This window comes from Camarhynchus parvulus, chromosome 10 (assembly GCF_901933205.1).
Source record: "Camarhynchus parvulus chromosome 10, STF_HiC, whole genome shotgun sequence".
Lineage (NCBI taxonomy): Eukaryota > Metazoa > Chordata > Aves > Passeriformes > Thraupidae > Camarhynchus > Camarhynchus parvulus.
In genome coordinates this window covers 554,666-698,844 of record NC_044580.1, presented here as the reverse complement: position 1 = coordinate 698,844, position 144,179 = coordinate 554,666, and the positions used below count along the sequence as shown (strand labels likewise).

At 41.8% G+C, this 144,179-nt stretch overlaps 2 protein-coding genes across 6 annotated transcripts in view; both read left to right on the top strand.

The window, feature by feature from the left end:
* Positions 1-58,648: 58,648 nt before the first annotated feature.
* On the top strand, positions 58,649-130,632 carry RORA (RAR related orphan receptor A). Of its 2 annotated transcripts, none has more exons than XM_030955092.1 (10): positions 58,649-58,790; positions 100,266-100,351; positions 108,279-108,420; positions 110,139-110,345; positions 114,084-114,205; positions 115,398-115,530; positions 116,197-116,304; positions 117,671-117,781; positions 119,039-119,151; positions 120,419-130,632. In XM_030955092.1, exons 1-10 carry the CDS (start codon positions 58,760-58,762, stop codon positions 120,581-120,583), a joined length of 1,218 nt encoding a protein of 405 aa, XP_030810952.1. In that variant the 5' UTR covers positions 58,649-58,759; the 3' UTR covers positions 120,584-130,632. The 2 variants fall into 2 exon arrangements, with proteins under 2 accessions (XP_030810952.1, XP_030810951.1); XM_030955091.1 differs by having other exon boundaries at positions 110,139-110,534.
* A 2,185-nt stretch (positions 130,633-132,817) lies between these two features.
* ICE2 (interactor of little elongation complex ELL subunit 2) overlaps positions 132,818-144,179 on the top strand; it is a 23,508-nt gene continuing 12,146 nt past the window's right edge. For 2 of the 4 annotated variants that reach the window (XM_030955535.1, XM_030955539.1), the window contains exons 1-9: positions 132,818-132,943; positions 133,830-133,934; positions 136,415-136,682; positions 137,729-137,848; positions 139,134-139,268; positions 139,619-139,735; positions 140,803-140,962; positions 142,442-142,626; positions 143,091-144,048. In XM_030955535.1, coding sequence (XP_030811395.1) covers positions 132,915-132,943; positions 133,830-133,934; positions 136,415-136,682; positions 137,729-137,848; positions 139,134-139,268; positions 139,619-139,735; positions 140,803-140,962; positions 142,442-142,626; positions 143,091-144,048 — 2,077 coding nt within the window. In that variant the 5' untranslated portion in view covers positions 132,818-132,914. Of the gene's footprint in view, positions 132,944-133,109; positions 133,293-133,829; positions 133,935-136,414; positions 136,683-137,728; positions 137,849-139,133; positions 139,269-139,618; positions 139,736-140,802; positions 140,963-142,441; positions 142,627-143,090; positions 144,049-144,179 lie in introns of those variants that run through there. The other 2 variants (XM_030955537.1, XM_030955538.1) reach the window with 2 other exon arrangements.

The following is a 144,179-nucleotide window of genomic DNA, read 5'->3' as shown; positions in this document are numbered from 1 at the left end:
TATTAACAAATTCCTTGTCTGACCTGTGCTGGACATGGCAATTCAGGTTACAAAAAGTTAAATACAAATCTTATCTGGTTTTGAAGATTTTTTTTTTCCTGAATTCCACTTTGCCATGTCATCCTTTTTCATTATACTTGCCAGAAACTTGAGGGGAAAATGCAAAAAACCCCACAAACAAACCAACAATGGGTAGCTATTACTAATTTAAACCAACTGGCTACTGCTGTCATGTATCTGTCAGCTGAATGCTGTGCCATGATGCTGCTCATTAGAAACCTATCAGGACATGTTTATACGAGTTTTCTGGGATATATTAGCACCTTTCAAACTTGATTGTGTTTGTCCTCACCAATAGAATCCCTGTGAGGCAATGTTACCCCTGTAATGCAGATTGAACCAGAAATTGAATTCCTGGCTCGTGGGCACATCCAAATCCTTGCCTTGGATGCACTGACCAAATTGTGTGGGAAAATACCCATCCAGCTAATCACACATATGGAAATGCACAAATGAAAGTGAGCACTGAAACATCAAATTCCATCTTGGAAATATCACTGGAGTTACTTGGAGAATTGATCCAATGTTCTTAGTTAGTTGTTACTGGGTTTGTGCTTTCAAAGTTCCCCCAACTTACTTTTTGGGGTCTTTTTTAGTTGTCTCTCCTGTCTCCTTCTCTTACCTTTTGTGTCAATGCCTGGTTGCATCTGTGCAGAGCTGATGTTAGCAGGTAATGTTATTTTTATGTCAAGTGTCTTAGGCAGGAGTTTCTCTAAGCTTCTCATTCTTTAATGTATGCAATTTGGAGATATAAGAAAACAAAAATACCTTGACTCCTAAAGTATTGGTAGAACACTTAGTGCACATTTTCCTGGGGTTACTTGGGTTAGCATAAATATTTGGACATGAGAGAATGCTAAACAAAGTCTGCTAAACTAAGTTTACTGTACTGTGGTGAGATAAATCCATAGTAATATTTCTTAACAAATAATTTTTAAGGTAGCAAAGCCTCATGTTTAAGGCTGTAGAACACAAAAGCCACTTGGAGATATCCCATCACTTTTTAATGCATACCTTGATATAACTACAGTGAGAATGAGTAATTAATTTCTTTTTAGTGTAGCTCATCCTACTTGTTTTTTCCTGGATCAGTTTATTCATGTATTAACTGGTAGAGGTGTTTACCCAGAGTTGCAGGCAGGCTGTATTATCTCCAAAGTGAGCATGATGAACTTTGCTGTCTGCCTTAAGGCGCCTGCCAAAGCGCCCAGTTGTGAGCCAGCAGGTCAGGGTGTGCTGGGCTTCATCCCTTGCTGGCCATGTGGCACTGAAGGGCTGGGGCTTTGGCGTGTGCAGTGCGTGGTGGCCCCGCAGCACCTCAGAATCCCTCAACTGTGAAGTCCTCTTTGAAAACAGCTGAAACCCCCAACACCTGTTTCATTAGCTGGTGCCAAAGCTGACAGCAGCCAGGTGTGAAAGAAGGGGGAGTGCTGGAATTGTTGTGGGAAGTATGCACAGCAGTGGTGACTTCAGTTTTCTCAGGAACAGATAAGGAAAGTGAATCTTCAACTATTATCAAGTAGTTGATGTACAGAGATATTATTCACATTTCTATCTGCCGGTTATAGGAACTCCAGGCACCTTAATTAGGTGCCCAAACTTAACTAAGTTGCCCTTCCTGTCTCCGTGGCCCAGCTGCAGCAGCTCTGGGTTAGTGGAGGCACATGAGCAGGATGGATTTCCAGGCTGGGCATTGGCAGTGCTCAGCTGATGACCTAACTGAGAGCTGCCAGGGGATCCTCCTGGCTGTGAATCCCCCTGGCAGCCCTTGCCTTGATCTCCAGCTAGGGATCACATTGCAGCCAGTACAACTCTTGTGTTGCTAAATTTTAGTGTTCTGATATAGGTAGTGGCTAAATTTTCTGTATTCTCCAAACAATCATAAACTTACCTGTAAGGATAATCATCTGTCATTTCAGATTTTTAAAACTGAAGGCTTTTTTAATAAATTAAACTCTTCCTATATTTTGTCTTGTTAAGAATAAGAGGAACAGTTTTGTTGAAGTTGCTTACTGTTTGGTAATATCTTACATTAACTCTGTTTTAGTGCAGGAAATGCAGGAAATCTGGAGCAGGTGTCATTTTCTCACTGACCATGCATTCTGCACTGCCAGCTGCATTCAGGGCTTCTGTTGACTACAGCTGGCTGTTGCCTTGACCCCTTCAGAGAGACCAACACTTCACTGCTTAAAGTGCAGGAAGTCATTTAAGCAGTTGAAATGTTTAGATGAGCGGTTTTGGTTTTTTTAAATCAATGAGACAGCTTGTGAGTTAAAGTCAGTTTTCTTGATGAATGAGCCTGAAGAGCTCTCACCCCACCTTTACATCTCGTTCATGCTGCTGTGAGAGCAGAGGCAGGGGAGACATTTGCCCTGCTGTAGCTTGTTGGATCAAAGAGAACCCTTTGGTAGCAAATGTTGTCACTGCAGCAACTTTTGCAAGCACTAAATTTACTTATGAGCAGTTCTTTTTTAATTGCCCCAGGACACCCCTTTGCATGTCATGCTTTTGCCTGGAGGAAGTTTTTATATGGAAATACTTTTTGTTTTCCTAAGATGGTATAGAGGATGTCTAGAGTTTGTCAAGCCAATTGATCCTCCAGGGAATGTGCTGACTTTGAGCATGTATGGAGGATTTTTAAAGCAGCTGAGCAAAATCCCTTCTCAGATAAGACGCTTTCTGTTTTGTCAGTTAAGAGCATCTTCAAATCGAAATAGCTCAAACATAATCAAATCTCCCTTGCTCAATCCCTTGCCTTCTCCTCCCAGCCCCCTACACAAGCCATCCCCAAAAGGATAATCCTGGCAGTGATGTCATTAGAATGAATTTACAGACCAGTGCTCAATTTTCTTGTCTTGAGCTTCAGTTGCTAATACTGGTGAAAGTGAGCTGTGTATGTAGAGGAGTAAGGTTATGCCTTTTCCACCGCCCTTATTTAATTCCCCTGGACCCTGAGAATAAATAATGTGGATTATTTGGATATTTTCATGCCTTTTTTTTTTTTTACTGGTACACAGCTTCATATTGCTACCAAACATTTGTAAAAGCTCTTGCTGTATTCCTGAGGGAATCCTTGTCTTCAGGGAACAGAAGGTTTAAGGAAAGAATTTTGCTGGCTAAATGTGGTTTTGGTAGGTGTTGTAAACAGTGGTATAAAATACAGAATAGACTAAAAATTATCTATTTTAACGACATTTCCTTGTTTTCTCAAAATAATTTTTTTATTGTGACTTTCCCCAGTGGTTTTGAGCTCCACAGAATATTTTGTAAGGATTAAGAAGCATGAATGAATAAAATTGATGTAAACATATCAAGAATCAGGATCCATTAAAAAAGCATTATCATAAGGACTGATCAGGCAAAGAGGAAGAAACAGGCTGAATTAACCTGCTTGTTGGTAGGAGATTACAGTCTGTAGGCACGATGCAGATTGGTGCACTGGTTGCACGGTGCGTTGCTGGCAGGGCTGCAGGGTGAGTGCAGTCCCTGAGGCCTCAGTGCTCCAGCCGGCAGGCCCAGCCCTGCTGTGTCACTCACAGCAGTGACACCAGCGGGCCCCTTCCCTCAGCCTTGGCTGTAAGGACAGAGGTACATGACACCTTCCCTGATTCGGTGCACAGAAAGGCTAAAGTCAGGCTGAAACGTGTGCTGGAAGCAGAATTTTTGCTTGGGGCTTTTATCTAAAATTAACTTTCTTTTTTCAGTGCCAAGTTGATGTGCATATTGAAAGTGGTAAATACTTGCTTGAGGTACTCTGCTGTCTTTTGAGTGCAATGTATAAAAGACAAGAAACCTTTCAGATCTGAAAGAGCTCAGGACTGGCTTGGCCAGATCATGTGGAAGTTGGTGGGCAGTGGGGCTGACTTGCAAATCCCATCCCCAGAGTGAAGCCTGGGTGCATTGCAGCGGGAAATTGCAGTTTTGCAGTGAGAAATTGTGATTTTGTAGTGGTGGAAGGCAGGGTTTTGCTGCCCTACCCAGCCACCAAACAGGAACACAATTCCCTGTTAGCAGAGCTGCCAGCACGCAGCAGTAACAATGCTGAGTCCCAGATTCCAGGTGGTGGTAGCTGTGGTGTGATCACTGGCATTCTGTACAGCACATGTCTCTGTGCAATCTTTTGGGACACTTCTTAACCTTTTCTTCCCTTCTCCATCCACAGCAGGCATTTTGAGTAGAGCTTCCTAGAAAAGCTTCATTTCCTCATGGAAGATCTTTCCTACTTAATGCAAAGCTGCTCCTAGGTCCAGGATCCTGGGAAGCATAACCATTAACCTTGCCATACAATTACAGACATACCAGAGCCCAACACTGAGTGAAAATTACATCAGGCTGGTATTTGTGCTCTGTAATCCTATTGTTACAGTAAACAGAACTTTACCATACTGTAATAAAAAGTGCTGTGAAGTAACTCTGTCATTTTGGGGGCACTGATTTGGCTTATCTTCTTAGGATCTTCCTGAGGTAGTAAATACCCCTTTTTAGGGGGTAAAGAGGAAATCCACTCTTATTCTGCCTTGTTTTATGGCTTGATTCAGTGTAATTGACATATCTCATGGCACTTTTATTACAAAAATTCTAAAACATACTTTAGGTCAAGGGCATATTAACACTTTATTCTGTTTCTTAGAACACGTATTGTGAGCTGCATTTGAGCTCTGCAGCATAACCATCTCTGTAAAGGAATTAGGCTTTTCCAGTAACCCCTGAGTACAGGGACAGGTTTTGGCTGTCCTGTGCATCACCAGCCCTGACAGCAGGGCAGTGAGCACTACAAAACTGTCAGCACCCTAAACACACAGAAGCAAAACCAGTGATGCTCCTTAATAAGAATGAGAAAACCCCTGAAAAGTGAGTGTCCATCCAAACTCTGAGTTGTTATGCTAAATAAATGTAGTTAGGTGACAGTTAAATGCCACTAATTCTGTTTAGATTTGTAGCAAATATGAGGCAATATGCCTTGTCTTTAGAAAAAATGCATGCTGTTAGGGACTTTTCATTTGAGATTTGTTTCCATCTATTAATTCTGATTTCTTTAAACAGAGTCACCCAGTGGGGCTTAGATACTTTTTCTGTAATGAACATTTAAAATCAGGAAAGAATAGACAGACATTGAGGAAGGTCATAGTTTTCCTTTTTATTGCTGGCACTGAAAGTGCAAGGTGAGTGAAACTTAACAATTCTTATGACTTCTGTTGTGCCATAGTATTAAATAACTGTTAAAAAGGAGCAACAAGTGCAGCATTCACAAGTAGCTAAGAGGGAATTAGAAATTTGTCAAACTCCTGTCAAGAAATGTAGTTCACATCAGGAGCAACCAGTTTATTAATTTTGCTGGAGTCGACAGACTTTTCTCCAGAGTGTTCTCCACTTTCCTGAAATAAGTTTAGTGATTTAAACTCAACTCTCCAGGGATCTTGGCTCTGAAGGAGTCTGAAATGTTGAAGTGCTACTTGTGCTATATTCAAGTCTCGAATTTTGCATGAGCTTCTAGCACAAATCCTTCTCTCTCCCTGTTTTCCCCTCATTCATCACAGCTGTTGAAGACATAATAGAATCTTACCTCTTTTCCTCAGGAGAGCAAAGCAATGAGAAGTTGAGACTCGACCTCAGTATATTTTGATATTAAAAAAAAAGAGAGAGTTACTGTGATAGGAGACAACCTCAGAAGAATACTGAAAGGCAAATGTACAAGCACTTTGGAGTGAAAGTATTCTGGGACTGATAAAGTAATGTGTGAGGAATTGATTGTTCTAGATCACAAATATTACCTTATAAATACTTTGCAGAAAAGCAGAGCAAAGAAAATATGATCTGTATTCAAAATATTGATCACCTTTCAAATAAACTTAAAATAATCTGGTTATATCAGGAACCTGGTACCCAAAGCTGGCTTCATTTGATGCATAATGGGCCAGTTTTATCCAAGATGTTAAATAGATGAAAGTCATTTTGGTGAACAAAGGAATTTAGCCAGCCTAATGCACTTTTTGATTTTGAAAGGGGTTGCAGGGAGGAATATCCACCATATGAGACAGCTGTCATTTTAAATCCTGTAGAAATCTACGAAACAACACTGAATCCTCTGTAGTCAGTGTGGGATTATCTATTTTGCACTACAGGATGATTTGAAGAACATTCAATAAACATTTATTTTCTCTGTATTCATTGTGAGTTCTTAGCACACAATAATGCTGTGACTGTAGCACACTATTACAGGAGCTACTTCTAAAACAGAGGCCAAAATTTGATTTCTAAAATAGATGTGGGTAGCAGTATGAGATGCACATTAAAATTCTGGTGCTCAGACACATTAGATTGGTTATTTTGTAGTATCTCAGTCATCTTGATGAAGTCATGAACTGATTGTGAAAGATGCAGTGAGAAAATTCTTGCTTGGGGAGTTTTTAAATTAAGATTGCTGCTATAAGCCAGGCAGCCCAGTTTATAAATACATGACTTGTAGTTACGTAACTGCTTAGCTTCTGTTTCTTTGTCTGTAACTGCAGATAGGGTTTGGGTTTTGGGGATGTATAAGCGCTAACTTGGTGATGGGAAGTACTGCAAAAACCCCAACCCAGTAACACCAAAGAAAACACTCTCCCATGGTAGAGTTGCCTGCATTTTTAGTGTGGGATGAATCTTAGTATTTTGAGATTTGCCTCTGTCATTTTTGGGATTTTTTTTGTTCGTTTGTACTTTTTTTCCTGAATTCCTCACATCTCTGCAAAGATTACATCTCTACCTGTGGTCAGTCGCAAGAGTGACTTGGTGAGGTGCCATTGCCCAGGTTGATTGTCAGTTAGAGAAGGAATTGACCAAAAACAAAAAAAAATGCTGGTAGCTTGCAAGCATCTCACCTTGTATGATATTCCTGCTTGTTCTCCAAAGTGAACCTGGCCTTCATAGTGGCTATATTTGGATCAGAGATGTCCCAGAGTGACTTGGATGTCAGAGCAAATGGGGTTGATAAATCACTTGGTGGTGTCCTTCACCCGTGCTTTTGCTCCAGCTTGGCAGAGAGGCCCCCTCAGTGCATTGGGGGGATTGTGCTGCTGCAAATGCCATCTCTCAGGTAAATACACAGCAAGTACATTTACAGTGAGTTCCAGTTATTTTCTAACTTTCCTGCATCCTTTTTCATCCCAGTTTGTAACCTGGCCAGCCTCTCTCCGCTGCCATCAGCGTTGTACATTTGGAAAGCCCATGGATCTGTTTGTCATTATAATGATCATCATCACAGAGCTGACCAGGCAGTATTTGTACTAGAACAGTAGGAACTACTAAAATTTATTTATTATTATTTATTAAATTATTATGCTGTGCCTGTGGCACAGAAAAAAACTTAGTGGCAAGGTGCTCTTCTCCTTGGTGTTGGCAGCTTGGTGATACAAATAATATTTGTCCACTGTCTGCTCTTTGTGTGCTGTTAAAACTCTGAAGCTGAACGTTTGGTTTGACATGGGTAAAGAACATCTTTGATGTATTCTACTGTGATTCCATGAGGAATTTGCCAGAAATTGCCTGCCATACACCATCACCGCTGGCTTCAAGGGGCAGAAACAAGTAGCATTTTTGTTTGGCCACACAAAAGTATTGCTCTGCTTTGAATACATGAATAAATTGTAGGTGGTTCTCTCTTTTCACTGATGAATGTACAAATTTCATGTCTCACAGAAGAGTGTTAGAAGAATTGTTATCTATAGTTTTTAATTAGGCATATTTTGCTTAATTTTAAGAACTCATCTTGAACACTCTTTTCTTTTTAATGGTTATTCTTGAGAGCCAAGCAGTTAAGACTGATGTTTGAACTGGTAATGAGTTTTTAAATTTTGAACTGACAGCAGTCTTGGTGATCTCTTTATTTAAAGAGAAGAAAACCTATTTGACTAAGATCAGAAGGAGGGAAAACACTTGGATATAACTCACCACAGGTCACCTTGCAGCCCATCTACTGACTGACTGCTTTCCATGCCAGCATTGGCAGAGTTTTGTCATCATATCCCACCTATGGACAACTCATGGACAGGTTTTCTTGTGGTCATACATTTCCTTGGTTGTCTGTGAAGAGTCTGTGAGAGCATAGAAGATCAATGGATGCATTAAAACCAGCAGCTTTTATTGGAAGATATGATAGGGTAGAATAATAAGGAAAACAAGAAAAATTTTATCTGGAAGCGTGTTCTGACAGAAACCCATTTTTTCCCTTGCCTGATGTAAGAATGTCCATCAGATAATTTTAAATTATAATGCAACGTGTTGAGCTTTGCAATGGTCTTAAATAATGAATGAATATTGCACAAATTGTGAGTAAAAAAGACTGCAGCCCTTTGATTTTGTTACACTTTGGTCTTGTTTGCATACTGAAGGAGCTTCAGCAGTCTGTGTGAGGATGTTCACGTGGCAGATCTTGTACCTGAAGGCACAGAACTGGGGCATTGAGGCTTCCCTTATCTCCCATCTAGAGGGGCTGCCTCGAGGTGAGGGTTGGTGGAATCAGGACTGCTGCAGCCCTGTGGTTGTTATCTCAGCTGCTATCTCAGGTCCTGGGCCTCTCTCTGAGAATTTCAGTTCTGCTGGAAGGACAGTTTGATTTCAGGCACGGTTGGCCTGAGGTAACGTACAGGAAGACAGCCCCCACCCTCCACTTTGTTTGTAGTTTGACAGTTTTCTGGATTTTATGGAAATACCCTGAACTCTTGGAGGCCAGGCTCGTGCTTTTAAATGTGAGGTTGTCAGTAGTCTTGAACAAAGCAGCCTGAAAGGCTTTGATAGGAGCAATGTTTAAGTGAAATGTTGCTTTGAAATTACTTGAAAAGTGTCCTTGGATGAGATGTCTGATGGGGGGGATCTGGGAGAGCAGCCAAGTGAAAAGTAATTTTATTCTTTACAGTGGAGGAGCAAAGCCCCATCCCTGCCTGCACAGTGGTGTGCACGGTGGGGACTCCAGCACACACATGAGCACATGCAAGTGCCCAACCTGCTGCTGCTTGATCCTCCCAATATCAGCAAGCAGGGAGTTTGCACAAACGGTGCTGCTTGTGTCACACTCACACCTGCTGGGACATTTTCACTGGCCAAGCCACACTAAGGCAGGGCTGCCGTCAGTGAGGGGTGGCCAGCAGTGAGGATTGGCTTTGGGGCCACGGCTCAGGGATAAAACTGGCACTGGTAAGCCATGGACTCAGTCATCTTGGGGGTCTTTTCCAGCCTAAATGATTCCATGATTGATTCCCCTCAGGAGACTGCACACATTGCAGAGCTTCTTGCCCTTATCTGGAATGTGAGTTAAACAAATTGTTCCTATTAATGTGCTGATAGGACAGAGCCTTCAGCTGAAAGGGACTCTGTTCTTTGAATGTCACAGAAAGCAAAAAGTGTGGTGCCTACAGTGGTGTCTGCCATGCTCCTGCCAAGGCTCTTCTGTCGCTGATAAACTCTGGGAAACAGGGGCTTGAGCAAAGATACAACACTCAGAAAGTCTCGGACTGTTTTTAGGAAATGCTGGGTTTGCTCACAGCCTGTTTGTCCATCCCAAGGACTGGAGGGGCTTGTTTGGATTTGTGCAGCTTTGTACATTGGCCTGGATTCTGGCCATGTCACTGTGCTGCTCGGCAAGGCTGGTTTGAAATCCTTGTGATTCACTCACTCAACTGTGTAACAAGGAGTCATTAAAACAAAGCTGATCTGTGGTCTTCCTCTAAAGGATCCTGCTGGACACTCTTACGGACAGTTCTGAACCATCTTTGATTTTTAGTGTGTGGAATACAGTGTAAATGTGGCATGGATATGTCATCTGCTCTCTGGTGACATTTGTCTTGTAAGAACATTATGGCTGATTAATGCAGATTCTTTGTTATTTTTTCCTAATGTAAGACAACGTTTATTTGTGAGGACAAAAATACATTAAGGCTCAGGGGGACTCTCAGTGAGGTTGTGCAAGAAGGAAGAAATGGTTAAAGTTCATATTAGGAGCAGTTTTGTATCAGAAAATCAGTTTGGAGTCTGTTAAGAATTCTTTATATGAAAAAAGTCCAGGAAGAGCAGGGAATTCTTGTAGCTGCCAGTTGTACAGGTGACAGCTCAGGACAGTGGTGACTGCTCTCTTATGAATGCTCTGTAACTTTGAAAGAAGTCATATGTATTCACATTTTCACAGGTACTACTCCCACTTTAAAGGTAGGGGAGGCTGTCAGCTGCTGAAAAATGAAATCATAAAATGCCTGGATGATGCAGGAAGTCATTCTCAGAAGTAGGATGCCAGTCTGAATTCCAAGGGCTAAAAAAGTCATCTACCTCAGTAAAATAATGTCAAAACATTTCTAAAACATCCTTGGGTTTTTTAATCTGGTTTTTTCAAATACTTTGTATCTGTATTTGAGTAAATTTTCCAGAACACAATTTTTTCCTTTTTTTCTGTAGCTAATTCAGATATAACCATATGATTCAAGCAGTAATACTAAAGCAACCCCTTAAAAATATAGCTGTGAATAATTTGTCGATAGAACTTAGGTACAAGGAACAGCTATGAATCTTAGGATAGAAACATAGATACATAGAATCTATCTATTCTATCCTAGATAGAAAAAAACGTGGTTTTTTCAGTACAGAAGCAATATTGATTACTCTGACTTTGTTATATACCTATAGATTTGAGAATGTGATTAATCTAGACTTGGTGAAAAAAACTAGAACCTTGTTTCACATGGTAAGATCTTTTTCCTTTTCAAGAAAAGATGTGAAAAAGTCTGGGAAAATCTGGAATGTTTAAAAACTTATGTCATCAAATTTTGAATTGAAGGATTTTTTTAAAAGAGATATTTAGTTTTATTTTAGAGGGGTGGTGTCATAATTTTGGAAAGCTTTCTTGTCCATACATGCCTAGTGGCTCTTGTCCTTGATCCATGCTAGCCTAGAATCTAATTTTAATTTTTTCTTGAGTGAACTGTAAGCAGTAGAGTCTAGTTTTGAAACAAAATAGTGAAATTACTTGGAGTGCTTTCAGTAGTGTGTGCTGATCATCATTAACAGCTCCTCTGTCCTAGACAAGGATACTGTTTTGCTACATGATTTTATTTCAGATGTTAATTCATTTAAGTTGTGTTTGCAGTATTTGAATGTGTGTTATTTCACCTTGGTCAGTGTAAACAATAGCCCTCAAGGATCACAAAATTCCTTCAAGCTCCATAGACTTCAATAGAAACCACTGTTAAAGTTTCTGAGAGAATGAACTCCTTTCTCAATACACCTAAATCTATTATTCTGCCTTGCTAGGTTCTCTGCAAGTGTCCCAGTGTTACGCATAATCTTCTGCCATAATTGCCAGCTTTGTGTGGTGACAGTGAAGAAGAATTGGAGTGACAGGATGAAACACAGTGGGATCCAAGCTTGTAATATGTTTTCTTTCTGATTTTGCACAATATGTCAGGCAGGAGGCTTAACAGTTTAAAATTTTAAGGTTTGGGGTTTTTTTTTCCCCTGGGATTTCCAATCCATCCTAAAATGCCTAAGTTCCAAAACGTGCTAGGGACATAATGCTGGCCTCAGGGGAGGGTAGGAGAAAGTTAAAAAAAACCCCCAAACCTGATGCACAACACCCACATGTGCACAGCTTCTTCTATCCAGAGCATCTGCAGAATGTGCTGTCATCAGAGCACTGTTAATCACCTGACTTGGACACAAAGAGCAGAGCCAGGGCAAACACGGTGCTGCTTAACAGAAGTCCTGGAGAGGAGCTGGGAGCTCTGCTGGTGATGCCTGTGTTTATCCATTCACACTTCTGAAGAAGTGTTTTCTTGGAGGTTTAAGAAAATTGTACTCAAGAATATTCTTCTTTGATATTTTGCAGAGTAATGTATTCTGCCAGACAAAGGCCTTTTTACTTATCTTTCTGTACATCAAAGTGTGATTTCCCCTTGAAATATGGGCAGCTGACAACTGTACAACAGCAGCAGGGATCTGGGTTCACAGAGTAAGCAGTGTTTCATTATGCTGCTTTATTTGGATGGGCAACTGTGAGAAATAGCTTATGATGTATAAAATATCTGAGTCTCTTTTTGTACTTTAAGACATTGTTATCTCTATTTGAAGTTGGCTAGTGAAGGTCAGTCAGGCTAACTGCTTGCAAAAGAATATCCTGTCTCTGTTGGTAGATACTCTTTTCAAAGTTCATTGCATCCAGCAAGCTATTTTTGTAAATACCACCCATCATGGCAAATTACATACTGTTAGTGGGAGGGGAAAGGGAATGGTGCTGAAGTTCTTTTCATTTAAAAAAAAACCCAATTGTTGTTGGAAAGAGCATTGCATAGCCACGATGAAAAGTGTAAGAAGTTAATTTGTTTAAGATTTGGTGTTGATCAGGAATGTCAAATTGCACTGCGGAAGTGATGCATTCTGTGATAACTGTAATACTGAAACTTTCACTCACTGATAACCATGGCACTGATAGATGGTGATATTTTCATGACATTTCCTTTACTTTGACGTCTAGTTGGTTAAGTCAGGAAGTCTTTCTGTATTAGCAACACTGAAGTTACAGTGTTGTTTCTTCCTCTCTTTATGTTTTTTATATTTGTTGTTCACAGATTATGGAATGCTGGCAGTGTAGGAGAGTGCTAATACTGGCAAGCAGTCACTCACTTCTCCAACCTATCACATTTTGAAATGAAACCCATTTAAAAATGGGATTTTTTATTACTAACATTTTTTAAAGAATCAGTAACTTCTTTATGCTCTGGTTATTAAAAATAAGTCTGTCTTTCAGTGGTGTGTTGGGTTTAGTTTTATTCTATGGTGCCTACTCAAACACCATAGTCTACTACATAAACTGATGGTCCTGCCTCAGAAATATTTACAAACATGAGCAGTGCTTGGTAATTGTGCTTGATCTTGTGAAGAAAATTCCTGGTGTGTGTTGGACTTGCAGAATTGATTTCTCAAGAGACCCTGTTGATTTTGAGAGCTGATGCATTGGCTGCACAGGAGAGGCATTCACATGTAGATGCAACTGGCATGTAGCAGTGGCCCAGAGAGAGCCAGGGTCCTGCAACTCCCCCTTTTTACATAAAGTGTCTGACTTATTTTTATTTCCACAAACACTCATTTCTAGGTTATTATTACCTACCTCGGATGTTCTGAATATCAGTCATTGGCTTCCTGCAGTGCAATGAAACCTGATCACAGTGTTGCATCTTCAATGTTTATATTTAAATCACTTGTTATAATGTATCTTATTATATAAGATACATAGTATAATATACATATAATATGCACACAATATAATACAATATGCAATTGATATAATATACAAAAATCTAAGATGCATTATAACTAAGATCTTACATACAATTTAAGTAACTTTTTGGATATGCTGGTACCTTTTTGATCAGTGTTGCATCTTCAATGTTTATATTTAAATCACTAGTTATAATGTATCTTATAAGATACATAGTATAATATACATAATGTATAATATTGATATACAAATAATATATTAAAATATAAGATACATTATAACTAAGATCTTATATATAATTTAAGTAACTTTTTGGATATGCTGGTATCTTTTTTGCTCAGTTTTTCTGTCACTTAGACTTACCTGTGTGAAAAGGAAAGCTACTTAAAACTTCATAATTTATTTTACATCAGTGAAGATTACTGATTAATTTAAAGGTAATCCTGTTGAACTCACTGGCAGCATTTATCCTTGTTCCACCAGATTGCAGCTACTTTAAAACCAGAGCTCAAAGCAAAATACTTTGTTTTCAATGCAACCACCAGTGGAATGATGAAGGAGATGCAAAAATATCTACCTCTAAGCTGTTGCTTTAAAAGGTTATCTAAAAATATCTGCATAAACCAGCTAAAAGGTTTTACCAGATGATAATCAGTAATTATTATGGAAACATCTGATTTGGAAAAACCCACTACGCATCTCACATTAAAAAAACCAAAAAAGGTAGACAAATCTAAGCAGTAATATTTCCATCAGTGCAGTGTTTCATGTATCAGGGAAAGTGGGTCCTCAGTCAGCGAATACAGCTAAGTCTGTTTTGTGCTGTGGCAAATCCCATTGTGAAGAGGCTGTGAGTAATCAGAAGTGACAGCATAAGCACTTTCTGTTCAAAGTGATTTTACAGAAAGCATTATTTTCTGAGAAAAGTACACATATGGCTCCCATAATGCTGAAAGAGCGCTGCTGTATCCATTTATTAGTACTAGTGTTGGGAGAGGAAGTTCTGCAAATGGTGTTCAGATTTAAGACCTTTTCCTCTTTATGCATTTCCATTGCATAAAACATCCTTAAAATCATAGGAATCACACAGATAGGCAAGGGCAAGGCAAGAGGGTCTGCCAAGGGGATGTTAGGACAGTTTGTGAAGATGAGGATGCTGTCAGGAGCTGTACCTGATGCTCAGGGGTCACTCAAGAAGTCAAACAGCAGCAAAAATGCTCTTTCTTGGTGGAAAAGCCAATGGGCCAAGAGCAGCTGTAATTTCCAGTTTGCAGGGTGAGCCAGACCCTTGAAAGGACTGGAGAGAGGGGTTTGCACTCCTACCAAGCACTGCATGAGTCCCATGAATGCATTTTGATGAAGGTGCCTCAGACCTCTCTGCTCCTTCTCCCTCAGGCGCTCTCCCTGCCCTAAGCTGCTGTTCCTGTGACAGTGCTCACCCCCTTGGCACAGCCCCTGTCCTGTCCTGTCCCCTACTCTGAGACAGCCAATAATGCTGGGACTGCAATGAAAACCCAAGAAGTTTTGCTCTTACAAGTTATGAATTTAAAGAATGAATTTTCCCCCTGTAGTAGGTAGTTATATCTAAAGGGGTTTATTTTTGTTATGTTTGGGGTTTTGGTTTGGTTTGGTTTTATTGCTTACCTTGGCTCTACAGTCTGTGGCTGTAACAAATATGATTCCTTTGTGAGGCATGTGCGGGTTTGGCCAGGGCCTTTCAATTTAAGTTAATACTCATAAATAATCAAGTTCTACTATTCTGATTTCTGTAAATTGCATACCAGTTTTGCACATTTGCAAAACAGCCCAAAGGAACTACTCAGAACTTCACTTCCCAAAGCCTGAAAGCAAAGGTCCCAGTGCTCACACTTGTAGAGCTTGGTAGTTCAAAACCAAAATGCCAACAGCAACATAAGTGTGATTTAAAAAAAAGTCCTCATGACAGTTATGTCAAACTTGATAGCTCAATATTTGGGATTGGCACTAGGGTTTTATGTATCTATCAAAAACATGAATAATTTGAAAGCTGTTTGCTTTGGAAGTTAGCTCTGTGTTTGCAAATAAGGTGTCTTCATTTTTCTGAGTTATTGTAATTTGCTGCCTCTCTTAGATGCTCCACAACCAAGAAGCCTGAAATAAAAGTCTATTTCTTTCCATAGTAATTTGTTTTGGAAGAGATGGTTGAAGGAGATTGAGGGTAGCAAAGGAAATTCAGCTCTCTCTCTTTTTCATGAATATTAAGGCAGACAATCCCAATTCCAAAATTTCATTACAGGCCTCGATCACAAATGAAATGTTTCAAATACTTCTACTGCTTCTAGTAATGTCCTTCTCATCATCTCATAAAATTACCCCCAAGGAGAGTGAAGCTTAAATACTGATGGGTCTGAGTATGTCACCAGTTATCTACTAAAGTGGAGACAATATTGTTTGTATTCAAGCATGAATTCCAATGACATTTAACAGAGTTAATTTTATCTTTATTTGGTATTACGAATTTTGCCTCATTCTGTTCACTCTGTTGCTTCCTTTGAAATGCCTCTCAAATTTCACTGGCACTGGACCATCCTTGGTGATTGCTGCCACATGCCTGTCTAGCATGAAAACATCTTTATTACTTCAGAAAGTCTTTATTTAACGGCTTGGAGATATTTGCATCTGGCTTGGAATTCTGACAGGCAATAGTCATATTGAGAGAGTTGTTTGTTTGGTTTTAATGAGCATAAGCTACAGCTTGCATTCAAGGAACTCCTTGAACTTAATAAAACAGCAAGTGACTTGTGCTGCTCAAATCCCCGGGTGCTTTAATGGGCACTGGGTAATAGGAGTGGGGGAACATTTCTGGCCATGGAAAATAAAGGGGGCTTCCATAGCATTACTGGTGCCTTCTTTTTGTGTCAGCTCCAGTTTGAAACCAGCAGTGAGGAGATAGGCATTGCAGCAACTAAGCTGAAGCAATGCATGTTGAAACATTTACTGGGGAGGTGTAAGGAGAGAATGTACCACTAAAATCTTCGCACAGACGGAGATCCTTCCACCTTGAATGTACAAATCATGGCAATTTTCATTCCTCCTTTAGAGTGGCTGCTGTGTGTCTGATAAAATAGATTAATGATGAATTATATGTCAAAAGCATTTACTCAGTGGTTGCTTTGCTAACACTGGTGTCGTTTCTTCCCTACAGGTATTTCTGTAACAAAGAAGACTCATACATGTAAGTAATACCTTTTGATTTGCCCTTCTCTCACAAATGGAATTTCTGTTAGGCCATGCTGTGGTGCTCAGACTAATTGGTGTTAGTCTGGCCTGAGAAAGCTCCATTTTAAAAATTCCGGTGTTTTTTCTGCCTTAGGGGTTTCAGTCCTCTCCCAAAGTGTTGTTGGATGTACAAGGTGTGTCTGTATGTGTGGTGCTCACATGTCTGTAAAGTCAGAGGGCAGAAAAAGAAAGTTCTGAGGAAAGGCAGAATTCCTTACTGTACTATATCTACCTTACAGCTGGCTGATAATTAACATATCCAGAAAATGCAGGTGAGGAGAATGGTTATTTTTATGTCAGTTACATCTGCAATATGATTCAAATAAAAATAATTTAATTGTACATCTTCTGTCCCTCCCTATGCACTAATCTGTGAGATAACTCATTCTCTGCCTGTGCTTAAGGAACTTGATGAACAACTGGAGGTTCTTGTTTTGCTCTCATTCATATAAGCAAGCAGCCCCCATAAGTGGTGACCTTGGAAATGGCTGTGGATGTGTGCATTTGCTTTCATATACATTTATTCCAAATCCTCTTCAAAGACATCATTTCTGGGGATCAACTCTTATCTATCCTGCAGGGAGCTCGAAGCACAGTTCTGAGAAAAAGCTGGGATTTGTAGCTGAAGGAGTATGTTGAGATTCTTCAGATACTGTCTGTGGAGGTTTGGCAATTTGGTAGTGCAGGAATTGTACTTGCCCAGGATATGAAACAGAAGTAGGCTAAAGCTGAGGCTATTACTCTCATGAAAGCCTTCTTACAAAACAGGTGCTAGGCTGCTCAAAATTTACAAATATATATGCATTTTATGTATTTTGAAGTATTTTCACCACAGCTTTCTAGGATGTTATAAAGTGTCTTATATGGCTTTCATTCTTATTTCATTCCTGGTTTTATAATACTCCTGGAGTGAAAAATCTGACTTGAGACGATGAAGTCTCACTGTGTACAGTTAAAAAGCAGACTTGAGAATTTCAAATGAGAAGCTGGTTCATGTGAGTTTTGAAACAAATTTTAAATGTCTCAAACTTTCAGAGCATGATGGTCCTTCTTTGCTTAGGTGGGCTTGCTGCTTAAAGCATTCTGGGGGCCACACCCTCTTTGGCTGAGCAATGGTTTTGTTGAACTTAATGAGAGCTACAGGCAGGCAGCTGAGGGCAGAATTTCACCCTGGTGTTTTTGGGGAATATTGGAGCTCCTGCTGACTGGCACTGGCAGCACAGGACACTGGAGTGCTCCATGTATCTCCAGGCCAGGCAGTGCCCAGCCTTGCCCACGGGCTCAGCCCTGGCGTGGGCCCCCGTCTCTGGAGGTGCTGGGTGTTTGTGCCACTCAGTGCTGGGCTCTCTTGTCTACAGGTGAGTGTTGGTGTGGAACACCCCCTGGGAATCAGCCAAAACCCCCCTGGCTTTTGTACAGCAGTGCCACGAGCTGACACAGAGCCACGGCTCCAGCTCTGGGAGTTTTGTAGGGAAGATGAAGCAGTGAGCACAGAGCTAGAGAGCGCAGGAATCGGCTCCTCAGCCACCCCAAACTGGTGCAGTGTTGTCACCCTGGATCTCAGCTGAAGCAGTTTCAGGCCTGTGATGAAAAAAAGATGTATTTCTCAACTGTGAGAGATGATTAGTAGTGCTCCCCATCCAAGGCCTTTCATCTAGTTCAAACAGAAATTAGGGTCCCAGTGTCTTTCATGTTGAGAACTGTGCTTTTCTAAGAGAGCTGTCAAAGAGTAGTTCCCCGATTTGTTAATCAGTTGTCATGCAATTGCTGAAGCATGAACAGAAAAGTTGCCTGAATAATGGGAAGATAAGCTTGCCCATTAAGAAGGGATTAAAATAGAAGGAGCAATAGGCTGTAATTGGCATGATGAAAATGTAAGCTACGTTTGCTAGCAAATATGTATGAGGTTTCATTCTGTTTTGGTTGAAGTTCTTTTAGGATTCATTCCTGTTATGACAAATTCTCATACAGTAGGAATGGATGTAAATTGTGCATCTTTGGCATTTCAGCACCATGCACAATAAGCTTTTTTTCCCCCTTGTTGCCTAGAATTAGGGCTTTTAGTTGAATAGAAAAAGCTAATAAAATTTACAGTTTTGGAATTACTTAGAAAAAATAATATAAACACCAAATAGAAGCATTACAAAGTCTGAGTTGTTAACTACAAATGACAGAGAGTTTGTGCCCCAAGATATGCTCTAGAATTTGCCTATCACTTTGTATCTGAATAAATACGTAAATGAAGTTACGTAGAGTTAAGGTTTCTGCAAAGAAATTTCAAAAAACATTCTTGCAAACACTTTGTGTAGTGTATATACCTTGCCTGCTCTGATTTTTAGAAATATGGATGAAATTGCCTTATTCCAATTTTATGAGGTGTGGCATATGAGGATGTTGACTGACTGTAAACTACCACTTATTTCTAATGACCTGTGATTTAATTAGGGAGAAAAAAAATGGAGTGGAGAAAATGAGTGGAAAAGAGGATATGGAAATAGAAATTAGTAGAGAAAAAAAATTATTTTTAACATAATGCCAGAAAGTTTGATACATGATGCGTTTCAAACATTCAATTAATCCTTTTCAGACTTCACCCTCACAGCTGTTTGAGTTGTGCAGGTTTTGAAATTGGTGGGGATCTGTCTCCAGTACTTAATTTTTCCTGGGTTTATTGTTTGAGGGTCTGGGTGCATTTTATCCCCTTCTTGACATTAGTCTGTGACAAAGGTGTCCAGTCAGCTGAAACTGAACTGCTGTGCTGATGGCAGGTGCTCAGGTAGTTCTGAATCCAACAAGAGCTTAATATTTGTACACATGCAATATAGTAGTGCTGAAGGTCTTTCATAATATAACTATCTAAATAAAACCTGAGAGATTTTTATCCTTTTTGAGGCATTTCTCCAAGTATTCTACTTCGTTGGTGCTTCTCCACATTTTCTCTTTATTACAGTTTAATTGTTTCAAAATCGGATACTTTTAAACAGGGAGTGCAATAGTCTTCCAAGGAGCACTAAGGGGATAAATGTTATCCACCCCAAAATGCCCTTCTCTGCTCAGTTCAAGTTTAAGATTAAACAGGCTTTTGAAGAAAAAAATACATGCCTTCTGTCTGTTTGTAGAATAATTCTCTTGAGCTCACATGGCTATTTGTCGGGTTAACCATCACTTTAGATAAGCTGTAGTCTGTCAGATGGTAGAGGACAAGTGCTGTCTCACTTCCATACAAAGTGGGCCTTCTGGTCTTTCAGTTCTTTTTGACTCAAGAAAGACATGACTGACATTTAGATTCTTTTCTGATCATTTGATTGGCAGTAATATTTGTAAAACAGCCCTCTTCCTGCCATGTCTCATGTTCTGAAAAGTACTGCAAGTGAATTGTAACTTTGCTCAACTTCACCCTTTTTGCAAATTCAGAAAGGCATCATTGTATCAGTGATGATAAAAATCTGAAATTCTGGGAAACAGAAGGCTGCAAAGGACCTGGCTTTTAGCACTGACCCACTGGGCTTTAGGCCGTCCTGAAGTGTGGAGTATTTTGTTTCTGGCATTTTAAATCTAAGTCTTGCCACACTTCATGTAATTAGTTTCATGGCCTCTACCAGACCACTTGTGACTCAGAGCTGTCACACAAATCATTCACCTTATTTTTCTTCAGATCCCTGTTTTATCTTGGGCACTGACTTTGTTAAATGAGTTTGAACTTGCCTCTCAAAGTAAGGGGTTTCTGCAGATGCAGAAGGTGAGTGTGTTGCACTGATTCAGGCTGTAATGGAACCTTCTTCCTCTCACTGTTTGGGTTGTGAGGAGCCGCAGTTAGAAGTCTGAAGGAGTTGGATTGCATAGCTGGAGTTCACATCTGCACTGATGGCCAGACACATTCAGTCATTTGCTTACCTTGCATTGGTAAGACAGTAAAAAATGCATCAATTTTACAGCCTTCCTGACAGTTTTCTGTCCAGAGCTCCTTTGGAATGTTTTTTCACAGCAGAAAAGCACCAGAATCTCCGGCTCTGAGTGACACCCACTCATCAGAGACCTGCAGGGCTCCTCTTACCTGGCCTGGATTAACCTGGTGCTGCTTTGAACTGGGAGCTGCTCACTGGGTTCAGCTTTCTAGGCATAGTGCACCTACAGTTCACTGTCACCAGTGTGGAGCATGGCTTTTCTGAGCTGAGGCCAGAAGTGACAACTGCTTCATTCATTTAGACTGAATTATCACCATTTGGAGAGAAAGAGCATGTTTCTTCTTGTGATTTATCCAGATATTTAAATTAGAGCAATTTTCATAAACAATTATGTCAGTAGGCATCTCTGTATGAATTCCTTAATGTTGGGTGAACTGTTCCTTACTTAAACTGAAATTATCCTCTCAGTTAATTTTGGCAGATACGAAATGTTTCCAAAGCTAGATGCTGCTTTTAATGACATGAGCTCCTGCTGGAAAATTAAGTGAAAACTGTGTGGTTTTGATTTTTAGCACTAAATAAAACCATTTGCATGAAGAACTGGGAACTTTGTAGGCAAAGGGTAGTAGAAGTAAACCCGTCCCTTCTGCTGAGATCCCAAGCCCTTTCCTCACTGGGGCTGTTCCTACACTCATCTGGCTGTAGGGGTTGGTCTCAGGGTGTATCTTGGCTCAGTGTCCTTTGCCAATACACAGGAACTCTGGACTGAGGGGGAAAATTCACATTTCAGGTTTACACTGGAGATGGGAAGTCTTGACTGTACCATAGGGAGGTCAGCTTGGCTGCCCACCATGTGTGACCAGAGCTGGGAGCTGGCTGTGACAGAGCTCAGGTGTCTGCAGCACTGCCCACTGTGTGTGACCAGAGCTGGGAGCTGGCTGTGACAGAGCTCAGGTGTCTGCAGCACTGCCCACTGTGTGTGACCAGAGCTGGGAGCTGGCTGTGACAGAGCCCAGGTGTCTGCAGCACTGCCCACTGTGTGTGACCAGAGCTGGGTGACAGCTCAGGTGTCTGCAGCACTGCCCACTGTGTGTGACCAGAGCTGGGTGACAGCTCAGGTGTCTGCAGCACTGCCCACTGTGTGTGACCAAGCTGGGTGACAGCTCAGGTGTTTCGCACTGCCCACTGTGTGTGACCAGAGCTGGGGCGGCTGTGACAGAGCTCAGGTGTCTGCAGCACTGCCCACTGTGTGTGACCAGAGCTGGCAGTGACAGAGCTCAGGTGTCTGCAGCACTGCCCACTGTGTGTGACCAGAGCTGGGAGCTGGCTGTGACAGAGCCCAGGTGTCTGCAGCACTGCCCACTGTGTGTGACCAGAGCTGGGTGACAGCTCAGGTGTCTGCAGCACTGCCCACTGTGTGTGACCAGAGCTGGGTGACAGCTCAGGTGTCTGCAGCACTGCATTGTCCTGAGCAGCCCCTGAGCTTTTGCCTGGACCTTGCAGTGCTGCTGCAGCACAAGGAGCCAAAACCAGGGAATGTTCTGCCCATGGAGACAAAGGCATGCACTTAACTCTTCCCTGGCCAGAGATCCCTGCCTGCATCATGGCCTTCCTCTCTTGGACTCTCAGCAGTTGCTAAGAGCACACTGCTTGTTAAAAATGCAGAGGCAGATTTGGGGCAGAAGACCGCTCTTCAGCTTCTCAGATATCCAACATTTCTAGAACTACTTTTCACCAAAGTTCTACAAGCATATATTAATGTTTGCAGCTGAATGGAACCCAAGACCCAGATTGCTCTTCTTCTCTGATTTTACTTTCCATATTGTATTTACTGCCACTGCTAAAGAATTCTCAACATTTCTCAACAATCTAGTTATTTTGTTTAATTGCATTAAAGGGAAAGCCATTGTGATTTTTTTTCTGATCTGATTTATAATTACTTATCTACTGTGCATTGTACTGTTGACTTCACCTCACAGGTTCCATGTGCAGACTAAAGTAAGTAAATGATACTTTTCCCTCACAAAACAGGAGCCTTCAGAAAACTGATGGTTAACAGGATCTGCTGTTAGCACCAAGGCCTAAAGAGAACAGGTGAAAACTAAACCCTGTCCCCTGAGGCCAATAAAATAGCTGTTTGGTCCCCTGTGTGTAACCTCCTAATAACTTTACTGGGCAGCCTTAAGATCCCTTGGGGGCTTCTCTGCAAGAGCATTCCCTCTCTTTGTTCAGATTGCTTATTAAAAATGATTTTATAATGAAGTTGCCTCAAATAGCTGCTACTTTCCTGCTTGTCCTTGAAGCACTGTTTGCCCTGATGAAGAATCTGAAGACAGCTATCTAGGGCTGTTCTCTTGTTCAAAACTTTTACTGAACTACGGCTACACTTCTTTCTTTTTCTCTTTTTACTTTTTTTTTCTTCTTTTTTTTTGAACTTCCCTGTTGTGAGCCAAAGCAAGCATCACCATTAGCTGTGCCTTTAATTCCCCTTTGAGGCCATCTCTGTGGAAGGTTTGGTTTGCTTGCCACACAAAACACTGTGTCAGTGACTTGTTTGCTGCCTGAGAGAGAATGAATGTTGCCTTCTTTTTGGGTGGCCAAATTATTGAGTACAGGGCCAAAGATGAAGGTATTGTCAAAAACTGAGGAGAGGAGGGAATATTTTTAAAGTTAGAAAGGGTTTCTGGCTGTTTTCTGGAGAAAGAGTACACAGGATAGCAATGGGTGTGGTGTGTGATGTCCATGACATGGCTGTAGGTGAAATCTGTGCATGATCTGGTTCTTCCTGGCAGTTCTGCGCCAGTGAAATATTTTGTCTGTAAAAATTCCAACATTTGTGAGAGAGACCAGCCCTTTTACCCATGTGGAAACAGCCATGGGGATAGCTAAAGTATCAAAAGAATTTTTATTAATGTATGTTTTGTGTCCTCGCAGAATAACAGGTCAGAGCTGAGACAAACCTGTTGCCTCTGATCTTCTCTTAGCTGCCCAAAAGCTTGGCATGTGCCTGGGCCCCAAGCCTTTGGCACACTTGGAAGGAACATTTCATTTTCTCTAAGGCTGATAGAACAAGCAATTAAATGTACTGTCCTGGAAGTCCCAGGAGGAACTCTGTCTATTAGCTGCACTTGAAGATAATATCAGGTCTCTTCTCTGGTTCTGTTCTGAGTATATGGAGCAGCTTCCATCTGTTTGGGGGTTTTGGCTGTAAGCATTATTTATGGGCTTACTTTACTCTGAGTTTTCTGGTAAATACCCTCAGATAGGGTTTTTAGTGCCCTTAATAATGAAGTAGTATGCAAACCAGAACAAGGGGAAAACAGCAAATGAGCTGAAAAGTAATTTTAACAAATGAAGACTGATAAGTATTTGCAAAATATTAATAATCCAGTATGAAAATGTATAGGATTATAAATCAGATACTTCTAAATTGCAAATCAATATATTCCTGTTCTGCTCACACTTCATTTATTTTTCTGGTTTCTCCTGTGGAAGCAGACAAGATGGGCAGAGACATTCTCTTTAATGTTTAAAAAATATTTGAAGGCCCATGTTTTAAGGAATGATGAAGTGTTAGGAGAGCATTAAGGAGTTTCTCACATTAGAGGTCTAAATTCTGTTAGTGTGGTTGATGGGTATTAAAAGATTGTGGACGTGACTCAAAAATAAATTTGAACTGTTTGTGGATGCAGGCAGTAAATACATTGGGAATGTCTGTAGTGTTCTCTTATACCTAAGTCTTGCTTTATAAATTCATAGAAGTTGCTTTTGCATGTTTTGTCCCCTTCTTTTTTCTGTCTGTTAATTCCTAAGGCTGTTCCTCTGATGTGGGAAATGGTGAATGAAGTCATGAACACCTCCTGTGGTGTAATGCACTTTAACAGGGGAAGTGTGGGACTGCCCTGAATCCTATTGCAGCTGCCTCAGTGAATCCTGTTGGCTGAAATGTGCTTTCATCAGCCCTCTTAGCATTGCCTGGTTTTTGTTGTTTTTAAAATCTCCTGTCCTTAGAATGCTTGCAGCTGTTATATGAAGTGAATGTTTCCAGCTTGATAAGAACAGCTGTCCACAATTTTGGTGTGTTTATTGGTTATAGAAGAGAACTGTGTTATGGGCTGAATCTCAGCTTAAAAATATCTGATATTCTTCCCATTCTAAGACTTTAATCCAACTCTGAGAGCAGTAGGAGTTGTTCTTTGCAAAGTCATTAAGTTAATTATTTTTTTCAGATTTTGAGTATCTTGGGCACTGGAAAACTGACAGATGAGACTTCTCCAAATCTACTTTTGCATTCTGTACATTTTTCAATGCAAACAATGTGAAAGCAAATAGGAAGTGTTACTGCTCATGACTTTCTTCTTTAATATATGAGTTGCATATTTTGGCTCTGAATAGTCTAAGTCTAGCCAGTCTAACTGTGCTTACAGGGAAATACTTTTGACTACATCCTTTGCAATAGCTCCCTAAGAAATAATTGTACTTTCTAAACAAGACTTGTGCAAGACTCATTTGGTTTGATTTGAACAGTTCCTTGAAGTCACCTCAATCTTTATGGGAAGGTGAATTTTTGTGAATGGATTACCACCAAATACAGCAAAGTGTTGGGACTAAATTAGCATTAAAATGAGGATTAAAACATGATCTGTATACCATTTGTTCAAACATCACAAGTCCAAGTGGATATTTTTTTCCTACAGATTTATTGCTGCTACCTTTTTTCATGCTTTGAGAAGAATCTGTGGAGTTTTCTGCTTACATTTCAGTTCATGACATTGTTTATAACACAGTGCTGCATTTTTTTGTAGTAAGGCTGAATTCTAATGATTCTAAAGCAAGCACAGTCATAGGGACTTCTCCAAGGTTGGTATCTGAACCAAAAAAAGCACATTTTATTATCTGAATTTTGAAACCAGGGACTGATTCCATCATTCCTAATAGACTCATTTATTTGACAGTGCATTGCTAGACTTGAGCACTTGCCATCCTGACACAACTATTGAACCTGAAAAGGGCTCTTTAATGTATGTTGATAGCTGAGCTTAATAAGGACTGTGAAAATATTGGAAGTTTTGCAGCCTTTCTCTAAGCACATCAACCTAGAATTATTTAAATGTTGACCCAGCTGGGAGCACAGTCTGATGCAGACAGTAACTAAGGCAGCTCCTTATGGCAGATCAGGTAATCACCTCAGCTCCTAATGAGGAGCTTGTTCTTAATATTATGACCAAATTATGATGATATTTGTAAAGCTCCTCATTTAAATATAGTTTTGCTACTCAGGTTTTTCTCCCTTTAAGTCTCCTAGCATGATGAAGTAGCAAGGACAAAAAGTTTCAAAGGCCAATGTGGGTTGGTCTAAAGAGCTAAAACTTGCAGCTGAAAAGGAACAGAAATGGATCAACCCAAAATCAAATAGAATCCTGAGGGAATTTGGGGTACAGACTACTTAAAATTCAATGTTTCAACTTTTTTTCCTTTTGCTTTCAGAACACTTGAATAGTTTGGAGCTATATTGCTAAATATGTATATTTGTGTATTTTGCTTAGCTGGGGATGGTGGGAGAGCAAGGAGGGAGAACCGTGCAGGCAGCATTTTGGAAATCTTGCCAGATTTGAGTTACAGGTAGGAGTACAGGTGAGTTTTGAGGTTTACATGGATCAAACCATAGTGACAGATACTTTGGTGTGAGTTTGAGTTCTTAAATGTCAGCTGCTTTTGTAAATTGCACGAGGGGTGGGAAGATGGTCCTGCTTACCCAAACCATGCCCACTCACAAATTCCTTCTGCAAAATTCTTCATTAAATTGAAAGACTCAGGAAAAATGGTGCCTGGTGTTAGTTTGGCATAGAGGAATAGTTAAATGTTTTCTTGTGTCTTACTAGTTGTGTTTCAGGTAAAAACATGAGAAAAAACACGGTGCATTCCCAATAAGACAAAATGACACCATTTTTCTGTAATGCCAAAATTATGTACTTTGAATTAACTGTACATTCACTATAAAAGAATAGTTAAAATATGTATGCTTTGCCATATACTGATGTGCTGATTAGTGCACATTGAAATGAGCATCACAGGATTTAAATAACCTTTTTTCTAAATATGTTTTATGCAGGGGAGGAGAGAGAGAGACTATGTCAGTAGCAAAATTACATTCTCCAATGTGAATACCTTTGAATTGAGTGTAAATATCCATTGCTACTTTACCTCTTGCTTTTAAAACACATAGTAGTAAAACCTTGACTTGCTCTTTAGCCCCACTGCAGTCACCTTGCCTTAAATCATTTTATTGTCTGGGTTTGGATTCACAGTTCACTTGATCAAAGGAAAGGATCTCACCTAAATAGAAGCTACTGTTTTAAAGGATTGCATCTGGGACTTTGGGAAGTTTCCTTTCTTAACCTTACTGCCATTAATGGTTAGATTCTCAAATTGAACTAGAACTGAACCTTCAACGAGTTATTGTAAAAAACATAAGTGAAATATATAGGAAGCCTTGACCAAGAGGATGATGACTTGGCTGGAAAAAACAAAGACTTGTGAGATCTTTTTGTTATCTGTCTTAGCGTCCCCTGTGTGTATGAGAAGTTTTTGTTTGAAGTGAGCACAAACTATCAGTTGTGAGGTGCAGCACTGTCACTTGCTCTGCAACAGACTAGGCACGCCCTCGAAGCAAAGCAATTTCCTCTCCCTTTTTTGTTCTTTTTTTTGAGGTGTTTACCACCAACTTCAAAAGCCAGTTCACAAGAGTGGTGGTGTTCTTGCAGTTTTCTGGAAATTCAAACAAGCCTTTATTTAATCTCTGTGCAACAGAGGTAGGGAAACCTCTGGTTTCAGAAAGCCACTACATTACCAAAGGCATTTAGCGATTTCCTCTTAGATAAAGCCATCAGTTGATAACCATCCTTCTCACCAGTGTTTCATTATCTTTGTTATGTTACCTAACTGATATGGAGGTGTGATACTTGCTGGCTGTAAAGGCACCTTCTAGAGATAAGGCAAGTTTCCTGTCTTCACATTTCTTTCACTCTGACGCTTTTTTCCTTTTCTCTGCCTGTATTGGTGGCTTACTCCAGAGTTATGGCCCTTGAGGTAAAGGTGGAAGTAAAGAGGTCATTCAAAAAGACAATTTCACATGCTGCTTTGAGGATATAAGGGTACTAAAGGCTGTCTGAAAATAATTTTCCTGTTAAACAGAGCTTTAGGTACTTCAAAAAATATTTCACTGAAGGTATCATTTTTTCCTGCAGTTTTCAGAAAGGAGGTAAGAAAAGCCCTTGTTAACTCAGAGCAGGGTGAGTTGTCCTTCATGTGGGATGGTGGTGGCATGACTTTAAGAGCTGACCTAGAAATGAGGCAGTTCAGGTACTTCAACCTTAAATTTCCACGTCCTGTCACCAGGACTTCACCACCTCACTGTCAGCTGTTTTGAGAGTACATTTTAGCACGAAATCCTGTCTTTAGAAGCAGTAATGTAAATTTCTTCAGAACATTTTGTCTTTGAGAAGCCAGCAATGTTGACACCAAAAAATCCCTGTCCTAACAGGGAACCTTTTAAAAGAGAGACAGAGAACCTCAACTTGAGAATAAGTAATTTGGGAAGTTGTTATTATTATTCTTTGTGAAACTAATACCTGGCAACCCCAGTTTACAAAAGAAATTCCTTGACTGTGGGTTCATTTGCTGCTTTTCACTGGTATTGGAGGGGAGGTTGTATGACAGCATTGCAGGTGGGGACCCAGCACCTGCTGTATAAATAAACTGCTTTCCTCACTCCAGATTAAATCAGCAGTTGAACTTGTGGTCCAGCCTAGCAAGTGGTGTTGTGTTCTGGTAAGCCCACACTGAGAAGATTTACATTTAACTGCTTATTTCCTTTTCTCAAGATCCTGAGATCACAAAGCTGAGCATTTCAGTGTGGTGGATCTTTTTCTGTATGTTCTGCATGAGCACAAAAGACTCTGCATATCTGGTGTAGGTATAGGCTGTCCAGTAAATCCTGTTTTTTCTGTTGTGCCCGATTTGCATGTTCCAAATGACTTCATGGCACTGGCATAGGAGCCTCCATGCTGCTTCTCTCCACATCAGACTTGGTAGTGCTCATTTTGTCAACCAGAAGGTCTATTCAGGAGGTAGGAAGAGAAACAGAAGCTTCAGCTGAAGCAAGGGGTCAAACTGTGCTGACAGGAAAGACCACAGGAGCTGAATGATGGCAGTTTTCATATTTGATCCATTAAATCTCTGACATTTCTGTTTGATCCCAGTGAGATTGTAACACATCCCACCTCCACTTCCATGCATCAAGATAACCATGCCCAGATTATAAAATCAGAGTATGAGTTCTCAGCCTCTTTCAAAAGAGCATTTCTAGGACAGTCCAAGAATCTCTTTGTGCAACAGCAGCTACCAACTGAAATCTGACATTGTGCTCTGAACATATCATATTCATAAAAACAACCTTTTCTTTTTACTAGAAACCTTCACTTCTTTAATTGTTGCACTCTTCATTTTCCTCACAAAACTTTCCCCTTCAAAGACATGATCAAAGACAGGTGCAGTGAGATTAAAAAATGGGAAAGTTTTGTATCTTTTGGAATCAGTAGAAAAGCTGCCCTTGCCTTCAGAACCAGAAGAGCCTCTTCAGAGCCACTTTGTTCACTGTCAAGTGCTGTAGCTTCTCCTTTATTCCCACAGTGGTACAGCATACTATATTTAGTTGTTTTTCACTCTATTATAGAAGTATTAATTTTGATAAGGAAAGAAACCAGGATCTTATCAGACAATTTGCCAGTAAAGTTGGGGTAATAGAGTTCTCCCAAACTGCCCTCTCTTTTTGTTAGTTCTCTTTACTTTGAGCAGCACTCTTGGTACTTTAAAATGAATTTCAAAAAAATACCTTTGTTCTTCATTTTAAAAGATGTAACAATAATTCCATGAGCTGTTCTATTTAACACTTCATTGGTTATTTAATATAAATGCGAATCCTAAGCTACTTGACTTTTTTAGTGCATTTTTGTCAGATGATTTTTTAAATTTAATTTTTGGTGCTTAGTGCTGAGAAAACTATTCTTCATTTTGTTTCTAACCATGTGTTTTCATGGAAACAAACCATCTAGAACACATTGTATTTCTATGAAAACACAAGCTTATTAAATGTCAAACAGTTTATGTTTTCCTGGCAGTCATCTTGAAAATTGGCACATTCACTGTGTCAGTGTTCTATGATGTAAGTTTAAAACTGTCACATTGTCAATGTTCAGACATTAAAAGGTCTGAAGTCTCACACGTGGGGGAGGAGGAATTAGGCTCTTGTCAATGAGCAGGTGGTGATAATTTAGGCACATTTGTTTGAGGTTTGTATTAAGTTAATAGAAACTCTCTAGTCTGAGTATCCTCAAATATTTAAGCTGATAAAGAGGTGGTGTCAATGTTGGAGTCAGAGTCATTTGTGCTTACTAAGGGCTGACTATAAATATCAGGGTTGCTGGTGGAGCTTGAAGTGTCTTTGCACATTTAACTTTATCACTCAGCTCATGCATTGCAGAAATTGCTTTAAAAAGCAGTGAAGCTGGGAGGAGCTGCACTCGTGGCTGTCCATACCCGGTGTCTCTGGAGCTGGAGGATCCTTAGGGCTGTGTAGCGAGGGCTTGAGCACTACTTACCCACTGTGCAATTATAACTGAGGGTCACATGGTAATAGGCTGAAAAATTCCTCTGAAAGCAAGGCTGGCTCCTGGAAGAGAGAGGAGCCTCCTGGGTGGGTTAGTGCCCAGCCCTGTGTCAGTGAGACAGGGCGTGTTGGATGAGCTGTGGTTGATCAGGACGTGATCCTGTTTTATGGGCACTGCACTCACATCCCAGTCTGGCACTGCTCTGCTGGCAGGTGAGGTGGGCATCAGCCTGTTAAATAAAAGATGAAGGAAGCATTTGACGCATCTGGAACAAAATGCACAAGTCACAGTAGAGAGAATTTTATCTTCCCTAAGATAGGAAATAGTGGTACAAGAAAATCTCTTTTAGCTCTCCAGCCCCCATCATCCTTACACTTCAAACCATACCCACAGCACTAGCGCCCCACTAAGCTTGACATTTCCAATATATGTGGATTAATAGGCAGTAAAAATAATTTTGTGTTTATCATGCTGTGCAATATTTTATAGAATAACCTGGTGTTGATTTTATGCTTGAATTCAATATGACTCTACTCAGAAATAGCTCGCATGCAAAAATCTTCAGGATTAATTTATGAGTTTAGTTGCATACATTATCCTCTCACATTATGCAAATAATTAGGAAGAAAATAGCTATTTAGTGTATTTATTATCTCTATAGGGAAAATGTACACATTTTACATGCATGTTTCAACTATATTTCATCTTCTTGTGATTGTGAAAAAGCCTTTAATATATTTCTTTACCATGAATTTTAAATTTCACAGTGGAATTAGCTAAATGGTTTGTTTTGCACTCTAATGGATGGGATTTAAATCCAGTTTTTCACATCACGCAGGAAACGTCTTTCAATATTCTTCTGACTCTGTTCCGTGTGCCAAAACCAAAGACAATGTCTCATTGTTGGAAATTGACTTTAAAGTAGTAAAGATGCTCTCAGTTCCTTACTCAGAGTTTGTCTAGCAGCTGCTCATCTTTCTGGGCTCTGCCCTTGCCCCTGTGTGGAGTCTCGGCGGGAGCTGTGAGAAAGCCCCGTTCTTGGTCAGCCCTCAGCTCTGGCTGAGCTCTGTGAGCTGCTGGTCCTTCCTTCCCAGCCCAGGCGGCAGAGCGGCCGGAGCATCGCTCCCCGGGACTCCTCAGAGCTGTCCTCGCTGTGTCCCAGCAGCTCTGCCCGTGCTAATGACAGACATCGCCTGGTGACAAGCTCAATGACTCGTGAAATCCCAGCCCCCGCGGCACGGGCTGGGGTTTCATTGATACACACAAACACTGAGCACAGAGGGAATTTATCACTTCCCAATTGCCCTGACTGAAATGGGTGTTTGATTATCTGAAAGAGGCAGTGAGTGTTTACAGAGACTTGTGTAAGAGCCATTTTTCATTTCACCTTGCTGACGGACACAGTGGATTTGTGAGCCTGGCTATATTCTTCTGCATTTGCCAGGATTTTTTTTTTAATGTTGACCTGTGTGTGTAAGTGCACACATCCATAGGTCTTGTACTGTATATCAGAATATATCGGGTGTGTTGGTGTGAAGCTGTCATTTAATTTTAAAGGAAGGATGAAGCTATTTGAATGGTGCTAAGCCATGATGTCATAAACTTTGTACTGCCTAGACTCTGTATTTGTACTGAGATTCTTTTCTCCATTTAGTAGCAGAATAATTTTCTGATTTTTCCCCAGAATAGCTTTTCTCTCTGTGTTATCTCTTATGCTAACAGTGTTACTAAAGGAAGTTACAATTTCTTAGCCTCACCCATGAGCCAGAGGGAGATTTACTGGAGATGCATCAATATCTGTTTTTATTAATGTTGATACACTCTGTGCAAACTTCTCTGTACATGTTTACAGCTTACTTGTACCTGAACATGGAGTGAAGTGTGAAGACTGCAGAACCCAAAGCCATGTCTGCTTTGCCAAGTCGTGCAGATGGAGGGGAATGGATCTAACTCTGCCCAGCACTTGCCCCAGAGGATCTGACATCCACACTGCTTGGGGTTGGGCTGTGTGTTGACTTTGGTGTACATGTGGTGGCAGGAAGCCTCTTGCAGTGCATTCCATATTGTGTGGGAGGGCATCTTTCAGTCCAGTTCCCTCAGAGAGGGACCCTGTTCATGTGCCCTTGGGGCGCTGATGCAAACCAAGGCAAAGGGAGTTTTGGGGACAATTGCTGCAAAGCACCCTCCTGCTCCCAATGGGAACGCTCTGGGAGACACCCACTCAAAAGGTGCAAGGGCAGTTTGGGTATGGGATGGAAAATCTCCTGGCCAAAGGAGTGTTTGCTGTGCCAGCCCTGCTAAACTGCCTTTGGCAAGGGTCCTTTGCCTCCGGCCTTGATGTTGTCTCAGAACGGTCCCCATGGCTGCTGCCCATCCCAGTCACATCTGGGAACAGAGGCCACCTGTGTGCACAGGGGCATTGTCAAGTGAAGAGCGTTGGGAGAGGATGAGGTGTTCATTCCTCACACTGTAAAATGACTGCTGAAGGTTAATCTTATTATACTTTTAGCAGTACCTCTAAATTCTGTTCAGAATTAACTGCTGGTTGAGAATGCTCTTTATATTGTTCTTCAGTTTGTAAAGGCAAGTCAGATTGATCTTCTGGTTTTTGTTCCTATTTCTGTGGTGTAGCATATCCAGTATAAGAACCTGAAGTTCAATCCCCTATTTAAAGAAGTGCTAGAATTCAATATCAGTGGTAGTAGTAGTGATTATAATTATTATATGAATTACCACATACAGAGAAAACATTTGGTAGGGTGAAAGGGAGAAAGGCTGTTTTGTGTCCCCTGCACATCATAAAAATGATCAGTGAAATGCAACTTTTAATGCTCTTCTATTGTTCTTGTATGGATTGAGGCCCAAAAGCTATATTGCTCATTTTGGAATTTATTGCTTCCAGTGCTCAAAGCAATGGAGATAGACAGAGAAAAGAAGAAAACAATGGAGGTGCGCCATAAGGAAAGGCTTTCCACACAGAACCCAATTCTTTTTCAGGTGTACACGTGTGACCTTTTTCTTGTCATCATCTATGCCCACAGAGCCTCTGATTCAGAAATTTTTTTTGGCAGTGTAATGCACTGCAGGAAAGGTTTCGCTGCCTTGGCTTACTCACTCAAAATTAGCCCTAGTAAATACTAACTTGGTGTGATTTGTACAGTGCTGACAATGTGTTGCTTGGCTGAGTAACTTGTAAAAAAGACTGCAATAATTAGCTCCTACAAGTTCACATTTTCTTTCATATTTGAATATATGGATTGTCATTTGCTGCCAGGCTCTGTGTAAGTGTGTCAGTAGTTCCTCACCATGACTTTTGGGTGCATTGAGCTGCTCAGCAATCTCTGGTGCCTCCATCCATTTGCATGGCTATGGTGAGCTAAATGCAGATGTTCCTACCCATCCTTTTTTATAGTGTTATGTAGGAGTGGGGCTGCAGAATCTCCTCATGTTTTCCTCTGAGTCACTGTTTCTGTTCTGCGTCAGCCCTGCTTCATTCTCTAATGTCAGTCAACTTTGTTTCTTCACCCAAAACCATTTAATAGTATTAGGGAGTATTTATTTATATTTAGAACATCATACCTTTGGTGTTCCTTTTGAAAGTTTAATCTAAACATTGCTGCCCTTTTTGGTCATTACTTTCTTAGTTCCATTTGTTGCCAGTGAAAAATGTGTCCTTTTCCTTCTTCATTTTCAATGGAAACAGGAAGCCCAAGCAGAGAATGTCTCTTCTTTTTTTTCCCCCCCTCAGAATTCCAATGTATTTCTCTATCTTTCATCTTCTTTCTGTGTGCTCTTTTGCAGACGTACTGTTATTGAGGTGAATGAGAGGAGGCATGGACAATGACTGTATTAGGGCTTATGTGTTATCTTTCTTTACATTTTAATTTTTAATATTACATTTCTTTTTTGTTTGAAAATAATTCATTTTAAAGAATTTAAAAATTGAAAAAAACCTTTACACTGGAAGTGTAATGATTTGGCTGAGAAGGCACAAACAATGGTGGTCGGTGCACCTGAGAATTTTGGTTTTCAGTCCTTCACTTACACAAGCTGGTACTGAGAGACCTTTAATTTATCTTGCCAGCATAGAGAAATAACCACAAGAACTGCTCTGTAATATCCTTTTAAACAGTGTTTTTCATCCACCTATAATGAAAGGTGTCTGTTTTATGTTGCTGCCCATTCATCATTCCTTGGACACCTGCTGCCTCCGTCAGTTATTTCTTAAATCTGAGTTAACCTTCTAATGTAATCCTGCTCTCCTTTCTTCCTTGCTTAAACCCATTATTCCACAAACCAAGCAGTCCAACATGAGTCCAGTAACCTGTGAGCACATGGTGTAGGGTTTAACATCTATCACTTGTGCATGCTGTTCCTTGGAGCAGTGGATTTTCACCACATCTTTATGAACAGAGGAGCAAAGTACCCAACTCATCTGAACTATTCATTGTGTGCTCAGGGCTTTGCTTTATGTTTTCCCTCCCTGTCTTAGGACAGCAGATTGTTCTCTAATTCATTCTGTAGTCAAGAATGGAACACTTAGCCACAAACTCTCAAGCTCTGGCAGATGATAATTCAAAAAAAAATTAACTTTAGATGATAATGCCTCTCTGTGAATTATGAGCTGGCTGTAAGCCAGGGAATACTCCTATTGTCCCCTGTACAGACATCCTTCCTGACTCAAGTGCACCAGAAGTAGTAACATTTTTCATCGTAGAGAATTTTAACCACTGCTTTCTTGAGCTTTTTAACTCTTTCATGCAGTGTTTGTGAATCTCTCTTAGCCAGCTACCATGTAATCCTCAGGGAAAAAGCAAACTCTAATTCTTTGCATTTCAGTGTAATTTGGCAGTTGAAGGGGGAGGTGGTAAATAAAGTTTAAAGCATTTAGGTAAACAGCCACATTACAAAATCTTATTGTTATAACAACAAAGGTTTTAATTAAAAATGTCAGCCACAAAAAAAATTCCTGTGTAGGCCTCTGCCAGTGATTGCAAATCAGTTTCCATCTGTGCTTTAGTACTGACACATAGCCAAGCTCCTGTGAAGGGAATATTTATGTTGCTTTACTGTTAGTGCTCTTTTCTGTAATGTTTTCCTAGGCCCCAGTGCTGTACCTTGCCCTGCTCCCCAGCTAGCAGGCTGAGTAACACTTGGGCTGGGTTTGGCTGTGGAGGATTAGTGATTCCAAAGCACTGCAGTGACATTAGCAATTAGAGCTGCAAATGTATTTATTTCTGGGGAAAGGAATCTCGGCTTTGCTTCCTAAACACAGTCTGGTTTGCTTACTAATAAGTATTATGAACCACTCCTGTGAGCTTGGATTTGTCAGCCCAGATCTCTGGAAGTCTTTCTGGATGACAGTGCAGATCTGTATTCTGCTTGGAAACAAGTGTCATTTCCACAGGGAGCCCAGACAGAATTTTTGTTCCCCTGAAAACACTGTGATGAAACCCATGCTGCATAAAACCTGGTTTTGCTTTGAGGAGGAGGATTAGTGTGTCTGCTTCTCATAATTACTTATCTGTACTGGCACACATATGGAACTGGTTTTCATCCATCAGCAAAAGGATTTCTAGAAAAGTGCTCCACACTCAGTATAGGGCTGAAAAGCAGAGGCATTACAGAAAAGCAAGAGCCTGGCACTGCCCTATGTGCTTTTCAGCTCTTTATTGGATAATTGCTGATTCCAATATTGTACTTTTCAAATTCAATCATAAAATAAAATATTTTAAAATTGCCATTATAGGCAAATGGAAAAATACTTAAGACATAGAGTGAATCTCTGGGGCACTAATAATTAAAGGTTGTTGCCAAGATTTTACACAGTGCTCTGAAACTTTCATTAATATTTTATTTCATTCCTGATCAGCACATGGAGTTTGGCCCATTTCAGGACTGATTTGGTGGGCTTCCAATACAGAAGCCATAGTTTAGTTGAATACTTCTTATGAGGAGGTTCATGTAGGATCCAATTAGTCTTTAAATTTACTTTCTTTCTCATACTTCACATTAACAGTTCCAAGTATTCATTTATAGGACTCAATAGTGACTACCAGGGAAAAAAAAAAAGAAAAAAGTAGTCAAATTAAGTATAAATGAAAAGGTATTTTTTAGTAACTTGATGAGTCTTCCATAAGCTTGGCTGCTCTTATTTGTAGCTAAGCTAACTGGTGATGAGCTTTACCAAGTAGGAAGGAAAAAGAAAAAGTTCAGGAATTAGTGTCTCAGTTAGTGTCTCATACCTGCCAGTAAGAACCAGTCTGTTCTTTGGGAGTGTGCTGGTTGCACAAGTTGTGTGAAAAATGACAAATGCCAAATTTTGAGAAGGAGAGCCAAGACACAGAAACTGAAGGGATGTAAATCCTTTCTCAGCTCTCAGCTGCGGTGTTGTGTGAATATCCCTCACACCCTTTGGACAAAATCAGCCTGATCACCCCCTGCCAGCAATGCAGACTGCTTTGTGTTTGTTGTGCTGCAGTTTGGGGGCAGGTTTGGAGCTGCCTCAGGAGCGGCGCTCCAGCAGCACTGCAGGGCTGTGTCCGGGCCTGTGCTGCCCTCAGGGTGACACTGACACCCCCATTGCTGCCCTCAGGGTGACACGACCCTGTACTGCTCTAAACTTTCCTCAGGGTGACACTGACACCCCCATTGCTGCCCTCAGGGTGACACTGACCCTGTACTGCCCTCAGGGTGACACTGACCCCTGTGCTGCCCTCAGGGTGACACTGACCCTGTGCTGCCCTCAGGGTGACACTGACACCCCCTGTGCTGCCCTCAGGGTGACACTGGCACCCCCTTGCTGCCCTCAGGGTGACACTGGCACCCCTGTGCTGCCCTCAGGGTGACACTGACCCCCCTGTGCTGCCCTCAGGGTGACACTGACACCCCCAGTGCTGCCCTCAGGGTGACACTGGCACCCCGTGCTGCCCTCAGGGTGACACTGACCCTGTACTGCCCTCAGGGTGACACTGACCCTGTGCTGCCCTCAGGGTGACACTGACACCCCCTGTGCTGCCCTCAGGGTGACACTGACCCAGCGCCCTCAGGGTGACACTGCCCTGTACTGCCCTCAGGGTGACACTGCCCCCCGCCCCGCCCGACACGACCCTGTGCTGCCCTCAGGGTGACACTGGCACCCCGTGCTGCCCTCAGGGTGACACTGACCCTGTGCTGCCCTCAGGGTGACACTGACACCCCCTGTGCTGCCCTCAGGGTGACATTGACCCTGTGCTGCCCTCAGGGTGACACTGACACCCCCTGTGCTGCCCTCAGGGTGACACTGGCACCCCGTGCTGCCCTCAGGGTGGGTGCTGCTCCCTGCTCTCAGAGCAAACCCGCGCTGCTGCTCGGGCAGGGCAGTCCGGGGGCACGGGAGCTTTTCCTGCTGCAGGACAAGCCCCAGGCCAAGGGAAGGCCCTCAGCTGCTGGAACCTTCTCCTCTTTGTTCAAACTCCTGCTCCGGTGCTGCTCGGTGGTCCCAGTACCCCGGGTTCTGTGTGTTCTCCTGTGATGAGTCCTGGTGCCGGGTATCCTCTCCTCAGAGACAGCTTTCCAATTGTTCCACAGACCCACTTGGGTCCTACTTGTTTCCCAAGTATGCTTCTTTTCTTTTTAGCTGCTGGCAACATCTGCAAATAGGGAAACTTTTGGCACTGTCAGCTAATTGAAATTTCTGTGGGACGAAGTAGCCCCTGCTGACACTTCAGTTTAACTGTTTTACATTCTACTAGCAACTTTTTGTTGTGTAGATATCCAGGCTGTAAGAAATGTACTGCTTTTAGATAGAGCTTTAATTCAGACTGCTTTAAGAGGGAACAAGTAATGTTGATTGATGATGCTGCTTAACATTCTTTTTCTGTTAATGCTAACAATTTCCAGTCAGAAAATGTTTTTCTACTGTATTGCTCACATTTTGCAAATTTGTTTCTCTCCTCCTTGCTACACAACTTAATCAGATACTTCATAAATGTGATCCTTTCCCCTCTGTCCATCCTTCTGATATGAAACCCAGGCTTTTCCTTACTAATAACTAATAGCTGCTTCATGAAACATAAAAAATTACTTTGGAAAGCCTCTCTTCCCTTCCTTCCTCAGCAGAAAACCTTTTACATTATTGTTTATATAGAAGAACATAGTTATATTTATTTTTAGGAAAAATATTTTCTGTGCAGAAGGCCAGGCCCTGCCACTGCCAAAAGAAGGACTCTGGTATTTTGGAAGGAGTCTTAAGAGAAGGTGAGACTATGGTTTGTGATGAAGGAAGGAAATCGAGTGACTGAAGCATTCACTGCTGCAAAGGAGAGCTTTGTGATGTTGGTCAAGACTTCCTGGATTGCCCCTGGTAGGCTTCAGTGGACCACTGTGATGCACACTGCATTCTGTAATTACTAGTGGGGAGATTACTTGAGGAATACTAAAATAGAGTGTAACAATGGCAGTATTTTTAGCCAGGAAAGTTTGTATTACAATAAGGAACAGCTAGCACAGGTAACAACAGCAGCCACCTCACAGCAGCACGAGCTCGGTGTGTTCCAGATGGATGATCCTTCAGTGGCCTTAGCTCTGCCCTTAGTCACTGCTAAACGGTGCTCCCACAGCCGTGCTGCTGCTTTAAAGCACAAAACCAGAGGTGTGAGAACTGTGCTAAGGTCTTACTGGGACAGATGTGGGAACTGATTTACCACTGATACTGAATTGACCTGAATAAAGGGCACACAGAGTGGCCATAGATATCTAGGTGGAAAGGAGAGCTGACAATACGGAGCCTCTGAAATCTGCAAGTGTCTCATCAAAATCTGCTTTGGTAATGCAAAAATTTTAGACTAAAAATAAAATCTATCTCTTTCTTTAAATCCAACCTGTCTTTATGTACCACCAAGTGACAAAATAGGCCTGATTGTTTTTTTATTTCTATTTTTTATAAACCTCCAGCAGTCACCTTTAAGAATCTGACCCTTATTCTTTGTGCTAGGGAGATAATTACTCATTCTCAATTGCTATCCCTAGGACCAGTTAATGAATGCTGCATAATGAACAGAAGTAGGGCAACTGGATGAGAACAATGCACAGGTGGGTAAGAAGACTTCATTTGGTGAGAAGATAATGAACATGAGAACTTGTGGCTTATCTAAATACCACCCTTGCCTCCTCTTCAGATAGCTCCTGCATTGTTACTGCTCTTCCTCAGTCAGTCTTTGTACTTGTTAAGTGACAAGAGGAAGGTGGTTATGAAGGGAAGAAAGGTGTCCTCAGCAGAGATTCAGGCAGGAGAGGTTCCTGTTTCTCTCTCTCAGACCCATCCTAAACATATTTATTTTCTTATGTGCTATCCTGCACCTTCCCAAAAGAGGCTCATTCTGCAGGCAGAATCATCACTGCTTTGCAGTGCCTGTTTTTATTATCTCTCTGCAAGATTTGTCCCTTTCTTCCTTAACAAAACTGTACCAAATCTAACTTTTGGAGGTGAAGACAGGATTGATTCTTGATACATTGATTTCTGATGTTAGTACTGCCAGGTGTACTGCACAGCTGCCCTCTGTAGCCAAGTTTTACTGGGTATCTCAGGAATAGCAATCTCTGCCACTGGAGTTCCATGGCCCGGGCACACACCCAGGAAGGTAAAACTGCTGTCCAGCTGAGGAGCATCAGTGTCTAATGCAGATAAAGATTTCCTGTGCCTGACAGCCTCTCCAGAACTGTTTGCGTTCAGTGAATCTGTGTTTTGAAGCCAGAACTAGCTCAGGATGGGACTGGTGTTCTGTGAAGTAGCAGCAGAGGTAGAGGACTCAGTGACAGGAATATTGGAGTCAGGCAATTTGTTCTTTCTGCTCTGGGTTTTGTTAACCTGACTGACATGCACAGACAGGAAATGGGGTCTGAAGGTCTCTTTCTTGCTTAGAAATTGCAAAATTTAGTTCAGTAATATGGTTTCTGATATTCCAAACACGACTTGACATTTTATAATGTCTTGTTTGAACTGGAACAAAAATTAGTTGAGCTAGAATTTATCTGAGCGTGTCTTCCTGAGACTGTTTTTGAAATTTCACCTAAACCTGTCAAAGGCATGTTTAATACTCAAAATGGCAGAAGCCATAGCCAGAACAGCTTCCAGCTAGATATTTGGTAGGAACATTATGCACACCATTTGCTAATACAGGCACGTACAGGCCAGCAATAGTTCCAGAATCTCTGCCAGAAAGCTAATGAGAACATAGTTGGCCATAAACTTTCCTCTGACTTGGGCAAGGGCATATCTAATTCCAGTTGTCTCATGTCCACTAGCTGCAAAATGGAGGTATGAAAGCAACAGTGCCAGAATAAATTAGAATTTCTTGAGGGTTTGCAATGAGAGACTGAGACATGATAATGGAAGAAACCTGCCATGGGCTGTATTTGCATAGGTGTGTGTATGTTTTTCTTGAGCAAACAGGCTGGTTGTGTGTGCCAAGAGCTCACCACATGTGTGATGGGCTGATGAGGAAACACTCTGTATGTTCCATTCAGAGCCTGTTTGAAGGGGAAAAGCTGAATGCAAGTGTCATCTCCTCTGTAATAGTCCAGGGAAATGTGGAGAGAGGGTGTCACACCCACACCCTCAAAACAGTGAACCTCTAAAGGCTGCACTCCACTGTGCTCATGGCCCTGTTCATCCCAAACTAGAAGCCTTTTTTCCTTGCATGGCATCCTTTGGAATAGCAGTTAGCTTTATCCCTCTAAGGATCTAGGAAAAGCATGCATTTTTCCTGGTGCTCTCCTGACTTAGGATCTCTCAGGCCTTGTCCCATGAAGATAGGGACCCAAATCAAGAGCTGTTACCCAAGAACTCCCTGAATGGGGAAAACTTTCTCTCCTGCTTTTGAACTCTAACCCCCCTTCCTTCCCATGCCCTCTGCTGATAGATTTTAAGATAAACGTTAGAACCTTTGATTCATCTCCAACAAATCTCCACCAGCAGGTCAGCATTGCCAGATTCAGTGTTGCAGGGCATACAAGCACTTGGTGAAAATCCAAGTGCAGTCCACAGTGATAATCAGCCATTAAAGGCCTCCTCACAGTAAGCCTGGTCTCCTGTGGAGTGTATTACCCAGGCTTCTCCAGCTCAGTGTGTCACAGCATCTTTGGCCATTTTCTTCATGTTCCAGCTGAAACCTTGCTGATAAGTGAGCTAGAGGTGCTGTTTATTCCATGTATAAGCATGTTTGGAGCTTGCTTGAATATTCCTACAGGATACTGGCTTTTAGGGTCTGTGTGGGCTTAGGTGGTTGGAGGCTATGAGCCGTGGATTTGTAGGAACTGTTATTGTGTTCTTATCCTCCACTGGTGTTTGATTTATATCCACAAAAGTCATTCCCAGAAGGAATGTAACTAGATTTTTCTCCCAGATTTTTAATTTAATTGGTGATTGTTTACATGGGAATGCATGCCAAAGTGAGATGATTTGGCAGTCCTCTGGAATGTAAAGGTTAAGTATATTGATTTCATCTTTTCCCAAAGGAGCTGTTCTTTTTGTGCAAAAGCATCATTGGTTTTGTTCTTGTGTCTGAAACTTTGTTTACATGGGTTTAATTGAATTCTGTCTATATTGTACAGCAAGTGGTAGATGGCAGTTTCATATGGTTCTTTCTTCCTGGAATACAGATTGTTTGCACTCTTGGTTTGTTAATAAATCCTGACACTCCTTGAGCAGTAATTCTTCAGTGCTTTCAATGCCATAAATACTGAAATAGGGAAAATCTGTCCTGCCATTATACACTCAGTTAATAGGAGTTATTTGTAGTGATGGCAGGATCTTAAACCCTTGTCTTAATGTGATCAATACTGTCCTTAGCTTGCAGTAAGCATGTCTGAATTGATAGCTCACAAACAATGTCTATAAATCATAATTAATTTAACATTAGCCACAAGCTTCGGACAGTCCCAACTTTTGAATTGTACATTCCTGAAGCAAAGTGAATACAAAGCCAGAATTGCTAACTTTGTTTTCAGAAATCATATGCGTAATTTATGTCCTGCTTATGCAAAAAGTTGGTTGGGTTTTGGATCCGTAGTTTATGCGTAAGCTGTTTGTTACCCCTCTGGAGCTGAATGGCAATTGGAGCACCTTGGCTGGAGTGTTCTTTCATCTGCTGTAGCGTGGCTGGGCCTTGATCAGAGCAGCAGGTCTGGATGGGTCACTGAGCTGCTGAGTAGCCTGCTAAGGAGCTCCATGTCCCAGCTCCTGCTGAGCTATGTGCTGGCCCTGCCGATAGCTGGGGCAAAGCAAACCCCAAAGACATTATCTGGTAATTGAAGCTGGTGCTGTGGATCTATCCATTTCTTTTTCTGGTCACATCTTCTATTGACATTGGTTTTCCACTTCCTTTCAATTCATCAGCAGTTTCTCCTCAGTGATCCTTTCTGTGATCCAGGTCCAGACAAAGTGATTCATTTCATAAAGCAGAGGCATGCCAGCAGAATTCTAGTTCTGCATTAATAATAATAGTAATAATAATAGTAATAATAGTAATTGATCTCCCTTGGGTCCATCTGCTGGTCTAAGTGGGAAAGAAGATGGTAATGAAGCAGGTGCCCATCCCTGGGCTTCTGATTGTACTCCTGCAGAATCAGATTTCAGTCTGATGGTTCAGAGACAAAGTCATTCCTGTTGTAAAGTGTGATTTGGATGGAGATAAATCAGGAGCAAATGTGATTCTTGTAAACCTAAATTAAAAATACCTCTACTTCTCCTAGCAAAATGCTTCTTTCTGGCACACCTCCCCTACCAGGGACTCAGTGTTAGTAAATGAAGCTTCTCTGAGATATTTCTCATTCCTTCTCATCGTGTCAAAGTTGGCAATAGATTTCCTGATATTTTGTTTTTCTTTTCCCCCATTCCTGGAGGACTCAGTCTTAACTCAAGAATTTATTTTGATCCATACAGACCTTTAGGAAATTAATTTCAAATACTTGATGTTCCAAATACTTTTTGACGCTTTAGGGTATATTGCTGAACATACTGTTGATAGTTTAAAAAGCCAAGACCAAGCAGATGCAGGAATTTCTGTCCATTATGGAAAATTCAGCATGCTTTCTTTGGTATGGCAATACCAAAAGTCTGCTGGCATACCCAACTAAAGTACTTATAACCATATAAAGGGAATGCCTTTTAGGAATTGGACAAAAACACAGACATAATATTTTCCATCAATTAGATGTTGAGAAGTCCCAGACATACAATGCTGCAAGTGAAATTAGATGCCTTGGGAAACCTATTCCAAATGGAAATCTAATATGTGGGATCCTGACTCAGTCACCACTCCCTCAGTTTTCTACCCTCCCAAAATATATTTGGATATGCTAGTAATGTAAATATAGTAACATTACACCCAGTAAATATGCACAGATCGGATCATGCAAGCTGCACTAAATGCAGCCATAGACAAACCACAAACTTGCCTATAAGGTATTTCAAAATCTTGCCAATAATGCACATTTGCTGAGTTTCCTATGTTACTGCAGATGTGCAGGGCTACTATTTGTGGAATCCTTTCAGCAAACTGTGTATTATTTATAAATGGAAAATGAGGGAGTTTATGGTGAGCCTCTGTCATAGTTGTTCGGCACATGGGAATTATAAATAGGACTGGGTAATCACTGATGTGCTTTGCATTTGGCACTGTGGTCATTTCTGACCCAAAGAGAAGCCACAGGAGAAAAATATATGAAGGCCCCTAGCAGCTTTTTTTGTGTGCTGAAATATATTTTCTGTTTCACTCCCTGCTTAAGCTGCAAGCTGAATGGAGTATTTTGTTTTTGCATAATTCTTTAACTGCTCCAACACCTCTTTTCAAAACAGTTTGCCCCTAAGTGTTTGGGGTTCTCTGTTAGAAGAGTGAAACCGGCACCATTATCAGTGCCGCTTGCCAGAGGTGTTTGAGAGCCATCCTGCAGGGTGTCCAGGTGAAGAACTGAGCACCCAGAGTTGTAGGGCTGTGCTGATGCTGTTTGGATGTAATCTGAGATAAATGTTCCCGAGTGCACAATGAAGTCTTCTGCAAGAGGAAGTGTTCTCTGAACTCCATGGAAAGCCTTCAGACCTGGTCTGCAGAAACACCAGGAACAACCCAGCACCCAAAAGGTACCCTTTGCTTCCTCCTGGCCTAGAGAGGGTGGGAAAGAATTGCTGATGTTACTGGTGGAGCCATTATTCTCTTTGGCAACTCCAAGTGCAACATTTTTGTTTTCTTCTCACATCTAATTCATTCAATTTGCAAGTAGTTCTGGATATTTTTAAAAACTTTTAAAACACAATCTGTGATCTAGTTGCATCCAGTTCTGCCTCTTCTTTGACTTTTTTCAATGATAGCTGCTTTCCTCATTTGAATTTGGTTGGCAGCTGTATTGATTGATGTTCCTGGTAGAATAGAATCCAGCTGTCTTCACTTAAGGGTATTGCAGTGCAGGACAAACACTTTAGGCTGTGTCATCCATGTAAACAGTCTGTGTTTCTAAAGCTACGTAAATCCATCTGGAAAATGACAATCCATGCTTGGTTTTGCTGTGCTACAACGTGGACCGAACATGGCTCTGGGTTTTTGCCTAAATCATTGCAATCAGCTAGCAAGGTATTATGCCAGGCAGTGCTTTAATGAAGTATACATCAAGGCTGCCAAATAAACAGCTTTTGAGGCCTATGCATATCATTATTGTGGGAAATGTTTCTACTAGTATATTAGATAATAGGTGCAATTTGAAAAAAGAACATGCAGTCTTATTCCTCTCCACCCCTTGTACACCCTTTGGGTGTGGGCATAAAATATTGAAATGTGTAGCTCAGCACATTTTCAGTTCATCTGGTTAAAAAGAAGTTGCAAAGCAGCATAGATTTTCTTTTGCTTTCCATCTAGATCTGATGTACAAACCCAGTAGATTGTTTTTCTTAAGTGGGCTTTTTTTCCCCTCCTCCTTCTTCATATTTTGACACTGCACTTATGGGTAGTGCACCTTTGTGACCTTGTAACTGCTAAGATTTTGCATGAAGCTGTTTTTGCAGATGCAGAGAACAAAGGAAATTACCACCTTCCAGGTGTGCACCTGAAAGCACATTTCAGGTGTATAAACCATGCTGTTAGCTGAGGAGTAGAGTGCTTACTCAGTGAGAGCCCATTTATCCACATTCTGATGGGTTTTATTAATTATTAGTACGTGGCAGTTTAATCTGTAAGTTTGGGACTCCCAGAGGTGGAAGGCTCTTGCTTTGTGGTCATTTCCTGAGCCTGCAGCAGCTCTGCACCTCTTCACAGCAGAGTTTCTGCTTTGTGCCTCCACTGCCTCATCCAGCTATTCCTGGTGGAGCTGATTTCTTTTAATTTCTGTAACGCTGTTGCCAGCACTTCTCTATAGGGAGGTCAGCTAGGAAAATGACCAGGAGAGCTTACAATTCCCTATGATGAGTGAAAAAACCATTCTAAATGGCTCAATCTTTTTAAAAACCCTCTATAATGAAATATTCTCAAGCCAGGGAAATGCATATACAGGAGGAGTGCAACAGCTTGCTCTTTATCACTAAAAACTGCAAGCTTCAACATTGCTTTTGTTAAACAGGGATTTTTTATCTTCCTATCCAATCACCCCCTACCACCAGGCTTTAAAATTCTTTTTTCTCTGGTCAGAAAGCTGGTTCAGATGCCATACCTGTGGTTTCCCTTGTATTCTGGATCTTTTCATAGAACTTGGTTTCCATAGTAAATGCTTTTCAAAAAACGTATGGTTCAATAAAAGTAGTCTGCAGTTCTTCATTTTATAAAGGAGTGCTCTCATTAACTCACTGTTGAATAACTCTTACAACCTCAGATCTGTTTGAATTCTACTCCAAATGTTCCATTACAGGCCATCTAACACCTTATGAAACACTTTATATGCTCCATTGCTAAGTTTCTGATCTTAAGTCTTAGTCCTCAAACTATTTTATCATACTTACATTTGAACAAAATATGCTGAGACAGCAAATGGGGATCCATATTTAGCCATGCAGAAACCCGGAGAAAAGACTGGTTGGTATTTACTGTTCCAAAAATTAATGCTTTCCAAACTTCCTAGAGTGGTGTGATGGGAAGCTTTTGTATTCTGTGTTGCCTCTTTTAATTTTGTTTTGTCAAGACACCACCACTTTTGTTATGGGAATTAGAGAGGGGAGGATGGTGCAGCACAGCTGTTCAGGGAGCCCTGCTGAACCTGAACACAAACTGAGAGCACATAGATGTGGAGAACTCCCCTGATTCTCCCAGCAATTCCTGTTTAGATACAGTAACTCAGTGAGAGCCCTGATGAAATCAGGGGGCTGGTGGCAGTCCTGCCCCTCATTTCTGCGTGTGCCTTTTGAGCATCACTTCCTTGCAAGCCCCAGCTGCAGCTCTCAGAGGGCTGCAGCTGACATGCACGTGTGGGATGCTGTGCACACAGTGTGGAATCCCATCCTGCAGCACTGCCTAATGCCAGTGGGGAAACCACAGCACAGTGCTCCCACTAATCCCCTTTGGCAAAACGCAGCATTGCCAGAAAGCAATAACAATATTCATGCTAATATTGATTTGTCCTAGTGATAAGGGAAAAATATAACCCAGAAGTAAACAAATAATATCCTTTAAAAAGGCAAGCTACTGCTTTCAGATGTGACCTAGTTGTGTTTGTCTTGGGTTTTTGTAACAGCCCTGTGAGCACCGAGGTACTGCCGTGTTGCTGTATCCTGATCCTCACTCTTGTAAACCCTGTGTACTCCAGCAGTTCTTACAGTGCTGCCTTTGCCAGTCCTTCCTATTGATTACTTTATCTTCATCAGCTGGGAGAATAGTTAGGCCCATTTCTAGTGAGATTTTTCACCTGACTTAGTAGAGTGAGAAGTATACAGGCATTCTGCTACTCATGCTACCAGTGTCTTTTAAGTTTGTTTTTATGTCTTGCTGCATTTTGGATCACACCAGTAATCTGTCACATCTCCAGCAACAAGCATACAAAATGTGGCAGAACATTATTTCACTATTTTGGATGATTATATCCTACTCAGTATCATGGCACATAAAAAGAAATTACCAAGAAACTACCAGAGAATTGGTAGGACCAACTAATGCCAAGCTGGTGCTTCCTTTTATTTTCATGAGAAAACAAATGTGCTAAGCAGCTAAATGGCTGGGTGGGAAATAACTTGAATCAGCAGTGCAAGTAGTGAAAACAAGTATCTGAGCCTTTAAAGAAGGAGAAATATCTGTGACAATATGTAATTCTATGGTTGTGTGATCATAAGTGCTCACAAAGCATTGGTGATGCACCTCTAAAATGATAGGGTTTGGTATAGCAGGATGAAACATATTCTGATTTTCTCCTGACAAAGACAGCACCTTTTTCACTTAGGAAAAGGGCAGGCCTGTCTGTGATTACCATGCTGGCTGTAATCCCCATGAGAACCCCAATTGCCTCCTCTTTCATACAGACCACTGATCCTGCATGCATTTTTGGGGGCAAATATGAGAATTAGTTCTTGTGTCAGGGAAACGGAGCCTTCTTTTTTTGTTGTTTGTTTGTGTTTTTTGCTTTGTTTGTGTTTATTTTTTTAAATCTTAAGTAGGCTTTATAAATTTTTCCTTTCAATTTCATCATACAAAAATTCAGTGTATTTTTTTCCTTCTTAGTACTGTTAAATGTTTTGCAGGCTTAATTTAAACATAATGATTGCCTGAATACATTTGTTTTCTTATTTGGTTGACAAAACCAATGAAGCATTGACATTGCAATGCCTTGGCATGTTTTCAGTTTGGGATCACTAGACAGCTAAAGAGGAAGGGCTAAAGTCTGTGAAGGTGAAAATAATGCACTTATTTCCCCTTATGAAACTGCAAATATTGCTCCTTGAAGAGTACCAGCCCTGCATGGAAAAGTCTAACATGGAATAAATGCTTTTGTGTAGCTTTAAATGCTGTATGGCATGACCAACATTTATACAGATGAAGCAAAAAAGATAAGATTAGGGAGAAAGAAGTAAAATGTCCAGAGCTTTGGAATGGTGTATTTTCCCTGTCCCTGTGGGTTGGGGGAGTCCATGGGCCCCCTCAGAGGCTGGTGTCAGCTCATCCTGCCTTCTGAGCAAAGGGGGGTGGAGTCCTGAGGAAAATTAGGCACGGAGTCCTCAGGAGTGGTTACTCCTCCCTTCTCCTAACACACTCCTCAGAGATCCTTAGGGGTCTCTAGGGATAGGGCATTGTTTAATTTCTCTCCTTTTCAGAGGGGACTCCAAGCCCTCCAAGCAAAGCTACTGAGGATCCAGAATCACCTCCATTTTTCCTTCCTTGTGTTGGAGAAAAAATTCCCAGTTCCAGAATCAAATACAGTCACTTTCACTGAATAAAGTGGCCCAGCCAGCAGGGTTTGGTGACCCTTGCTGTTGGATTACAGCATTTTGTGGGATGTTGGCAGACCCACCACAGGCACCCACACATTCCCAGCTATGAAGGCAGCTGCCTGCCCTTGCTGCTTGTGTCTCTTGCATCCTGGGCATTGCTGAGCATTCCTGGGCACTCCTGTGGTGCCCTTGGCTTGCAGTCAGAGCTTTCAGGTTCTGTTAGCTCCAGCTTCCATTTGCTACTTGTCCCTCTTTCCCTTCTGTACTGAGTGGAAATGCAGCAGATGCAGCACAGATACTGAGGAGAGTCAAGAAGCTGTCACAGGGAATACTGTATTTTCTCATTCCTTCCAAACTGAGGCTCAGAAGGAGTTGTCTGGTGTTTCATGTTGTTCAGAAACATGCTACAGGAAAATGTAATCCCTAAGTAATTGCTTCTATCAGAATATCCTTTAATTTTTACCATATGCCTCTTCTCTGTGATTTTTCAAAATTATTAAGCAGAAGGTTGTGAAGAAAAATGAAGATGATTTCTGAGTAACAATAGCATAAATCCTCTCAAATTTTCACATTGAGGTGGTTTGCCACACCTTATCTATTTCTCATTGGTACTTCTCTTCCTGATATCAATTTCTGTTCATTTTGTATCATATTAACTATTTTCAGCAGTGCTTCAGAAGCTTCCTCCCTCTGCGTTTTGGTACACATCTCATCAATATCTCTGAACTTCAGTTCTTTTTCACCTCCTTTTGAAGCGTTCTTCTGTTAGAAGTGATCCAGCTTCCATTCATCTCTAGTTTGTTACAAACCAGTGCTGTCCATGCACTGAGCACATTGCAGCCCTTTAGCCACATGCTCAGCGGCTCCTTCCACCCCTCACCTGCCCTGTCCTCAGCACTGGCAGCCTGGCACTTTGATCAGTCAGCTGGAGAGGTGCTTCTGGCTGCTGTAATTCTGGTGAATAAGAGAAAATTAACATTCCTTGGTCTTGTACACCCTTTTTTGTCTTTCACTTTCTTTAAAATTTATTTTCTTCCTGCTTCTGGGAGTACTTTTGTTCTTTAGTTTTTCATATTTTTTTTGGCAGGTATTTAATTTTTCACTCTTTCATACCCTGGCTCATACACTTTTCAGTTTTACCTCATCTGTTGCAGATATTTCAGAACACCTGGTTCTTTTGTATGCAGTCTGCAGAACAGTGCTGTGACATACTGGATGCAGGCTGTTCACCCCAGAAGGGTGAGAGTGGCCCCGTGGGTTTTAGCAGGACAGCTCAGATGGGTGCAGCAGGCTGTGCCTTACCTGCAGCTTACCGTGGATGGTGTACTTGAAGTAGTTGGTTGAACAAATGTCAAGTATAAGAGCTCTGATGAAGGACTTGAACTGAAAATGCAGATTGATTTCAGTAGTTCATGCTACAGAGCAGATAAATTACTCTTAAAATAGCAAAAGCACTGGTTTGTAGAAACAGACCCCAAAAAAGTCAGTAAAGACTTTTTTAATGACTTTCAGAAGTCAGTTTAAAAAACCCAAATGCTTTGTCCTTTAGCTAAAAATGGATAGAATAATTAAAAGCATTGTTGAATTATTGGACACCTAAGAACCCAAACAATCCAGTACTGAAATTCAAGTGTCTCTGCTAATTGTAGCTTGTAGAGTACATGCTTGCAATACATGGGCTTTGGAGTGAAGTCTGTGTTTTGAGAACATGTCCTAGAACCTGACCAGAGAAGTGTGCTGAAGAACAGCTGCCCTGTGCTAGAGGTACCTCCCCAGCCACAGCAGCCTTAAAGTCAAGATTAACAGCTCTTAAATTAGCCTTGATTCTATTAGAAATGTCCCTCATATTTCATGCTCTGGAAAGGGATATGGGGAAAGAATATCATAATGTTTCCCTGTTCTTTGACAAGCTTTTCAGTAGCCCTGTCAAAGATCCTTTAAAATGGAATTGAAACAATCAGGAATGATGTGCCCATGTGAAAAATGCTTGGCACTTGCTTTTCTGTAAGATGGGTGTATGGTAATAAGGTTTAAATTATGAGTTAAAAATTATTCTTATCAAGCAAGTGCTGGTAGCTCAGATCAAATTACTAAAACAGAAAATGAGATGGTTTCTAAATCCTTCCCCTGTTTTGCTTTCTAAATAGGATAAAAAAAATACTGTCATGAGTTAAATTAATACAAATGCAGATTATAAAACCCAATTTTAGATGAAGCAATAGATGATTCTCTATAGGTGTTCTGCTCCATGTGCTCTGCTTTGTAATCAAAATTTATCAGCTTAGAATACTGCACTCCCCTTTCCAAAGTGAAAGATGGTTCTGTGCAGGTGTTCTCTGAACTTGGTGATTATTAGCAAAACAGTGCTCTCAGATAATTACCTTCCTTTGTAAGTGAATCATCTTATTATTTTGCTTCTATTAAAGTCTAGTATCCTTCAACAGTGTCACGTTATCATGTCTAATAATCAGAATTATGCAAAGGAATTATCTGTATGGATTTCATGCCCAGGAACTGTGTCATTGTTTATTTACCACTCTAAGTAGGTATGCAGTGTTTTGTTTGTTTGAAGTGCAGTAGTTGAAGATGTATTGACTTTTGAAAACAGATCATTAAAGTTTGTGTTTTCTTTAAAGTTGAAGCCTTAAAAGCCATAATCAGCTGCCATTTATTTTTTACTAATGGAATCAGAAGTAATGAATTTTCTTTGATAATTTCAAGAAGGTAATGGTGGTGTGGAGAAAGAAATCAGGAGTGAAAGCTGCTGAAGTGGCTCTAAAGTTTGAAGAAGTGAGAAATTAGGAATGATCTACTAGTACATGAGCAGAGAATATGTTAGACTTTCCAGTGTTTCTGTTCTGGAGCTCAGTATTAATCTGAGGAGGAAGTGGAGAAGATGCTAAAGCACAGTATTTACCCCCATTCTGTTAAGCACTGTGCTGGAGAAGAGGGGGTCAGAGAGGCTTAGAAACCCATATAACCATGGCCTGAAGATTTAATTCTGGAGAGAGTCCCAACATGGAATTTTAATTGTCCTAGAAAGCATGTCAGCTTCTAAGCTTGTGTTTTGCATTGAAACATAGAAAATGTACAAGATCCATAGTGCAAAGCTGTATAAATAATGTATATGCTCACAGGAGCAGGAAATATGCTGCTGATCAGACAATGTCAACTTAGATGAATCCTGTCCTGAAAGCTGCACTTTAAATGTAAGCAGTAAACCCACTATTGACATGTGGCACTACCAACTGAAACATCAATAGTTATAAAAAGAGTATTTCCTAATGCAGAATCATTGCTTGCTTTGCTTGACTGGACAGATGCTTCTACTTCCCATGAAAGAAAAATAATTTCCATATTAGCTCTCTGAGTGCCCAACACAGCCTATCTGTCCCACTAATGCTCCCATTCTTAATCACACTGTTGAAAATGGGCAAAATTTGCTTGCTGGTCTCATAAAGCTTAAGGGGGAGGTTTGACTGTCACTGGGCATGACATGGAGCAGTTTAAGTGTTGGCATATTTACATCTGCTCTCGGGTTACTTCTGCTCAGTCTGGGAGCGCGGCGCAACACAAATTCCTTCTGTGGAACATCCTCATCCCATATGTGAGACTGCTTCCATTGTTCTCTGGCAACTTGACTTACACATCATTTCCAGAGTTTATGGGCAGAAAGCACAACTCTGGCTGGCTGTAGATTAACATTTCTCTGGTTAGTCTTTAAAATGGCTGAAGCATTCCATTTGTTCAACCGATGAGAGCACTGCCATAAGCAGCAAGGAAATCAAGAGGCTGAAGTGCTGTGAATGCCCATGGCACGTGGAGTGGCAGAGGTCCCACTGGGATATGCCTAAATCATCTTGATTGTTGAACTATTCATCAGAAAAAGGCCAGGATACTCCAGGGTTCCTTCTTGGTGCTACATCTGGCCAGACATATTTGTGAGGAAGATTCTGAGCAGGAAACCTGTCTCACTTCATCTCATGCTCTGCTCACTACTACCATTTCTCCTGCTTTGGCTATCCCTGATGATACAAAAGAGGGCAGAAAGGAAGCTCAGGGATTAAAAAAAGGGATAAAAACCTGTTACTTATCCGTGGTATATAACTGGCTAATGATCTAAAGCCAGTAGTCAGGTCAGTCATAAATTTACAGGAGGTAGCAAATGCTCCAGGCTGGTCTGGGGCATCCCTGCGAGCATTGCAATTCTTCTGTGAATGGCTGTATGCAAAATAGTTTGGGAAATGGACCTAACGCCTTGTGAAACCCAGTTGTTACCCCAAAAATTGAACAAAAATTCTACAGACCAAAGGCTTTTTAGGGAAGTGGGAACTTTGCTAATACTGTCAAGGTATTTTTCAGAAAGGGACTAAAGCACTTAGAGGTTCTGTCTACTCTCAGCAGGCCTCCAGAAGGCCCCAGCACCTGTCCAGCTGACAGGATCTCTGCATCCAGGCATCTGCTCTCATCTGGAATTCAATTATGAGTTAAATTATGAGTTAAAAATGAGGCTTAAGATGCTAAGATGCTCAGCTGAGCAGCTTTGCCCACTCTGTGCTACAGAAGCCTACACCAAGGTGATAAGGAACAAAAGGATTTTGGAAGATTCTAAACTACACTGAAGATGTTCCACTACAACTAGCACAATTCGCTCTTGGTTGATTTACAGGAAAAGGGGGATCTTTGGAGAGCCTGTCTATTCTGAAAAATTATTATATGGCAAGGATCCTTAAACAAGGGTCTAGTAATTACTTCTTTGAGGATAATTAGTATCTTGCTGTTCTTTGTGCTGCTGCCAATCAGCAGTTGGTTTATACACTGTCTATTGACTTTTCCCCACCTAAAGGGATATACAGAACAATACATAGCTGCAGTTTTGGCAAGCAGTTCTGGCCAAATACCCTGGTAAGATTATGCATGAAAAAGAGAGCTCTAACAGCTTTCAAACAATTCCTGCTTTTTGGCATCATTAATGTCAGGATGTTGCAGGAAGATTTGATCTTTCAAAACTGTGAATGAGAATCTTTCTGAGATCAAACAGGGACTCTGCAGTGGCAGCATGAGCAGTAATCCAATACCAGTCACTTCATAATGCCCTTTTAGGTGTAGACAAAAAGAGGATGCTACCAAGTCCAGTTTGATCTATTTCTTGATAACTTTGTATTCTTTCCATGGCCCCACTTGCAATTGGTGGCAGATGATGAATTGGTGATAATCTCATCTTTCTAATCACTTTATTTCCAAATGTACTGCTGTTACCTTAGATTCTGAAAAGCAGCAAATGTGATAGCCTTGCAAGGTGAGAGGAAGCTGGGTGAAAATTCAGTTGACTAGATCTTCAAAATCTTTTGCTACTAACAGCACGCCTAGCTGATAATAATGACTTTGGACTTACCTTTCATCCAGATGAACCCCAAAACATTTTGTCAACTCATACTTCATTTCACCAGGTGCAGAACTGCAGCAGCTGTTTGGCAAAGCACAGCAAGCAGTTCAACAGTTGGGGACAGCAAAGGACTTAATTGGGAGTCGTGGGTTAGTCTCCAAACTGACTTGATTAAGACATATAGCTGTAGGCCCATGAGGCACAGAAGCACACCTCCTCAGCAGGAACTGAGGCAGGAATTTTGTCTGAAGCAAAATGGAATGATTGCAGGGTCAGCATAGTAGCAGTTTTAAATAGATGAAAAAGAGGCAACTTAATGAGGACAGCCTCAGTTATGTTCATCTTCAACAGTGTGCTACTTGGAGGGCTAGAAATAAATGAACACTAAAATACCACTAAATCTAGAGGGGGATATGTGCTGGGGAACAATCATTTTCTTTTTGGGGGTGTTGCATGTATCAGTTGGAAGCCACTTAAAAATTGATTGCCAACAGGGTGGACAGAACTGTGAACTGAATTTTTAAAGATTATCTAGAGCTGCAGTTTAGTTTCCCTACACTTGGTTTTGGGTCTATTTGGTAAACAAGGATGTTGTGATCACTGCACCTCCATGGTTTCACATATGGCTGTTGTTGAGTAAGAAGCCAAAAGGGAAGAAGCAGAGTGTTCTGATGCTTGGTTTTAAACTCTGGTCACATCTAGACCTGCAACACTAATATGAGCTGGGAGCTGAGTGCTTCCCCTGATAGTAGGACATGTGATTGGGTTGCAATTGGAGAAAGGCTTTGCTTTCAGTATCACCTGCTTCTTCCCATTTACCAGCAGCTGTTGTCACCATCTCTGGGCAGAGTTTAACTCCTCAGAGGAGCTCTTTAAATGTTGAAAAGAAATTTTCAACATTTTCTATAGATGTTTGAAGTCCTGAAAAGCACTTGAGCATTTCTGGATGTTACTGCCGCCTACTTGAATCAATATAAGATTTCCTAAACATTTTAAAGAATTTATTTCATTGCAAGCCTATGAAGACTTTGGAAAAACATTTTAAAATATGCAGAATTATGTGGATTTATACTGCCAGTCTAAGCCCATTTTATAAGTGAAAACATATATGTAAAACTAGCTGTAGGTCATTTTAAAAGAGGTGAAGAAGCTGTCTTTGCTAAAGCTGAAAATGTGGAGGCTCTGGATGATTTATTGAAGTGCTCTTATATCACATTTCCTTCCCAGTGAGTAGGTTTTCATCTCCATGGGAGAATGCAGCATGCAGCCCTTGCCCTGCGAAGGTTTGCATGCAGTTGTGTTTGTAGCAGTGATGGAGCAGTGGGGAAATGTTGTACCTCAGAGTGGTTTGACAGCTTCAGCCTCATAACAAGCCTGTGTGGATAAACCTTCTTCAGACAGAGGGTGATTACATGACACATTTTCTTTTTTAAGAATGCTTTTTTCCTCTGTGCTAGGTAGGGAAGAAGGGTGGTGGTTGTGCCCCGTATTTATTATTCAAATCTTAAATTTTAGTGATAAGGAGGTCTGAAAATTATTCCTAAATTAAGCCTAACCATGCAGCTTAGGGAAGAATGCAAAACTTGACCCAACAGTCCACAGAAATGCTCCCCACTGACATTTCAAGTCAGAACAACATAAACATCTTTGTTTAATTAGTTGCATTTAAACTACTTCTGTTTGGGGATGTCCTTGAACAAATAGTTAGAAGTAGTTGGTTCATCTTAGAAGCTGAGTTTGTTATTTTGCTCAGTAGGTTTAAAAAGAGGTGGAGGAAGCTTCTCAGTGTTTTCTGTCCTGTGCTTAGAACACTCAATTAACACTGTCTCTTGCATTACCAGTGCTAATAGCTGTCATCGGTGTTTCCCCTTCCTCTGTTAGCAATTTAACACTTCTCTGTTTTGCAGCGGGGTTGAAAAGATTTCTAGAAACAGTTGTTTCCCTCAGATTGCTGCAGAGGCTTGTGGTTAGGCTGACAAGCTGAACACCTTTTATGTCAGCACAACACAGAACAATGCTTGATAAGGTTCCCCAATCTGTTCCCATCCCTAAAGCAGCAATCTAGGGTTTGTAGTTCTTGGATGTTTGGGTGTGCTTAGGCTGTGCCACAGTGGCTCAAAGGATGAGCATGTGCTGTGGTCAGGGTCTGTTTGCAGGCCACTGCTCACTCTGAACCATTAATAAATACATTTGACATGTTCAGGAGGTCTTTGAATGCAGAAATCAAGGCAAGAATTGAGTGTACCCTGAAGTGTAGTTTCTCACTCCTGTGAAGTGTTTGCAGTCTTGCAGTGTTTCATGGGTATCTATCAAAAGCTGAAGGAGCAGGCAGGATAGACAAGCTTCTGGAAGCTGGGAAGCATTCCTATCAGTCAAATGAAACCCTGCTGCACAAACAGTGAGAGCAATTGCCTGTCAAGTGTACTGTAATACTCAGCTCAGTGTTATTTGACTGGCACATTGTGTTGTCACTGATACCGTGTCTGAACTCCAGAGAGACTTTCACTATTGCAGCAGTTTGGTAAATGGGGAAGAAAATGGATTTTGGATGGAGTTTTCATGATGAGGTCAATGTGAGACAGAAAACCCAAGTGCAAATGGATGTGTTTACATATTCCAAAGTCAGCAGGTTGCTTTAGATGGGATATTGATAACAAATAATAAACAATTTTAGGTATGCTCTTCTCACTTAAAATGCCTGATGACAAATCTTCTGTGATTTTTTGAAGTAGCCTTTGTAAGAATGCAAATCTGTGTTGTCTGCTTATTATTGAAGCCGTTTAGCACATCAGATGTCATTCCAGATTACCAGTTGCATTTCAGCTGGACTGGAAACAAATCCAGATCAGTAATAATGTAATGCTGTGTACCTTAAGGTTAAATGTCTGACAAGACAACTAGTGCTAATGGACTATGACATTTTTCAGGCCATTGGTCTGACATTACTTGCTGTGTCAGAGCAAAATGTTTACAAAGATCTAACTCCACATTACAATGCATTAAGACATCATTCTTCTCTCTTGTGCATGCTCCAAGCTTTCTGGCTGCATCTAAATTCCACAGTTGGCCCGTGTGTAAAAGCAGCATCCTGCAGGCCCTGAGGAGCTCTGAGCAGCACTCTGATTGATTCAGTCCAGAATGCTCTGTAAGGTTTCTGTTCAGTGCATTGCAACTTTACAGCTTGTGCTGCAGGTAAAACTCCACGAGCAGAAAGCCATCTGGGATCAGCTCTGCCACTGTAAATTTTCTGAGCAGTATCTCACTGTACATGTGCTATTGGTAGGAATGGCTTAATGTAAGGAGAGCAAATATAGATGAAAAGTTTTATGACAAAGATACCTGCTAAATTTACACTACTGCAGCAGATTAGCTCTTGGAATTTTTAATGTTTTAATGTTTTTTGAAAGAAGGAAAATTTAAAACAGTATTTTGCATTAATGGGGCTTGAATGACTAGACTGATAAATGGTAAGTACACTTGGATCAAATCACATTTAAATAATATCATACTGTATTAAGAACTCATTAAAGAAATAGGTACAAATTAGCAATTAAGGGCCATTTAATACTAGATTGTTTCAGTGTCCTCATCTCGTAAAGGCTTTCTAAATATAGGGCTTCTTTTCAAATATTAAGATGGTTCCTCTGGCTTTTGTTTGTAACTATTTTCCCTTATTTTTGTTAAATACTTCTGATTCAATTAGATTAAATAGTATAGTATATTCCGTCCCCTCTTAAACAGCTTGTAATGCATCAATTTTTTTTGTGTGTGGTTTCATATTTCATGAGAGTTTATTCCAGTGGCTAATACAGGAATTGGAAAAAAATACTGGTTTTGTTAATGCAATTTTCAGCGAAGTGTGTGTTTTTTTAATAGGTTGGATTATTTTTGTGTCTGTGTGTGTGCTCAGTCATGTGCTATCCCTCCTGTAGTGCGGCTGTGTGTATATCATTGAATGTAAAACTTCATCTCACAAACTGACAGTACAGTGACATCTGATGCTATAGAATAGATGAAAACTCCAGCAGTGGTATCATGCTTCAGACGTTCCAAGTAAATCCTAAGAAAGCATGAACCCATCATCAGACAGATTTAAAATGTAAATGCTGCTCTGCTTGATCGAGTCAGCGACTATTAACTGCGGAGCGTTGTGCCAAGATGTAGCGGCAACACGGTTATTTTTTACTTAAAACAACACTCCGGGGGGGCTGCGGGGAACAAACGCGCGCTGCAGCTGCGGGACCCGAGGGACGGGAGCTGCTTGGGGCGCTGCGGGAGCGCTTCTGCCGCCGGGGTCGGGCAGCACCTGCCGTGCCGGGCCGTGCCGGGGCCGGGCAGTACCTGCCGGGCCGTGCCGTGCCGGGGCCGGGCAGCACCTGCCGTGCCGTGCCGGGCCGCCGTGCCGGGGTCGGGCAGCACCTGCCGTGCCGTGCCGTGCCGTGCCGTGCCGGGGCGGGCCGGTCGTCGCGCGGAGGCGGTGCGCGTGCCGGGCGTGCGGGCAGGAGAGCCGGCCGTGCCGTGCCGTGCCGTGCCGTGCCGGGGCCGGGCGGAGCAGCCCCGGGGCGGCGGGGGCGGTGCTGCGCGCCGGGCGCGCCCCCGTGACCGCCCTCGGCGGCGGCGGCAGGGGAGGGACGGGGCGAGCGGTGTAAACAAGGCGGGGGGCCGGGGCTGGCTCGGTGTCAGCGGGTCACATGGAGCCTCATATGGGCCGGGGGATGGCGGCGCGGCGCGGCTCTCCGCTGGCAGGCGGCGGCTGCTGCTGAGGCGGCGGCGGCGGCGGCGGTGCTTCACGCCGAGGGCCCGTCCCGCCTCCCCTCCCCCGCCTCCTGCCCGCCGCGCTCCGCTCCGCTCCCCGCCGTTCGCCGCTGACAAATGATGTGCGTTGTGCTCGCCGCGATGAAAGGTAGGCACCAAAGCCCGGCCCGGGCAGTGAGCGGCGGCGCTCCGCGGCCTCCGCGCTCCCCCGCGCCGGGGCCGCCGCTCGGGGTCCGGCGCCGCTCGTTGCCGGGCCGGCGCTGCGGGCGGGGCTCGGGCGGCTCTCGGCGGCTCTCGGGCCGCGGGCGGCTCGGCCCCGGCTCGGTGGCGGCGGGAGCACCGCGGAGCCGCTGCGTTGAGCGGCGCCTGCAAGTTAGAGGGGAGAGGCGCGTGCCGGCCGGCGCTGGGCTGGCGGGGCTGCGGCTGAGCCCGCTCCGGGCCGGCACCGGCTGCGCTCGGGCTTCCCGCGCACCCGCGAGAGAACGGGCTCCCTAAAATCTGACTCTAGCCAAGAGCAAAGGACGTGCAGCATCCTCTGAGCGGCTGATGGGGCTAAAATGCCGTCTTCAGGCAGCTGCTCATCTTTCAAAGGCTTTGGAATGAAAGGAAAAAGCCGAGTTACTTAGTGACTTATTTTTTCTAAACCTGGAGTTTTCTCTTCTTGCGGATTCGAGTCCTTAATGAGGGGCAGTGGCAGACTGAGGACAGTCAAATGAAGTTTTTGATGAGATACCAAAAGTTTAGAGGTACGTTTGTAGTCTGCCCTGTTTTTTAATAAAATTAGGTCCACAGTAGAGCTTTGCATTGCAGTGTTTTTAAAGTCATAAGTGTGGGGTTTTTTTTAAATAAAAGAAAAAAAATTAATTTAAATAACAGTCTTACTTACATACAGTATTTTTTCACAGTAATCTAAAAACATATTAATTTAATGCCCCCACTAAAATACTAAATATGTGCTATTTAAAATGAATTTTAGGCAAAATTTCTCTTTAAAAATTTAGTTACTTGGAAAAAGAATATTGAGTCTTGCTTCAGTTGGAGACTGTTTCCTTTTTTTTCCACTTTGCAAGGCACTAGGTAATGCACACCAGTAGCAGCATAGTGTTTAAGGATGGTAATTTTCAATTACGCGGCTTCCTTTTCTTCTTGGAGAGAAGCCTGTGTGAATAAAAAGAAAAGCACTGTATTCATTAATCATTAGCCATGCTGAATGTATTTGGCAAGAAAATGTAATTGGGTTGATTCAGATACTTGCATCTGTAACAAAAGGAAGTGCATTTTTTTAAGTGCAAACTACATGGATATTTTAGCAGTCCTTTAGAATTCTGCATATTCTGATAACAGTTTTTCAGCGTATCCCTTATAAGCCTTTTAGAACCATGAAATTAAATAAACAAAATTTTTCAAAGAGGGAGAGAAGTACACGCACGAAAATATTGGGAGGTGTGATTAGGTTGTGTGCTTCTGGACAGAGATTTAAGGTGTGTTGTAAAAGAACAGGCGGATGATTTACAGCAATTCAACTTCGAAATATATTTTTTATTCTCTTGAGAGTTTCATTTAAACCAGTTTCCACACTGATATAAAATCTTGGCAGAGCCCAGCTTTTGGATTTTAAAGTGTAATTCCTAGTGGCTTTATTATGGAAATGCGTGGGTCTTTGTACTTTTACAGACTACTTCTATAGTACATTTAATTCATGTTTCGTAATATTTAGTTCTCTAATGCATTGAAAAACTTCCTTGGTTTCTTATCCTTCCTCTAATTTGCTGGACAGGGTTCAGCTGGAGGAAATGTGTTGTCATTTGTCTTAAAAGGACCTCTGACTGCTATGAAATAATAGATCCACAGGCCAATATTATGATTTGAGAGAAGTAGACCAATAGAATAGGGAATGGAGTTTGTGTAAGCTCGGAAGTAAAAGGGAAAACTGCAGAATCTGGAGGTGAATGGATATCTTGTTTGTTCTCTATCCTGTGGCGGCGTCTTCTAATCTTTTACAGTTCTGAAGTTAAAGTGCAAAAAATTATGGTCTTACGGAGAATATGGGATTTTCACATTTGGTTTAATTTTCTTTTTTGGGTAAAAAGGGGGAATACTAATGCCTTTCCTATTGCTGTTTAGATAGCCCAAACTGATACCCTGTGAAGTTAATTTGTGAGTTGTTTTATTTTTCTTGCAACACAATGTTCTGGCAAGCATGTTCTCTTTAACTGTGAAAATTCCTGAGCCTGCATCCAGGTTTGGGTGGGTAAAGACGAGCCAGCTGTCACACGTGGAGAGCTGCACTCACACACCTGCAGTGCTGGGAACAGACCAGTCCAGGGAAGAGCCTGGGCATGTCTTTGAGACAGGCTGCGTGTTAGGAAATGAAACTTTCTCATTTCAGGCACAGCAGAAAGAGGATTTTTTTCCAACTGATTTCTAAGAAAACAGGCAGAGATGAAGCATCAACGTTCTTAATGACTGAATAAGTATTTTCTAGATTGATGGGCTTTTACAAATTATTTACCAACTGGTGTGAGTCTGTGGAGTATCCAGGAAGCCTTGCATTTTTAGTTTGTAACACAGGCTAAGCAGCTGTCGCTGCTAAGGGACACAGCAACTTTACGTGCTCACCAGTGAAGTTTGCAAAGAAATCCGATCATTCTGCCGGCGTAGGCACTGGTGCAGATCTTATTCCAGTGAGAGTCCTCCCTGGCAGGAGCATCAGGGTGACTTCAAGGAGAGTAGTGCTGGGTGCCGATGAGCCGGTACCCTGTGCTGGGGTGCAGTCAGGGCTTCCTTTGTCAGGCCACTACAGGACAGAGGTGGGCCCCAGAGCAGGAGAGAGCGTTTCCTTGCTGTGGGATGTTCCATGTTCTGGTGCCTCTTCTGTGCAGAGGTGTGTCAGTCAGTGCTGCTGAGAGCTCCGGCGCTTGTCTTGTGCCATCATCAGGCCTGCTCAGAAGGGTTCAGTCCACTCATGAGTTATAAAGTATCGACAGGAACCTGGCAATAGTTGCGTTATCGTTGTTGTGCACGTTCCTAAATAGAGATTGGTGGAAAGGCTGATGTAAATTTTCTAATCTATTTAAACCCAGGTGTATTTACTGTTAAGGTGGCATTTGAGGTACTAATCCTGACTACTGCTGTGTTAATGTAAAGTTCAGTCTGTTGCTGTTTTGTGGAAGATGGACCAGATGAGTAGAATCTGTTGTTCCTAGGCTGTAAGGAAAATTGTTTCCCTTTGGGGATCTGTGCTTGAATCATTGGAAATATAACGATCCTTTCTACTGACTGTTCCCAAATGAAAATTCAGTCATTAAAAAACACTTGTTTTGAGGAAGACGACTCCACTGTGTCAGGATTTTTGGAATCTGCTGCATTTTTGCAGAGAGCCCAGGCTGCAGCCGTGCAGGAGGCAGCACTGCAGGGCAGGAGGCAGCATTCCCCTAGCTGCAGCCATGTAGCAGGCGGCACTCCTGGCCGCAGCCGTGCAGCAGGCAGCCCTGCAGGGCCGCAGGCAGCACTCCTGGCTGCAGCCGTGCAGCAGGCAGCCCTGCAGGGCCGCAGGCAGTGCTCCTGGCCGCAGCCGTGCAGCAGGCAGCCCTGCAGGGCCGCAGCAGCGCTCCTGGCCGCAGCCGTGCAGCAGGCAGCCCTGCAGGGCTGCAGGCAGCGCTCGTGGCTGCCGCTGTCCCACTGCCCCAGGTGCTTTTCCCGCAGCGAGCGGAGCCGGCAGAGCCGGGCTGCTCTGGGGGCAGACAGGGATGCACGCACCGCTGCTTCATTTGGGTGAGCTCTTCCCAGTCTGTCAGGCCTGACCTTTTGACGTGTTTTTTGTCATGTATCCTGGCACCAGCCTCCCAGCACGTTGGTAATTACTCAGTGCTTTTCACCAGTAAACAAATGTCTATGGAAAAGTATCTTGCCATAGGTTTTTAAAAAAAAGGTAGCTTTGCAAATTGAAGCGTGCTTAAATTTACCTTTACTGTTGCACTATTGAAAGTTAAATCCAGTTTAGCAAATAATCCAGTACAGAACTTCTGTTGACTAAATATTAACAGAATCTGGCCTTTGGAATTGCTAGCTGACAGGCTGTTTTCTTGCTGCTTTAGTTTCATTTGACTGATCTGAATGACTTGCTTGTATCTAAGACATTTGTTGCATTAGATTCAGAGGATAAGATTGGTTTGAGGTTTATTGCTGAAATGTACTTTTCAGGCTCTTTGAAAGACTCTCGAGATTTAAAAGTAAAAGAGGAAATCTGTCTTTATGTCTTGCTCTGTGGAAATCAAAGGCAGTTGCATGCTCTGTACAAGTCTCAGTTGGGGACACTCGTTTCAAGTAAGGAGATTCTGTCCTGTTTAGGTCAGCAGAAACTGTGGGTGCTGAACATCTCACTAGATCAGACTCTTTAAACTTACATGCAGCTCTTGCCTAGCTAAAATGGTGAGCGGGTTCCCAACGGCTTGCAATGCAATCTTAAAAATAATTCTTCCAGGATAATTCTGAATAACTGGGGCAAAACTCAAGCAGTCTACAGACACACATCAAGGACTTCTGTGCCCCTTTTTTGTGAAACCAAACAAAATGACTCCCTGAGGGGATGAGGTCGTAGAGGAGGGTATAGGCTGGTTTTGGGGGTGTGGGCTCTGGCAGATGTGAAACGTCCCCGTGCTTTATTCAGTGAGCTGGTGGGGGGTGGCAGGGGGAGATGGCAGCTGGTTCACTTGGTGCAGGGGAAGGAGCTCTGCAGTGGGGAGCTGAATGTTTGTTTTGGCATTTTTTAGTTTGGAGAGTAGTGTCTAGAGACCTTAGTGAAGAACTGAGTCCTCTTTATGTGAAGTACTTCCCCACTGTGTGTCAAAAAGACTGATTTCTTTACTCATTCCCCATTATAGAGAACCTAGCATGTTTGGCGGGGGGGGAGTTTCTAGGATGATGTAGCACTCGATTTTAACCTTAAGCAATTTTAAATCTTTTTTCTTGCTTCTCTTGCCTACAGTAAAGTGTAAAAATGATCACTATCGTGAGTAATTGCCATCAGGATTGTTGGTATTTTGTCTTGACTACACAACGGAGTTCTAAATTGGTATATTTTATTCTAAACTATATGTACTAAATCAAAATTGGCGAATCTTTGTGTCTCTCCTGAGTAGATACATTGCAATTCTCTATCTAGTATTGGAGGAAGTTGAGATGCAGCATGTTCTTTTTTTTCCTTTCCATTCCCAGGAGATAAGTTTTTGTAGTGTGAAAAATAACTGCATATGACAAGAATGTTATTACAGTCAGAATTGATACATTTTAGAATGTTTTTCTGTTTTTTTATTCACAATGAAAGGAAAAAGTATTCACCTTTCTTGTATTTATCTGTGAGCTGTAATTTGCAATTACAGCTGATAACTCCTGAGATCAAGCAAGCAGTAGTTCTCTCCTTTTGTGGTTTGTCTTTTCCTTGAGGACTGATATCTAAGGGATATGCACATAACTAATGGTACAGAAACTGTCTTCTTCCTTTTTGAAGATCAGGGTTTTTTCTCCTTTTTGCAATAAACATTAGCAGGGGAGGGGAGCGCTCTGTCCTCCATGAATAACTAAGTTATGCGCAAAAAGGTGAGTCTGTACCGTGCAGACCTCTCTGCCTGTTGGATGAAAAAAGGCACTGACTGGAAAGTTGAAGCAGAAAGCCTTTTAGGAGGTCTGGAGATGGACTTTCTCCGTGTGCCTCATCCTGTGAGCTGCCTGTGCTGAACAAAGTGTGTAGCCTGCTAGAGGCATTTAGGCTGGGAAGTTCTGCAGAATCCAGGTTGGCGAGCTCGGTGCCGTTCCAGGCTGTTGCCGGTTGCCTGCACCTTCTGCAGAGAACACGTGGGAGTGATTCAGGGCCCTGACTCACGGGGTGTCGTGCTGCTCCCCTCTCCACAGTGGGGCTTAGAGCAGCAGGGAGCTCTCTGGAGAGCTCAGTGCTCTGCAGAAAGCCCCTGAGGTACCACCACTCTGCTCTGAGCTGGCCTGCCTGCAGAGGTTACCACTGCTTACACTCTCCTGAAAAATGTCATTCAATTAGTGTTTGCTTCCCTTTTCCTTTGCAGTGCCATGGGAGGGTGAAGCAGGCATGTTGACAGGAGCAAAGGGATATGCAGGGAAGTCAGAGTCCAGTGCCATGCCAGTTGGGACAGCTCTCTCGTGTTCTCCCAGCACTCTCCTGGTGCCTGTGTGCTGCCTCTAGGAGCACAGAGCTGGTCTGCCCATGCCATTGCAGTGTCTGCCATGGGTAATGCTCCTCACACTCTCTGGCTGCAGTTTAAAGTGAACCTCTGACACCTGAAGCTCTCACAAGTGCACGGTTCCCCCAGAGAGGTCTGGGGGTTGCCCAGCACGGCTGGGGTCAGGGGTAGCCCATGTTCTGGCTGCGGTCAGTGAGTGCAGCTGGAGCCTTCGTCTCGGAGGGTGCTGCCAGGGGTCAGCATCTCCCACTGCTGCTGCCCTTGCACCTGTGGCCCAGCTCCACCACACCTAAGCAGTCAACTGCAGATTTCACTGTATTTTTTGTTTTCTTTCCTGTGTGATGGTGAGTGGTGCAGGACCCGTGGCTCTCCTGTTTGTGTGATTCCAGCCTTTGGGCCCTTTGTCATGCTGCATACATAGCCATCTAGGCTAAAATCAGTGTGGAGAGAGGTATAATCATCCCAGCTTTCATTTTAAGAGCATTTATCTCAAAGCTTAATTAAAGCTGCTTGGATGTAAATAAGTCTAACCTCTTCACTTCTGAACAATGCAAATAGAATAGTCAGCATACTTATAGGGTATCAGCCGTGTAATTATTGTGTACTGTTTGTGTTCTTTGAAATACTGTGCTGTTTCTTGCCACTGAATCCTGGGACAAAATGCTTCATAAAACCAACTGCGTGACTCTTTATTTATGTACTTTAGAAGAAGTTGATCATTCTCAAACAAAGGGGTGGAAAAGTGGCATTAAGTCTTTACATAGACAGATACGCTGTGACAAAGGGTTTCTCAGAGTGTTCCTTCAAACCGAAGGACCACAAGCTGGAATTTGGACTGGTTGCCAGAGAAGCAGGGTCGTGTTCCTGCGTGCCAGCCTTGCTTTTCACCGGCTCTGGGTGGTGCTGGTCAGAGACACTGCAGGCACCCTGCCCAGAGCCCTGTGCTTGGACCTCCTGCCACCTCTGCACTCACAGCCAAAAAAAAGAAAAGGTCCTGTCACTGTTTGCACATGCTGTCATCTGCAGTGTACTCTGATGTTCTAGAAGTCCTAAAGTCTTTGCTGTTCTCACTGTAATTTTGTTAACAGCATGAAATGGGGAGTGATGCATTACGGCAATGGCTTCTGCTTCCAGCTCTTGCAGATACTGGGAGCTCCTGTATTTCACTGGCTCAGCAATTTTCTCCCTTCATCCGAGTATCGTTTCTGTTTAATGCCTTGTACAATTTACATGATCCAATTAGAAATCAAGTTCCCATTTCATGTGGCACTTAGTTCACACCTCTTGTGAGACTGCCAGGGATCTGAGGAGGTGATACTGTGCCATGGGTTACGTGTGCCTAAAACTTACATAAGCTTGTGTTTACCTCACTCCTAGTTCTGGAGAGGAGCACTCTCTTGTCCAGCCTTCTCTGCTTGGCCCTGTGCCTAGTGTGACATGATTCAAAGGGTCATTTATCTTCTTCTCACCCCAAAAGAAGGTTACATTCTCTCTAAGCCCCAGGTGCTCTTTGCCTGGAGCCTTTAGTCTGGGTAGGGAGTTGAAAGTCAGTAAAAAATGATCCCTGGTCCGGTCGTCAGAACATTTGGAGTTTCCTTTTTGTACACAGATATTCACACACTTTAGTTCTGGTGAAAATTTGAACAGTATAAATTGCTGTACTACTTGGCAGGAGCAGCAGTAGCTGCTGTCCTCCTGTAACAACTGTAATGCTTCTCATAATGGGTGTATTTTCCCATTTAGCTAAATTAATTAGCCCATCTTTGTGTTTGATTTGTCAGAGTAGCTTTTGTGAGAAAACACACATTTTCTAGTGAATTTGTAGTTATTTTTTGCTCACCTTGGGAATTAATTAACCCATCTTGTGCACTGCACTGCTTGTTGTAGAGTGCCCCTGCTTTTTCCTCTCCTTGCACTACCTCCTTCTAGAGTCCTGTGGAATTGGCCGTATGATAGACCTTTATGTTTCCAGTTTTGGGGCACATAAATGTAAGTGAGAGCACTGTCCTGTACAGGTTTGGAACGCCAGGCTGGAGCTCCCCAGGGCTGGGCAGGTGTTTGCCACTGTCCTCTGCCATGTGGTGAGGGGCAGCTTGTTTGTGATGGGCTGGAGGAGCTGAGCTCACGCTCAGCGTTGTTTTCTGTCAAAGGGACACACCCTGCAATTGTTAGATTGACAGAGATGCATTGTGTTAAATTTTGGGGAGAGTTTTTCTCCTACCGTGGGTGTCTCATTGAATTAAAAGAAGTATTTGCTTAAAATATGAGTACATAAAGATGTTTGTAACTGCTGGACAGATTCTTGTATCAACAGATAATAAAAAAAAGTCAGACAGGTTAATTAAAGAGCCAGAGATGTTTCATTTGAGAAACCTCATATACATAGGCGCCTGCTAAATGGCGGAGGCAAACAGGCCCAGGGCGCTGGTGCCTCGCAGATCGCCGGCGATAGCGGGGGAGCAGCCGGGCTGGCAGCGGGGCTGGGCAGGGCCAGCCCGGCCGGCTGAAGGAAGGAATTGAGTTTTCTATTGTTCTCTTCAAGGAGGATCAAAATTCTATCTCCTGCCTCCCTCATGGGATGCTTGCTTGGACACTATGTATGAAGCCTCTCAGTAACATGAGCAATATTTCACCCTTGTGTTTTTATTGGTGTGTTGTTTGATTGCACATGATAGAATCTGGGTGAGCACTGAGAACTAACTTCTGCCTGAACCTGGAAAAGGCCCTGAAAATGGGGTGTTTCTGGTATTGCTGTGGCTAGCTCTGTCCAGATTCTTAAAAACCTGCTGGTATTTCTGGGATGAACTTTGCATTTCCCAGCCAGAAAGGTGGAGTGCAGCGCCTGGCTGCGTGGCATGGCAGGTGCTGGAGCGCTCCCTCCTTTGCATACACCTCACTGGCTCTTAACAACACTTCTCCTTTCTGAGCTGTGAATGGTTTTGGAAAAAGAGGAATCGGTATCTTTAACAGATTTGTTTAATTTTAAATATTTTTGCTCACTTACTAAAACCATCTCAAATTATTGTATGGTTTATTCACTTTAAAATTATAACTTGAGATTAAAATGTCCAGCATGGTGCATTTCTCTGGCCAGCGCACTGGCAATGCACCTTTAAACTACTTGGCTTGGAGAGGACCATCGGTAGCAGTACTGATTTTTGTTATGGAAACCTAGAGCTCAGTATGGGGAAATGCTCCCTCCTTGATGTCACTGTTCCAAAATATTCTAATTTTCTTCTGATGTTTTCCCTCTCAACCACAGTGTTTACACTTACAGAAGGGAAAAGTAGCCAAACATAAAGGTCACTCTAAAGCAGAGACCTTGTGAATACCAAAATCTCACTCCAAAGAATTTCAGCTCGTAGGATCGATTTAAAAACCCTCACAAAGTGCTTCAGAATGGAAATGCTTTTTTTATGTCACACTGGAAGCTGTAGCATTAAGTGGTGGTAAATTTGCACTTCCTAACATGTTATTTCTGCCAGTGCTGATTACTGTTTTGCTGCAGAAGTAACTAACTTTGTAATTTAATCTGCCGTGGTATTGTTAGCTAAAATTCAATGTGTACACGCTGCATTATGAAAAGCTGTGCTGCAGAGGCTGCCTCAGGCAGTCCCTGGACTGCAAAGTGTTGGAGGCTGGCAGAGTAGCCAGGAAGGTACCACTGCCTGCATGCCTTGGTTTGTCCTGTTGCCAGTGCAGCTGCTCCTGGTCACTGCTGGATCCCAGCACCATCCAGAATTACCTGAAAGAGAGTGAAGAAATACATACTTGACTACCTAATTATTCTTTATGTTAAATCTACTCAGATATATTAGCCAATGCTTGTATTAATTTGTAATACCTGAAAAACCTGATCAGGTCTTGATTTTTAATCAAGTTATCAGTCCAGAAGAGTAGCACAGTTCTTCTGGAAAATTTTAAAACACGTTACTAAGAAATCTGACTCATAAAGCAAATGTCTCATGAAATTTGAATGTTTAGAAGGGAAAAATGACTGGCAGCTCCTCTTGTAAGTGTGCTAGTTGCAATAAAGTATAAAAGTTCAACATCAAAGAGATCACCGCTTAGTTTGTGGCGTATTTGTACATCAAAGAACAAATACAGGACAAAAGGAACTGCACAGAGATACAGTTCATCCTTGCAGACAGGTCCCCGTGGAATGCTATAAAGAGCTGCTTTCATAATGTGGAAATGATCTCTGGCACATCTTCATTTCTGATTTGGGGAGTAGGTAAGAGTAAGAATGAGGAGCAGTGTCTCGGAGCCCGGGCGTGCCGATGCTCTCGGTAGGAGCGTCGGAGCTTTGGCGATGTCAGCGCTGAGTTTGTGTCCCTGTGACTCAGGGGTGGCTGGCAGATGGACCTGTGTCTGCAGCAGGGCCATCTCACTGGGGAGGCTGGGCAAAGGGGCTCTCAAATGCCCTAATGAAAGGGAAAGGTCTGCTTGTTGATTTAGGTGTTGTTATGCCAGTGCTCAGGTACTGTGTTGTGTTGCCCAGAGGGGCTGTGGGGTCTCCATTCTTGGAGATTCTCAGTTGAACCCGGAGCCTTAGCTGACCCTGCTTAGAGCCGTCTCCAGAGGTGCCTCCAACACAGACTCTTCTTATGATCCATGAGAGAAACTCTTCTGTAGTAAGGCAGCTGTCTACTTAATATTTTTAATTCTGGCCTCTCTTAGTACAAAACACAATTCAGCCAAATATGTAACCAGCTCTGGCACAGGAGAAGTCCTCCACCTGTGTTTTACTGTTTTTCTCAGCTTTTATAATGTGAAAGCTTGATGTATTTCTACTGATTTGTGCTTTTAGTAGTTTGTTGTGGTTCTGTCATTTGGCGGGGTTTTATTGTTTTTTGTTGTTAATTCTTATTAATCTTGAAATCCCCATTAGATTAGAGAGAAAGTTTGTGTATGTCTGCCTTAGAACTAAAGAAAAGTGATCTTGGGTATGTAGAGCATGTCCTCTTTCAGGACAAGACAGGTCACGAGAAGTTGGTCAAGGAAGTTATTGGACTCTCACTGACCAATTGCTGAACTGTATTGAAGGCAGTGGAGACTTTGCTATTAACTTGAATGTATCTGCTTTAATATTAAAATGATAAGTAGGTCACATCTATTCTTCAGTTCCAGGCTTTCTACTTAATTTGTGTCTCTGTAAGTGGTGACTGCATATGTTATATACAGAAATGTTAATCCTAAGATCCAGACTAAATCTGAATTCTCCAACGTTCGAGTGTGCTTGGATCAACCATTTTAATAGCAGTTCCACCTTTTTAGGAGATAGTATTGTCAGCAGACTCATTTCTGTTACTGCAGAACTAAAAATAGTTACAATCTCGTGGAATCATTAAGAAATACAAAGGGTTTCTGTTAAAAACCCTGGGGAAACCTGATTAGGCAGACTACTGTATAATTAATTGATGTGCTACTACACTTGGAGAAGTAGTGCATCAGTAAACAGAAGTCAGAATGGAAAAGGCTAAGAAGAACTGCTGGGAATTGTGTTAAGACATCAAGGCTTGAAAATAACAATTTGAGCACCTCAGGAGAGATGAGCATTTGCATTTGATGGAAGGACAGAAAATTCTCCAAAAGGCCAGGGCAGAGCCATCTGTGAAGGAAGCTCAAGTAAAACACCTTTGCTACTACTGGTCACAGTATTTTATCCTCCCCTCAAGCTGATGTTCTGATAGCTCCTTAGACTGTGTTTGTACATTTGTGAGACAGTGTCAGGTAAAGTGTTGTTGGAATGTTCCTTTCGCTAATGCTGTGCTTTAAATACATTCATTCTGATAATTAAGTTGTTGCCTAAGATATGACATGGATCACTGATTTGTGCTATTGTTTGTCTTGTTTGCTTTGAGACTGGAAATAATTGTCAACAAGCAGTCTGTAATTATCTCTTTGGAAAAAGGCAGGATCCTCTGTAACGTTACTGCAAAAAGGTGCAGCAGTTGTGTGTGTAGAGATCTGGGTGGCTGTGATGACAACATGAATGAATTATTCTTCCAGAAATATGTTTAAAACCAATCCCTACCCCACTGCAGTAGTGTCACCTGGAGAAGGAGTTCCATCCTGGGACAGTACCTGTACCAAGGCAAGGCCCTGTGGCTGAGCAGGAAGGAGGAGGAGCTATTGCCACGAGCTTTCGGCCCCTCAAGTGGACATTTTTGGGATTTTGAGGAAGACATTACAGGGACAATAAGTTCCTGCTTTTCTGTTTAGGGAAAAGTGTAATGCAGCTGTTTTTAAGGAGGCCCACTTCTGTGTCTGTTTAGTGGCTGATGGGGAGAAATGGGCTGTGCTTGAAGAGCTTCACCAAGGAAGTGGCTTCCCTGGATCTTGTGTCACACTGGAGTCCTTCTGGTGGCACTGGCTGCTCATTCTGCACGCAGGGCACTGGGGGCAGTTGAGGATGCTCAGCATGCTGAAGTCATGGCTTTTCTTAGGGAATGATAATAATTGGTTTTAAGTAGTGACCACTGTTGTCTGGTGAATGCAGTGGCTGTGCGAGTTCCCTGCTCTGCAGAATGAACTGCAGACATGTTTGTGCCGTGCTGTTTGAAGGTGGAGCTGTTCTCACTCAGCGTGTCAAGTCCTGACCTGCTGGCTGGCACAGACTGTGTTTGGACGAGACAAGAGCTTTACATCTTAGAAAGACTAATCAAATTAATTCAATTTATATGCTAAATTGAAGGAAAGTTCACTTTCTAATTATAAAAAAAAAATCCAACAAAAGACAAAACACACCAACAATGAACTTTTTGAGGCTCCTTCCCACCTTCAGAATACCAGAGTGTCAGGTTAACAGTTTGTCACAGAGTGTGTGTATGCTCTTGGCCAGGAACAGTTGCCAGCAGCTCATAAAATCAAAATCCCAAAATGAAATCCTTCAATACTTTTCTCTTTTCCCTCATTGAATTGAAAAATTTCTTAGGGAGGTGCCAGCAAAAATAATGTGGGGTTGTGTGGCTTAACTTCTTGTCTTGGGCTGTAGCTGCAGCACTGGCGATTGGGTAACTGCTAAGTTCAAATTTTGTTTTAGTGGGGGTGGGATCTCTCTATGTGTGAATGAATACCCTGAATGAGCAGCGTGCACAGATGTCCAGCTTGTCTCTGTGGAGCCTAAAGTTGAAGTTCCAGGAGCATGTCCAAAGCTGGCATTAACTGGGTGTCTCACATGAGGAGCGCTGCTGTGCGCTGGCAGAGGCATTAGTTCTGAACTGGAGTCAGTTTTTGTTAGCCAAGCATTTTGTCATTGGTGCAAGTTTTAGAGTTTCTGAGGACTTCTATCTGTTTCTAATGTAAAAACACCTTAATAATTGAAATTACATAGCACGACTTCAAATATAATCACCAAATATAATGTGGGAGAAGAATTAATTTAATTATAATTAATTCCAGTTTTCAGAAAATGCTTTCAAAGTTGTCTTAAGCTGGATGCCAAAATGGTTATCACTTTGGAAAATGTTCCAAGTCTCCAAACATCTCAGTAAAGTGTCTGTTTCACAAAGGACTTCTTTGATCCAGCTATCTAGGAGATTTATCCGAGGAGACAAAACCCAGATTGCTTGCTGCTAATCCAGTGCTTTGCAAACAAGATTTTAATTTTTATTCCCTTCACTTGTTTTTCAAAAATTCCAGCAGATATACAATGGGATGGTTTCTTCCCATAAATAATTAAGCCCATTGTAAGCAATGCCAGTAGAAAGTAGTCCTGAGATTCATCTGGTTTTAAGTACCTACTCATTTTTCCTTTTGAAAATAATACCATTTCCCAAGCAATTTGAATGCTCATAAATCACGTTAGTTGAAGGGGAGAAATTATTCCAAACTTACTCTCTTTTAGGCATTTTCACTTCTTCTCAGGGGTGTTTTGTTGTGCCAAAGGCTGTCTAGAGGAAGTTGTCCTCTGGCTGGATTCACAGCACGTGGCCCCAAGGTTGGTGTAGCAGCTCCTGTTTGTATTTCTGTTCACATCAGTGGAGTTGCCTGGGTGCACCAAACACACAGCTGGTCCCTGTCGCCAGCTGCAGGCTGAGCTGCCTCTGTGTGGTTCCTGGGGAAGAGCTCTTCCCTCCTTTCAGCTGGGCCAGTAATGCCGTGAGGGCTCTCAGTGAACTCTGCCTGTTACTGCTACTCAAAATGGTACCATTTTCATTAGGAGATCAGATCACTGAACAAGCTGATCAAAGGGGATTTAGCACGGCCTGAAAGAATAAAAAACATTCCCATACAAAAAAAAAGCTGAGTTTAAATACTGTGGTGTTTCTCAGGGAAAAGAGCACACAGTAACAGAAGACAGGAAACCAAAGGGCTGTATTCTAAGAGACCATATAAGCTTGTATTTGTGTTCCTGCCCACTAATGCCATCACAGTAGTTCCAAATACATTGTTCATTGAATGAAAGAACCCACCCAAATGTTTGAAGATATTATTTATTAACAGTCACTGGTTTTAATGTCAAGAGAGGGTAAATTAAGTTGGTTACACAATTTATCAGCTGCTGCTAAATATTGTGGATGTTATTAGTCATTAAGTAACCAACAGTTAGTCTGGCAGTTTATTAAATCTCAGGACATTGGATGCAGGAATCTCTCCATGTTTTCTTTATGAAGTGGAAGAGCACCTCAGAATAACATTAGCAGTATGTAGATGTGTAAAAATTCTCCCTTCTCTTTTTCCCCATTTCTCTCTTATTGACTGCTTTAAACAAATCTTCATTTAGTTTTTTTTAATGAAAACATGTTTTTTCTGTAGTGAATCTGCCAGAAAAAGTAAATTGACATGTCATGGAATGGCTTTGTGACTTGCAGGGTGTTTATTTCCTTGTTTTAAGCAGATGCAGAAGGTGTATTTTGATGCTGTTACACTGTGATGGATGAAAAAACTGCACTGACTTTTATGCAGGAGAGGGAAGCGAGTTGTTTTCTTTCAAGGGCTGTAGATCAGTTGCTGTTTTACAGAAGTAATACCATGAAAGTGGGGAAGAACTCCTCTTTGATACTCAGGTCTTTCTATTTCAGTTGGTACAGTAATGGGCTTTTGAATTAAAGGTTTGTTAAAGCTTGTATCTATTTCAGAGTATTGACAGCCGAAGCTGACTCGCTGAGCCAAAATTTATATGTTTATCCAAGCCTGTTAAAATCAGAATTTATGATGACTGTACTAATGTGTAAGCTTTAATACCGCTTCTATATAGAAGGCTGCTATTTGAATTTTCAGTGAAGTAAATTTCTTTACAGTATGCCTTTGAGTTATGGTTTATAACTGGATTCATATAAATAAATGCTTTCAGCCGAATGCTGTTGAACTAATTCCATTTTGAAGTCATTAATTATATTTAGCTCACTGAAAAAAAGGAGGGGGAAGGCATCAACTAACCCTATCTAAAAGTGACAACAGAATTGTTTCATGAAGGAGCTTTGGGCCTCTTAAACTATGAAGAGTGAGTGGTTTGGGTTGGTTGGTGTTTTAATCAAAAAGTGAACAGCAGCTAGATAATGCATTGCTATATTGCAGAGACATTTCATTTTGAACAGCCATTAATATAGTTAATGCTTTTTGCTTTTATCATGTTAAGGTCTTTGCAATAAGATCTGGCTATGCAGTGACCCTACTTGTTTGTGCAGGGAAAAAGCCTTGTTTCTTCATCCTAAGTCCATTAGCTCTTGTCAGATTGATAAATTTTTTCTGATTTATGTTCAATTGAAAAAGTGGTTTGTTGCAGTCAAGGTAAGAAAGAAAACTTAAAACTTTAATTTCTTATAGTGTGTGTGTGTGTATATATATAGTGTGAACCTTAAGACAGAGTGCTAACCAGTCATCAAAAGTGAAGTTGAGATGCAGCCAAAACAAAAACCAAACCAAAATTCTTGTGCAGTTTGTGTGAGCCTGCTCATTACACTTTATTAATAAAGATTTTGTGTTTCCAGGAGTTAGAGAACATAATAGACCTGAGCATTGCTCATTGCAGTTTCCCAAAGACAGACTGGGAAATGAATAGTGTGTATATATTTTTAGTCTGGAGCATGGTACTTATGCCATTTCCATCTTTATCCTTCCATTTTGGCTATTCCATTTAGGTGGAATTCACATTGCCCTGGGATCACACAGGCTGCATGCAGAACTGTCATCTTGCTGGAGTGCTGTGTAATTGCCTGATCCTCTTTCCTTTGCTGTCTAGTTTCTTTTCTTTCATTTCATTACTTTCATTTCTTCTCCTTCATGTGAACGTTCTTCATCTCTAATTCACTTTCTTGTGTTCTTCTTTCCCTCTTTTGAAAGCAAGCTGCCAGTGCCTTATTTAATGTCTTGATCAGTGTAGTGAGGGCTAACAACTCACTGTGCATTTTAGGCCTTTGTAACCAGCTGGTTCAGATCAGGGCGAAAGTGAGACAGAGCCCTGTGGGACTCTCTGTGCTGTCCCCTCTAACTCTGGGCTCTTCAGGAGACCTTGGCTCCTTTGGTAGCCTGCTGGAATAGTTCCAGAACACCAGAGGGTCGTGACAACTGCAAGACACTGTCTCTCCATCTGGACTTCTAATTGTCACTCCATCTACCAAAATTCATGTCTGGTCTCTTAAAGCTGTTTCCTGCCCACCATCCCCAAAACACTTCTGACTTCATCAGCACCTTGTGGCACTCTGTGCCAGGGGCGCCCCTAGATGATCATTGGCACCCTCATGAAACCGAAATTGTTCTTGTGTGTTGTTGTACTTGAGGAGAAACTGATGCTCTCGGATTTGCTGTGTTGGAGGAAGGAGGTGTGGAATTACCCTGCTGAGCTGCTGCAGTATCTGAAACATTTAATTGTTCATCGTGAGCTCCCTAAACATACACAAACTGTTCTGGTTACCAGAGTGATCAACCAGAAATCAACCACAAACTCGGTTTTAGGAAAGTCTCCAGGAAAGTTCTGCCATGCTTGTAGACTCCCAGTAAATTTAAGTTTATTAAAATGAACTAGCATGAAGCAAGGAAGCTGTCTGGACTTACTCTGAAGTCCTTTTACAGAACACAGCAGACATCACTTAAATCACACACCAGGTACACAGAACCAGAATTACAGTGGAGTGAGCTGGTCAGCAGTTCTAGAACTAAGTAATAGGAAGCAAGGAAAATGCAAAAGGTGATACAGTTTTATATCTTCCATTAAAGATTGTTGGAATGGGGACCATCTTTTTGTCTGCATTTTTTACATATTTTATGCATGGGGTCCTCATCCAAAACTGTGGTTCCTCAGCTCTCCTGAAGCAGCAGTGGTGAACAAGCTTCTCCCCCTTTCCTTGCTGCTGACTTTATCTTCAAGGGGAGAACCCAGGGCGGGCATGTTTGCTAACACTGATAGCCAGGAGACTTTATTTATGGTGATCAGGTGGCTTAGAACAGTGGTCTCAAAAGTCATGCACCCCTGTCATTAAAAAATAAAGTCACTACACCTAAGAAAGTCTAGTAGATCAAATGATTTTTCATTCATTCATTGCAGTTTCTTGAAAAACTGCTGACTTAGGACAACATATATTTTCCACTTGTCCATAAGAAACAAAATTCATATTGGAAAATGCTTTTCTTTTTAAATTGCTCACTTCATAGTGTGTTTCCATCTTCTGCCCCACTCCTCTGATTTTGTCCAGCTCTGGCTTTTGGAAACAGATGGATATAGCTGATTCTCAGCTATTGTTTGAAAATATTCCTGGTGGTTTTAATCATGGATATAGCTTGTATATATATATATAGTGAGTATATGCATCTAACGTGCAGCTTATCTGGTTTTTCAAACAGGGGAATCTCCAGACTCAATTCAGAAACTACCTGTGGGTAACAGCAGGGAAAGCCCATTCTTCAAACTCATCATTCCTCTGTACTTCCTTTGTTTCTCTGTTTCTAGAAGACCTTCGCCTAGAGCTCTGCCATGGACTATTTGAATTAACTGGTTTTACACTGGCATCTTGTTTCAGTTGAATGTGGTGATTATGGAATGCTTCTTTCTGTTGTCTTTGAAACTTGAAGGTACCCAAATAAACTAAAACCCAGATAGAACCACTAAAAATATTAGTCAAAAATCTTACAGCTTTCTGTGTCTCTGTGTATTCTTACTTCTTTCTTGTTTTGTGCTTTTTTTTTAATTCAATACTCAAGGGTTGGCAGTGCTGTGAAGTAGAACAGTGAAATATAAATATTAATTGTGGTAGAAATATTGTCTAGAATCTCATTCTTGTTTTACTTGAAAATAATACTCAATTGTCTTGGCCATGCTGGAACAAAGAGGAGACCTAAGGGATGTGCATTTATTTGGCTGCAACTTTATTAACACATTTGGGAGCAGTGCCTGGCAGTAAATCCCACTGGGTGAGTCACTGCCTGTGCCTCGATCCTTCCCACCTCTCTGAGAGCTGCTGCCCGCCCAGGCTGGCTCCCCGGGCTGCAGGGCCACCGCACTTTGTGTGTTGGGATGGGGGAGGCTCCTTCTCCCAGCGCCACGGGGTGGGAGCCACAGCTGCTTTTTCCAGCTTTCTCAGAGAACCACTGCTGGCCTGGCTTGGCTTTCTCCCCTCTCTGGCCAGGTGAAAATCCGTGGGAATGTGTCTGAGGCAGGCACTGCCTAGGAGTGGTGAAGCCTGTGCCTTCCCACTGCTCTTCCTGAGTAACACCTGATTTGGGAGGATCTCTGGCACAGATAGGGGCTGGTAATCCTGGGTTTGTGGGGGCTCCAGCTGCTCTCTTCAGCTTGGGCAAGACTTCAGATTTTAGGGGCAGAGATGAAAATTGCAGCCCAATTGATAATGAATGCATGGTTTTCACCCCCTCTCCCTCACAGCCACACGTGTAAGAGGCATGTCTGGCTGTAGTTTCTGCCTGGCTCTTTACTGCTGTCTCCACTTGCAATGTAAAAGTATGTTGGTCAACAATTTGCTGTCATTAAGCTCAGTGAGACTAGTGCAAAACAGCTGAATGGGTTACAAAGTTAGTGTTGTTACCTCACTGGGGGGAATTCAGAGCTTCTAAATTCTACCTGGGTGCCCTACTAGGCATGAATATTTCCAAAATTTGTTTCAATTTAGTTTAATTTAGCAGTGGCAAGTAGTTTGTCAGGGCAAGAAGCACTTCTCCCTTCCATGACATAAAAAAGTCATTTCAAAAAGCTGAAGGTAGCAGAATTGTGATGGCTGTATCTCTTCTGGTAGCCCTTCTGTTCTTTTCTGTGTAAAGATGATAAACTGCCCTTGATGGGACTGAGGTACAGGCAGGCTGGAACCCCCCTGGAGCTGGCCCCGTTCCAGCTGTAGGACTGGGAAGCCAAAAGGGAAGCCCTGGTCGTGTTGCAGCTCCGAGTTGTCCATTCTGGGCCTCCCCCCTTATGTAACACGGCACAATGTGGAGTCAGTCTGTGTTTTAGAAAAGTGCTGCTGTTGAGTAGTCAGTTGGTCATGAAATCGTAGGCAATTTATTTTCAAATAAACTTAATGACAGTATTTGTGCATGCTGATTTTGAATGTCATTCATGTTGCAACAGAGCTTTTGATGGATTAATTACATCATTTATAAGCAAACGCCAGACAAAGATGAAGTTCACCTGAGTTTTGACTGAGAAACTAAAAAAAACATTTGTTTGTTATCTGTGTTCTGAGGATTGTCATCAGCTGGTCTTACTGCTCAGGTATTTGCCTTACAGAGAGATGGCCAGGTGGAAACAAAGCAAGTGAATTCACTGGTGCACAGCAACAGTGACAAATCCATTTTCCAGTCTTGGATTATGGTCTTAAAATCAAGGCAGTAATTGTTATTTAGTTCCTGTAAGCTCGTATGTTTTGAAGAAAACTAGAAGTATTTGCTGTGTGGGCTAGGTGATAACTCATGACAGAAGTTCAGCTGTTGTTTGGAAGTATATTTCAGCTCCTACTTTAGCTCCTGAAAACTGTAATCGCAGACTTAGTAAAAACTTCCTCTTGTTTGTCTTTCAATATTGACTGTTTGAATTAAGGTGTTTTTTTAAATGACCTGATTTTAAAAGGTCTTAGACTTTCTAGGTTGAGTAAATTGCGTGATAGTGAAGGCTGTAAATCTGTCAAGTTATATCCTGTACCATTTGAAGAAAAGGAAGGAAACAGCTAACAATTTGTGGTTTAGTCCCTTCTCACTTTACCCTCTTTAGTCAGTGTAGGCTGAACAAGGATTAGTAATGCTTGGTCCTCTTTCTAGTCTGTTTCTGGTCATTTTAGGATGAAAACTGTATAATTTGTTTTGTGCTTAGATATTATACTGGTTTATGAATACTAGAAAGTAAAGTTATGTGTGGACTTTGTTCTGAGCACAGGCAAGGCACTTGACACTATATAAACAGAAAAATACATTATCTGCCCTGTTGAGCTTGTATCTGGAAATGTAAGGTAATCAACATGGCATTTGTAGAACTGTTTTTGCATTCTCCAGCAACTTGTAAATGTATGTTTGTGAAAAATAGAGCTTCCACCATTGAAGTCTTTGTTCTGAATGTAAATGTTTTCTAAATGTTTTAGAATTTCTCCAGTGAAAGTTTGTCAAGATGGCACATCCAAACTGTGCTGAGAAGTGATGGTTGGCATTTCATTCCAAGTACAAGTAAATGTAGGAGATGCCCTAAATTGTATGAAATCCTTATGCTGTGTTACTAAGAAGTACACAGTCTTAAAAAAAACCCCACTTTATGGAATTCAGTAAACTTGGCTTTCTGGAATTGTGTGCAGATTGTATCATCACTTCTGGAATGTGTTTTTTTCCCTGGGCCAGGGCTGCCAGACAGAGCTCTCTGACAATCTCTTTATCTGTGGGATTGTCTATAATGTTAATTAGTGAACTCTTTGAAAAACTGGCTTCCCTGAGTTAATTTATGCATAAAGCATCACTGAGGGATGTGTTTTACCTGTTTCACAAGTAGGGGACTGAAGCATAGCTTAAGGGACGTGGCTTGGGCCACACAAGAAGCCTGTGTCATAGCCAGGAATCAAGAGATCCACATTTCATTGCCTAACCACACAAATTCAGAAAATAAATAGTTGAAGAAAAGCAGATGCACTATTGAGGATTTGAGTCTTGGGTACAATTTACAGGATGTTTAACTCTGTGCCCGTCCAAGCAGTAGGATCTGCTTTGGGAGGCCAGTAATGGTTTTGCATCCACAGTTCTGGAATGCCCTGGGCTGGAAGGCACCTTAAAAACCCGCTGACCCCAACCCCTGCCATGGGCAGGGACCCCTGGCACGGTCCCAAGGGTGCTCAGAGCCCCATCCAGCCTGGCCTTGGGCACTTCCAGGGATGGGGCAGCCACAGCTGCTCTGGGCAGCCTCTGCTAGGGCCTCCCCACCCTCACAGGGAACAATTTTTTCCAAATACCAGATCTAACCTTCCTCTTTTTGAAGGCATTCCCCCTTGTTCTATCGCCTCATGCCCTGTCCAAAGTCCCTCTCCAGTTTTCCTGCAGCCCCTTTAGGCACTGGAAGGTGCTCTAAGGTCTCCCTGGAGCTTTCTCTTGTCCAGGCTGAGCCGCCCCAGCTCTCCCGGTCTGTGTCCATAGCAGAGCTGCCCAGCAGCATCTCCGTGGCCTGGCTCCATCCAGCAGGTCCAGGTCCTTAAGCCAGAGGCCCCAGGCCGGGCTGGGCTGCACAGCTTGGTGTCACTGGCAAACTTGCTGAGGGTGCACTCAGGCCCTCCCTGTACGTGTCCAACAAAATTCCTCTTGGTTTGGGTGCAAGGTACCAGGCTGGCTGCAAATGTTGCAGACTGCCTTGTGTTTTGGTAGTGCAGGATTTTCACTTTCTATTCATGCTTTTTAACTCACTGGTACAGCTTCTTTATAATTGTTATTTATGGCTGATGCCCTCACCCAAAGGACTAAGGAAACAGAATTTGAATGTTAACCCTTGCAGTGATTTTTAGAATATCAGCCCAATGCCTCAAAATCTTAAGGCAGGAGCAAAAATCCTGAGGCTAGTATTTCAATTTAAAGCTGTCCTTGGGAATTCTTATTTTCCTTAGGTTGGTGTTTGTTTTTGAGTATGTGCTTCTAATCTAGCAAGGACTTAATGAGCTCTTGAGACATAATAAGCTCAGTAAGACTTGAAACACTGTTTACCACTTGAAGTATTTACGTGGCTTCTATTCCTATTCATGTATCCAAGCACAATATGGTGTTTAATAGATCCTTGCAGATAGGAAGCCTCTAATCCTAATGTTCTACAGGTATGAACTGAATTACAGAAAGGATGTGCCCAGCTTTGTGAAGCTGTTCAGTCATTTAACTCATGGTGTGTTCAGCAAGTCCTGCACATTTTACAGGAGTTCAGTGTGTGCCAACTTGGGATAGCTCTGCTCACACACACAGTCCTTGTTAAAGCCCAGGCACTTGGAGTCACATCTTTGCAATCCTATAGTAGCAATCCTGAGCTAGCCTGAGAGGAAGAAATGTTTCCCATCTGCTTCTGAAGGAAGTCAGGAAACTTCAGGCTAGAAGGAAAGGACAGGTTGTAACTGTGAGGAAAACAAGCTGTTGGAGCAACTTCTTTTAGAATCAGGATGTGTTTTCTATCACTTGATGGCTCTGTGTGCATAATTATGGCACTTAAAAAAGAAGTGCCTTCTAGTATAGCTGGTCTGTACAAAACCTGCTGAGTGAAATTCCATCATCTCTATCACACAAAAGGTGAATTTGATCATAATGTTATCTACCACCCTCATGTTTCTGTTTATGTAAATTTTCCTTGAACTGATTCCATCATACTGATGGCTGGAAGCAATGTGTTCACAGAATTTCTTTCAGTCCTAATCTTATGATGTTTTGTATCATGTTTCATCTCTTCTTGTCAGAAATTTTGGAATTGGGAATATGAGGAAGGAGAATGGGATGCAGTCTATCCCTAAATGTTGTACAGCTATATTAGCACATTGGCACAGTGCAATTATTTTTGCACATATGGAAGACGCCTCCCTGTAAATTCTTTGTGACATAAGGTTTCTGACTAAAATTAGGTCATGGCTATTTCATTGTTTAGGTGTCCACCCACGAGGGAGCTACAGAGAGCTCTTTCAATTCCTTGCAATCAAGTAAGTAGCAGTTACTCTCATTTATCCTCTAAGGAAATAGTCCACCAAAAATAATATGTTGATTCCTTAGCCCCTCCCTGTCACTAATCACTCAGCTCTTGGAGCTAGGGACTGCCTTGGCCTTCAGCACCGGAGTGTCCAAGTGCCTCAGTCATTAATTTTCAGCTTACGACACTTGGGTGATGTAAGAAAGCTTTGTCCTCATTTCACAGCTGAGGAATTGACACATCAAATAAGTGACTTGCTTAAAGATTCACAGCAATACTGGCCATAGAAACCAATGACTTATTCATAGACTATTCTGTTTCTTGGAAAACCAACCCTCGTTCCTTGTCCTTCTGCCTGCTACCCCAGATCTCCTCAGACCAATTTAGCAGGCCAAGGGGTTTAGGGCTGTGTGTATTTTAGCCTCCCATAAGCTGGCATTGCCAAACAAATGCACCCCTCCCTTGTGTGAGCACAAGCAGCATCTCTGCTGTCACGTGGGGAATTAAGTCAGGAAACTGATTCAGGTTAAAGTTAATCCCCCAAGAACAGTTTCAACCTGAGTGTTCCTCATTTGGCTCTGGCAGTGCAGCTGCAGAGGCGCCACTGAAGGGGCAGAGAGAGGGGAGGCTCTGCTCAGTGAGGGTTTCTGCTGGCTGAAATGCTTGTGCAGTTAGTGGGGTCAAGTTCATGAAAACCTTACCCAAAATAAGTTCTAGTTTCTTCTTTCTCTGGAGTGCACATCACGTGCTTTGCGTTTTCCCTGTGTTTGCGGAGCCCACCCAAAGCACAGGGGCAAACTGTCCAGAACACAGAGGAGGTTTTTGGATCAGTTTTTACTCTGGGGACGTTTTACATCTGCCCTGCATGGCAAGTTTTTTGTGTGTGGCTGCTTGTCATTAAAAATGCTTGAATCTGTATAACCTTATTCTGTTTGAAATGAAACTATTTCTGAGTAGTTGCACACACAACCAGGGAAGTAGCACGATTGCCAGGGTAAATACATTTGTAAAGGGAATAAAGTGTTGTAAGTGTGGAGCTGGATGCCTCATCTCACCCTGCCCCATGCTGATCTACCTGAGCCCACATTCCTTTGCCTTTCTGCCCTGAGTGGTTCCATGGAAAAGAAGTGCAGCTGGAATTGTGGGTCTGATTTTGGTCTTCAGGTGGAGCCTGTCTGCCATGCCTTTCCACATGAGTCAGACACATGGGGAGAATCCTCCTATTTTGATGATCCCTCACTCCAAAGAGGGGTTCAGAGGGCTTCCCAGTTGCTGTGCTGAGGTGAACATCCAGCTTTGAAAGCAGAGTACCATATGCTGCTGCTTCATTTGAAGGACAGCAGCGTAGGAGAGCGTGTAACTGTGGAATGATGCCCTCGTCCTGACTGCGTCAGAAGTCCACAAAAATTTATGCAGGGCCCTTGGCATGCTAATAACTTGGTTGTTGATGACTAAGGCAGGAAGAAGGGTGCCAGTGACATCTAGAAGGAGACTGAAAGGAATTCTCATATTTAAAAAATGGCTGCAGATGAGAGCAATACATCTTTTAATGACTGCTGTTAATATCTTTAATGTGTCTTTAACCTTTTCACTTGAACGGCCCCATGACCCCTGAAATTTTTTTTTGCTACCTTTGTTGCTGAACCCTATTCCCCAACCTTTTTGCTTTTTTGTTTTGTGGTTGGAGTGTGAGTCCTGGCTGAAGAGGGTGAGAGGATGTTGCAGATGGTCCTCTGCCATAAACTGCTGCTGTCCTCTGGCCTGTGTCAGCCACAGCCCCTGTTCCAACTCGGCCACCTCAGAAGCTTCAAAAGACATGTGTGGGGGATTCTTTTATTTGGGTTTTTTTCTTCAGGCCTTGTTCAAAGGTTCAAGATTGGGGCACAAATCAGTTCAATTTTCCTCCTCAAATGAACACAGATCGTAACATTTAGAGCACAGCCACTTTGTGTAGCAGGAACCTAACGAGAACCAGATTTTAACATAATCACTAGTTCCTTTGAAGGAGGCAGTGTTAGCTATTATGATCTAGACTAGACATTGGTAAGAACTTAACAAATAATTATAGGCTTCCTAAAGGAGTATAGTATGAGTAATTGCAGGTTTAAAAATGTTATTATGAGGAGTAGTTTATACCGAAACTTCGTCCTGCTCTTTGAAACCGGAATCTGTAACTCTCATCATGCCACAGCAAATGCTTGCCCTTCTCCACAGAAGAATGTAGACTCGCCTTATTGTACAGCAAATGTTCTGTGGTACATTATTTAAATTAGCATATAATAGAAACCTAATTGCCCACTTGGGCCCACAGCTTTAGCTGGTGGAGATCAATGTGCTTCCACTGAAGGCAGTGTAGCAATGTTGATTTTCACCCTTGAGGATCTGGCTCAGCAGCTTGTTTCTATTCCAGGCATTGTTAAAGGAGATCGTGTGTTTAGAATATTAAACCATGGCATTGTCAGAGATAGTCAACTCAATTTATGTGCAAGTGAAGAGAAAGCAGTAAAACCATTATTTTTATCTGAGGATTTCAATTTACATTGTCGATTATTCTTATTGACTGATCTGCTACAACAGGGAAATCGTGAGCGTGGGGTCATCTTGTTGTGGTTTTAATTTCCTACGTCTGTAGTTATCTAATCCTCTCAGTGTGAGCAAGCATGATTAGTATTTATTTCTATTCTGTGTGCCAGTGCCCTGGGCCAGGTTCTGTGCTAAATCCAAAGTGACTCTCCTACTTAATTGGCATTAACTTGTGCTGCAGTAATATAAATAAAAATTTGTACTTTCTCACAACTCCCAAAACAGATTTCTTCTATGTGGATATTCTCCCCCCGTGTTTAGGCTTGTGATAAATCTGTATTTTTTACTCAGTTTGGAACTTCTTCTAGCAATGTTTTCCAAATAATACTTAGGGAATCACAGATTTGGAAAGACTTTGGCTGCTTGTTGAGCATTGAGGCACTACTAGGAGCGCTGCTACAGCTGTAGCCCTGGTTAAGAAATTGCTGCAGTGAGAACAACACCTGTCTCTCTCTGGAGAGGCAAGTACCAAAATGAACAATAATTCTTCACTTTGTCAAATGGTTTTTGCAATCATTTGGAATGCTTGCTTAAAGAAGCTTATTTTATTTCATGAATGCTCCATTCAGGAATAGGGAGACTTTAGGGCTGAGCTGAGCCAACAGTTCTTTGTGGAGTTGTTTCCTCTCCTTTCACTTCCATTATTCTCAGAAGACCTCTGGCTGCTCCCCCACTTATCTCTGCTTCCATTTGTCCCCTGGGAGCTTTGGATAATCAAAGTTATGCTGCAAGTACTCTTCAGAGAGTAGGATGGGGGAGTTCTGGTTAAATGGTTTGGGTCTTTATCAAGGACAGTGCAGTAACTGACTGTGTGAGCCTTTTGAAATTGAACAGTGTTAAAACTCCAGCAAAATTTGGAGTTGCCTGGTGTTCGTTGCTGTCTGTTTTCTGATGTGTGCAGAACACAAGCATAGGAAGAGACATCAGCAGGAATGATGGGTAAAGACTGTCCTGAAAGGGCTGAGAGATTGTGTTCATCACTTGGTAAGTTATTGTATGGCTTCATTCAGCTCTGGTTTCAAGGTGGTTTTCTTGTCCTGACAAAGATGAAGCTTAGCTCATGAATGGGTTTGGATTCTCTTTGGATGAAATGGTTGCAGTATGACAGGTGCTCTTTCTATTATTTTCTTCAGACTCTTATCAAGCCTCCTTTTACTGGGGGGAATGCAAATTGACACTCACTAATTGCCAGCTTCTACCTTTTTGAGTCCTTTGGCCTTTAGAGCATAGTATTAGCCATGTGAAGCAAGTTGGAGTTTTCATTTTAATCTATCAAAAACACTTAGCAGCACTTGAATCAACAATCTTATTCTGTGTTCTCCTGTTCATACTTGTATTTTGCCCGGTTCTGTGGGTCATAGGATTGTGTTCTCCTTATTGAACTGACAGACTTGTTGGAAAAGGTGTCAGTGTTTCCTGTTAGGGGATTTTTTTGTTGTTGTTGTTATTTTGGTGGTCATTTTGCAATTTTGTGAATTTTATGAACAAAAGTACTGAGGCATTCATATAGGTGTTGATGGTAAGTTCCATCAAGCTCCTTTGTTTTCAGTAGTGAGTTTTCCAGGTGTTTTGTGGGCTGTTTTTTCCCTTGGAAAACATGTAATGCGTGTGATAAGAGACTTGCATACACTAGATGTCTTGTGTTGAGGTAAGGAAACCAGCTTTGAGCCAGATATCTGAGACCAGCATTGTGTTATCTCCATTGCAGAGATAACAGACATTAAAATTCTAGAGTCTGGTGGCCAAATGGCACAGCACCAAACAGGATAGATTTTCTTATCCTCGAGTGGTAATTCGCGTTAGATAATTCATGATGCAAACTGCTGTTATTTCTAGAGTATGTGAGCCTCTGATGGCAGAGCAGATTTTGTTACCTCCCTAGGTTAGACGAAAAGCTGAAGGAACTTTGAGAACTGCAGAATATGGCAGTAGCTGTGCTCCAGGAGATCAGCTGATGCTTCTTGGCTGGTGTCACTTTGCTCCCCAGGGTGGTCAGAGTGGTGCAGCTCCTGTGCTCCGTTTTTTGCCTTTTTGTGAGGAAGAAGCGGGATTGCAGGGATAATGGGAGAAGGCAGTGGAGCATTCATGGCAATAATTTCTAATAGCTGGAGATAAATAAGCCGGCAAAGTTGAGGACTTATCTGGGTGGGGGTATTAGCATTTTGAATACCCTCTGCACAGATGCAGTTATCACTTAATTGCCTTTACACTAGAAAAGCACTTTGTAGCTGTGAAGAACAAACTTCAGCGTGTAGTCCGCAATGGTTCCCTTCCGCTGTAGCAGACGCTGGCCCGGGCTGCTCTGCGGCCGGAGCGCCTCCGGGCCTGCCCCGCACAGGCTCGGCTGTGCCGTCCGGCGCTGGAGCGAGGCCTCGTTCTGCGGGGCTGACAGCGCCAGGCAGGCAGTGCCCTCAGCCTTAGGGCTCGGCAGCGGCCGCTCTGGGTCTCTGGGCCATTCCCTCCCTGTGTGGGAGCTGGGGCCGGCCCCAGCGTCCCTTCCGCGGGTTCGGGAGCCGCAGAGCTCTGCGCTGGGGCTGTGCCGCCCGCGGGGTGCCATGGCCGCTCCCCTCAGAGCCGCGCGCTGTTCTCAGGCAGAGCCGCCTTCCCCACAGCCCCTTCTCTGCCGAAACGAGGGACAAATGCGGCAACCGGGAGAAAACAGCTCGTTCATTTTCTTTCTAACCTGTCAGAAACAAAGAAGGTTGTTTTAAAGGATTTTAAAGGAATTCTGTGGGGAAGCCGTTGCTGTGTGGTGATGAGGGAGGCTGCAGTCCGAGCTGCCCGTCCCGTGCTTTGCAGAGAGCAGGCTGGGCTCGACAGGTTCTGCCGTGCCTGTGTTAACCCACAATTCTCACCCACAATTCTTACCGAATTCTCTGTGTCACCCAGAATTCTTGGTCTTTAACAGACCAAGATGAGTGTTCGGTACCTGAGCACCTTCATGTGCTCACCCTGATTTGCTGAAGATTGTCAGAGTTGCACCGACAGCGTCAGCAACACCCTCAATTCAGTGAGGTCTTTTTTCTGTGGAATAGTTACTAAGTTTGCTTGTAGTCATTATTTTAAATTTTGCTATCTAAGCATGTTAAGGTTTTATTGGTATTATTCCTTCAACAGCAATATTGGTTACTCCAGGCATTGTTTAAAAGCTTATATATTTTTTTGCAATTCTTAAAGAGAGATTTAGCTTAGAGCAAAATCAGTAAGGGGAAAAGAATTAGGAAATCAAACCCTTCCTTTCCCTTTTTGAACCTCTCGGTTTTCCAACCTCAAATAAGTACGTGAAAGGGGTTTAACAACTTTAAATTGGATTTTGGAATGTCAGATGACTCTAATAGCCTTTGTACACAAATAACAACAGAAGAGCTGATTATTGTTTCTGGGCTCTGCGATGCACTTATGTAATCATTAATCTTGGCACTTCTTTATCTGCAGCAGATTAGGAGGCCACTGTCATTTTGAAGACTGCCATTAAGTAGACTTTGTTAGTGTTTAAATATGTGAAGCTTAACTTTAAGCTTCCTTAATGTATGCGGTGGAGGTATTCTGTGCCTTGAATAGAGCTGTTGGAGTAAGTTTCAGTCACATATCTGCTGCCATAGTCTGACCTCAGACGGGGGTTTATGTATGGTGTTTGTTAATCAGCCTCTGAAGACACTTTGAAAGCTTTTTAAGCGTAAAGCATTAATATATCTGTTTGGAACAGCAAGCAAACTTGCTTTATCTACTACCTTTCAGTTGGTTTAATCATCAAGAGGCAGGAAATTAAACCCTATGAAACGAGAAGGCAGAAAGGGTTTTAATGAAGGTTGTAGCGCGTAATCTGATTGTGGCGAAGGAAGAGCTTTTGCTAGACCTTTTCTTTCCACAAGCTTGTAATTTTATAAAACGTTTTTGTGGGCAGCTACATTTTTTTTCTTTCATGATTCTTGTCATGAAATGAAGATGGTTTTCAGACACTGAGTATATCATATATAGACATCATGAGGGTGTAAAGAGGCTCAAGACCAGAGCTAAGCCCAGGGAGATAGTGTGAGCATAGTTGGGAGGGAACATCACTGTAATGTATGGTTTGAAGGAAATGTGTGGGAATAAAGCTTTGTCTGTGACAGAAGTGTTTTTGAAGCTGTTTAATAGACTGATGGTGCGTTTATTTTGTTCGAAGCCAGAGCCCATATGATTTCCATCTCCAGTGATAGCATCTTGTATGTTCTCCCCGGTGCAGTTTTTGGGGATGGGTCATAATGTTTTCTTCCTGTGCCCTTTTCCAAGAGAACTTCTGATCCCACATAGACACTAATATTGCTCCCTCTGAAGTGGGGCAGGGGCTGAATGAGCTGTCTTTCTTGGGGAGAAAAACAAGTATATTTGTTCAGCAGAGATTTGGCCTTCTGTCATTAAAAAAAGGCTATGAGCTTTCTCTAATATCTAATGTATTTGCTGGTGCCTTTAATATGTATCAGGAAACACGTATCGGCTGTAAACCACTGCTTGGTTTTGAACTTCAGTAATATTTTCTTTGAAATGGAGGGAACATGGGTATAGTTAATCTGTTTTGTGCTCCCCCTTCAAAACCTAGAGGAGTAGCTGAGGATGTGGCTTCTTCTGGTGTCCCTCGGTTTCACTCCTCCTCTGATGACCCCTGAAGAGGACTCACGAAGAGTAGCTGTGGCAAAACACCCACATACACTGGAAATACCCACAGTGGAAAACATCTTTGTATTAAAAACAAGTGACCCAGTGTCAGGCTGGAAAGATGCAGAATATGGATTCGAGGAGAACTTCTTCTGTGAGGTTTGGGGGAATCTGGTTGTGATTTGCTTGCAATAGCCATAAATCTCAGATGGAGTTGAAGAATTTACACTCAGTGTTGGCTGCTGGGTGATGAATCCAGGAAGGAGGTGTTGAGGGAGTTAATAAATGAGTGAGTGCAGCTCAAAGACTTTTTACTGTTTAGACTTCTGGAGTTGGTTTTGGTTGTTATTGTTCATCTTTTAGATGAATCATCTGAAAATGAAAATTTAAACTAGACGTTTAGAGTGCACCTTTGTGAGAAACTAATGATTCTACTTGGCATACAGCATCAAAGGAAGCCTTTTTAATGACATCAAATTCATGTACAGCCAAAAAGAAAAAGAAAATATCTTAAAAATGCAGATGTAGTCACATCAGAATGATAGAGTTTCTAGTCTGGGTGAAATACTTCATTTTTTTTCCTGCAACTTTTTTCTTCTAGAATAAAATTCAGATTTTGAGTAGTTTTTAATCAAAGTGCAGCTCTCTTGTAGGGATGTGGTTTCTGCACCAGCCACATTTGTCTTTTACTTGATCGTGCACACTCCCATTTCTCCATGCACAGTGACAGAGCCTGCAATTTCTGCAGAGGTCAAACCCTTTATAAAATCCATTCAGCCTGGTAAAACAGCAGGACAAGGCTGAATCATGGCAAACACTGTGAAAGGACACTTCCTGGGTTCCCACTGCTTTGTTGCCTCTTCTGAGTTAGTTCTGTAGTCCTCCTCCCAAAATGCCCTTCTCTCTCCTAGGGAGGAGCTGTTCCAGGTGGAGCTTGACTTGGCCAAATGGGAAGTACCAAGGAGAGCATCGTGGGTGTTGTGATGGAGAGCCTGTGCTGGGGGTGGGTTGCTGATGAGAGCCAGCCTTCTGAGGGGGTGTGTCAGGGATTGTTAGTGCTGGGGCTGAAGGCTCGCTGCACGTTGTACGAGTGGTGAGGCTGCAGTGGTACCCACCCACAGCCAGCTGGTGCTGCAGGATCATTGCAGTTCCCTCCGGTTTTGGGCCTGTCACCTCGTGAAACAGTGTCCTTGAAATTGTAAATAATTTTACACTATGTTGCAAATGATTGGTTTTTGTCGGGTGTGCTTGGTTGGTTTGGTTTTGTTGTTTCCTTGTTGATTTTTTCAGTCAGGTACCTGTGGCTGTCGTCTGGTCTGTTCTGCTAGACAGCCTGATATGATCACTGAACTGAGATGCAGTTTTGCAAACGGACAGCACAAGTGTGTGTAGCTTCTTAACAAACCCATGATGGAGCTCTCATGTTGTGTACAAGGAGGTCAGACACTTTCCAGCTGTTCTAAAAGACCTTTCCTTAAGGAGCACTGCTGGAATTTGGCACCAGCTGAGCGCCTCTGCTGCTCCTGTGTACGGAGCTCTCTCCTTGGACACAGGGCCACAGTGATTCTCTTCTGAGAGCTGCTCATTCAGGGCTGCTTACCTAGGAGAGCTAATTCAGGCAAAGCTTGTTGAGCTGTGCTAGCTGTGTTGTAGCTGACTTGCTGAAGTGCTGCTTAACACTGGTGAGTGGTTGATAAGTTCTTTGTTTTCCTACTACAAGCAAATAAACAGAAATACCAGATTTTCCCCTAAGCCAGTGTAGTTAATTAAGGGAAAAGAAGGTGGGAGGACAGTGTTGGAGTTAACCAATTCCAGTGTTCAGAAGACCAAGTCCAACACTTGAGAGTAGAAAATGACATCAAACAGGGGCTCTGTGCATTAATCTGTTATGAAAATGCTACAGTAATTTGGACTTGTCATTCTAAAATGCTACAGTTCTTCAAGACTTCAAGTCTTTATTAGTTGCTTCCAGAGATTTAGGAAATGGGGCAGAGCTACAAATATGTTTAAGCTTTTCAGTACAGGTTTCTTTTTGAAGAAAGGGGGAGAATTTATTTAGTATTGTCTAGCTAACTCCAGCAAATAAATTAATCCTGTTCTCCTGCAGATTTCACTTCTTGTTTTCCTCTCCATTAGTGGTAGATAATGAACGACCAGCATACAGACACCAGGAAGGAGAAATTGGTGTAGATTTGCTTTTCCCAATGCAAGAGAGCAGTAAGTGGCCAAGAGTACAAGAAACCTCAGTGTGATTGAGCATTCAGGGCCGCTTTGAGTGGCTCAAGGTGCACACACACGTGCTGGCCCCCAGCTCATTGTCTGTGTCATTTTTCATTTGACAGACCGTGTGCACTGGCTGGTGTGGGTGGGGCAGGCTGGGTCACAGCAGAACTGTGCTTGTGCCCTGCTGCAGGTGTTTGTCTTGACAACTGCTCCAGGTTAGTAATCATCTGCAGGAAGAAATTAAGAATGTTGAAACATGAGTGAACTCTAGAATCCTGTAGAAACAAACATGATGCATTCACACAAACCCCAGCTTGCTGCTTACTGGATAAATGCAGTAGCAAATTAGAGCAGCAAAAGTCAGTACTGGCAGTTCCTATGATAATAGCTCACACCTCTGTTGCTCCTAAAACTTGTATTTTGTCATATTATCAAGAGAAATGTTTTGTAGGTGTGTCATTAGACCTGTAAGCTTTGTTTTTGAAAGTGAAAAAGGAAAGTAAGAGAAGTCAGGCCACCAGCACTCCTCTTGCACAGCTCTGTAGCAGCTTCTCTCTCAGCAGTGCAAACGCTGCGGATTGGTGGGGCTGGAGCTCTGCTCACCGGTCCCTGGGATCACAAGACCAAAACCCAAGATCTGGCAGTGAGTACCAGGCATCTGAGGCAGCTGGAGGTGGAGGTAGAGATAAAGGATGATTGTGCTGCTTACATAGATAGAGGAAATGAAACACCAGCTAGCATCCCCGTGCTCACAGCACAGCAGCACTAGGGAGATTATGGTCTCTGTAGCACCTGCTTCTTGACATGCAGTTCAGAACTATGACTAAAACTATATTATATTTCATTAGAGAATCACATGATTTCAGTGTCACTGTGTTTTCTTATCAAAATCTTCTTCTGAATTGCATTATTTAACAAGAATTCCATTTAGCCTGGTGAAATTAATTATGCCCCAAGCTCTGTTCATTGTAGCCAGTGTAACTCCTGTTAATTTTCAGCCAGAGAAGAAGAGGCAAATGAAATTACTAAATGTTTATTCATAAGCACCTGAGCCACCAGGAAAATGAGAAGCCAAAATGGGGCAGAAACAAACTGGTGTTTTATGAAATTTGGAAGTCTGTTCTGACCGTGTAGAAATCATCCATCTTCAATGTTTGGTTGCTGTGTGTTGTTATTGTGTCTGTCTGTTGTGCCTGGTGAGGGACAAAAAGGGATCCCCAGAAGCAACTGTTGGAGTTGTACATCCCTTGTTGTACATTTCTGCCATCTTCATTATTGGTGTGTGAGTTCCTGGAAGCGGTGACAGAGCTGGAGCTTGGAGAACTCCGTAGATTTCACCGAGCGGGAAGATGCTGATTGCGTGTCCTGGATGTACCAAGGGATTGACTGTCCAAGAACTGCTCCTCTGTGCTCCTGGACAACAGAACCCTGTGCATGTGCCAGGCCTGGCTCTGTGGGTTGGGCCCAGGCTTGGACTTCAGTGGTTCGGTGTTACAGTTTGTGGTGTGGTTTAATAACGTGGCCAGAGTCCCAGGCTGCAGTTGTCTCTACCTGTCATTCCTCCAACAAGGACAATCAAATCATCTCTCTTTCAGCTGCATTCATTGCTCAGTCAGGAGAGTGAGAATGTTTTTGGGTGGATAAAGACAAGACAGTGGAGAGATATGGGTGTTACACAGAAGGACATTAGAATTCTGTACTGTTGTGTACATGAACGAGAGGGAGCAAACATCATCTGAGTTCCTCTAAAAACACCAGGTCACTTTTTAGCTTGTGTTCTGAACACTTGTAGAAGACCTACATTGTTTGTGTTGGCGTGTTGTTTTGGTTTTTCTTTATAGGAGTTCAGAATATTATGGCGATTTTATGATATTAAAAGTTTTACAGCGATTTTCTATTTGAATATAACATTAAAAATAGATATCTCACCATAACAACTTCACTGAGACAGTTTTGCCTTTTATAAAACCCAAATTATTTTCCATCTTGCCTTCTTTCATTAGACATTCAGGTGTCTTTGTTGAAGCCAGTGCTTCATGTAATAGCAAAGCTCTAGTTCTTTAAATTAAAATATATGTCAGTAAAATTTTGTGTAGCTTGTAGGAAAACAACCCTAAACATCAGTGATCCTGGCGTGGGAATATGAATTCTTACTGCACTGTTCCCTTCCATGTGCCCAAATCAAACAGATGTTGAAGGAATTTATACTGATTCCTCAAAGTCAGTCTTCCAGGCCCCAGAAGAGCTCAGGTGGTGCAGTGCTATTTATCCTGTATCTCCTTCAGTATGGATGTTTGCAGCATTTGGGAATGCTGAGCAGTGTCAGTGACCTGCTGAGGGATCCAGATGTGCCCAGGCCCACAGCTCGTCTCAGCATTGCAGCATTTCTGCCTTGTGTGTTTGAGGTGTTGCTCATACTTTACTTTTAATTAATACTTTGGTGGCCATGTTTCTACTCCACCCATCACACCCACACACTTCAAAGGATTTGTACCAGTATAACCTCAGTATTTATTTTATTACCAGTGTGATTTCCTAAGGAAACAAGGCTTGGAAAGGTTGTTTGTATTTGTCTGGTTTTCTGCCCACCACCCCAGTCCTCCCCATTTCCAAAACATTTCAGCCAAGCTTGAGAGCATCAGCAGTTCCAAAGATGTGACAATTGAAAATCTGAGGAAGTTCCCCATCTGATACCCCCGAGGGGACAGTGTGCAGCCAGGCTCAGCTGTAGGGAGGAGAATCTGAAACAGAGAGGAAGATGCAAAGAATATCCCGTGTGCTGGGAAGGCTTCTGCTGGAATTTCAACCTTACTGGACCCCAGAAAAATCCAGCCATGAGATCTTTTGTTAGTTCTTTGGCGCTGTTTGTTGCCAGCTCTGTCAGTGCAGTCTCTGGTGGCGCCTGCTCAGAATGTCTTTGTGGTGGGGATTGTGCATGGAATAAACACACCTTCACACGAGGAGCGAGCAGGCTCTTGGTCAAACACTCCCTGGTGTTCTGAAATGGCCTCAGATGTCTCCCAAGCATCCCCAGAAACAGCCGGGGGGGGTTCAGTGTTCCGGGCTGTGTGAGGGGACAGATGGTCACTTCACGGAGGGCAGGGATGGGGCGGGCAGAGCTGTGCTGCCACCAGTGCTCGCTTGGCGGGAACTGCAGCCTTTGGAAGCTGCAGGTGTTCGGAGGCGAGTAATTTGCAGCCAGCTCAAATTACTTAGGGTACATGACAGAGCAAATTATTTAGGTAATGAAGCTGAAAATGCAGGAAGATTAGAATATTATATAGTAAAATCATTCCGTGTTAATTCAGTTTGTGATCAGATATCATGTTGCTTTAAATACCACATTACATGCAATACCCTTGTTTGAGCCAATGAATATGGATGAATATGTCACTGAATATGTATGCCTCCTAATTTAATCAATATACTTACAAACAGCACTAGCAGGGATGTCTGGCACAAACTGCGTCCCTCTAGAAGCAGCTTGGCCCAGTTTGTGTGTGCATCATGTGCATTGCAGAGCCCTTCTGAATTAGCTGCACCCAGGGAGGCTGGGCACAGGTGAGCCACGTGCAGGGAAAGGCTCCTCGGCAGGGCTGCAGCCGGGGAAGGGATGGCTGCTGCCGCAGTGCCCTGAGCCCCAGGAGTGCCAGCTGCGGCCCTGCCTGCTCTCTGGACCCCCTGCAGCCCTGGGCAGCTGGGGATGCTTTCCTGGAGAGCCGTGCATGTGAGGAGGATGCACGGTGCCCACAGAGGCTCTCAGGAGCAGGGGCTGGTCTGGCAGACCCAGCAGCATCTGCTTGAGTCCCTCCATGCTGAGTGCAGGAGGGTATCCCTGCAATTCCTGCACATGCCTGCCTTGGGAGCTGTGGCCAGAGCTCCTCAGAAGTGCTCGTGTCTCGGTGGTGCCAGGCACCTGGGACTCCACGTACCCTGGCAGGAGGGAGCACCTTCTGCACAGCTTTTCCTTTCCAGAAAATGCTAATTTTAAAATTCAGAAATAGTAAGACATAGTGGGATTTACCTGACTTTGACCTTCTAGAAGTTAGGCTTGTAATTAAAATATCATTAAATTCCTTCGCTGTTGAGTGAAGAGGAGGCTTCTCCACTCAAGGGTTCGTGTTGTCTGTTATGAATAAGATGAATCATATGCCCTTTTTCCTTCTTGCTTTCTCCCTTCCTTTCCTCTCTTCCTGCCTTCACTCTAGAGCAGACAAGACAATTAACTTCATTAATTACCCAACTTTCTAGATCACTCAGGTCAGCTGGATGGATCTCCCCTGAAAGGCAGACATGGGACCAACTTTTGCATTCACTGAAGAGCTCTTCCCAGGATACCAAATCTGAGGTTTCCTACCTGTCGAGAATTGGGAAAAATTATTAACTGTGTGCACGTACAATTTTAAAAGTGTGAAAGCAGAAGGAGGAAAGGAAAAATCCTTTTTCTACCCCAAGACAATTAATTAACTAGAAAGAAACATTTTATTCACAAATGTTAATGGGGAGGAAAAAACTTCTGTCTTTGGAAAAAATTTTTTTTCTCTGTGTTCTTCAAAGTGAGCTGGTAACACACTGAGGCTCTGTGTGTTTCTGTCTAAGTGACAGGGCTGGGGAGAAAGGTGACCTGTGCTTTGCTTGGCTGTACAGGTCTTGCCCTGATCTGTCTGCCCCAGCGAGTTAGGAAGAGAGAAATCAAAGATTATGATGAGTTGTACAGTTCATTCCCTTACAGATACAGAATTAGATTTTCTTGCTTCTCTACTGAAAAAACTGGACCAGGAATAAAGCAACATTTCATGATGTGGGAATTAATAAAATGGGAGGGGCTGTCTAGGGGATTTGGTTGGGGGAGGGAACTTGGAACAGGCAGGCGAACCCAGTGAAACTGTTCCAGGTTTGGGGAACAAACTCCCCTGGAGCAGGAGGGAATAAGGCACATTCTGCTGCTCCAGCAGATGTCATGGAGTGCTCCCACTGGCATGTTCCCTAGGAATTAGGTGGAGGCAGTGGTGTTATTTAAGCATACCAGAGCTACCTCACACAGTTGCTGTCTGAAGACACAGTGGAGGGAGGAAGAATAAATGTTCAGGGGGAAAAACAGTGGGTGGTTTTTTCCCTGTAATCCTTGGGCTCAAGTTCCTGTTCAGTCTGATTTTGAGTGGATCAGGGTCCACACTCCTTCTTCTGGAAGCTCATCTGACATTGCAGGCAGTCTGGAGATAGGAACAGCTCCAAGGGAAGGCACATGAACTGAGGGGTGCTGGTGGGTGGCAGAGGAGCATCTCCTGTGCTGTGGAGATGAGCTTGTTTGACATCAGTTTGTAGGGATTGCTGCCTCCAGCCCTTGGAAGGTCCCTTGTTTCTCTCAGGAGCCCTTGCAGAGTATCTTGTTTGGCGGTGGGTCTCCGTGCTCCAGCTTCCAGTTGTTGCTCTTGGTGGTTTGTTTGGGCTTTTATTCCTCCTCTTTGCTGCCTTTGGCACAGGACAGCCTTGGTAGGATTGTGGAGCGCTGTTATTTCAGGGTGTGAAAGAGTCTTAGGCCTTTAATCTGGGAGTACAAACTACATCTGTCACCTGGGTATCTGTGGCAGTTCCTAAGCAACCACAAGAGTTTATTTTTTTCTGCAGTTCATATTTAAGAAATAATTTGCTCATGCATGAACCAGCCTGAATCAGCCTGAGCACCACCCCAGGAGACAGAAATTGTAAACTGTAATTTAGGCTAATTCTAGTCTAAAGCATGAATTAGAGTATTTTATGTAATCTTGAAAAATATACCATATAAATAAGTGTAAGCAGAGAACAGGTACAATTAATTTGAGCACAGTAGGAAGCTTTAAGTAACTCTGGGAATGTGAGAAACCAAGTCAGAACATATTCTTGACATGTAAAAATATTTCCCACCTGCCTTGTTTGCATAAGAACAAGGTTTTAGCAAGTACATATTTGCATGTCAAAGTTAAAAGTGGGGAAAATATTTTCACCCTTGTAAGAAAAAATGCATAATCTTGGCACAGGCAATTTGCATTTAGTAAGTTTAAAGTATCTTAAGTCCTTTCATGCTGTATGGGAAGTGTATGAACCTGCGACAGGGGTTCCATTTCGATGAGTTGATTTGCACAGGCACCACGTGGAGCAGTAATTGATCTGATCTCTCCGTGCATTCATTTGTACTGCAATTGGTTGTGGCAGTCCCCAGCGATCTGTGCTTCTGAGATTCATCCCGTTGTCCTGCATCTCTGAGTGCAGCACTGAGTTGCACTTTTAAATGCTGTGTGCCTAATTGAAAGTAAGTACCTTGAAGATGTAAATTTGAGGAAATCAGGAATTCTAAAACTCTACCTGATTTGGTGCCAGAGCTCATAAAAATGATGTTGGGCAAATGCTGGCACAGCTGGAGCCTGTGAATCTGTGGAGATTCTCTTATACCAGTAAAGCACCCTGGAAAATGCATTTGGGACTAATTATGGCACCTTTTAGACTATTACTAACCTAGCTTTAGGCCATCACTTTGAAGGCATGTTACATTCCTTCAGAAACGCTCTGCAAACGTCCTGTTGCTTAAGAAATAGGGATTGCATAGCCAGGCTTCATGGGTGATTTAACTAACATGCTGGAGATTGTAGATAAACTACATCCAATTATATCATACCTATTCAAAATAAGGCAGTAATTATGTATATAAAAGTGAAATGTAAAAAATACATTGCCATGTAGCTGTGGAGATAAGCCTTGTCACTATCCTGTCCAAGGAGCTGCAGCAGGCTGCTGATTCACTGCAGCACAGGAGAAAAATAATCACATGTTGAAAAGGCACAACTGGGATTTGGTAGAGCTATTCTGGAATTTGCCCACAGGATTGCTCTCTGAATTTGAACTGCACATGATACAAATTCTGAGTTTCTGTGAATTCCAGACTGTTCTCCAATTTGTTGATGTGAAGGGAGGGGGTTATGCCAACCTTTCTGCCACAAGCTCATAAACATAGGAGGCTCCAGTAATAATTAATGTAGCACATTAATGAAACAGCACAAAGGGTTTTTTTTCCTTTTTCATAGTTCACTTCCTGCTCCATTGTGTTTAATGTGTTAGCTGAAAGCAAAGTGAAATTAAAACCATTTTTGGGGAAGAGGCATTTCTTTCCTTAAGTGTCCTAAACAGACCTCTTAATTTCAGCCTGTTGTTTTATTGCTGCAGGGATGGTGGGATTTGAAGGTCAGGGATGCCAAGGTTCTTGTGATGGAAGCAGATACCAGTGGTGTCCTGCTCTGTGGGGCTGCTTGGAAAGCTGCTGATAACAGACCTGCCTGACCAAAGCCCTGTAACCCTCCCCAGCAGAGTGGGGGAGCTGCTCTTGGCTTCCCAGGAGCAAATAGCTCCCATTTGGGGCTGCTCAGCTGCCACGTTGTTGTATTTGGTGTCACCTGGAATATTTTGGGGGGATATTTTAGCACAGTCGGTGCTGTGCTGCAAGTCCTCTGGGCTTCTGCTTTATAATGATCTGATGCTTTGGGCCAGATCCTGAGCTGGTCGTGCTGCAGTGGAATAGAGCACACAGTAACACTGCTGTTACTAATCAAGGTAACTCTTGATTAATAATAAGCGGCCAGTTAGGGATTCAATGGCATGCAGAATGCAATGGTTTTAGCGTGGACATGACCTTTTGAGAGCAGAGTAGAACTGAAATTAAGCCAATGCATTGTAAGACAGCAGTATTAGATGTGATTTTGTGTGTTGTCACAGACTGGAGAGCTGTAAATTGGATGAAAGAGGATCTCTCTTTAAACAGGCAGCTTGTGAATGGATTTGAGCTCCTCAAGGAGGTGAATAGCACTTGTTAATGTGTCACAGTTACAGACACAGCGAGCGCTCCACTTGCATTGTTCCAACTAAGGCCTGTCCAGAACACTGATGCAACTTCATCCTAATGCAGTGTGCCAGAGCAGGGGCTTTCCTGGGATTTCAGTCACCCACCTGTGTGTGCTGGTGTTTGGGGGCACCCCCAAGCACAGGGTGTGATGTGTGTCCTGCTGCTGTTGATCACTGCAGCGCTGCCTGTGCACGGCCTGCCCAAACTTGCCAGCAGAGCAGCTGCAGCCATGTGCTCCACAAGCAGTGAGAGGTGTCCCCGAGCATACAGGAGTCCCTTCTTGGGCCTGTGTATTCACATGGGAAGGTGCTTGATTTAGAGCTAGTCACACACCAAACTGAATTCAGTGGGTGGGTTTATATGTATGAAACTACATTTATCAGGGCTTTCATGCCTTAAAAATGAATGGCATTTTCCAGGCTCTGCCAACTCCTCTGGTTTCAGTAAACTGAGTGCTGCTGTATTTTCCTGTCTTGTTTGTTCTGTGGTAGATAACACACAAATAGGTACCAATTCCCTTTCTATTCAGATAGGTAAGTTTTGGACATGCAAAATGGAGTTGCTCTCACCTTGTAACTTCTCTTTAGGGTTGGCCACTTGTGTGAGCTGGGTGGATGTTGGTGGCTGTGGTGGATGTGGTGCATTTGCTTCCAGGCAGGGCAAGCTTTAACGTTACCTGCTGTGGTCTTGTATGAATACAGTTGGAAGAAACCTTTCTAGTGTCATCTTAGCTCTTTGGCCAAAATGTGAACTCTCCTATTCTTTTTGGCTTTGAAATGCTGATTCCAGCCTTCTTGTGGGTTCTTAAACACCTTCTCAAATGACCCATTTTAATAACCCAAAAGCTATTATATAACGAGCAGCCATAATTTAGTCCAAAGCTCTAGGGGATCCTTGCAGTTCAGCAATGAATAGTTAATGCAGTATAATGTTTAGCAGGTTATTAGTTTTCACTGTACAAATGCTGATCAGGGAATGCTTTTATAAGGTGTTTAAAAGAAAATGTAATTAACTGGTTGCGTGCTTCTGTTGCAGCTCAAATTGAAATTATTCCATGCAAGATCTGTGGAGACAAATCATCAGGAATCCATTATGGTGTCATTACATGTGAAGGCTGCAAGGTAAGCTTCTAAAATATTAAGTCTGAAAAGAAGCATTTAGCCTTTTGATAGTGATAATTTTCCTTCTTTTTTTAAAGAGCAAGCATTGCTCCTAAGTTGAATATAAAATAGTTGGGGATTCTGAAGTACTGGTTTTATTTGGACTTTAAATAGGATGTTTCCGTGACACACACACGATTACACTGCTGCAGATTTTAGGACAATCCTCCAAATCACACAGTTGTGCTAGATTTGCTGTGCATTGTCTCTCTCTGCATAAACAGAAGAGGTACAGAGATGATCTGCTTCAAGTACAGCACCAGGAGCATTCAGTTCATTCAGCTGAGGGAGGACAAGTCTGGCTTTTCTGGATCTCCCTGTGTGGTTTTGCTCTGTAAATTGCTATGAAGCTCTGCTGAAATAGGCGAGAGCTCTCCCCTCTGTTTTCTTTTGCACTCTGCTGCAGTTACAAATCTCTTCTGTTTGGCAGGGGAGATGTTGTTTCACAGCCACACGTGCTCCTGGTGTTCAGCATGCTCAGGTCTTGCTGAGACCACTGCCTGTTCCTTGCAGTGCAATCACTGCTGTGCAAGGTGTGGGCTTTGAAGTTTTTCCTGGAGTTGTACCTTTGGTAAATCAAGTGAGCTAGGATTGCACTAGAAGCATTTCTGTTTTGTTCAGTGTGTCTGTTACAACCAGGAATTAAACTGGACAGTGCCAACAGCAGGCAGGAGTGAAGCTGATCACTACTTTTGATCCCTAGTGCAGAATTACAGCGCTGGCTTGGGGTGACACAGTGTGCACAGCATGCTCTGGCTTGTTCTTCTCTTCATGGATGAATGTTGCAATCCCATGCTGATAGGTTTTCTCCTCCTAATCTATACTTGAGGTGTGAAGAATTGATGATTATAATAGTTTTTCGTCTACTCTCCTGACCTGCTTGATACTACAACCCATCTTCAAAAAGTAGCTTCCTTGCTTTCACATTATGAAGTTTTCTTTTGTGTTTTTCCCAGGAAGATTTTTGTGTTTTCATTAACACATCCTCTCAGTCTTATGGAAGTATTGGTAACAATGAAGGAAAAAAAACTAAATTAAGAATCTTGGAATGATGTGGGAACAGCACCTTCTGCCCTTTCTGACTGCTGTTACTATGGAAAATACAAGAAATGTACTAAAAATGCATTGATAACAAAGTGGTGGCTTTTTCCAGGTTTATGTTGTTAAGCAGTCTTTGTGAGATTTGAGCTGTGGGAAGTGCAGACATTTATTGTGAGAATGCTGCTCTCTGACTGTCTTGTCAAGGATCAGGTTGTGTTCAGGGTCTGAGAGCTCTTTTAATCTTTGGATGGTCTGGGACCAGAGTACCTGGGAGAGAGATCTGTGACACCCAAACCTGACTGCAGACACAGCAGGGTTAACGTGGTGCTGGTGCTCGGCTGGGCCTCCCCACATGGGGCTTCTTGCAGAGCAGGAGCCCAGGGACAGGGAAGATGCCAGCTGTGTTTTCCTTCCTTCATCTCCGTGCACTTAGTGAGAATGTGTATGTAGTATACTGTGTTTTAGAACAAATAATTTTCCTTCAAGTGCTCTATAAATCAAGTTCTGTTGGAGCTCTGTGCAATCCTCTGCTTCTGAGGATTCCACCAGAAGGGTCAGCTGGTGAGAAGGGCAGAAGGGAGGGCAAGCAGGCAGGGCTGCTCAGCACGCTGAAACCCCTCTGAACCTTGAAGGCAGAAGGTGAGAATTAAGAGTAGCCCAGTGAATGATTTAGGCATTTTCTCCTTCTCTTAAAGGAGCACATTGAAGTTTTGTAGCCATACAATTTCAGACAGAATTTTAAAGCAAATTAATACTTGGTTAATCAAGTTACCTTCCTTTGAGAAGCTCACTCCTGAAGAAGTTCATCTTCTTTAATGCCAGAGCCCAGACTGGCAGACTGGGGTACTGCTGGTGGGCACAAGTCACCGGAGGAGTTTACATGATCATGGCCTAGGCAGCATAAAATGACCTGCTGTGGCTGTGGATTCTGGATTCTCTGGGTTCTTGTGCTACACTCTTCCACAGTACTGTCAACAAAGTCTCACCCAACAGAACTATTTTGGCTGGTGAAAAGGATGGCATAGCTTGGCTCCTGCCAAAGCAGCCAGGTGTGGATTGGTATGGCTTTCTTTTCCCAGCTTTTCTGTGGCTGTGACTGCTGCAGGTTTGAGCATGCTCATGTTGCTCTTCATGTTATGCTAAAGCTTCCTTTGTAAAAAGTACCTGGCTGCAAAGAGCTCCTTCCCAGTGCTGTGCCTTGGCTCCTGCAGCCCATGCCCTGCACAGTCCCAGAGAAGTCAGTGAGGTTCTGCACAGGTGCCACAAACCCACCCACATGCATCAGATGGCAGGAGCAGGGCTGTGGCTGTCAGGAGGGAACAGCTGTGCTGCTGCCCTCAAGCCAAGCCTGTCAGGAATGATCTACAGGCAGCAACAGCCAGAGCAAAGTGGGGTGTTTCAGCTTGGACTGGTTTCATTCCAGTTTGGTGTGAACTTTGATGTTACTTAATCCTAATGTTAACTTAAATGTTACTCTGGAAATATTGATAAACAGTAGAAATACAGTTTATTCAAAACCTAGTCTGTATCAGGGATGAAATCATAGACCAGCTCTTGTCAGATTGACTTTTGCTGGTCCTGTTGCTCTTCCCCTGCATTGCAGCCATTGCATTTCACAGAGTTGAAAGTGTTCTGACCAAGTTGAGTTGTTACACTGCATTTCACATAACTAGACGTGAAGATTTGTAGTAAACCCCATTAGTGTTTCTTGGGAAGTTTTCATTTCCTACCTTGCTGTGATGTTGCTGGCTGTTCTTAGTGGCAGTGTTTTGCAAAGGCATTGAATACTGCCGACCCCCTCAGTCTATTCAGCTCAATTTGAATCTGCCTTTAAAAAAGTAAAATTTAACACCCCTTCATCATGTCCCCCTTAACTGAAAATTTGAGGTTTTAGCCAGGCTGTATTTTACACTTTATCTTGAAAGTCTTCTGTGGCTTATTACAAATAAAATAAAATTTTTAAGAGAGGGTAGTTGCAGGAGCACTGTTGACAAAACTGGTATCTGTATGGAGCACTTCACTCAACCATTAGTTGTGGGAACCCGTTAACAAACCTTTATGCTGTAGGAAGGACCGTGCTGGGAAAGGAAACTGGTTTGTACACATCCATGTTCTTTTCTCCTAGCTGGAAGTTGAATTCAGTTCCACATGGTCATACAATGAACTATATAATTTAATTTGCAGATGCAGTTACTTGGTTTTGCTGTCAATAGTTCATGCCCAGCTGACCCACCAGTGCAGTAGCAATCCCTCTCTTTACCTGACTGCGTGTAGCTGGTCTAACAAAACCTCTCATGCAGGGCATTTCTGGGCATTTCAGATGCTTATCAGAAGGTTTATCAGTACTGGCTTTTGTCTCTTGCGTCTTTTAAGACCTCAGATGATCTTGTTCTGGTGTGCTGTCCCTGCCTATCTTGCTTTCATTTGTGGACAAACACAAGCTCACTCCTGTCTTTATTACTGATGTAAAGCTGAATGATTTTGCTCTGTTTTCAGTGACACTGACTTTGTCTTTATTAACACAGTTCATTAAACAATATTGTCAGAGCACTCTCCTACCTTAACAACTAAAATACGTGCTGGTGGTCATAAAAGGGTTAAAAATCCAATTTGAATGTTTGCCTGTCTTTTGTATTACAGTGTATTTTTCTGATGTTTCTTGGAAGAAAATTTGTGTTGGTTTGCTTTAGAAAACAGCAAAATAATTACTCCCCCCCCCCACTAATTGTTAATTGCTCAGAATATTGCAAAACTTAATGATACGTGGAAGTCTTTAAGTATTAGCCATAAATCATGGGATTATGAATAAGCCTTTGTTGTCACAGGCTCGCATACAGTCATTCCAAAACGTCTGCCATTAGGATGCAGCAAGGCAGCTGTCAGCTGTTTTCTTGTAATTAAACAGCCAATGAGCAGCTAATTAAGACATATGTGTATACAGAAGTGGAAGTGGGTATGTTAATGAACTGTAGGAATCAATTCATTAAATGAAAATTTGTCAAAAGACCAAACATGAGCTCAGTGTTTCAGCCCATGCGCGGTGCAGAGGGAGCGCGTGCGGTGCCACTGGGGACACCAGGGAAGCACAACTGGCTCAGGAGCCAGCTCAGGCACCAACGTCTCCAGTGCTGAGCTGCCGAGCAGAGGAGCCACTGACACTATTAATAGACTTTGCAAAAACTGCTATTTACATTTCAAAGTCCTTTTTTAACAAGTTGTTATTCCAACTAACTTAAAGATGAAAAGTTCCTGTGCTCTTTTTTTCCCCAAACCTGATTTTGTGGCAGTGAACGAACACCCATAGACTGTGTTGGTATAAATAGGAGTCTGAAACACAGGGACCAAGCTGTGGCTTGTTACTGCTCTGCTCTTCTGGCACCAAGTGGATCCATCTGCAGGAGGAAAAGGGAATGTGCGGAGCTCAGGGGCTGGGGCTGGACCTTTGTGCTGCCATCAGGAGGGGCCGAGACGTGGCCCAAGGTGCCATGGGCCAGAGTGCTCTGACACCGGGGCTGCTGCAGTGCAGCACCAGCTTTGTGTCTGTGCTGATCAGGAGGGGTGGCTCTGCCTGGGCCCATTAGGTCACATAAGTAATGGTTGTAAACATGCACGCAATAAAAAGCATGTGGCCTGGGCTGGCTTGCATAAGGCTTGAACGTCTACACGTGTACCAAGGATGCATCCACCTCCTCCTTCCTGGTGGAAAAATTATAGCCAGCTCTGTGCCTCTGGCAAAAGAGAAGGGAATAGAACAACAGAATAGAGTGTTCTCCTTTTAATAAAGGAGAGAAAAAGCCTAGAAAGAAACTGTAGGTACTTATGGAAGGCTCCTGTAATAGGGGCTTCCCCATGTGTCTTACAGTGATGTGAAAGCCCAAGGACCACCAAAAGCTTACATAACTCACAAGTAAATGACAGCACCATAGAACAAACAATCCTCACTTGACCTTCATTGTCAGTTTGCTCCCACATGTGAGATACCTGTGTTTTTGAGCTCTGGACAAGTTTAGATTAGCTTTTGAAGTTCGTGGCAAGGTTTCTTCTTTCTTTTACCTAGTGCTGATGTTTTCTTGGGTTTGTTTTTAAAAGCAATTTACTGTATCTCTGGTTTGTAAAGTGCAAGTGCTTTTAAAGGCCTGGGTTCAGGCATTTCTGCTCTACTGGAAATTTACCTTCAAGCTGTAACTTAGCTGATATATTGTACACTAAAATGTATTGAGCAGCTGTGTCTCTAGGGAAAATCTGGAAAAGGAAAAAGGCCAGTATTTTCTCCATTATAATACTAAAAATAATATTCAGTTTGACAAGGCTATTCTTAATAAAATATGCCGAAGTGGCAATTCAGAATCAGTGTGCGTATATATATCTCAGCTAAAGGAAAACATATGGATCCTTGAGGTTATTGGGACATGTTGGCTTCACATACTGTTTAGGCTGACTTGCAGAATCTCAGAGGTGGCAGAGGGTCTCATGGAGCTCATGTGTGAGCATGTCATTCAGTGTAACTAGAAGAGTGTTTGGAGAACTGAAATTTTCAGGGACTGATGCACAACCTTGACCAGTCACTGGTCAAGTCAATCCGTAATCCTGCTTTTGTGGTGAATGGCATTGCACTTGCAGTTTAGTGGTGAACACACTTGTACTTGCACTGCAGTGACAGACTCCACTGATGGTGCTCCCAGAACTAGAAATGAATCAATCTACTTACCGAGAGTTGGTTTCTCTGGAGGGATCAGTTGTGATGTTGGAATGGTAGACATTTCCATGGTATTTCAGGTTGAATTATTATTACAGGGTGAAATGCATTCAATTGGAGCTCAATATGTGCAATACTTTCAGTCTCAGTAACAATTACCTATTGACAAACATGAAAAAAGTGATTGAAAGTTCAGTCATATAGAAACAAAGACCAGAAAAAAAGGGTAACAAATTATGTACAGGGAAACAGGATTAAAGACAGCATCTTCAGTTTGTTTTTTTTTTAATATCCCATGTTTCCCTAGTAAAGCTTTAATAAAAGGAGTGTAACCCACAAAGACTGGTGCCTTCCTGCTAAGATTGAGCAGGGGCTTTGTCTCAGTGTTTTGCCATGTTTCTGTCTGCAGCCAGTTTGATAGGAGCTACTTGAGACTTGTCATACAGATGTCCTTCCTTTGTTTGCTTCACCAAGTATCTGTGCATGTGCTGAGGGACTCCAGCATGAAACCTTTGAGTAAATAACAAATTGGTAAAAGTCCAGCTTTAATTAAAAGGTGCCCAGCCTTTCCAAGGAGCTATTTCCTTTGCAGCACTGTTAATTAATCCATTATGTGGCAACATAAAACTAAAATAGTGTGCTCACTGCTCTCAAATGCCTCTTTAGAATGACTGCATCTTTGCAGAATCCTTGTGAAGTAGGTATTACACACACAGCAGCTTATGTTTGGGCAGTCTGTGGCAAAAGGATGAAATGGACTTCAAAGCAAGCAGCTGCAGAGTGGTTAATGACATGCGCCTCTCTGGAGGAGACAATAAAGTTGAAGCTGTGCGTAACCTTCCAAGCTTGCTTTGGAGCCGGGGTTACTCAGGAAAGAGATCATACATAAAACGTGTTTTAGTTTTTCCCCTCCTTAAGCATCTAAATCCTGCACAAAGTTGAACAAAACTTGGGCTGTCAGCATCAAACTGACTCTCACAATAGCAGCAATAGGTGACAGCAGCACCAGTGCAGCGACCATCCCTCTGGCCTGGGCACTAGTGAGGCACCTCAGGTGCTGTGTCTGGTTTTGGGCCCCTCATGACAAGTGACATTGAGGGGCTGGAGTGGGTCCAGAGAGGGGCAGCAGAGCAGGAGAGTCTGGAGCACACGTCTGTTACTGGTTTTAAGTCTGATAAGGAACAGCTGAAGGTGCTGAGGTTATTTAATCTGGTGAAGAGGAGGCTCAGGTGTGACCACCTCGCTTTCTACAACTCCCTGATAGGAAGATGGAGCCAGTTGGGTGTCAGGCTCTTTTCCCATGGAGCCAGCAACAGGACAAAAGAAAATGGCCTCATGTTGTGGTAGGGCAAGTTTCAATTGGATGGTAGGAAAAAAATCTTCACTGAAAGATTGAAGATTTGAAAGGGTGGGCAGGCATTGGATTAGACTGTCCATGGAAATGGTGGAGTCACTATCCCTGAAGTGTTCAAAAAGGTGTGTGAATGTGGCACTTTAGGTTTAGTGGTGAACACAGTGGTGCTGGGATGATGTTTGGACTTGATGATCTTAGAGGTCTTTTTCCATCTTAATGATTCTGTGAATCTTTAAAAAACATATTAAGAAATTATCCTTTGCAGGAGAAACTGTTCAGCATTGTGCTGTGTATTTTTAAACACATACACACACTGGCAAGGCTGAACATCAGAGCCTGCCACTGTCTCTCCACAGAGCAGAACAGGGTGGTAGCTGTTGAATCCTCCCTATTTTGGAGACTATGACAACCCAGGAAAGATAGGAAATCAAGGTCTATAATTAGTTTTATCTCATTTGAAAAGAGCTAGTCTACCATATGTAATATGGGATATGTAAAATCAGTGAATAAAAAGTGTAATATGTAATATGGCATATGTAAAATGAATGAATAAAGTGTCATTCCTTTACGTGTTACAATGCTTTTTTAAGGAACTGCTTCTTGCTAGTTACTGGTTTTTGTTTATTTCTAGGAGAGAAAAAAACCCAACAAAACCTTTAGTTTTAACTTCCTTTAGTTGACTGTAGAGCACTTGAACTTCTTTTCTTTTAAGTATGCTATCCTTGCTGTCCTTCAGAGTCTTTATTTGCTCCATCAGTTAACAGCTCCTTGACTTGTGTTTTGCCATGGCACGGCAGGGCTTTTTCAGGAGGAGTCAGCAGAGCAATGCCACGTACTCGTGTCCTCGGCAGAAGAACTGTCTGATCGACCGGACCAGCCGGAACCGCTGCCAGCACTGTCGCTTACAGAAATGCCTTGCTGTGGGGATGTCTCGGGATGGTAAGCGCTGCTGGCTCGGGGCCTGCCTGCAAAATACTGACATCAGGGGTGCTGTCATGGATGGGCAACCAAAAAACAGCACTTATATGCTAATTATGCATTGATAGCTGAGATCATTAAGTGAGTTTCAGATGTTGCTTCATATTTTTCTATGTTATATGCTATGTGTTTTTAGATGCTGCTGTATACTCGAATGTATACAAATCAGGGCGTGTACAAAGTTCTTGGAGTTGTCTTTTTTCTTGCTTACCTATTATAGCTCTCAGTTAAGAGCTTTGTCTCTGGTCATTTCTTGAAGATGTGGTTTGTTTTTCTGATGTTAATATATTCATATATTCATTGATACATTCTCTATATATTTATATATTCTCTATATACGCATTCCAACTTAAGTGACCTCCTGTAGTTGCAAGTAGCACTTGGTGCATGGGCACAGATCAGAACTGCCTCACAGTATCAACTGAAGTTAAATATGTGTATAATGAATAATGGAAAAAATACAAAGAAAAAAATAATGCAGTGTTTTTTCGAAGATGGAATTCTGAAGAAGAGATGTTCCAGTGCTGTTAAATATTAAGCTCAAAATTGCAGCTTGAGTAGTGATGAAAGCCCGCCTCTGCCAAACAGTTGCTTATGTAATTCAGTCAGAACTGGCTTTGTAGCTGAGACTTGCACACCTCCCCCACAGATGGAAGGGAGCTGCCACCACTTACCCATTTGAAGATCTGACTCAGTCTTTTCCCCTGCCACAGTGACAGCAGCGCTGCATGTTCTGCAAATACATACACATTACTCTAGGTGCATAAGGCCTTATCAAGGAGATTGTTCCCAGATTACATTTACTTCTTGAATTACATTGTCTTTATTTTTTTTTATTGGCCATGAGACTAAAAACCTGAAACAGTTGATCATGTAATGACTACTTCTTCCAACATGTTTGCTTTCCTGTAGAAAAGCTGAAGGCAGTAGTTGCCTTTCTAAAGGATGAAGCTTTTACAGCTGATACAGGTCCTTGAAATCCCATGCTGCATCCTTGAGAATTCCCTGGAAATTCCCAAACCAGTTGCTGCTGGCTTACAGCTAATGCTTCTCAAAGTTGTAGTAATGCTGTGGAGATACACACATGCACTTGTGTGCACACACACACATATAGGTTTAACAATTACTCATCTACTAAGCATTTTTGCCTGTCACAGAGGCACTTTGGTGGCAGGTTTGGTGGTTCTTCCCACATGCTTTAGTCCCAGTCTCAGTAAAGCTTGCTGTTGATACACTGAGAGAGCCCCCACATGTTGGCACCACACTCTAGGTTCACTCCACAGCACGAGTGTACAGCTGGTTGGAACTGGACAGTTGTCTCAGGCCAGTGTGTTCTGGTTTAGCTTCTTCTTTTCTAGGTAGGGTTTGAATGCTGAAGAGATGCATCTGTCAACCTCAACGGACATACGAGAGAAAATCTTTCCAGCACAGAAGTGGAAAGTTAATGAATTAAGTTAAACCAGTGACTTCTAATGGTCCATTTCAGTGGCCTGTCAAGACAGTCTTTTAAAGAGCAGGTGCTGTAGCTGTGTACCTGTAACTGAGAAGTGGTTCTTAGGTCTGTCCATCCTGCAGATTTGGGTTTGTGCTGTATCCTTCCATGTAATGTTGAAAGACTCACAATTAAAAGGCAGTGGTGGATGTGTAGAGATGTAATCTCTTGTGTGTCTGTATTTCAGCTGTAAAGTTTGGTCGAATGTCAAAAAAGCAGCGGGACAGCCTGTACGCCGAGGTGCAGAAACACCGAATGCAGCAGCAGCAGCGGGATCACCAGCAGCAGCCAGGAGAGGCAGAACCACTCACACCAACATACAATATCACCACCAATGGGTTAACAGAGCTACATGACGACCTCAGTAATTACATTGATGGGCATACCCCTGAAGGTAGCAAAGCAGACTCTGCAGTTAGCAGCTTCTACTTAGACATACAGCCTTCTCCAGATCAGTCGGGTCTTGATATTAATGGAATCAAACCAGAGCCAATATGTGACTACACACCAGCATCGGGCTTCTTCCCTTATTGTTCTTTTACAAATGGGGAGACCTCTCCAACTGTGTCCATGGCAGAATTAGGTAATGAGAGAGAAAAGCTTCCATTGTAATTGTCTTAACAGTACCCTTTGGATTAAAGTGGCACGTGTAGCCAGTGGTAGTGAGAATGCTGCTTCAGTAGAGCTGTGGGCATGGGTGGGCATTCTTGTGTGAAGTGCACAGTAAATACCCTGATTGATCTCAGGGCACACGGGAACTCCTTACTGCTCTGGACTAAAGCTCCCTGGGGACTGGGGTTAATCAGTGCTACCAGTGTTGCTTTTGCTTTCAGTCGTTGCTGTAGAACCCTGGGAATACTGATGAAGAAGGTAATTTCTAGTGTTGAGAAAACAGGGCATTTCTTTATTTGCAGATTATTTTTTAACAATTTATCTCCTTTTTTGTTACCTCAGTACTGTTACTCCTAACAATAAGTGATGAGGCTGATTTTCTTCTGCTCTTTACCTGAGAAAAGCACTGGGCTAATCTGAGGGCAGTTCTTGTCACTTATTGAAGAGGATCTAGCCCCAGATACTGAAGGACGTTTTTGAATGTAGCAAGTTTTGATAATTTCTCTAAGAGCCTTATAACAACCACATTAATTAGCACATTTTACTTTAAACTTTTCCCTTAATGATTACACTAAGCCTGAATTCCACAAGCATGACTTGTCAACAGCTGAGACTGGAGTTAGAGTGTGCTGTGTGAACTGGTTATAAACAAAGTGGAACAGGACATCAAAGAACTGGTTTCGTGATTCCATTACTTATGTAAGCAGCCAGGCATTTAAAATTGATTCTTAAAACTTGCTGAAGCAACATTTTTTTCTAATGATTTTATTATGAAAACCTAAAAATAGTTCAAAAATCAGGTATTCCACATTAAAATTTTGTGTGGTTTATTTTATGTTCTTTTGAGAAGTTTTGCAGAGAGGAAGTCACAAGGAGCTTGCTTTTTAATGTCCTTATGTTGCAGAATGCTGCAACAATGTAATTTGTCCTGACAGCCAAAATACTGTGTCTGGCATCAGTTCAAATAATTTCAGATAGGTAAAAAGGAGAAGAAAATGTCAGGACAAAGGCAGCAATACTAGCTTGTCTCAGTGAAATGACTGCTAATTTTCTCGTGGAAGGTATTAAAAAGATCTACATTAAACCCACAGAAAAAAAAATAGAGGGTTTTTCCTTTGTAGGCCCAGTGTTGAGTTCGGACCACTGGCCTAACAAAGTTTGTCCTGTTGCTTACCTTTATTTACACAGTGCTTCGTTTAAACCCTGCGCAGCATGATTGGGGTGCCCAGCATTAACATTACTGAACAATGTTTGAAGAATGTTTGTCTGCCGGATGAAGGTTTCAATTTAGACAGGTGTGGCTGTTCAATGAAAATATTTAGGTGTGTGCTGAAATGCAGTCCCTAAGTGAGGCAGAGGTTTGTGAGTAACATGGGAATATTTCACCTCCTGCATCCTGCAAGGGCACAGGGATCATGCTGTCAGCTGCTGCTACCGAGAACAAGTGTTTTAACTATACACTTGTTAAAAAAAAACCTGCTCTAAAATACATCAAAGCTATGGTGCCAAAGTATAAATTACATTGTGTTCTGCCTTACTGATTGCCCAGGTAGCACATACAATCTGCTTTTATTTCATCTGTATGTTAAAGACTTTTCAGGCAATATCTTAATCAAACTACTGACAGACATTGGTCCAGCAGTTCAGTTTGTGAGGAGCTGTTTGATCATTACCAAACAAAGGCAGTTTCACTGAAGACCCAGTACTGCAGTCCCTCAGAATATCTCCATGACCACCATTCCTCCTTGGTTTGAGCCTTCATTTTCAGTGGCCAAACAAAGCAGGATTCTGTGAGACAAGTGCCCAGGCCTCTACGTGTCACGTGCTAAAATAGGAGAACATGCCCACCTTGAAGGGTCAGGGTAGGAAAGGGGAAGTTAAATAAAAGTGGAACTTGGGTATCTAAATTCTATTCAGGCTTTTGAAAGTGTTCCTAAACATTTATGGAACCAGGTTTTATTAATAAATCTAAATCTGCCTTATGTATCTTTTAGTCAAGTATAGCAGCAGAAAATAATTCTATTTGGAATTAAAACATTGTATGGAAATTTTAAATCATGTGCAGTAAACTGGGTGGCTACTCTAAAGCTGAAGGAAAACAACCTCTAGTGTTAGGGATTTTTTAGTGTGTTGTCTTAATCATCTGGATTCTCTAATAGATGTGTTTTCGTGATATTTTTTAAATTTTATGAGAGTAGGGGAAAAAAAAAAGACACTTTTCCCTCCCAGGCAGCCTCATGGAACCAGAGTCCTGCCTGAGAGAATGCTGGACAGGTGGTAACTGTATTTCCCTATTGGAAAGCGTTGGCACTGGCAGCTCTGCCTGCCTGGCAGTGCCGTTCTGTCCTGTCCCTGATGTGTCCTGCGTTCAGCACGGCCTTGTCCAGCTGTGTGCCCTCACTGGAGGGTCCATCCCCCGCTTCTTCCCACAGTTCCTGCGGCTGTAGTCGCGGTGTCGCTCCGGGCCCGGTGCCGGGTGTTCCCCCGCGGTGCCCGGTGCCGGGTGTGCCCCGCGGTGCCCGGTGCCGGGTGTTCCCCCGCGGTGTCCGTGTCCGGTGTGCCCCGCGGTGCCCGGTGCCGGGTGTTCCCCCGCGGTGTCCGTGTCCGGTGTGCCCCGCGGTGCCCGTGGTGCCCCCGCGGTGTGCCCCGCGGTGCCCGGTGCCGGGTGTTCCCCGCGGTGCCCGTGTCCGGTGTTCCCCGCGGTGTCCGTGTCCGGTGTGCCCCGCGGTGCCCGGTGCCGGGTGTGCCCCGCGGTGCCCGTGTCCGGTGTGCCCCGCGGTGCCCGTGTCCGGTGTGCCCCGCGGTGTCCGTGTCCGGTGTGCCCCGCGGTGCCCGGTGCCGGGTGTTCCCCCGCGGTGCCCGGTGCCGGGTGTGTCCCGCGGTGCCCGGTGCCGGGTGTTCCCCCGCGGTGCCCGGTGCCGGGTGTGTCCCGCGGTGCCCGTGTCCGGTGTTCCCCGCGGTGCCCGGTGCCGGGTGTGTCCCGCGGTGCCCGTGTCCGGTGTTCCCCGCGGTGCCCGGTGCCGGGTGTGCCCCGCGGTGTCCGTGTCCGGTGTTCCCCGCGGTGTCCGGTGCCGGGTGTGCCCCGCGGTGTCCGTGTCCGGTGTTCCCCGCGGTGCCCGGTGCCGGGTGTGTCCCGCGGTGCCCGTGTCCGGTGTTCCCCGCGGTGCCCGGTGCCGGGTGTGCCCCGCGGTGTCCGTGTCCGGTGTGCCCCGCGGTGCCCGGTGCCGGGTGTTCCCCCGCGGTGCCCGGTGCCCCCTTGGCGCCGCTTTGTGCCGGTGCCCAACTTTGGGTCAGCGGCGCCCTCTGGCGGCGGCTGCGGGCGCGGCCGCGTGCTCCGGCCGGCCATTCGATGGCTGCGCCTCCCGACGCCGGTTCCAAGGAAACTCAAAGCAAAGCAATTTTCTCTCTCAGCTCACCCTCTCCCCTCCCCCTGTTGCAACTGAAATGTACGAGCTTTTCTCGTGTCTGAAGGTATAGCTTTGCATTTCTAACGCGTGTCGCTTTCTGCTCTTTCTTTTAGAACATCTTGCACAGAATATTTCCAAGTCGCACATGGAAACTTGCCAGTACTTGAGAGAGGAGTTACAGCAGATAACATGGCAAACTTTTCTGCAGGAAGAAATTGAGAACTATCAGAACAAGGTATAAAAGCATGCCAAGATACGGCATGGTTTCTTTAAAGCATGGTATTTCCATAACACACTGCAAAATTCACTTTTTCACTGCTTTCTCCTTACTATCAGGAATGTATATTTCTGTGTATTTAAAAAAATAATACACTAGAATCAAAAGCAGCAGTATGGTCAGGATATCTTTTGCATTTGTGATTTTTACAGGTATAGGAAAAGGCAAAGACATTCTCCTAAAATCTGTCTCTGATAAAGGATAGGAAATGATGGGAATTTTTTCAATCCTAATTGGCATGTTATTTTTTTGTCTTAAATTGTAATGTCCTGGATCAACAACAACAAAAGGTGAAGCCATCAAGTTTGTGATGTTATATGCTGTGCTTTAGTTGGAGTTTATAAACACAGAGCTCCATCAGATTTCCAGCCTTGGGGGTTCACTGTAATCCTGATTCATGCTCCAGTTGTCCCTCAGTGTTGGGTTTTACCTGTGGAGCAGCAGCATAGTGCTGCCATGCCACCAGGGTGTTGTAAGATCTAATCAGTGTTATTTCCAACATGCCTTCTATCCACAAGCTGCTACCAATTGGCTACTTTTGGAAAATGGCCTTGGGAAGCACTCCTGAAGCACACTGTTCTTTGAACATATTTTTCATTTCCACAGAAAAATATTTCACCTTTCGGAGTACAATTTTTCTACTTTAGGTGATTTCATTCTGCATTATTTTCAACACTGGAAAAACTCACTACTTGCATGCTTTCTTTATGTTTTTATCAAGATGATGTTCATATATGGACATCTTTATATGTATTCTTCTGAAGATGAGCTAGGTTGATAATTTGCATTCAGTTCAAAATACAGAAGCTGATAGGAAAAATATGATCATGCCTTGCTGGTGTAAATTGGCATTTTATTTTCATGCAGTGAATAAAATTCCCACTGAAATGACCAAAATCATTACACTTTGACATTTTTGGCTTATGATAAAAGTACTCCAAGCTGGATCTACTCTGACATGACTGACGAAGTCTTCCATGGTTGCATTGTCTCTCACCCACATGCGGCTCTGGTTTTGAGGTCAGACTGTAGCCAGGAGTGTTGGAGAGAACTCACTCCATTTTGTTGTTTGGTTTTCTTTAGCTCAGTTTTACTTTCTGACAGTGAACTTTGGTCAGTAATTTTTGAATTTCTCTTCTCTCTCAAACAGCAAAGGGAGGTAATGTGGCAGTTATGCGCAGTCAAAATAACAGAAGCTATACAGTATGTAGTGGAATTTGCCAAACGCATTGATGGCTTTATGGAACTGTGTCAAAATGATCAAATTGTGCTTTTAAAAGCAGGTATGTGGATCAGCTTTAAGGTCTGCTTTTATTAGTTTTGTCTGAGGAAGGTGTTACATGTTACATACAGTGGTTGCATTCACATATATTCATATGCAGTACAATGATCTTTTAAAATTAAATAATGGAAAACCTTGCAAATTTTCTGTCTTTGAAGTAACATCATCTTGGTTATTGTGGGGAGAAGGAGTTCAAGTCTATCTAATAAATCTTCGTTATGGATGAAGGGAGCAATGAGTGTGTTAAGACGTAAAAATTGGATTTTTTTTTTTGATTGCTAATAGTGAATATTTCAAGGTAAAAATCCAAATTGTTCTATGCAAGATATTGTAGGAGCAATTCAGGTTACAAATACTGGACCAAGTTGTTAAGGCTTGGTGAACACATATATAAATGAGCTGCTTTGGCTTCACAGACTTCATTACTCTAAAAAAATGACTCAAGTTCATAACCATTAACTAAGTTGCTTTAGCAAAAACTTCTAAAGGGGTTAATGGGAATTCTTGTAATTCTACTAGCAAACCAAACTATGCTCTGTTACACCACAGCAACTTACTTCACTACTAAACTGACAATGAATGCAGAGCATTGTTATTAAATCCTCACTTGCTCTTTGCAACTGAAGGCTCTCCTTCCTTAGTCAAACATCCGTTGTTTCTGTTTTAGGGTCTTTAGAGGTTGTGTTCATCAGAATGTGCCGTGCCTTTGACTCCCAGAACAACACAGTCTACTTTGATGGCAAGTATGCTAGCCCAGAGGTTTTCAAGTCCTTAGGTAAGGAAATGTGAATTGTTGTGTCTTTAAAAAAAAAAAAAAAAAACACCAAAAAAACAAAACCAAGAATAAAAATGATACGGTGGCAAGGCAAGGGGAAAACAGCTGCTTTGAAAAATCAGTCTATAGGATTCAAATAAAAGAGTTCTGGAGCTCAGACTGCTGTTTTCTGGCTCTGTTTGAGGCCAAGCTGATTTCAGGAGGTAAAACAGCTTAAGGCTGTGCAGTAAAGGACTGTTGGTGCTGAAGTTCAGCATTTTGATTAGGGTGGAGCTGTTTGGACTCACTTGTTGAGAAGAGAAGCCCAGATTTCATATCTAATGTAAGTTTCATATATCCTGTTGGAAAAGGCAGCAGATTTTAAGCTAATTTGGGATATATTGACGTGATTGCTTTGAAGATGTTAATAGTGTTTTAAAATTTGCCAAGTCCGGTTATTTGCTGGTAAAATACTGTAAATAATTTTTTAAAATTAAACTACATACAATTTTGAAATTTCTTCACACATATTTTTGCTAATTTTAAAAGGATCTATTCACTGGGTGTAGATTTGGGCTGTAAGCTACTTTGGAGGCAGTGAAAATACATCAGTGGAGAATGCTGGACAATTACTGAAGTATTCTCTGCCTTTCTAAAACACCTCAAGGTACGAGGGCAGAGCACAAACAGTTCTGGGTTCTAAGGAAATATAACTTGAATCTCTTACCAGCTGTATCCAGTAGTTTAGCCTGGGGAGGCTGAGGAAAACCTTTGTCTCTCAGGTTGTGATGCTCTTCAAGAGCAGGGCTCACTTTACAGACTGTACCTGCGTGTGACAGCAGCAGTAACCTGAATAACACCTGTGTGAGCAAGAGAATGGATGGAAGGAGACAGAGTTCCTCTTCTGCATGCACCATGTTCAGTCAGACCTTGGCTTCTCCCTTTGCTTCCTGCATGTCCCTTGTGTGCCTCTCTTCCCCCACTCTATGTGCTCAATAATCTTTAAGTCAGAATTTCTTCAGTCCACACTGACATGACAAAGTTCCATTTAGAACAGAAACAAAGGTAGAGCAATTTTGAGCTTGAAAGTAAATGGCTTGAGATTTATCCATATTTACCCCATGAGAACCCAATGTAGAAAAGATACAGTGTGCAAAACTTTGTCAATCTTGGCTGCCAGGATGTGGGAGCTGGGAACTTGTGGGAGTGGAGTAATACCCTCAAGGATGAGTGAGATCTCACTGCCATCACTTCACAGTCCTTAAGGAGAAGACCACCTTTGAAGTGTTTTACATCTATTTCTCATCTCCATCAGAATAAATCAATAACTCTGTAGCACTGAAGTAGTTTTAAACAATGTAACAAGAGCTTGCCTTCTTTTTGGCAGGTTGTGAAGACTTCATTAGCTTTGTGTTTGAATTTGGAAAAAGTTTATGTTCTATGCACCTGACAGAAGATGAGATAGCTTTGTTTTCTGCATTTGTTTTAATGTCGGCAGGTAAGAGATGAAGATTTCCTCTAGATTTATTTGGTAGGGGTTGTTTTTATTTTCAGGACTTTTTAATGATAATGTTACAATTAACAGACGTTGTGGAAGTATCATTGTGGACACTTTTTGAGTGTCTCCTCACCAAATTTTTTATTTTGATAGTCACATTAAAACTATTAATTTAGGAACCGTTTTGTTAAATTGGAAATCCTAATCTAAGCCCATATTTTCCCCATTTTCACCTTGTTGAGGACTCAGCTTCTTTGCAAAGGCTTAAATTAAATGCATTTGAGTGAGTCTTGTGAGCCAGTCCTGGTGAGAGGCAGTTCTTGAACTCCCATAGGCAGCTGTCCATGTGTGTGAGGTTGCAGCGGCAGCACAACGGAAAATTTCCAGCAGTACCATTTTAGTGTGATGGGGGACACTGAGAATTATGGTGCAAGACATCCAAGTCACCCCAGAAGTCAGCCTGGGTCTGCCATGCCTGTGGCTAAAATAACTTCATAATCACAGGTGAATGTGCACAGTGTGCTCCTGGTCCTGGAAAGGCTTCTTAGGTCAGGTGGAACAAGGTACTCGGGCAGAAAGTCAGTTTGTGCCTGGCCTGACACCTGAGGAAGGAAACTGTGAGTTCAGACTGCACCATAGTGGACTCATTCTGTTAGCAATGGTAGGTTTATTGAGTCTGTCATAAATATGTTCTCATGTTGTTGGCCAGACAGGAAGTGTGTTAGCCCTGTGTCTTAGCAACCTACAGAACCCTACAGTTCTGTCACACCAGGAATGTGGCAGCTAATACTGCTATTCTGCCAGGAAGTTCAGCTGTTGTTTTTTTTTTTAATAGCTGAATCTTTGCGTCTGATTTTTCTGTCAGTCACTGTAAGTTCTGCTGGCTTTCTCTAAGTTCTGTAAGATCTTAGCAAGACGATCCTCTCCAACTAGTTGTTCATTATATGATCTATTAATTTCCCAGTAAAAAGTTGCTAGCCTCATTTTGTAAACACCCTGCATTTTACACGTTTTCTTGCAAATGAATAATAGATCTTACTCAGATGCATTGCATTCTCCTAAGTAAGGGCTTTATAAAATGTAATAAATATATTTCAAAACCTGTTAATTTTGAAGCCCATTTTCTATATGAAAGTATATAACAATTGGAAGGAAGGTTGCAAATAGGAAAAAGGAATCTGTAACAGACTTAGTACTTCCTGGTGCACTGTGATCCATGTGTGCATTACTAGAGGTTTTAACTCCATTTATATTCAGATCGCTCATGGCTTCAGGAGAAAGTAAAAATTGAAAAACTCCAACAGAAGATCCAGCTAGCACTTCAGCATGTCCTACAGAAGAACCACCGAGAAGATGGAATTCTAACAAAGGTAAGGGTCATCCTGTGCCATGCCACAGGACTGTGAAAGAGTGCCTTCATCTGAACACTGCCCTGATTATGGGGTAAAAGCTCATACAAAGTTAATTTATTTATAAACCCAGAATTCTTTGTTCAAAATGGAGATGCTCAGTTGAACCTTGTTACTTAAACCTAGAAGAGGTGAAATGAACACCTAGAAGAGGTGAAATGAACACCTAGATGATGTTCTAGGGAACAAGGTTGATAATGGTCTGAAAGGGAGTATTTTTATGTGGAACTTCATGAAAAGTGATGAAGGTTTTTATGATAGCTCTCCTACACAACACTCCTGCCACACAGAATACTATTTCAGTGCTACAACATGCACGCCTTAGTATTTGTGGAATCTCTGCTGCATGACAATTAAGTTGTTATAACGTACAACACACAAACTAAACTTGTTTTCCTGACTTCTGTGAGAAGTTCCCCATACAGCCTTTTTCTCAGTTCTTCCAAATACTGATGCCTAGGGAAAAGAGGCACTACCTACTGAAGTATCTTCATGTAATTTCTCAGAAATGAGAAACTAGTATGATGTTACAAGAAGTAAATCTGAAGAACTGGGGAAATATAGGCACTTTACTTTTACCTTGCAGAGATAGTTCCTTTTACACCTCTGCACAGCCAGAGCTTATGCTTCGTTTCATGCCAAAGAATTACTTACAATACAAGCAGGATGGTCCAGCACGGGCTCTGCAGATTTTCTTAATTTCAAATCCTAGCTCATGTAATTTTTTCTCAGTGTATGCTTTGGATACCTTTGTCAGAAGAAAGAGTCTTCCATGTGCTTTGATACGAATATTTTACTCAGTAACTTCAGGGAGCACCCTCATGATATTTTTGAAGTACATTTTTTTACCTTATGTCAATTAAGATAAATAAGTCTAATCTATTGCATTGTCAGTTCCCTCCATAATATTCACAGTGGGTTTAAAAGCAGTTGGGATTGCCTTCTTCCAAGAGGATAGTTTAATGAGTGAAGATCCAGCCCTGAAATACTTGTTTTTCAATCCACCAAAGAAACCTAATGCCACATTTTCCTAAGAACTTAAAAAAGATTATTTCAAAAATAGCTGTGGGTCCGTTACTTAAATATTTCTGGCAAATATCCATGACTGTGCATCTGAAATGTCCTTGTTAAGTTAATAATTTGGTTTGGGAGAGCTTTAATCCTTACAGCAAGACTGGGAGGCCTGGTTCCATGTATGACCATATGACTTGTGTTCATTTTTTTACAGTTAATATGCAAAGTGTCTACTTTAAGAGCACTGTGTGGACGACATACAGAAAAGCTTATGGCATTTAAAGCAATATACCCAGACATTGTGCGACTTCATTTTCCTCCACTTTACAAGGAGTTGTTCACTTCAGAGTTTGAGCCAGCAATGCAAATTGATGGGTAAACGTATCACCTAAGCACTTCTAGAATGTCTGAAGTACAAACATTAAAACAAAAGAAAGGAAAAAAAAGGAAAAAAAAAAAAAGAAAGAAAACCAAGACACTTTATATGGCCCTGCACAGACCTAGGGAGCCAACACACTGCACATCTCTTGGCGGTCGGGGTCAGGCGAAGGATGGGAAACAATGAAACAAAGTTGAACTTGTTTTTCTCATGCATATGATTTCCATTATGCCTACAAATATGGACCCTTTTTCTGTCTCAACTTCTCAATCCTTGACCTCTGTTTACACAGACTGAGGGTACTAATGTCAGAAGGTTGTTTTCTCCTGTAGTTCACTGCCCAGGCTTTTGACAGAACAATCAATTTGTTGGTCAGAACAGAGTCCACCTAGTAATCAGCGACTGGTGTGCATTGCAGAGATTTCAGCATCAGTTTGCACAACTTGCTCATTGTTTCATGAAGGACGATTTTTTTTCACCTACCACTGTTTGCCAGTAGACAGAACGGCATGAAAAGGGTCCATAGCAATAGCAACAATAGCATTATAATATATTACAGGGTAAATGGGCATGAAGACTATATATAGCAAAAGAGATATTGTTTATATATTGTTTTAATTAATATAAAATGTAGTTACTGGTATAGCTTTTCTTGTTGAATTGATAAGGCACTTTCATTTTGCACCTTTTTCTTTAAATTAAATGCTAGCGTGTTCATTGTTGTGTTGCATGTGCACCAGAAATTCAAGTTTAACTGAAAAAGGTTTGGCAGGTACTGGTACATTGGGAGGTATTTATGCTGCTGTTTTCCGTGTTACTTTTAAAGAGAGGCTGGTCATATCCTGAAATGGTTAGAGATTTTTTTAAAGAGCTGAAAATAACGACAATTTTCTACATTAAAATAATCTTTTCAGAAGTTAAATTCAAAGGTACTTTTATTTTCAAGTCTTTCAAACTGGAATGTTTCAAAGTCAAAAGCCTCATTTTCAAAGGTTCTGAGTTTCCACTGTCAGAGTTGAACTAATTAATTACAGATCATTTACAAATGAGTAACACAGCATCTTTGAAAATCAGGCTATTAAATAGTGTATTCCTGCCCACCATAAATCCAGGTTTGAAAGTATTTATTCAAGTCTATATCTACAGTAAAAGTATGTGTGTATGACATGCTTGCAGAAGAAGTAATTTTTACCTGTAATATTACATACTTTTTTGCTCCATATCGTAAACAATGCCTTCCAATGCCAAGCTGTAGCCTGTCAAAATCCCTAGGTTTGTCTTTTTGGCTTCAGTGAGATGAGACACACTGACCCCTGTTGTTCCAGCATCCAGCAGTTCAGTTTCAGGGAGCTGAGCAGAGAAGTCTGTTCTCTCCTTGTTTAAAAAGACGCACTTTAAAGTTGATCAGATGGGAACAAACTAAGAAAGGAAAGGCATGCTGTCGCTAGAAAGCATTCGTTTGTACTCAGTACAAGCCTGGAAATCATAAATATCAGAAACCTGCATTCTGTAATTCTGATTCCTGTATCGCATAACCAACCAATAAGCTGAAACTTGCAGTGTTATTAATTACTATTCCCTTCAGGAAGAATTCTATCTCTGAGCAAAGCTGGCAGCAAATGTAGTTCTGAAAGGAAGCAGGTTCACATAAACAACATTACAAACTGTGGCTGTTTGAGGCAGAGGTGTATATTTGGGTTTGGATGAGATGCAGGTGCATAACTGGATGCCCTGTAGGCCATCACAAATGCAGTTTGGATGAAGTACCTAAGAAAAAGCTGGGAACATCAAAAAATGAAAAGGAACGAGACAGAATGTGCCCTACTGCTTTAACTTCCAAGGGTAAACAATCTCTTATATAAGTTATAGTTGTTGAGAAGTAACAAGTGAATAGATGCACGCCGAAGCCTAAGTATTTTAAAAAAGAGAGTCAGATCAGTGGGTTCTTGTTAGCAAAATATAGGTTTATTCTATGATTTGAACATGTTTCCTTTGGGGTCAAATAGAAACATTTATCTATGACACTTATTATAATGTTCTAGTCTAGCGCATCAGGGAAGGTTACAGCTATCACTGATCTCTAGGCTTTGAAAGGAGGGCGAGAGCACAGCATCACACCTCCTCCTCAGAGCAGTGTGCCCTGGAGTGTGGGAGGGGAACACCTGCAGTGCTGTGAGCACTGGGGTGGAGGCAGGAGAGGGCTTTTGGAAAAAGTCCATAGAGCTGTCTTTTTCCTGCTCCATCCTGCCTGCTCCTGCAGAAGTGGCTCACAGCCCAGCACACGCTCGCTCCACTCCCACTGAAACACTTTTCCTTGGATCATTGTTTACTTTATTGGAGTAACAGGCATGATATGGTACTTGCATTCTAATGTGTATTCCTATTTTTGAAGCACCTCTTTAAACTAACAAATGTTTTCTGAATGTGACCAGCCTTAGGTGCTAGTCCTGTAAAGATCAACTAAACTTAATCTCAGTGTCAACTAATGAATAGTGAAGTAAGACCTTACTTTTTTACAGAGTGAGATACACCTCCTACTTCTGACAATGTAGACTACCAGGCAAAATATTGGGGATTAGTTTTCAGTCACATCCTGCTCTTACCTTTTCATGATGAATATTAGTGCTTTACCAGGTATCTAGGCGCCAGTGGTTTTGTTTGGATTCTGTTTAGCATATTTACATTCATAAATCATTGACAATATAAGTCTTGGAGCATTTAGTAATAAAATACATAACAATAAAAAGGTTTCAAATAGGGCCTTAGCTGAGACTGATCTTCCAGGCCAGAAAGTACTGTTGTTTTTGTTTGTGGGAGCTCATGTGTACTGGGACCTTGTTAAATCAAGCTGAACGTACACACCCCAAGTAACTCTGCGTTCCTGGTCACAGTTAACAGCCACTTGGCAATAGAGTATAATTTTTGGGTTGCCCTTCATGAAGAGGGATAAAAACAGCAGACACGCTGATCAGACACCTGTTGCCAAGGGGGTTTTTATGCAGGGGGACTCAGAATAGCACCAAAGTGGCTGGTTGGAGATGCCCATGTAAGAACGCAGCACAGCAGAGGAAATGCCCTCTGCAAAACCCCTGGGACTGTGGCCTGCTATCAGATGATCAACCAGTTGAAAACTGGAGGTCAGTGGATATTCACATGAGTATTTTCATCATCTGCCCAGTTCACTACAAATAAAAACACTAGGATAACTGAACATAATGTTTTAAGTTTAGATGACCTAGTCCTTAGAGTCTGCAAAGATATTTTCCTTGGGAGTTATATGTATCCCTGGAGATGTTTTCTGGCTTTCTAGGAAGAGCTACTAGACTATACTGTCACATGAACCACCCTCATACATGTCATCACCTCCAGCATTGTTTGACGTATGGAATTAGGTAAAAAGGGAGGCTGTTTTTAAGTTTGGTTGCTCTTTATTAGCTTATCTTAGTATGAATACCAAGATATCTGTCTATGTGCACCTGTGTGTGTGTGAGAGAGTCCATTGTGTGCGCACATGAGTGTATGCGTGGGACGTGTGAGCGGCTGCTTCTAGGCTGTTAAGTGTCAATGGAATAAAGAAAATGTATTCAAAATACTTAAGTCAAAAGTAGAAGGTGGTAAAAAGATTTATTCTATACAAAGCCTTGTCTGGACCACTTTAGAGAGACTTCTATTTTTTTAACCCTTCTATAAATGTTTGATGGCACTTGAAATATTCCTGCAATAAAATGTGATTTGTGTAAACATTAAAAAAAAAGATTTTGTAATGTGAAACAATGAAAGAAAGTAATGTAATTTTTCTAAAAAACAAAAAAAAAACCACAAATGAACGAACTTTGTATTATTTTCTTGATGGAATTTGTCTATTTGTCTTTGGAAAACTTTTTATTTCATTGAATGTGCCATAGTAGAGGTGCGTTTTTCTTTTTCTTTCTTGTTTTTTATTTTTACATTTTAGATTAAAGGAATAGCTGTGTTCCGACATTCCAAAATGCAAGATGACATAGCAGTCATGATTAAAAGGTTTGATTAGTAAGCTTCAATCATTGTTGCTTTTTTTGCACATGTTCTTCATTCCTCTACAGTGCAATATGTACATAGAGCACTTGCGGGTGTAACCTTGATCCCTCAGGGAAAAATACATATTTGTACAGGATTTTTCTTTTTTTTGGCCTTTTTTCTTTTCTTTCCTTTTTTTTTTTTTTTTTTTGCTAAGGAATGTCGATTGAATCACTTGTCTGTTGTTGAGGGGCAGCCAGATAATAATCCTAAACCACTGTCACAAAACATTGATTGTTTAAATTTTGTGCCCTTTTATTATTTAAAAAAGAAAAATAAAAGTTATTTTCTGACAGTTCTTTGTGCTGATTGGTGAAAAAAAGGGTAAATAGATTAAGCACCTTATGATTGACTTAACTGTGAATGACAATCCATCTCGTTATCAACAAGAGAAGCCCTATCATTTTGGAGCTGGGGTTAGAAGTCAGAAACTAATGTGCTCAGGGATCTTCTAAAACTCTTCAACAGGGTGGCCAGTACTGCTGGTGGAACAAATTACTTTTTAAAAAATATGCTAATATTTCTTCCCTTCCCCCTGCCCCCAGGCACAAGAGAACTGGATTTTTTTTTTAACTAAATGCTCTATGTGTGCCTCATTCTCTTACTCACTCTTGCAGTAGAGCTGCTTTTTGGTTGGTGTTGTGCTCAGAACAGAAGTACCCCAAACAGTGCAAAGACTTTACAATTATATTCTAGAAAATAAATGCTGACCCACTAAATAAATGATTGAAATTAATTTCAATACCCTCTGAACATTTTTATAATGATAGGACTACTTTTCCAACTGAAATTCAGTGTTCTGCAGTAGAAAGTGGCTTTTTAGTATTTAAATTATTATCAAAGAAAATGAATCCATTTGTGAGAATGCAGTAAGAATGAAAAGGTCATGGTTAAGTTTCATCAGTGAAGTCACATAGAAAGGAACACAGATCTGCAGGAGTAAAAGAACAACACTTCAAATGTTGTCTGTCATTGCTGCAGATGTTTCATGGTAAAGCCAAAACCTGACCAGAAAGAAACACTGCGGCTGAAGAAATTTTCATATCTAGTATGTCAAATACAGCAATTCCAGGGATTTTACAATGGCACCAAAACTCAACAATGTTCAGAAGTCTCCCAGTGCCAAACTAGGATGCTTGAAGCCTATCCCAATTAGCTTTGTTTTATGGCTTCACATTCTTTTGAAAATGCAAGTAGAAAAGCAAGTAAACAACTACAAAAAAAATGAGCAAGACTTCAGCACCTTAGTTACATAGGAAAGAGAGTGAATTTGATTTCTCCATCCAGTGTGTCTGCTTGGAGAAAGCCCCAATTTTCTGGTATTTTTGAGGGTTTTTTCATGGGTATACAGCTACCAGTTGGTTACTTGAGATTGCTTAATAAATAGGGAGAGCATACTTATGGTTTCAGGCTGACAGCTGAGTTTAGCTGGGAATGGCTTTCCAAGGCAGACAAGCACTTAGCAAGTGTGATCAGTTGGTGTTCCAGCATCTTCAGCAGAACAGGATTCCTCCTGCTGATTGACAGTGGACCCTATTATTTATGTACCTGCACATCAATTAAACACTTGGAATGGACAATGTATAAGATGTTTTAACTGTGTAGTGGGATGATCCAAGCATTACAGTATTGTTTTTTGGATTGACATAGACAATCCCCAGTCTGTACTTGATGAACAAAACAAGTTACACAGTGTAAGCTGTGCAAATGACATGTATTTTTTTCCCTAGACATTCCTAAACTCCTTAATATAGACAAACCTATTAATATAAATGCCAGAAACAGCAATTTTCTCTTGAGTATGGAATTCTGTCTGTGCTAGCTGATTCAGATTGCACAGTACATCTTTATTTTCCCTAGCTGGAGAAACATAACTATTAGAATATTTTTTAATTATTAATACTAATATATATCACTTTTAAAGTTACATCCATTAATATATTTGAGTATTAGCCTCTTTCTTTTTGTTTAAGTATTTCTGTCAGTTAATCATTTGGTGGAAATGAGGGCAAATGCATACAAATACCAAATACAACAACAAAAAGAAAAGTTTTAAAATGTAAATGAGTATTTATTTAAAAATCCTTGCAGTATGTGCTTTAATTCTAGTACTGTGATAATGGCTTGCTACATAATGCTAAGTCACTGGACTTGAGGAGAAAAATACATAACATAATATACAGTCTTTCTCTGGAACTTTATTCAGGTACTAAATAGAATTTTAACATCTAAACAGAAGCTGTATTCTACCTTTTCCATCTATAATGTTGCTGTTTGTCTTTTTTTTTTTGCCTTTATCATTGGTAGAATATAGCAATAACTTTATAGCAATAAGTAGGCTATCCAAATAAGAAACAAAACATGATAAAGGCTTCAGACAATACTCATAGGCTCACTTCTTCTGCCACAATATTCACTTGTATGTCTTCCCTCATAATCTTCTTACTTCTTCAAGCTGAACTTCACAATCAAGTTGTTCAACTTGGTGCGTGACATCACACTTTGTTAACATCTGCATGTTTTCAGTGTTCACATGTCCTGTGTATACTTGTGTTCCTACGTTAGTGTTTCTCAAGGTTTCTGAAAGCACAATCTCTATGAGCTATATTTCTGCACAGGGCTCTCTGTGTTGGAATTGACTTAGGTTTCCTGGGGCAGGGAGTGTGAATCAGCTGGAATGATTGGCAGCATTTCCTAACTGAAGGACCCAAGCTGCTGCAGGTACTTGGGAACTCTGGGCACTGCAAAGTGCAGTCCCAGCTGGCTCTTGCAGCTCCTCCAGGTCAGGACTGAGCTTCAGCTCCCGAGTTCCCTGCCCAGCACGAGCACGTGCTCTGTGCTGGGGAACCTGCACCTCACAAAGAACCCAGCTGGGTGTGCCTGGCAGGGTGTTCTGATCGTGAGCCAAACACTTGGGCATCATTCAAACAACCAGTTGTGACTTTCGGTTTGAGAAACACTACCCTGAATTACCCCACAGAGTCTTAATGTAAATGCACAGACTTTACAGGAACTTGCCATCTGTAATGCTATCTATATCTAATGCAGAGAATTCATAAGCAATACAGTGAATTGTATTTCACAAAAAGGCATACGTACTGTAGACCTTTTTAAATCCAAAATGTTCCTCATTTCTACGTTGATTTAGAAACAAGTTACAGAACAGTGGTTACTATTTGAAGTATTAGGACATTAACTGGCTGCTTCTTTATATGTAACTGTATTGTCTGCCTGCTCCTTTTCTGGAGATGTGTTTTTGTATTGGATGTTTGGGCCAATGGGAGGCTTCAAGCTACAATGTATTTTCCCAGATTAAATATATTTAACATATGACAAACCCCAGACAAGGCTTTTTAAAATGTATAAAGAACTGCAGTGTTAGGTGGTTTATTTGCAAACTGTTTTCAATGTTGTCCATTTTTATGGCACCTTTAACAATATTCTTGTTTCCAAAGTACAAAAAAAAGGTTAAAAATATTCTAGCCATAACTGAATGTCAAGCAATAAAACAAATGACTTTTTGTGCATAGATTTAAAAGAAATACAAGTTTTAGACATCTGCATGTAAATGCAAATCTCTTGTTTACTGCTTTCTTAAACTTGAGCAACTGATTCCTTATTTTACTACTAATTTAAGGACTTGTAATGGCCTGTAAACATTTTATCTTGCTCTATTCTTTCAACTCTAACTTTGTCTCTGCTTTGGAGTCATAATATTTAATGTTGTTCTGCTCACCTCTATACAGTTAACTTTTTGCTTTCATTCTGTATAGATAAAATTATACTATAAACAGCCTACACAGTGCAAATATTTATCTGTTTATCAAATACCACATTATGCTGTATAATATCTGTTTTACTATATAATCTATTTTAGACATAGCTGTTTAGAACTAGAGTGTGCTATTTTTGTGTTTTTCTGATGTGTGGTGCTAGATAAGTTACTTTTGTGAACAAAAACAAACAAACCCCTTTTATTCCTAGACAATACCACCTTTGGGTCTTGTTAATTTCACTGAGTATAACTATATATAAATATATATATTTGTGTATATATATATATACACCAACATATGCCCAACAAGTACCTGTATCAGAGTACAAGATTTGGGACATGGTTTTCTCTTTAAATGCATAGTGTCATTATATAAATTATTCTATAGTATATTTAATAAGGAGAAAATTACTTCACCGGTACAGATACTTGATATCAAATGTAGAATTTTTTTTCTACATTATTAACATTATTAATTATTAATGTTATTAAAATTGTTCTGTCCAGCTTGTTATCCTTTCGGTTACTAAAAGAGTCTGCCTGTATTGTATTCAAAATAAGAAAAACATCTACTCTGCCAGTGTAAAATAATTACAATATGCTGTCTGTCTGAAAGGGAGGTAGTTATTTGGCTTGTTGGGAGAATTCTATCCTGTTGTTGCATTGGAAATGTATAGATGTTATTCTGCTGGGTGCCTTCCTCCCTCCTCACTTTAAATAGGATCTGTACACGCTCAGACTGCGGATGTTACTGGGCCATGCCTACACATTAACTCCAGTTACTGTAAATAGGAATGTTCTGTAAATCTGCCGTGATGGGTGGCTAAATTCAGTCCCTGGATATGCTTTATACACCATGCATACATATCCAAGGACAGCCAGTAGCAACTAAAGTTAATTAAGAAGTGGAATTTGCAACGTTTTGTCAGGTATGGGGGTTTTGTTTTTATTTTTTCATGTATACCTTAATTTACGTAGTCACGTACCCTTCAAAATATTCCTGTCCCCTGTTCCTTTCATTCTAGATATTGTTTTCATGTTCATTCTTAAAAACTGATGGATATCAAATATCTAACTAAAGAGGTAATTAACCTTTTAAATATTTATTAGAATTTTTCTGTAATATTACTGAATTTATAAGATCTTTAGCAAAGATTTTTGAGCAATTTATTAATAACAATGTTTCTGTTTACTGCACTTTTTGATAATAGAAGGTAGTGAATTTTAAAGCCATGGTTCTTGGCTTCCATGCACTGCTTTTATACCCTCAATCCAAGGAATATATATATATAAATAATTTTTTTTAAACAGCAAACATACTGTTGACCTAAAAACAAAAACAAACTTTACTGCACCATGGGTATATTTTCATAAGTGGAATGTTTAACTGCAAACACTATCAGGACAATTATAAAAACCTCTTGAAGCTACAATCTTATTTAAATATAAGCCATGACAATTTTGTTTTCCCTTCTTGATTTAAGTCACCTTTTGATATTTTCAAAGAGAGAAGGACTCACTCCAAAATTTGTACGTACCAACCTATAGGTAATGCCAGGAACACATTCTCCCTGTTGTTTTAATAGTTTGATATATTTATGCAAAACCATTTGGTTAACATTTATCCTCCCTCTTTACTAAATGTTCAACATACCAACGCCAGAATAAATGCTGATTACAAATATACATCAGATTGAAGATGAAGCACACAGACTTAAAAACCTCGTTGAGTGATATGCTCAAATATCTGTAAATACACACAAGTTTAATGCAATTATACTGTACATGTAAATATGTGCTGTCTGTTATGTGTACAGTATGTATAAATTCCTTTTCTAGCCACAATAAAATGTAAGCCATCAAGAGGATGTGGTATTGTACTAAACCTTTGCTAATGATCTTTACCCAGTCACTTCACTTCTCCCTTCCATAGACCTTTCCAACTCACGATAGCCTGCTTATATTCAAGTTTGTTATTTTACTCGGTCCCGAAAAAAGTATTTTGATTCATTTTGTAAATATGACTGTAAAAATAAGAGATTTAATGTTGTCTTTTAAATACTCCAATTTTCATTCTAATATGAATGTTGTTATATTGTACTTAGAAACCGTACCTTTAATATTACATTACCTTTATTAAGTGCATTGAACACATCGATTTTAGATGTGCTTTATGTACTCTTATCCTGTAATAAAACTTCAGCTTCTAATGGAAAAATCTGTCTTTATTTTTTTGTCAGTCGCATCTGCCTTGGTTTTCTGAATTATGGTTTATTAGGTTTATTCCTTAAGGAATGCACTGATACAAAATGAGACCACACGGATGTTAGAGCTGGTTTAGCACGTACATCATGTTTTGTCAGCAGCAGGGAAACAAGCTGACCCCCAAACACCTTTTAAGCTCCCCTTTTGGCCAATGAGAGCTCTAAACCTTTTCAGAATGTATGTGGGTTAATGTAGCTTGCCTCTGTTTGAAGGCGTCTTGTTTGAAATCACAGTTCACTACATCAAGTGCAAAATACAAGAAATTTGGCACAAAACCCTCCCAGTGAGCACTCCCAGCAGAAATACTGCTTTAGGTCAGATTTTAGGTCAGACAAATGAGGATTTGGGTATCAAAATTGAAGTTTCAATACAATTTAGGCATCAAAAGTCAAAGTTGCCACTTCCCTCTGCTGTGCTAACTTTGGGAATACCTGAATGTGTCAGCAGCATGCTTGGTCTTAAGACTTCAGGCATGTGAAATTCTCCTTCTGCACCTACTCAGAAATGCCTCAGTCTTGACAAGACTTTTAACAGCTCAGTATTTATATGTCTGACCATGATCCAGAAATAGATTCTAGCGTTCGTCTTTGAAGCACTGTATCTGGAAGCAGCCTTCACCTACAGATAACTCTACAAAAAAAGGAGTGTAAGTGATAACTCCCAGAATGGTAGCACTAAGCAGTGCCATGTGTTCTACAGCAGCTCCATGTCTACAGCAGTCAAGACACTGAAAACCCAGATTTAATTTTCTTATCCTCAGGCCATGATCCTGCCCAGTCTTCCCAGTCACAGAAGAGTTCCTAACCACCAACATGGAGGTTAGGGAACACCTTTATAAAGAACTGTATAGTTCTATCTAAAACACAGGAGTTTTTCTGAAGTGAGACAAACTGACAACTCCCTCCTGTGCCTGCCCATAAGGAAAGCTAAACTGTGCATTAGGAGGTGGTGGGCTTGACCTCTGATTATTTCACAGAACTGCTGAGGGTGGCAGGGACTTAGAGGCCCCAAGCAGGCTCTCCTTGAGCTGGTTGCCCAGGACCATGCCTAGCTTTTGAGTATTTCCAAGGATGGTGACTCCAAAACCTCCCTGGGCAACCTGTGCTACTGTTTCATCACCCTCACAGTGGAAACCTGTTTCCTGATGTTCATGTTTGTGTCACAGAAGTACAAAGATAAAACAACAAAACAATCAGATACTGTAGGTTTTAGAGAGATGCAGCCTGAAGTAGGATTTAAGGTGCCACATTCACCAAGATAAGTGTTCTCATAATTCAGCTACAGAACTGTTAACCATACCTGGGTTGGAAACTAAGATCACTCCTTACAAGGGGGTAATTCCACAGCTCGGCTCTGGGTGGGTCTATCCAGTGGTACAGAAAACCTTTCTGCTTCTCTGAGATAAACAAATCAAGAGGGCAGAATTAAAATCACTATCCTTAAAACTGATCTGCAAGCAAGCTGAAGACTCCCTTGTTGGTGGGTTTGGAAATAATTCTGAGTCATTCTGAGTTTTCCTGTATTTCCTGTATTTTTGTATTTAAAATAGTGCCCCATTTTAATCACAGGACACCAGGCACACACTCTGCCCTCATCATTTCCCCATCTTTAGGGCAGTGACTGGCATCACGTCTTCTTGTAACACCACAGGCAAATCAGTTTCCATCACCCAGACCTACGGGTTGTGAGAATACCCGAATTCCACATTTTACCATACTAGGAAGCCTGCCCATCAGTTAAAAAAGATTTCGCGGCTCTGCTCACGAGAAGTGAGCCAGGGAAACTAAACGCCTAAGAGAGGAAGGATGCTGCTGAACGCAGCCTCCTCTGTGGGCACCTCAGCCCTCACGCGCCTCCGACCGCTCAGTGACAAGCTGCCCCCCTCCCACCTCTGCACACCCGGAGCGGGAGGAGCCACCCGGGACACCCACCCTCTACCCAGAGCCCCACCTCTGAAAGAGCCGGGGAGGGGCGGGATGTGCCGGCCGAGACATCCACCTCCTGCCTAGGCTCCGCCTGCGATCACGGAGCAAATCTCCCAACACAGTTCTCCTGCGCGCCACCATTCGCCCCGCCCCACACAAAATGGCGGCCACACTCTGAGGCTCTGCTCGAGCCCGTTTTCTTATTGGCTAACTCAGACCACCTGACGCATGCGCCGGGCGCTGATTGGCCAAGGTCCTGAGGCGGTGAGACGAAGAACCGCGAAGTTGCCGTCCTGAGAGCTTTGTCAAGATGGCGGCCGCGGGGCCGCCGTTGACATGGTGAGCGCGTCTCCCTCTCCTTGAGCGGCCTGGCCGGGCGCTCCTGAGGCGTGGGCGGCGGACACAGCTCCGCGCTGCCCCGCCGGCAGCAGAACGCCCTGCGGCCCGGGGTGAGCGGGGCGGGCTCGGTTCCTGCCCCGCCGGACGCCGCCCCGAGGGGGCGGGCGCCATTTCCTGTCGTTCCCGCGGTGGGAGCGGGAGGAGCGCGGAGGTTCCCGGGGCTCCGCCTCAGGGGCTGCGGGGTCCCGTAAATCCCCGGCGGGGATTCGGGGCAGGGACCTTGGTCGTGTTTCTGATACGAAAAGCTCTGCAAATACGTAATTCGGCTCCTTAACCCTAGAGGGGCGAGGTTTGTTGAAATTTTAGTTAGTGAGGTAAAACGTAAATAAAATCTTTGCTCGTACCTTACACAGTAGTTAGGGAGGTTGGGATTGTATAAACCCTGTTCATTTGAACGACTATATTCGAAAAAAAAAAAGGCAATATAGAATATCATATCAGCGTAGAAGACAAGAACAAATCTTTTCTGAAAAGCTAAAACTGGTGTATTTTTCTCCAAAGTTCCAGCGATTTCAATGCAGAGTTTGTTTTTGATTCATGAACCTGTGAAAGTGTGAAACTCCCATGAGAATTTCACCATACCTAGAATTGATGGTTTGTATTAATGAAATTATTTTGTACTGTGCAGAATATATGTCTTACTATCAAAAAATATAAGGCACTAGTATAAATGTAACTTCCATAAAAAGGAAATCTGGAACCACTGTGTAGGTGACCTCTCTTTTTTTCATATAAAATAATTCTTGTCTTTGTTTCTCAGGAGTAGAAGTGGCCTTTAATTTTTGGGTTTTTTGCTATATATTTATTTTTAAATTTTTTTTATTAGGGATATTCCACCAAAAAATGGCCGGGAAGTATTTTTCTCCCATGAACTTTATGAGAAACATTCCTTGTCTCTGAGCCTCTCTGAACTCTGGCATTTATCAAACAGGTATATTATTTTATCATTTTGTGCTCTTTGTTACCATGCCATGGATACATCCCCATACTGTTTTGGGGAAAGCTGCATGTTGTTTGGCACATGAGGGTTTGTTCCTGCTGTTGGCCTGTGCTTTGTGTGTTGTGAAAATTCAGAAAGCAGGAGGAGTCCAGGTTGAGTGCTTTGCTCTGGGAAATGAAGCTGTGTGAACACAGGTGGTACAAGTAGTGTTGTTTTTGCACTTTTGGTGTCATTTTCTTATTTTCTTAGGTTGAGGAAGTAGAATAACATTGATTTCACATAGTGAGAAGTGTGGCTCCTGCTGCGGGATCTCAGCATTTGAGGGGTCTGTATTTAGACTCTTGGTTTCAGAACTTATTAAGCTGATAAGGGAGGTGAATGTGCCTGGTGCATGAACCTTCACTGGGAGGAATGTGGGTGGGAAACCAGCTAAGTGGGGAGTTCAGCATGTGGGGAAATAGTTTGTTCAAGAGGGGAATTACTGTGTTTTTATGAACTGACAATGAGAGTGTGCATTTGAGGGGGCTGCCTGTTACATCCCATGGCTTCACCCCACCTCTTTAGCTAGAGAAGCTGTTCTGGTTCATACCTATTGGAGCAAATGCCCTTGAATTGGCAAGATGCAAGCACAGCCTCACAGCTTGTTACTGGTACATCTGGTACTGCTGTGGGATTCTTCCTTAGGAGATCCCTTCTGGGATGGACACTCAGGAGTGGGAATTGTGGCCAGCTGTGTGTGGTTTGGGTGGGTTTACAGCCAGAAGAAGCAAGAGAGGTTGCACTGGTAAAAATCAGAAATGGATGGAGCTGGGTTGTGTCACCAGAGTCAAGAGGAAGAGAAATTACACCTGTTGAAGCGAGTGTGGAAGTAAAAGCTGGAGGAAATTTGCTGATTTTGGGGAGTTTCTCATAGATATTTACAAAAGTGTATTTTCTCTTGGTGCAGAAGCAGTGGAAGCAGGTTGCTGATAAAATGAAGGGGAAAAATTTAAGCTGTCAGCTCAAATAGAGTATAATGCTGTAAATATGGCCAGAAAAGCTCTGTCAGATTATTTTGGTTTGCACCCCAATGAAGACTGTGACAGCAGTGCATAGTGAAATGATCTTGATGTGCTGCCATTTCATTCGGTGCTGAATATAGCCAATTTAAGCTGCTAGAATTTCTTGATGTTCTTACATTGGCATATCTGAGTCAGCATCTTGTTGCTGCTACAGCTTAATTAAATTTGCCAGTTTGTGCCACAAGGATGGACACATTCTCATATTTAGAGAGACAGCTGTGAAGTGTTATTAAGAACTGTGGATGAGATACTGCTGGGTTTGAATGACACTTGAGATGTTTTCTACTGCTGAAATAGTATCTTAAAAATATGCTTTTTCCAAGATCAGCAGTTAATGTTCATTTTGTTAGCCTTAAATATTTTCCTCTCTGAAGTACAATTATTTTAAATAGACCAGGGCTAGGCTGGTTGGCCTTTGTTTACTGGAGCTGCCTTAAGAGCAAGCTTTATGTTACTTTTTTATTGTTGTTAAAACAGCCATGCCCCTTGCCCTACCCTACTATTAGTTTTGGTGACTGATTCCAGCATTGTTTAGAGTAGAAAATTAAATACTTGATTTGTGTACTCCATAAGAATTCCTTCATTGAAATCTGGAATTTCTATTGTTACAATGAAGTAATTTTGATTTCCTTCTTCTTCAATGAAGGAAAGGCTTCTTCCAGTTAAATCTTTCTCCTTTACTATCAGAACTGACTGACTGTCTGACCTTTAGTTCAGTTTCTGAACAGTGGCCACCAGTGAGTGATGAAATGTGGAGATTCTTTATCCTTTCATTAATAGTGTGTGTTTCCAGAACAAATAATGTGTTTCATATTTAGCTTGTTAACACCATTTTGGTTTTTTTTTTAAAGAAAATTGTAGGGGGATAGAATATAAGAAAATAAAGATAGTGTAGAAAGTAATCTTACCCCTAAGGAGTTGCAGCTGGGCCAATTATCAAAGATTAGGAACAGGCCTGACTTTACCAGGCCACAGCTGAACCAATGAGAAGAAGAGTGCTATAAAAGAGTGGGGTTGCTGGTTGAGAAGGAAACTGGAGTCAGTTGGCTGCTTTGTTAAAAAGAGTCAGTGCTCTGAGGAGATGCCCACAAGAAACACCAAGAAGGTTTGGAACTTTTGTGATAAGGAGACAACAGTATGGAACCCCTGCAATAAGATGACAACAGAGAGCCCTACCTTTTTTGTTTATTTGTTTTTAAACCAGTTGCAGACCTGCTGCTGGCACTAAGGGTTAGTCTGATTGTACAGGTGAAGTTTTAGAGTAAGAACAGTCCCCTGGCACAGGTGGGAATTGGAATGGCAGTCTCTCTCAGAGCAGCTCAAGCTTGCACAGCTGCCTTTGTTGTTTCTGACTAATATTAGTATTTATGTGAAAGCTGTAAATTGGTTCATTTGTTACTTTTCTTTCAGAGAGGCAAAGAAAAATGCAGAGGCATTGGCAAACTCCTCAGAAAACAGACAGGCTTGTGGCATGCAGGCTGCAGAGTCACTTGAGGGGAAGGATAAAGGCCCAGCTGATGACCATCCTCTCCCAGAACCCAGACTCCCCTATCCATTTACTTCTTGTTTGACTGAAAAGGAGCAGAAGACATACTTGTATCTGATGACTAAGTTCTCAGGAAAAAGAAACCATTTCCAAGTTAATGAAGCAAGTCAAAGGGAATTTTTCACATATATGGTAAGATATGACCATCACAGAGGGAGTCATACGAATTTTTTTTCTTACAAAGAATAAAAGAAAGGGGGAAAACTTGTTTTGAGTTCAATTTGTCATAGAATTCATGGTGTTATAAAAGGTAATAAAGATTTGAAGTACTCAGGATAAGCTTTTTAATAGATATTGAAAATGTATTTAGTAATTTCATTGAAATTGGGGTTTTGGGGCTTTTTTGTAGTTTTTTTTTAAAGTGATCTGAACAACTGAGGATAAGTGTAGATCTTAGACAACTGACCAAACAGCCCCCCAGTCCCCAGAACACCCCTTTTTTTCTGAGGAGGAAGTTAAGAGATGTCCTTACTGTGATTTTAGCATTTCATAGTGGCTGTAGCAGTCTTAGGTAGTGTTAGGCTGTGGGTACCCTTTGATGTGATCTTTGCCAGCTGTGGAGCTGTGTTCATGGGCAGGGAGGGCCCTGGGTGCTGCCCTGCTGTGCTCACACAGGAAGGGCTGAGTTCCCCCTGCTGCTGAGCCTCAGCCATGTGTGTGAATGGGCCACCTTTATGTTGGTTGGGAGCATCATTTTAGTTGAGTCCTGTAAAATGTAATTAATTGGCAAATTGTTTTGAGCCATTGCATTTGCTTTCCCATGCTTCCTTATTGCTACTTTATGTTACTGCTGGAAATACTGTTTCCAGGCACATCAGTAACTACTGTGTTGTTGTTACTTAAAATTTCTCACGAAATCTGAACTCTTTGTGACTTTGCTGGGTAAACTTCAACAACCATGTCTTATAACCTCTCTATTTTTAAATCTCTGTATCAAAGGAAACTTGCTGTTTGTTGGGGATAGTGTGTTGCTGGTTTGGGATTTTTTTAAAGGAAACGGGCCTTGCAAAAATTTTTTTTACTGAAGTGAAACTGAACACTTGTCAAATTGAGTAGCAAGTGGAATTTTTCCTTCCCTCATATCACTACCTGTACTGTCTCTCTGGAAATTTTGTTGGTTACATGTCTAGCATAGAAGATTCTGTTTTGTCTTAAAAATAGTTTTTTCCTTCCCCCAGCAAATGAAAGAAGTAGTAAGCAATGAAATTTCAGAATTTATGAAATTTGCCCAAAACGCTGCAAAGAGCTGTGCCCAGGATTATGATGCCATCTCTGAAGATGCCCTATGTTATACTGAGGTAATTACCAGTGCCATGCTTAATTCCAGCCCTTCCTAATAAACTGTCTTGGGATCATGATCAGGGTAGGTGGAAGTGCTCATGGTTGTGGTGTTGCCTGCCCTGCTGATTTCTGTTGGGATGAGATAGGGAAGTGGCCATTTCCCCTGCTCTGCACAGGGGGCTTGGTCTGTGCTTCATTGGAGCCAAAAAGATGTCCTAGAAGAAATCACTGCAAACATACTTATTCATCAAATAAATAAATAAATTGCTTCTTTCTGTTCAGGAAAAGAGAAGCTGCATTCTCAGTATGCATTTCCATTAAGAAGTGGCTCCTAGATAGACACTGCTGGGCAGAATGTGAAGCTTACCTCCACAGGAAGGCTTAGTAGCATGTTACAGTAGCATGTTATAAAGTGTGTTTAATTAGAAGTTACTGAGGCTTTAATCATAACCCTCTGCTAGTTCATGCTGTGTTAAATATCCACTTTGATGATTCTAAGATCAAACATGAATGCAACTTCATGCATTCTTCTTGGGTTTTTAGCACTTTTTTGAAAAAAGTTCATTAAACCTTCCCATTACTGGGTTAACACAGGGTTTGGGCACATGTGAAGACAAAGATCTTGCTTTCTTTTTCTTTGCACCCTGAATATTGGGATTGGCTTTGCAATTTTGTATCATGTCATCTGGTCACAAAATGTGTCTCCAGACTTCAAGTCGTATTTATTGTTAATACTCTGACTTAAAAATGAAATAGAGGCCTATGTTTTGTTTTAACCAACTTGCAGAAAGCACTCTTTCTAGTTACTAAACAAAATCTAAATATCCTAAATACTTAATTCAGGTTTTGTAAAAATTATGTTGAGTTGACAGGACAGTGAGTTTCAACACAAATGGAATCATCCTGTGCCTTTACCTTTGTGACTTTTGCCTAGGCTTAGTGTAAGCTGGGTGGTAACACAAAAAATATTACTTCCTCTAAAAACCAAGATAAATAACTAAAAAGAAAATTACCTATTTAGCACATTTCAGACTGTACTAAACTGCATGTTTTTAATTATTGGCCTGAGTTGTGTGCTTACATTGTCAGCCTTGCTTATGAAGGGCTGAGGAGAATCTGGAATATATTGCAGTTCTCGTGACAGTGATTGTGAGAGTATTATAGATCTGAATCGGTACCTGTAAGTTTTTAAATGCAACTTGAAATTATAGAAAACACTTTTCAAAATTAAAAAATCATCCTAAAATCCCCCATTCTTATGAAAGATACAAATGCATAAATTATTATTCTTTTTTGTGTTAGGAATTGCTGCGTGCATGTATTGGACATGTGCAGAAGTATCCAGAGGTTTACACCCTGCAGGAGATCATGAGTATCATGGGAGGAAAGTTTCATACACAGCTGACCTTTAGGTTGGAAAAAAATCTTCTTGCAATGGTAATACCTTATGTACACAGATGGGGTTTGTGGGGGTTTTTAAGTAAGTAGGATTATGTCAGAGTTGTGTTAGGCAGGGATTAGGGATTTTTGCAACTATTACCCAGTTTTTGAGTTAGGGGTTATAATTTATAATTTAAATTACTAATTAAAATTATTTTGGTAGTAAGTCTGTTAACCCTTTTCACCAGATGTTTACCATAAAAAGATTACATTGATAGTATGTTATATCACATAGCTTTATAGTGGACCTGTGTAAATTTCTAATATTTTTCTTCATAAGAAATGCAGTGTTGGGTGAGCATGATTGCTGTGAAAGCTGTTTTTTGATGCTGCTTGATTTCCCCCAGGGTACAGCAAGACGTGGTAAAACAGATTTCCCTTCCATGCCTGTTCAGCTGCCCACAGACTATAGCACTGTTACATCTATTATAACCCCAGAAAAAAAGGCTCATGTGATGCATAATGTAAGTAACCCTTGTATTGTTGTTTTTAAGGCATATTTTGTACACAAGTGCAATCTGATCTTTTTATGTGTTGAACAGTTTTTAGAATGCATTGGACCATTAAATAGCTGGAATTTCTGTTTGTGTTTTTCTACTGGGAAAATCAGGGAGTTTTCATACTGTAGAACTGAGGGTTTTGACTGTTTATTCCACATAACTTTTCCTCAGCTATTTTAAGGAGTTTCTTCACATATTAAAAACCAAGCTTTCACCAGCAGCACTGTAATTTCAGAGACACTTGCTGAAAAAAGGAGCAGGGGTGATGCAGGAGAATGGTATAAGCCTCAAAACTGTTAAACAGCGCCCTTCTGATGATGGCTGAGGTGGCAGCAAAAAGAACAGAAGAGCATAGCTGGGTTTTTCTTGCTTCTCTCATGGTCCTCAGTGCTCCTGGGCTCCCATTATCTTCATAGTCCTTGATTATGTTCTTCTGCCTCATGAGCATTCCCAGCCTCCTTCCTTCATGGAAATATGTACTTGTAAAATTTAACAATTTTATTATTTCAGTTATGAATTTGTATTCTTGATGAGTTTATATTTGTTTTAAGGTTCTTTATATCTAATCAGTATTGAAGCAACTGTGCAGTTTTAACCATACTTCAGTATTAGATGTCTTTGTTGTGCTGTTGGTTAACTCATAAGAAGCTCTGTAGTGTATATTTGTGAGTTAATCTGGTTTGGGGGATTTTCTTTTGCTTCAGCATGTTCCTGTATTTCGTGATTATCTAAATTCCTATACAACCTAGTAATTCAAATGTATTGAAATTAACTGAAAATACAAGTTAATAAGATGTGTTTTCTTATGCTGCAAAGTGAATGCATTAGATTGAGCTAAAAACCTTCAGGGAAGTTTTTTTTCTTTCATTTCCTTTGAAACCTGGCACTGTGGTAGTCTTTGGACTTTTTTTGGGGGTAGGGGTTGTATATATCCATTTTTGGTTGAGTTTGGAGTTTTTCTTGTAAATTTAAATTTATGTGTATTTCTTAAAAGAACAACTTTGGAAGAAATAACTTTTTTTTCTCTTTAGGATATTAGTTCAGATTCAAACGCAGAAAAACTTGCTTTGAAATATTGTCCCCAAGTTGTTTTAAGTAGTCAATCATTATTTACTCTACTGAATAATCATGGACTGAACTACAAGGAACAGTGGGAAATTCCAGTTTGTGTTAAAATGATCACTGTTGCAGGTATGGGATGTTTTTGATGTTAAAACTATGGGGAGGGTTGTCCAAAGAAGCTGCAAAGCTGATCCAGGGTCACTGGATGTTGTTTCCTGTACCTTTTCCATCTTGTTACTGAGAATAGGAACAACCTCTACAGTTAGTAAATGTTGAATATGGACATTCAGCTATTTTCCACCTGGGGGAAAAAGCCAAAACAAAAAACTAGTTAGAACCAGTTTTGCTTTTCAAAACTCTAAGTTGTTGTTCTTGCAAATAAAACAACTGCATGAACCTGTTAAAATTATCAAGTGAACTGATTTCAGTAAAATAAAAAAACAGAGAAATTCTGAAATTTTATGAAAAAGCAAAGAGCAAACCTTTTCTGGAATTAAAAGGATCTAATTACATCACAGAATAGTAAATAAGGAATGAATGTCCATTAAGATAATTTTTTCAATTGCAGCAGAAAATGTTTTAATAAGCTGATGAACTCACCTGACTGCTTTACTTTATTTGTCAAGCACTTCTTCAGTAATCTGAATATAAATTTCCTCCCTTACACTTTTTAACACAGTATGGTTTATTCAAGTATTCATAATGTTTGTTGTGTTGGAATGTCCATCTGTGCTTCTAGCCCAAGTTTCTATAGCAGACTTATAGACAGTAAATAAGCTATCAAATACCTGCAACATCTACGTATTTTCATTTTCCTGTGCAAATTAAATGACTTTATTGGGAAAGATAATGCCCGACTCCTTTTGTAGCAGCATTACAGTTTTAAAACCTAATTTTTGGATCCAGAATTAACACCTGAAGGGGATTCAGATGGTGGTAGAAATACACAGAGGTTCTTGAAGGGTTTCCCTGTGCCTTCCTTTTCCAGTTTTCCCTGTAACCAACCCCTTGCTTTAATTTTCTTTTGTTCATAAAGCAGGGAGACTCTGGGGACTGGGTTCCCCATGTGCCTTGGCTTTCTCTGCTGGGATGGGCAGGGCATTGCTTTTATTTTTGGGGAAGTCAGATGTGTAAGTGTGTTTAGGTGCAAACAAAGGAGTGGGGCAGCAGAGCCTGGACAGAATTAACTGATTAGAGGAGAAATAAACTGCAGCTATCGCTGGCAACGAGACTTAAAAAAAAGAATTGACTTTCAAACAAGGAAGAAGAAAAGATCTTTTTGGAAAACAGAGTACATTTGATGATATGATGCTGTATAGGAAATGATGAATCCTCAGTTCTTATTTTACAAATTCTCTACTTACAACTGCATTTGAAATATGTTCAGCTGTTAATGTGGTGTGTATTGCTGCTGCAGGATCACAATAATTCACACTGTATCTGGACATACTTTTATCTTCTGTTGTTAATGAATGAAAGGATCATTTTTCATTTCTTCTGGTGTTATGTGCAGTGGATTTGACTGTAATTGGAAGATGAAAGATTTATTATTTAAATTATACAACAGTCTTTCTTCATTTAATATGTACTCTTTTCATTCTTGGAAAGGTAGCAAACCAGCTAAAGTGGTTTATGTTGATCCACCTCTGCTGAGAAAAGAAATGACAGTACGAGAGAGGAATCAAATCTTCCATGAAATTCCAATGGATTTCCTAGCAACTAAAACATCTTATGTTCCAATTTCTGATGTATCAATGGACAAACCAGCTGAGGACAACCTGCTTCAGTGGGATGTATGTAGATTCATGTATTCTTAAAAATAAGCAAAACCAAAACCCTGTATTAAAATTCCTGAGTTGCTTTTCCTGTGATAAAGGGAAATTAAGGTTTTCTGTTGGTGGTTTTTCTGTTGTTGAGTTACAGACCCTGTGTAGTTCCTTTAAGTGCTTCTACATGGGCATCTCAGCCTTAATACTTACTTCATTAAAATGTCTTTTGATCAGTTTGCTTCAGTGGAAGAAGTACAAGTGAACTTGTACTCTTTAGAAAGGCCTTTAAACTTGAGTCCCTTAAATAGAACCCAAGATATTCAGTAGTAAACAAGAACAATTGTTTTTCAATTGTTGATCTTCTTTCCTAACAGTGAAATATGGATGGTAGAACATTTTTTTGTGTTTTCAGTTCAGCAATGTCTCATTTCTTGGTTTAATTGTTTTGGCATGTTTTAATTTTATTACTTTCTTATCCCTGTGGTAAGGTGTGTCCTGACACCTACCAGTGCAGGACAATTCCTCCTCCAGATGACACAGGGATGGACTTCGATGATGATCTTACAGAGCTTGAAACTTTTGGAGCAACAACCAAGCTCTCAAGAACTTGTAAAATGGAAACTACTTTTCCTACAGCTAGTAACACTGCTAAAATTCTATCTCATGGCCTGAAAATGGCGGGGAAGAATTCATCTGCCATAAACAGAGGAGATGAAGAGGAGAAAAACACCCTTTCTGAGCAAGAACATTCAGCATGTGCCAGCGTGCAGCTTCCATCATTAGATGGCATTCCAGGCTGCAGCCCTCAAGAACATTCTCCTTGTAAAAGCTTTCAGTCAGTGGAGGTAGGACTGAGCAAAGCACAGCAGGATGTCATGACCAAGGAAGTATTGGACCGTGAAACAAAATTAAATCCTCTACCTGTTGCAGTGAGTTCTGAGAAAGAGCCTGATGGTGCACAGAAAAAAGAGACTTACACTTCTTTATGCAGCAGTGACACGGATGAAGAGCGTTTGGTGATTGATGCAGAATGTGAAACTGCTGCTCCATGCAAGCCAGCTGTACCACCAGCTGGTTCCTCTACCTCAGCAGAGACTGCCAGATCTCCTTGCCCTGCTCAGAGTCCTTCAGCAAGCATCACTGACTGCTCACATACCACAGATCAGGGCAAAAAAGCCTCCAAGAAACCTCCAAGAAAGTTATCCAAAGAATCAGATCCTGTCGGGCAAATTTTGAAAATGCAAACTGAACTTCTTAAGTCCCCTTCCCCAAAAGCTCCTGAGCCAGTGGTGAGCTGTGATAATTCTAATGCTGTGCCAGCCCAGCTGCCTGAGTCTCCAAAGCCACTGATGACCTCCAGCACAGAATCTGTGCCAGCCCCAGCCTCCAATGCCACCAGCTCCTCTAGAAATACCTGGACGTGGCTTTTTGAGGGAGTGCCAAAGAGTAAGTGTGGTCATTGTGTAAGGAGGAAAATTGAACCCAGTGTGTCAATAGAGCATCTCTTACATCTATTTAGAGATGTGCCTCAAGTTAACAGTACCTTTCTGTGTGGGAATTACTGTCTTGCACACAGA

Bases quoted from the DNA above. Each gene is read 5' to 3' on its own strand.
- RORA (XM_030955091.1), top strand. From the start codon at position 58,760: ATGATGTGCGTTGTGCTCGCCGCGATGAAAG. The intron at 100,352-108,278 runs GTAAGCTTCTAA...ATGGCACGGCAG, and splicing joins TTACATGTGAAGGCTGCAAG to GGCTTTTTCAGGAGGAGTCA. The intron at 119,152-120,418 runs GTAAGGGTCATC...ATTTTTTTACAG, and splicing joins AAGATGGAATTCTAACAAAG to TTAATATGCAAAGTGTCTAC.